This window comes from Dendrobates tinctorius, unplaced genomic scaffold (genome assembly GCF_039654945.1).
Source record: "Dendrobates tinctorius isolate UK_male_01 unplaced genomic scaffold, ASM3965494v1 ptg000204l, whole genome shotgun sequence".
Classification (NCBI taxonomy): domain Eukaryota; kingdom Metazoa; phylum Chordata; class Amphibia; order Anura; family Dendrobatidae; genus Dendrobates; species Dendrobates tinctorius.
In genome coordinates, this window is record NW_027361871.1 from 2392206 (window position 1) to 2503078 (window position 110873).

At 38.0% G+C, this 110873-nt stretch overlaps 28 non-coding genes across 28 annotated transcripts; 23 read left to right on the forward strand and 5 right to left on the reverse strand.

The window, feature by feature from the left end:
• The first annotated feature begins 1102 nt into the window (after positions 1-1102).
• Positions 1103-1184, forward strand: TRNAS-GCU (transfer RNA serine (anticodon GCU)). The gene has a single exon. It is a non-coding gene; the product is annotated as a tRNA-Ser (tRNA).
• Positions 1185-4644: 3460 nt separating this feature from the next.
• On the forward strand, positions 4645-4726 carry TRNAS-GCU (transfer RNA serine (anticodon GCU)). The gene has a single exon. It is a non-coding gene; the product is annotated as a tRNA-Ser (tRNA).
• A 3460-nt stretch (positions 4727-8186) lies between these two features.
• Positions 8187-8268, forward strand: TRNAS-GCU (transfer RNA serine (anticodon GCU)). Its single transcript has one exon. It is a non-coding gene; the product is annotated as a tRNA-Ser (tRNA).
• A 1689-nt stretch (positions 8269-9957) lies between these two features.
• On the forward strand, positions 9958-10039 carry TRNAS-GCU (transfer RNA serine (anticodon GCU)). The gene has a single exon. It is a non-coding gene; the product is annotated as a tRNA-Ser (tRNA).
• Positions 10040-17041: 7002 nt separating this feature from the next.
• Positions 17042-17123, forward strand: TRNAS-GCU (transfer RNA serine (anticodon GCU)). The gene has a single exon. It is a non-coding gene; the product is annotated as a tRNA-Ser (tRNA).
• A 1689-nt stretch (positions 17124-18812) lies between these two features.
• TRNAS-GCU (transfer RNA serine (anticodon GCU)) lies at positions 18813-18894 on the forward strand. Its single transcript has one exon. It is a non-coding gene; the product is annotated as a tRNA-Ser (tRNA).
• Positions 18895-22354: 3460 nt separating this feature from the next.
• TRNAS-GCU (transfer RNA serine (anticodon GCU)) lies at positions 22355-22436 on the forward strand. Its single transcript has one exon. It is a non-coding gene; the product is annotated as a tRNA-Ser (tRNA).
• A 1059-nt stretch (positions 22437-23495) lies between these two features.
• TRNAT-AGU (transfer RNA threonine (anticodon AGU)) lies at positions 23496-23569 on the reverse strand. Its single transcript has one exon. It is a non-coding gene; the product is annotated as a tRNA-Thr (tRNA).
• Positions 23570-25259: 1690 nt separating this feature from the next.
• TRNAT-AGU (transfer RNA threonine (anticodon AGU)) lies at positions 25260-25333 on the reverse strand. The gene has a single exon. It is a non-coding gene; the product is annotated as a tRNA-Thr (tRNA).
• Positions 25334-27023: 1690 nt separating this feature from the next.
• On the reverse strand, positions 27024-27097 carry TRNAT-AGU (transfer RNA threonine (anticodon AGU)). Its single transcript has one exon. It is a non-coding gene; the product is annotated as a tRNA-Thr (tRNA).
• A 7638-nt stretch (positions 27098-34735) lies between these two features.
• TRNAS-GCU (transfer RNA serine (anticodon GCU)) lies at positions 34736-34817 on the forward strand. The gene has a single exon. It is a non-coding gene; the product is annotated as a tRNA-Ser (tRNA).
• Positions 34818-41824: 7007 nt separating this feature from the next.
• Positions 41825-41906, forward strand: TRNAS-GCU (transfer RNA serine (anticodon GCU)). Its single transcript has one exon. It is a non-coding gene; the product is annotated as a tRNA-Ser (tRNA).
• A 7007-nt stretch (positions 41907-48913) lies between these two features.
• Positions 48914-48995, forward strand: TRNAS-GCU (transfer RNA serine (anticodon GCU)). The gene has a single exon. It is a non-coding gene; the product is annotated as a tRNA-Ser (tRNA).
• A 1689-nt stretch (positions 48996-50684) lies between these two features.
• Positions 50685-50766, forward strand: TRNAS-GCU (transfer RNA serine (anticodon GCU)). The gene has a single exon. It is a non-coding gene; the product is annotated as a tRNA-Ser (tRNA).
• Positions 50767-52455: 1689 nt separating this feature from the next.
• Positions 52456-52537, forward strand: TRNAS-GCU (transfer RNA serine (anticodon GCU)). Its single transcript has one exon. It is a non-coding gene; the product is annotated as a tRNA-Ser (tRNA).
• Positions 52538-54226: 1689 nt separating this feature from the next.
• TRNAS-GCU (transfer RNA serine (anticodon GCU)) lies at positions 54227-54308 on the forward strand. The gene has a single exon. It is a non-coding gene; the product is annotated as a tRNA-Ser (tRNA).
• A 7002-nt stretch (positions 54309-61310) lies between these two features.
• Positions 61311-61392, forward strand: TRNAS-GCU (transfer RNA serine (anticodon GCU)). Its single transcript has one exon. It is a non-coding gene; the product is annotated as a tRNA-Ser (tRNA).
• Positions 61393-71272: 9880 nt separating this feature from the next.
• Positions 71273-71346, reverse strand: TRNAT-AGU (transfer RNA threonine (anticodon AGU)). Its single transcript has one exon. It is a non-coding gene; the product is annotated as a tRNA-Thr (tRNA).
• Positions 71347-76270: 4924 nt separating this feature from the next.
• Positions 76271-76344, reverse strand: TRNAT-AGU (transfer RNA threonine (anticodon AGU)). The gene has a single exon. It is a non-coding gene; the product is annotated as a tRNA-Thr (tRNA).
• A 2327-nt stretch (positions 76345-78671) lies between these two features.
• Positions 78672-78753, forward strand: TRNAS-GCU (transfer RNA serine (anticodon GCU)). Its single transcript has one exon. It is a non-coding gene; the product is annotated as a tRNA-Ser (tRNA).
• A 3460-nt stretch (positions 78754-82213) lies between these two features.
• TRNAS-GCU (transfer RNA serine (anticodon GCU)) lies at positions 82214-82295 on the forward strand. Its single transcript has one exon. It is a non-coding gene; the product is annotated as a tRNA-Ser (tRNA).
• A 1689-nt stretch (positions 82296-83984) lies between these two features.
• On the forward strand, positions 83985-84066 carry TRNAS-GCU (transfer RNA serine (anticodon GCU)). The gene has a single exon. It is a non-coding gene; the product is annotated as a tRNA-Ser (tRNA).
• A 1689-nt stretch (positions 84067-85755) lies between these two features.
• On the forward strand, positions 85756-85837 carry TRNAS-GCU (transfer RNA serine (anticodon GCU)). Its single transcript has one exon. It is a non-coding gene; the product is annotated as a tRNA-Ser (tRNA).
• Positions 85838-89297: 3460 nt separating this feature from the next.
• On the forward strand, positions 89298-89379 carry TRNAS-GCU (transfer RNA serine (anticodon GCU)). The gene has a single exon. It is a non-coding gene; the product is annotated as a tRNA-Ser (tRNA).
• A 1689-nt stretch (positions 89380-91068) lies between these two features.
• On the forward strand, positions 91069-91150 carry TRNAS-GCU (transfer RNA serine (anticodon GCU)). Its single transcript has one exon. It is a non-coding gene; the product is annotated as a tRNA-Ser (tRNA).
• Positions 91151-92839: 1689 nt separating this feature from the next.
• Positions 92840-92921, forward strand: TRNAS-GCU (transfer RNA serine (anticodon GCU)). Its single transcript has one exon. It is a non-coding gene; the product is annotated as a tRNA-Ser (tRNA).
• A 1689-nt stretch (positions 92922-94610) lies between these two features.
• Positions 94611-94692, forward strand: TRNAS-GCU (transfer RNA serine (anticodon GCU)). The gene has a single exon. It is a non-coding gene; the product is annotated as a tRNA-Ser (tRNA).
• Positions 94693-108533: 13841 nt separating this feature from the next.
• On the forward strand, positions 108534-108615 carry TRNAS-GCU (transfer RNA serine (anticodon GCU)). The gene has a single exon. It is a non-coding gene; the product is annotated as a tRNA-Ser (tRNA).
• Positions 108616-110873: the final 2258 nt, after the last annotated feature.

Sequence of the window (110873 nt, forward strand, 5' to 3'; positions counted from 1 at the left end):
TAGAGAGTTAAACAGCCCTAAACTGAGATAAAGAAGGAAGAGGACTGCTGGCATTCAAATTCAAGATTTTCTGTTTACTAAACAGGCTCTTTGACCAACTAAGACAAAGGACAAACAGGTGTGATACATTAGAAAGCCTGCTTAGAGAGTTAAGAAGCCCCAAACTGACATAAAGAAAGAATAGCACTGCTGGCATTCAAATTCAAGATTTTCTTTTTACTAAACAGGCTCTTTGACCAACTAAGCCAAAGGACATAAAGGTGAGATACATTGGATAAACGGATTAGAGATGCATAGAAAGGAGGAATTTCAAAACTAAATCAACTGGTTTTACATTGTCATGCTTGAATCCATCTTTCTTCCTTTATACCTCTTAGATAGAAGAGATTTTTAATCTCACAATTGCACTATCAGTCGCAAGAGAAACACCTATTTTTAAGATAGGAAGCTTCTTTGTGAGGAGATGAAAACAAGGCACTGCTGAGATTCGAACTCAGGATCTCCTGTTTACTAGACAGGCGCTTTAACCAACTAAGCCACTGCACCAGAAGATGGCATGCATTTGAAATCCAAGGAAGATTGAAGCACCAATCGAACATTCAACTGATTAGTGCAGCAAAACAATATTGAGCTTTAGTTCCATTCCACGTAGAGCAGAAACATGGAATAAGATTTCAATCTCAGTCATAACACTTAAGAAGCCAAGTAAATTTTGAAGAGCATTCATTTAAAAGACTGACAAATTTACAGAAGCTGTATCGAGGACAAAGGCTTTGAAGTTTTTCAATTGAATGAGCCATCTTTTAGCACAGCTGAAATTTGGGACTTGTTTTGCTTCCAAGTTATGACACAGAATAGACAGATTGAAGAAATGCCATGGCAAAACCAAAAAGAAGAAAAATTATGACTAATTGATATTAAAAACCTCAGCACTGGTTCATTTCTGATAAAGTTTACCCCAAGCTAACTTCAAACAACAGGCACTGTAGTTGACGAGATAAGGCAACTCTGACAAAAGCCAACATGCAATCTTCAGTGAAAAAACACTGACTGGTAAAAACCCTCTCAACATCTTCCCACCTAAACGCACAGGTGCTATGTAGATGAGGTGGCCGAGTGGTTAAGGCGATGGACTGCTAATCCATTGTGCTTTGCATGCATGGGTTCGAATCCCATTCTCGTCGGATTAATCTGCTTCTTCTTTCGTGTTGAATGGTTTGGTTTTCATTTTTAACCCAAGCGGTTGACACTTCAAGCATGAAAGTTTACAATACTCCTGTGCTGCTATCAAACTTTGCAGAGTCAGATCTGTAAATCCACTGGTTTTAATTTGTAAAGCTTGTTGCCATCCTATATTCTGTAAAGAAAATTATATCCTCTAATTCCTTTTAAAGTGTTTCAACAGCAGAGAATTTTTTTTCTCAATTGCACTATATTAGGGCTGTGGGAAATTAATATTTGATGACAAACAAGAGTAAAAGTCCTCTTTTTGGGGTAAAAACCCACAAAATGAGATGAAGAATAGAAAGCACTGCTGACATTCAAAATCAAGATTTTCCTTTTACTAAATAGTCTCTTTGACCAACTAAGCCAAAGGACAAACAGGTGCGAAACATTAAAAAGCCTGCTTAGAGAGTTAAACAGCCCTAAACTGAGATAAAGAAGGAAAAGGACTGCTGGCATTCAAATTCAAGATTTTCCATTTACTAAATAGGCTCTTTGACCAACTAAGGCAAAGGACAAACAGGTGTGATACATTAGAAAGCCTGCTTAGAGAGTTAAACAGCCCTAAACTGAGATAAAGAAGGAAGAGGACTGCTGGCATTCAAATTCAAGATTTTCTGTTTACTAAACAGGCTCTTTGACCAACTAAGACAAAGGACAAACAGGTGTGATACATTAGAAAGCCTGCTTAGAGAGTTAAGAAGCCCCAAACTGACATAAAGAAAGAATAGCACTGCTGGCATTCAAATTCAAGATTTTCTGTTTACTAAACAGGCTCTTTGACCAACTAAGCCAAAGGACATAAAGGTGATATACATTGGATAAACGGATTAGAGATGCATAGAAAGGAGGAATTTCAAAACTAAATCAACTGGTTTTACATTGTCATGCTTGAATCCATCTTTCTTCCTTTATACCTCTTAGATAGAAGAGATTTTTAATCTCTCAATTGCACTATCAGTCGCAAGGGAAACACCTATTTTTAAGATAGGAAGCTTCTTTGTGAGGAGATGAAAACAAGGCACTGCTGAGATTCGAACTCAGGATCTCCTGTTTACTAAACAGGCGCTTTAAACAACTAAGCCACTGCACCAGAAGATGGCATGCATTTGAAATCCAAGGAAGATTGAAGCACCAATCGAACATTCAACTGATTAGTGCAGCAAAACAATATTGAGCTTTAGTTCCATTCCACGTAGAGCAGAAACATGGAATAAGATTTCAATCTCAGTCATAACACTTAAGAAGCCAAGTAAATTTTGAAGAGCATTCATTTAAAAGACTGACAAATTTACAGAAGCTGTATCGAGGACAAAGGCTTTGAAGTTTTTCAATTGAATGAGCCATCTTTTAGCACAGCTGAAATTTGGGACTTGTTTTGCTTCCAAGTTATGACACAGAATAGACAGATTGAAGAAATGCCATGGCAAAACCAAAAAGAAGAAAAATTATGACTAATTGATATTAAAAACCTCAGCACTGGTTCATTTCTGATAGAGTTTACCCCAAGCTAACTTCAAACAACAGGCACTGTAGTTGACGAGATAAGGCAACTCTGACAAAAGCCAACATACAATCTTCAGTGAAAAAACACTGACTGGTAAAAACCCTCTCAACATCTTCCCACCTAAACGCACAGGCGCTATGTAGATGAGGTGGCCGAGTGGATAAGGCGATCGACTGCTAATCCATTGTGCTTTGCATGCATGGGTTCGAATCCCATTCTCGTCGGATTAATCTGCTTCTTCTTTCGTGTTGAATGGTTTGGTTTTCATTTTTAACCCAAGCGGTTGACACTTCAAGCATGAAAGTTTACAATACACCTGTGCTGCTATCAAACTTTGCAGAGTCAGATCTGTAAATCCACTGGTTTTAATTTGTAAAGCTTGTTGCCATCCTATATTCTGTAAAGAAAATTATATCCTCTAATTCCTTTTAAAGTGTTTCAACAGCAGATAATTTTTTTTCTCAATTGCACTATATTAGGGCTGTGGGAAATTAATATTTGATGACAAACAAGAGTAAAAGTCCTCTTTTTGGGGTAAAAACCCACAAAATGAGATGAAGAATAGAAAGCACTGCTGACATTCAAAATCAAGATTTTCCTTTTACTAAATAGGCTCTTTGACCAACTAAGCCAAAGGACAAACAGGTGCGAAACATTAAAAAGCCTGCTTAGAGAGTTAAACAGCCCTAAACTGAGATAAAGAAGGAAAAGGACTGCTGGCATTCAAATTCAAGATTTTCCATTTACTAAATAGGCTCTTTGACCAACTAAGGCAAAGGACAAACAGGTGTGATACATTAGAAAGCCTGCTTAGAGAGTTAAACAGCCCTAAACTGAGATAAAGAAGGAAGAGGACTGCTGGCATTCAAATTCAAGATTTTCTGTTTACTAAACAGGCTCTTTGACCAACTAAGACAAAGGACAAACAGGTGTGATACATTAGAAAGCCTGCTTAGAGAGTTAAGAAGCCCCAAACTGACATAAAGAAAGAATAGCACTGCTGGCATTCAAACTCAAGATTTTCTGTTTACTAAACAGGCTCTTTGACGAACTAAGCCAAAGGACATAAAGGTGAGATACATTGGATAAACAGATTAGAGATGCATAGAAAGGAGGCATTTCAAAACTAAATCAACTGGTTTTACATTATCATGCTTGAAGCCATCTTTCTTCCTTTATATCTCTTAGATAGAAGAGATTTTTAATCTCACAATTGCACTATCAGTCGCAAGTGAAACACCTATTTTTAAGATAGGAAGCTTCTTTGTGAGGAGATGAAAACAAGGCACTGTTGAGATTCGAACTCAGGATCTCCTGTTTACTAGACAGGCGATTTAACCAACTAAGCCACAGCACCAGAAGATGGCATGCATTTGAAATCCAAGGTAGATTGAAGCACCAATCGAACATTCAACTGATTAGTGCAGCAAAACAATATTGAGCTTTAGTTCCATTCCACGTAGAGCAGAAACATGGAATAAGATTTCAATCTCAGTCATAACACTTAAGAAGCCAAGTACATTTTGAAGAGCATTCATTTAAAAGACTGACAAATTTACAGAAGCTGTATCGAGGACAAAGGCTTTGAAGTTTTTCAATTGAATGAGCCATCTTTTAGCACAGCTGAAATTTGGGACTTGTTTTGCTTCCAAGTTATGACACAGAATAGACAGATTGAAGAAATGCCATGGCAAAACCAAAAGGAGGAAAAATTATGACTAATTGATATTAAAAACCTCAGCACTGGTTCATTTCTGATAGAGTTTTCCCCAAGCTAACTTCAAACAACAGGCACTGTAGTTGACGAGATAAGGCAACTCTGACAAAAGCCAACATACAATCTTCAGTGAAAAAACACTGACTGGTAAAAACCCTCTCAACATCTTCCCACCTAAACGCACAGGCGCTATGTAGATGAGGTGGCCGAGTGGTTAAGGCGATGGACTGCTAATCCATTGTGCTTTGCATGCATGGGTTCGAATCCCATTCTCGTCGGATTAATCTGCTTCTTCTTTCGTGTTGAATGGTTTGGTTTTCATTTTTAACCCAAGCGGTTGACACTTCAAGCATGAAAGTTTACAATACTCCTGTGCTGCTATCAAACTTTGCAGAGTCAGATCTGTAAATCCACTGGTTTTAATTTGTAAAGCTTGTTGCCATCCTATATTCTGTAAAGAAAATTATATCCTCTAATTCCTTTTAAAGTGTTTCAACAGCAGAGAATTTTTTTTCTCAATTGCACTATATTAGGGCTGTGGGAAATTAATATTTGATGACAAACAAGAGTAAAAGTCCTCTTTTTGGGGTAAAAACCCACAAAATGAGATGAAGAATAGAAAGCACTGCTGACATTCAAAATCAAGATTTTCCTTTTACTAAATAGGCTCTTTGACCAACTAAGCCAAAGGACAAACAGGTGCGAAACATTAAAAAGCCTGCTTAGAGAGTTAAACAGCCCTAAACTGAGATAAAGAAGGAAAAGGACTGCTGGCATTCAAATTCAAGATTTTGCATTTACTAAATAGGCTCTTTGACCAACTAAGGCAAAGGACAAACAGGTGTGATACATTAGAAAGCCTGCTTAGAGAGTTAAACAGCCCTAAACTGAGATAAAGAAGGAAGAGGACTGCTGGCATTCAAATTCAAGATTTTCTGTTTACTAAACAGGCTCTTTGACCAACTAAGACAAAGGACAAACAGGTGTGATACATTAGAAAGCCTGCTTAGAGAGTTAAGAAGCCCCAAACTGACATAAAGAAAGAATAGCACTGCTGGCATTCAAATTCAAGATTTTCTGTTTACTAAACAGGCTCTTTGACCAACTAAGCCAAAGGACATAAAGGTGATATACATTGGATAAACGGATTAGAGATGCATAGAAAGGAGGAATTTCAAAACTAAATCAACTGGTTTTACATTGTCATGCTTGAATCCATCTTTCTTCCTTTATACCTCTTAGATAGAAGAGATTTTTAATCTCTCAATTGCACTATCAGTCGCAAGGGAAACACCTATTTTTAAGATAGGAAGCTTCTTTGTGAGGAGATGAAAACAAGGCACTGCTGAGATTCGAACTCAGGATCTCCTGTTTACTAAACAGGCGCTTTAAACAACTAAGCCACTGCACCAGAAGATGGCATGCATTTGAAATCCAAGGAAGATTGAAGCACCAATCGAACATTCAACTGATTAGTGCAGCAAAACAATATTGAGCTTTAGTTCCATTCCACGTAGAGCAGAAACATGGAATAAGATTTCAATCTCAGTCATAACACTTAAGAAGCCAAGTAAATTTTGAAGAGCATTCATTTAAAAGACTGACAAATTTACAGAAGCTGTATCGAGGACAAAGGCTTTGAAGTTTTTCAATTGAATGAGCCATCTTTTAGCACAGCTGAAATTTGGGACTTGTTTTGCTTCCAAGTTATGACACAGAATAGACAGATTGAAGAAATGCCATGGCAAAACCAAAAAGAAGAAAAATTATGACTAATTGATATTAAAAACCTCAGCACTGGTTCATTTCTGATAGAGTTTACCCCAAGCTAACTTCAAACAACAGGCACTGTAGTTGACGAGATAAGGCAACTCTGACAAAAGCCAACATACAATCTTCAGTGAAAAAACACTGACTGGTAAAAACCCTCTCAACATCTTCCCACCTAAACGCACAGGCGCTATGTAGATGAGGTGGCCGAGTGGATAAGGCGATCGACTGCTAATCCATTGTGCTTTGCATGCATGGGTTCGAATCCCATTCTCGTCGGATTAATCTGCTTCTTCTTTCGTGTTGAATGGTTTGGTTTTCATTTTTAACCCAAGCGGTTGACACTTCAAGCATGAAAGTTTACAATACACCTGTGCTGCTATCAAACTTTGCAGAGTCAGATCTGTAAATCCACTGGTTTTAATTTGTAAAGCTTGTTGCCATCCTATATTCTGTAAAGAAAATTATATCCTCTAATTCCTTTTAAAGTGTTTCAACAGCAGATAATTTTTTTTCTCAATTGCACTATATTAGGGCTGTGGGAAATTAATATTTGATGACAAACAAGAGTAAAAGTCCTCTTTTTGGGGTAAAAACCCACAAAATGAGATGAAGAATAGAAAGCACTGCTGACATTCAAAATCAAGATTTTCCTTTTACTAAATAGGCTCTTTGACCAACTAAGCCAAAGGACAAACAGGTGCGAAACATTAAAAAGCCTGCTTAGAGAGTTAAACAGCCCTAAACTGAGATAAAGAAGGAAAAGGACTGCTGGCATTCAAATTCAAGATTTTCCATTTACTAAATAGGCTCTTTGACCAACTAAGGCAAAGGACAAACAGGTGTGATACATTAGAAAGCCTGCTTAGAGAGTTAAACAGCCCTAAACTGAGATAAAGAAGGAAGAGGACTGCTGGCATTCAAATTCAAGATTTTCTGTTTACTAAACAGGCTCTTTGACCAACTAAGACAAAGGACAAACAGGTGTGATACATTAGAAAGCCTGCTTAGAGAGTTAAGAAGCCCCAAACTGACATAAAGAAAGAATAGCACTGCTGGCATTCAAATTCAAGATTTTCTGTTTACTAAACAGGCTCTTTGACGAACTAAGCCAAAGGACATAAAGGTGAGATACATTGGATAAACAGATTAGAGATGCATAGAAAGGAGGCATTTCAAAACTAAATCAACTGGTTTTACATTATCATGCTTGAAGCCATCTTTCTTCCTTTATATCTCTTAGATAGAAGAGATTTTTAATCTCACAATTGCACTATCAGTCGCAAGTGAAACACCTATTTTTAAGATAGGAAGCTTCTTTGTGAGGAGATGAAAACAAGGCACTGTTGAGATTCGAACTCAGGATCTCCTGTTTACTAGACAGGCGATTTAACCAACTAAGCCACAGCACCAGAAGATGGCATGCATTTGAAATCCAAGGTAGATTGAAGCACCAATCGAACATTCAACTGATTAGTGCAGCAAAACAATATTGAGCTTTAGTTCCATTCCACGTAGAGCAGAAACATGGAATAAGATTTCAATCTCAGTCATAACACTTAAGAAGCCAAGTACATTTTGAAGAGCATTCATTTAAAAGACTGACAAATTTACAGAAGCTGTATCGAGGACAAAGGCTTTGAAGTTTTTCAATTGAATGAGCCATCTTTTAGCACAGCTGAAATTTGGGACTTGTTTTGCTTCCAAGTTATGACACAGAATAGACAGATTGAAGAAATGCCATGGCAAAACCAAAAGGAGGAAAAATTATGACTAATTGATATTAAAAACCTCAGCACTGGTTCATTTCTGATAGAGTTTTCCCCAAGCTAACTTCAAACAACAGGCACTGTAGTTGACGAGATAAGGCAACTCTGACAAAAGCCAACATACAATCTTCAGTGAAAAAACACTGACTGGTAAAAACCCTCTCAACATCTTCCCACCTAAACGCACAGGCGCTATGTAGATGAGGTGGCCGAGTGGTTAAGGCGATGGACTGCTAATCCATTGTGCTTTGCATGCATGGGTTCGAATCCCATTCTCGTCGGATTAATCTGCTTCTTCTTTCGTGTTGAATGGTTTGGTTTTCATTTTTAACCCAAGCGGTTGACACTTCAAGCATGAAAGTTTACAATACTCCTGTGCTGCTATCAAACTTTGCAGAGTCAGATCTGTAAATCCACTGGTTTTAATTTGTAAAGCTTGTTGCCATCCTATATTCTGTAAAGAAAATTATATCCTCTAATTCCTTTTAAAGTGTTTCAACAGCAGAGAATTTTTTTTCTCAATTGCACTATATTAGGGCTGTGGGAAATTAATATTTGATGACAAACAAGAGTAAAAGTCCTCTTTTTGGGGTAAAAACCCACAAAATGAGATGAAGAATAGAAAGCACTGCTGACATTCAAAATCAAGATTTTCCTTTTACTAAATAGGCTCTTTGACCAACTAAGCCAAAGGACAAACAGGTGCGAAACATTAAAAAGCCTGCTTAGAGAGTTAAACAGCCCTAAACTGAGATAAAGAAGGAAAAGGACTGCTGGCATTCAAATTCAAGATTTTGCATTTACTAAATAGGCTCTTTGACCAACTAAGGCAAAGGACAAACAGGTGTGATACATTAGAAAGCCTGCTTAGAGAGTTAAACAGCCCTAAACTGAGATAAAGAAGGAAGAGGACTGCTGGCATTCAAATTCAAGATTTTCTGTTTACTAAACAGGCTCTTTGACCAACTAAGACAAAGGACAAACAGGTGTGATACATTAGAAAGCCTGCTTAGAGAGTTAAGAAGCCCCAAACTGACATAAAGAAAGAATAGCACTGCTGGCATTCAAATTCAAGATTTTCTTTTTACTAAACAGGCTCTTTGACCAACTAAGCCAAAGGACATAAAGGTGAGATACATTGGATAAACGGATTAGAGATGCATAGAAAGGAGGAATTTCAAAACTAAATCAACTGGTTTTACATTGTCATGCTTGAATCCATCTTTCTTCCTTTATACCTCTTAGATAGAAGAGATTTTTAATCTCACAATTGCACTATCAGTCGCAAGGGAAACACCTATTTTTAAGATAGGAAGCTTCTTTGTGAGGAGATGAAAACAAGGCACTGCTGAGATTCGAACTCAGGATCTCCTGTTTACTAGACAGGCGCTTTAACCAACTAAGCCACTGCACCAGAAGATGGCATGCATTTGAAATCCAAGGAAGATTGAAGCACCAATCGAACATTCAACTGATTAGTGCAGCAAAACAATATTGAGCTTTAGTTCCATTCCACGTAGAGCAGAAACATGGAATAAGATTTCAATCTCAGTCATAACACTTAAGAAGCCAAGTAAATTTTGAAGAGCATTCATTTAAAAGACTGACAAATTTACAGAAGCTGTATCGAGGACAAAGGCTTTGAAGTTTTTCAATTGAATGAGCCATCTTTTAGCACAGCTGAAATTTGGGACTTGTTTTGCTTCCAAGTTATGACACAGAATAGACAGATTGAAGAAATGCCATGGCAAAACCAAAAAGAAGAAAAATTATGACTAATTGATATTAAAAACCTCAGCACTGGTTCATTTCTGATAAAGTTTACCCCAAGCTAACTTCAAACAACAGGCACTGTAGTTGACGAGATAAGGCAACTCTGACAAAAGCCAACATGCAATCTTCAGTGAAAAAACACTGACTGGTAAAAACCCTCTCAACATCTTCCCACCTAAACGCACAGGCGCTATGTAGATGAGGTGGCCGAGTGGTTAAGGCGATGGACTGCTAATCCATTGTGCTTTGCATGCATGGGTTCGAATCCCATTCTCGTCGGATTAATCTGCTTCTTCTTTCGTGTTGAATGGTTTGGTTTTCATTTTTAACCCAAGCGGTTGACACTTCAAGCATGAAAGTTTACAATACTCCTGTGCTGCTATCAAACTTTGCAGAGTCAGATCTGTAAATCCACTGGTTTTAATTTGTAAAGCTTGTTGCCATCCTATATTCTGTAAAGAAAATTATATCCTCTAATTCCTTTTAAAGTGTTTCAACAGCAGAGAATTTTTTTTCTCAATTGCACTATATTAGGGCTGTGGGAAATTAATATTTGATGACAAACAAGAGTAAAAGTCCTCTTTTTGGGGTAAAAACCCACAAAATGAGATGAAGAATAGAAAGCACTGCTGACATTCAAAATCAAGATTTTCCTTTTACTAAATAGGCTCTTTGACCAACTAAGCCAAAGGACAAACAGGTGCGAAACATTAAAAAGCCTGTTTAGAGAGTTAAACAGCCCTAAACTGAGATAAAGAAGGAAAAGGACTGCTGGCATTCAAATTCAAGATTTTGCATTTACTAAATAGGCTCTTTGACCAACTAAGGCAAAGGACAAACAGGTGTGATACATTAGAAAGCCTGCTTAGAGAGTTAAACAGCCCTAAACTGAGATAAAGAAGGAAGAGGACTGCTGGCATTCAAATTCAAGATTTTCTGTTTACTAAACAGGCTCTTTGACCAACTAAGACAAAGGACAAACAGGTGTGATACATTAGAAAGCCTGCTTAGAGAGTTAAGAAGCCCCAAACTGACATAAAGAAAGAATAGCACTGCTGGCATTCAAATTCAAGATTTTCTGTTTACTAAACAGGCTCTTTGACCAACTAAGCCAAAGGACATAAAGGTGAGATACATTGGATAAACGGATTAGAGATGCATAGAAAGGAGGAATTTCAAAACTAAATCAACTGGTTTTACATTGTCATGCTTGAATCCATCTTTCTTCCTTTATACCTCTTAGATAGAAGAGATTTTTAATCTCTCAATTGCACTATCAGTCGCAAGGGAAACACCTATTTTTAAGATAGGAAGCTTCTTTGTGAGGAGATGAAAACAAGGCACTGCTGAGATTCGAACTCAGGATCTCCTGTTTACTAGACAGGCGCTTTAACCAACTAAGCCACTGCACCAGAAGATGGCATGCATTTGAAATCCAAGGAAGATTGAAGCACCAATCGAACATTCAACTGATTAGTGCAGCAAAACAATATTGAGCTTTAGTTCCATTCCACGTAGAGCAGAAACATGGAATAAGATTTCAATCTCAGTCATAACACTTAAGAAGCCAAGTAAATTTTGAAGAGCATTCATTTAAAAGACTGACAAATTTACAGAAGCTGTATCGAGGACAAAGGCTTTGAAGTTTTTCAATTGAATGAGCCATCTTTTAGCACAGCTGAAATTTGGGACTTGTTTTGCTTCCAAGTTATGACACAGAATAGACAGATTGAAGAAATGCCATGGCAAAACCAAAAAGAAGAAAAATTATGACTAATTGATATTAAAAACCTCAGCACTGGTTCATTTCTGACAGAGTTTACCCCAAGCTAACTTCAAACAACAGGCACTGTAGTTGACGAGATAAGGCAACTCTGACAAAAGCCAACATACAATCTTCAGTGAAAAAACACTGACTGGTAAAAACCCTCTCAACATCTTCCCACCTAAACGCACAGGCGCTATGTAGATGAGGTGGCCGAGTGGATAAGGCGATGGACTGCTAATCCATTGTGCTTTGCATGCATGGGTTCGAATCCCATTCTCGTCGGATTAATCTGCTTCTTCTTTCGTGTTGAATGGTTTGGTTTTCATTTTTAACCCAAGCGGTTGACACTTCAAGCATGAAAGTTTACAATACTCCTGTGCTGCTATCAAACTTTGCAGAGTCAGATCTGTAAATCCACTGGTTTTAATTTGTAAAGCTTGTTGCCATCCTATATTCTGTAAAGAAAATTATATCCTCTAATTCCTTTTAAAGTGTTTCAACAGCAGATAATTTTTTTTCTCAATTGCACTATATTAGGGCTGTGGGAAATTAATATTTGATGACAAACAAGAGTAAAAGTCCTCTTTTTGGGGTAAAAACCCACAAAATGAGATGAAGAATAGAAAGCACTGCTGACATTCAAAATCAAGATTTTCCTTTTACTAAATAGGCTCTTTGACCAACTAAGCCAAAGGACAAACAGGTGCGAAACATTAAAAAGCCTGCTTAGAGAGTTAAACAGCCCTAAACTGAGATAAAGAAGGAAAAGGACTGCTGGCATTCAAATTCAAGATTTTCCATTTACTAAATAGGCTCTTTGACCAACTAAGGCAAAGGACAAACAGGTGTGATACATTAGAAAGCCTGCTTAGAGAGTTAAACAGCCCTAAACTGAGATAAAGAAGGAAGAGGACTGCTGGCATTCAAATTCAAGATTTTCTGTTTACTAAACAGGCTCTTTGACCAACTAAGACAAAGGACAAACAGGTGTGATACATTAGAAAGCCTGCTTAGAGAGTTAAGAAGCCCCAAACTGACATAAAGAAAGAATAGCACTGCTGGCATTCAAATTCAAGATTTTCTGTTTACTAAACAGGCTCTTTGACGAACTAAGCCAAAGGACATAAAGGTGAGATACATTGGATAAACGGATTAGAGATGCATAGAAAGGAGGCATTTCAAAACTAAATCAACTGGTTTTACATTGTCATGCTTGAAGCCATCTTTCTTCATTTATATCTCTTAGATAGAAGAGATTTTTAATCTCACAATTGCACTATCAGTCGCAAGTGAAACACCTATTTTTAAGATAGGAAGCTTCTTTGTGAGGAGATGAAAACAAGGCACTGTTGAGATTCGAACTCAGGATCTCCTGTTTACTAAACAGGTGATTTAACCAACTAAGCCACAGCACCAGAAGATGGCATGCATTTGAAATCCAAGGTAGATTGAAGCACCAATCGAACATTCAACTGATTAGTGCAGCAAAACAATATTGAGCTTTAGTTCCATTCCACGTAGAGCAGAAACATGGAATAAGATTTCAATCTCAGTCATAACACTTAAGAAGCCAAGTAAATTTTGAAGAGCATTCATTTAAAAGACTGACAAATTTACAGAAGCTGTATCGAGGACAAAGGCTTTGAAGTTTTTCAATTGAATGAGCCATCTTTTAGCACAGCTGAAATTTGGGACTTGTTTTGCTTCCAAGTTATGACACAGAATAGACAGATTGAAGAAATGCCATGGCAAAACCAAAAAGAAGAAAAATTATGACTAATTGATATTAAAAACCTCAGCACTGGTTCATTTCTGACAGAGTTTACCCCAAGCTAACTTCAAACAACAGGCACTGTAGTTGACGAGATAAGGCAACTCTGACAAAAGCCAACATACAATCTTCAGTGAAAAAACACTGACTGGTAAAAACCCTCTCAACATCTTCCCACCTAAACGCACAGGCGCTATGTAGATGAGGTGGCCGAGTGGATAAGGCGATGGACTGCTAATCCATTGTGCTTTGCATGCATGGGTTCGAATCCCATTCTCGTCGGATTAATCTGCTTCTTCTTTCGTGTTGAATGGTTTGGTTTTCATTTTTAACCCAAGCGGTTGACACTTCAAGCATGAAAGTTTACAATACTCCTGTGCTGCTATCAAACTTTGCAGAGTCAGATCTGTAAATCCACTGGTTTTAATTTGTAAAGCTTGTTGCCATCCTATATTCTGTAAAGAAAATTATATCCTCTAATTCCTTTTAAAGTGTTTCAACAGCAGATAATTTTTTTTCTCAATTGCACTATATTAGGGCTGTGGGAAATTAATATTTGATGACAAACAAGAGTAAAAGTCCTCTTTTTGGGGTAAAAACCCACAAAATGAGATGAAGAATAGAAAGCACTGCTGACATTCAAAATCAAGATTTTCCTTTTACTAAATAGGCTCTTTGACCAACTAAGCCAAAGGACAAACAGGTGCGAAACATTAAAAAGCCTGCTTAGAGAGTTAAACAGCCCTAAACTGAGATAAAGAAGGAAAAGGACTGCTGGCATTCAAATTCAAGATTTTCCATTTACTAAATAGGCTCTTTGACCAACTAAGGCAAAGGACAAACAGGTGTGATACATTAGAAAGCCTGCTTAGAGAGTTAAACAGCCCTAAACTGAGATAAAGAAGGAAGAGGACTGCTGGCATTCAAATTCAAGATTTTCTGTTTACTAAACAGGCTCTTTGACCAACTAAGACAAAGGACAAACAGGTGTGATACATTAGAAAGCCTGCTTAGAGAGTTAAGAAGCCCCAAACTGACATAAAGAAAGAATAGCACTGCTGGCATTCAAATTCAAGATTTTCTGTTTACTAAACAGGCTCTTTGACGAACTAAGCCAAAGGACATAAAGGTGAGATACATTGGATAAACGGATTAGAGATGCATAGAAAGGAGGCATTTCAAAACTAAATCAACTGGTTTTACATTGTCATGCTTGAAGCCATCTTTCTTCATTTATATCTCTTAGATAGAAGAGATTTTTAATCTCACAATTGCACTATCAGTCGCAAGTGAAACACCTATTTTTAAGATAGGAAGCTTCTTTGTGAGGAGATGAAAACAAGGCACTGTTGAGATTCGAACTCAGGATCTCCTGTTTACTAAACAGGTGATTTAACCAACTAAGCCACAGCACCAGAAGATGGCATGCATTTGAAATCCAAGGTAGATTGAAGCACCAATCGAACATTCAACTGATTAGTGCAGCAAAACAATATTGAGCTTTAGTTCCATTCCACGTAGAGCAGAAACATGGAATAAGATTTCAATCTCAGTCATAACACTTAAGAAGCCAAGTAAATTTTGAAGAGCATTCATTTAAAAGACTGACAAATTTACAGAAGCTGTATCGAGGACAAAGGCTTTGAAGTTTTTCAATTGAATGAGCCATCTTTTAGCACAGCTGAAATTTGGGACTTGTTTTGCTTCCAAGTTATGACACAGAATAGACAGATTGAAGAAATGCCATGGCAAAACCAAAAAGAAGAAAAATTATGACTAATTGATATTAAAAACCTCAGCACTGGTTCATTTCTGACAGAGTTTACCCCAAGCTAACTTCAAACAACAGGCACTGTAGTTGACGAGATAAGGCAACTCTGACAAAAGCCAACATACAATCTTCAGTGAAAAAACACTGACTGGTAAAAACCCTCTCAACATCTTCCCACCTTAACGCACAGGCGCTATGTAGATGAGGTGGCCGAGTGGATAAGGCGATGGACTGCTAATCCATTGTGCTTTGCATGCATGGGTTCGAATCCCATTCTCGTCGGATTAATCTGCTTCTTCTTTCGTGTTGAATGGTTTGGTTTTCATTTTTAACCCAAGCGGTTGACACTTCAAGCATGAAAGTTTACAATACTCCTGTGCTGCTATCAAACTTTGCAGAGTCAGATCTGTAAATCCACTGGTTTTAATTTGTAAAGCTTGTTGCCATCCTATATTCTGTAAAGAAAATTATATCCTCTAATTCCTTTTAAAGTGTTTCAACAGCAGATAATTTTTTTTCTCAATTGCACTATATTAGGGCTGTGGGAAATTAATATTTGATGACAAACAAGAGTAAAAGTCCTCTTTTTGGGGTAAAAACCCACAAAATGAGATGAAGAATAGAAAGCACTGCTGACATTCAAAATCAAGATTTTCCTTTTACTAAATAGGCTCTTTGACCAACTAAGCCAAAGGACAAACAGGTGCGAAACATTAAAAAGCCTGCTTAGAGAGTTAAACAGCCCTAAACTGAGATAAAGAAGGAAAAGGACTGCTGGCATTCAAATTCAAGATTTTCCATTTACTAAATAGGCTCTTTGACCAACTAAGGCAAAGGACAAACAGGTGTGATACATTAGAAAGCCTGCTTAGAGAGTTAAACAGCCCTAAACTGAGATAAAGAAGGAAGAGGACTGCTGGCATTCAAATTCAAGATTTTCTGTTTACTAAACAGGCTCTTTGACCAACTAAGACAAAGGACAAACAGGTGTGATACATTAGAAAGCCTGCTTAGAGAGTTAAGAAGCCCCAAACTGACATAAAGAAAGAATAGCACTGCTGGCATTCAAATTCAAGATTTTCTGTTTACTAAACAGGCTCTTTGACGAACTAAGCCAAAGGACATAAAGGTGAGATACATTGGATAAACGGATTAGAGATGCATAGAAAGGAGGCATTTCAAAACTAAATCAACTGGTTTTACATTGTCATGCTTGAAGCCATCTTTCTTCCTTTATATCTCTTAGATAGAAGAGATTTTTAATCTCACAATTGCACTATCAGTCGCAAGTGAAACACCTATTTTTAAGATAGGAAGCTTCTTTGTGAGGAGATGAAAACAAGGCACTGTTGAGATTCGAACTCAGGATCTCCTGTTTACTAAACAGGTGATTTAACCAACTAAGCCACAGCACCAGAAGATGGCATGCATTTGAAATCCAAGGTAGATTGAAGCACCAATCGAACATTCAACTGATTAGTGCAGCAAAACAATATTGAGCTTTAGTTCCATTCCACGTAGAGCAGAAACATGGAATAAGATTTCAATCTCAGTCATAACACTTAAGAAGCCAAGTAAATTTTGAAGAGCATTCATTTAAAAGACTGACAAATTTACAGAAGCTGTATCGAGGACAAAGGCTTTGAAGTTTTGCAATTGAATGAGCCATCTTTTAGCACAGCTGAAATTTGGGACTTGTTTTGCTTCCAAGTTATGACACAGAATAGACAGATTGAAGAAATGCCATGGCAAAACCAAAAAGAAGAAAAATTATGACTAATTGATATTAAAAACCTCAGCACTGGTTCATTTCTGATAGAGTTTACCCCAAGCTAACTTCAAACAACAGGCACTGTAGTTGACGAGATAAGGCAACTCTGACAAAAGCCAACATACAATCTTCAGTGAAAAAACACTGACTGGTAAAAACCCTCTCAACATCTTCCCACCTAAACGCACAGGCGCTATGTAGATGAGGTGGCCGAGTGGTTAAGGCGATGGACTGCTAATCCATTGTGCTTTGCATGCATGGGTTCGAATCCCATTCTCGTCGGATTAATCTGCTTCTTCTTTCGTGTTGAATGGTTTGGTTTTCATTTTTAACCCAAGCGGTTGACACTTCAAGCATGAAAGTTTACAATACTCCTGTGCTGCTATCAAACTTTGCAGAGTCAGATCTGTAAATCCACTGGTTTTAATTTGTAAAGCTTGTTGCCATCCTATATTCTGTAAAGAAAATTATATCCTCTAATTCCTTTTAAAGTGTTTCAACAGCAGATAATTTTTTTTCTCAATTGCACTATATTAGGGCTGTGGGAAATTAATATTTGATGACAAACAAGAGTAAAAGTCCTCTTTTTGGGGTAAAAACCCACAAAATGAGATGAAGAATAGAAAGCACTGCTGACATTCAAAATCAAGATTTTCCTTTTACTAAATAGGCTCTTTGACCAACTAAGCCAAAGGACAAACAGGTGCGAAACATTAAAAAGCCTGCTTAGAGAGTTAAACAGCCCTAAACTGAGATAAAGAAGGAAAAGGACTGCTGGCATTCAAATTCAAGATTTTCCATTTACTAAATAGGCTCTTTGACCAACTAAGGCAAAGGACAAACAGGTGTGATACATTAGAAAGCCTGCTTAGAGAGTTAAACAGCCCTAAACTGAGATAAAGAAGGAAGAGGACTGCTGGCATTCAAATTCAAGATTTTCTGTTTACTAAACAGGCTCTTTGACCAACTAAGACAAAGGACAAACAGGTGTGATACATTAGAAAGCCTGCTTAGAGAGTTAAGAAGCCCCAAACTGACATAAAGAAAGAATAGCACTGCTGGCATTCAAATTCAAGATTTTCTGTTTACTAAACAGGCTCTTTGACGAACTAAGCCAAAGGACATAAAGGTGAGATACATTGGATAAACGGATTAGAGATGCATAGAAAGGAGGCATTTCAAAACTAAATCAACTGGTTTTACATTGTCATGCTTGAAGCCATCTTTCTTCCTTTATATCTCTTAGATAGAAGAGATTTTTAATCTCACAATTGCACTATCAGTCGCAAGTGAAACACCTATTTTTAAGATAGGAAGCTTCTTTGTGAGGAGATGAAAACAAGGCACTGTTAAGATTCGAACTCAGGATCTCCTGTTTACTAAACAGGTGATTTAACCAACTAAGCCACAGCACCAGAAGATGGCATGCATTTGAAATCCAAGGTAGATTGAAGCACCAATCGAACATTCAACTGATTAGTGCAGCAAAACAATATTGAGCTTTAGTTCCATTCCACGTAGAGCAGAAACATGGAATAAGATTTCAATCTCAGTCATAACACTTAAGAAGCCAAGTAAATTTTGAAGAGCATTCATTTAAAAGACTGACAAATTTACAGAAGCTGTATCGAGGACAAAGGCTTTGAAGTTTTGCAATTGAATGAGCCATCTTTTAGCACAGCTGAAATTTGGGACTTGTTTTGCTTCCAAGTTATGACACAGAATAGACAGATTGAAGAAATGCCATGGCAAAACCAAAAAGAAGAAAAATTATGACTAATTGATATTAAAAACCTCAGCACTGGTTCATTTCTGATAGAGTTTACCCCAAGCTAACTTCAAACAACAGGCACTGTAGTTGACGAGATAAGGCAACTCTGACAAAAGCCAACATACAATCTTCAGTGAAAAAACACTGACTGGTAAAAACCCTCTCAACATCTTCCCACCTAAACGCACAGGCACTATGTAGATGAGGTGGCCGAGTGGTTAAGGCGATGGACTGCTAATCCATTGTGCTTTGCATGCATGGGTTCGAATCCCATTCTCGTCGGATTAATCTGCTTCTTCTTTCGTGTTGAATGGTTTGGTTTTCATTTTTAACCCAAGCGGTTGACACTTCAAGCATGAAAGTTTACAATACTCCTGTGCTGCTATCAAACTTTGCAGAGTCAGATCTGTAAATCCACTGGTTTTAATTTGTAAAGCTTGTTGCCATCCTATATTCTGTAAAGAAAATTATATCCTCTAATTCCTTTTAAAGTGTTTCAACAGCAGATAATTTTTTTTCTCAATTGCACTATATTAGGGCTGTGGGAAATTAATATTTGATGACAAACAAGAGTAAAAGTCCTCTTTTTGGGGTAAAAACCCACAAAATGAGATGAAGAATAGAAAGCACTGCTGACATTCAAAATCAAGATTTTCCTTTTACTAAATAGGCTCTTTGACCAACTAAGCCAAAGGACAAACAGGTGCGAAACATTAAAAAGCCTGCTTAGAGAGTTAAACAGCCCTAAACTGAGATAAAGAAGGAAAAGGACTGCTGGCATTCAAATTCAAGATTTTCCATTTACTAAATAGGCTCTTTGACCAACTAAGGCAAAGGACAAACAGGTGTGATACATTAGAAAGCCTGCTTAGAGAGTTAAACAGCCCTAAACTGAGATAAAGAAGGAAGAGGACTGCTGGCATTCAAATTCAAGATTTTCTGTTTACTAAACAGGCTCTTTGACCAACTAAGACAAAGGACAAACAGGTGTGATACATTAGAAAGCCTGCTTAGAGAGTTAAGAAGCCCCAAACTGACATAAAGAAAGAATAGCACTGCTGGCATTCAAATTCTAGATTTTCTGTTTACTAAACAGGCTCTTTGACGAACTAAGCCAAAGGACATAAAGGTGAGATACATTGGATAAACGGATTAGAGATGCATAGAAAGGAGGCATATCAAAACTAAATCAACTGGTTTTACATTGTCATGCTTGAAGCCATCTTTCTTCCTTTATATCTCTTAGATAGAAGAGATTTTTAATCTCACAATTGCACTATCAGTCGCAAGTGAAACACCTATTTTTAAGATAGGAAGCTTCTTTGTGAGGAGATGAAAAAAAGGCACTGTTGAGATTCGAACTCAGGATCTCCTGTTTATTAGACAGGCGATTTAACCAACTAAGCCACAGCACCAGAAGATGGCATGCATTTGAAATCCAAGGTAGATTGAAGCACCAATCGAACATTCAACTGATTAGTGCAGCAAAACAATATTGAGCTTTAGTTCCATTCCACGTAGAGCAGAAACATGGAATAAGATTTCAATCTCAGTCATAACACTTAAGAAGCCAAGTAAATTTTGAAGAGCATTCATTTAAAAGACTGACAAATTTACAGAAGCTGTATCGAGGACAAAGGCTTTGAAGTTTTGCAATTGAATGAGCCATTTTTTAGCACAGCTGAAATTTGGGACTTGTTTTGCTTCCAAGTTATGACACAGAATAGACAGATTGAAGAAATGCCATGGCAAAACCAAAAAGAAGAAAAATTATGACTAATTGATATTAAAAACCTCAGCACTGGTTCATTTCTGATAGAGTTTACCCCAAGCTAACTTCAAACAACAGGCACTGTAGTTGACGAGATAAGGCAACTCTGACAAAAGCCAACATACAATCTTCAGTGAAAAAACACTGACTGGTAAAAACCCTCTCAACATCTTCCCACCTAAACACACAGGCACTATGTAGATGAGGTGGCCGAGTGGTTAAGGTGATGGACTGCTAATCCATTGTGCTTTGCATGCATGGGTTCGAATCCCATTCTCGTCGGATTAATCTGCTTCTTCTTTCGTGTTGAATGGTTTGGTTTTCATTTTTAACCCAAGCGGTTGACACTTCAAGCATGAAAGTTTACAATACTCCTGTGCTGCTATCAAACTTTGCAGAGTCAGATCTGTAAATCCACTGGTTTTAATTTGTAAAGCTTGTTGCCATCCTATATTCTGTAAAGCAAATTATATCCTCTAATTCCTTTTAAAGTGTTTCAACAGCAGATAATTTTTTTTCTCAATTGCACTATATTAGGGCTGTGGGAAATTAATATTTGATGACAAACAAGAGTAAAAGTCCTCTTTTTGGGGTAAAAACCCACAAAATGAGATGAAGAATAGAAAGCACTGCTGACATTCAAAATCAAGATTTTCCTTTTACTAAATAGGCTCTTTGACCAACTAAGCCAAAGGACAAACAGGTGCGAAACATTAAAAAGCCTGCTTAGAGAGTTAAACAGCCCTAAACTGAGATAAAGAAGGAAAAGGACTGCTGGCATTCAAATTCAAGATTTTCCATTTACTAAATAGGCTCTTTGACCAACTAAGGCAAAGGACAAACAGGTGTGATACATTAGAAAGCCTGCTTAGAGAGTTAAACAGCCCTAAACTGAGATAAAGAAGGAAGAGGACTGCTGGCATTCAAATTCAAGATTTTCTGTTTACTAAACAGGCTCTTTGACCAACTAAGACAAAGGACAAACAGGTGTGATACATTAGAAAGCCTGCTTAGAGAGTTAAGAAGCCCCAAACTGACATAAAGAAAGAATAGCACTGCTGGCATTCAAATTCTAGATTTTCTGTTTACTAAACAGGCTCTTTGACGAACTAAGCCAAAGGACATAAAGGTGAGATACATTGGATAAACGGATTAGAGATGCATAGAAAGGAGGCATTTCAAAACTAAATCAACTGGTTTTACATTGTCATGCTTGAAGCCATCTTTCTTCCTTTATATCTCTTAGATAGAAGAGATTTTTAATCTCACAATTGCACTATCAGTCGCAAGTGAAACACCTATTTTTAAGATAGGAAGCTTCTTTGTGAGGAGATGAAAACAAGGCACTGTTGAGATTCGAACTCAGGATCTCCTGTTTATTAGACAGGCGATTTAACCAACTAAGCCACAGCACCAGAAGATGGCATGCATTTGAAATCCAAGGTAGATTGAAGCACCAATCGAACATTCAACTGATTAGTGCAGCAAAACAATATTGAGCTTTAGTTCCATTCCACGTAGAGCAGAAACATGGAATAAGATTTCAATCTCAGTCATAACACTTAAGAAGCCAAGTAAATTTTGAAGAGCATTCATTTAAAAGACTGACAAATTTACAGAAGCTGTATCGAGGACAAAGGCTTTGAAGTTTTTCAATTGAATGAGCCATCTTTTAGCACAGCTGAAATTTGGGACTTGTTTTGCTTCCAAGTTATGACACAGAATAGACAGATTGAAGAAATGCCATGGCAAAACCAAAAGGAGGAAAAATTATGACTAATTGATATTAAAAACCTCAGCACTGGTTCATTTCTGATAGAGTTTTCCCCAAGCTAACTTCAAACAACAGGCACTGTAGTTGACGAGATAAGGCAACTCTGACAAAAGCCAACATACAATCTTCAGTGAAAAAACACTGACTGGTAAAAACCCTCTCAACATCTTCCCACCTAAACGCACAGGAGCTATGTAGATGAGGTGGCCGAGTGGTTAAGGCGATGGACTGCTAATCCATTGTGCTTTGCATGCATGGGTTCGAATCCCATTCTCGTCGGATTAATCTGCTTCTTCTTTCGTGATGAATGGTTTGGTTTTCATTTTTAACCCAAGCGGTTGACACTTCAAGCATGAAAGTTTACAATACTCCTGTGCTGCTATCAAACTTTGCAGAGTCAGATCTGTAAATCCACTGGTTTTAATTTGTAAAGCTTGTTGCCATCCTATATTCTGTAAAGAAAATTATATTCTCTAATTCCTTTTAAAGTGTTTCAACAGCAGAGAATTTTTTTTCTCAATTGCACTATATTAGGGCTGTGGGAAATTAATATTTGATGACAAACAAGAGTAAAAGTCCTCTTTTTGGGGTAAAAACCCACAAAATGAGATGAAGAATAGAAAGCACTGCTGACATTCAAAATCAAGATTTTCCTTTTACTAAATAGGCTCTTTGACCAACTAAGCCAAAGGACAAACAGGTGCGAAACATTAAAAAGCCTGCTTAGAGAGTTAAACAGCCCTAAACTGAGATAAAGAAGGAAAAGGACTGCTGGCATTCAAATTCAAGATTTTGCATTTACTAAATAGGCTCTTTGACCAACTAAGACAAAGGACAAACAGGTGTGATACATTAGAAAGCCTGCTTAGAGAGTTAAACAGCCCTAAACTGAGATAAAGAAGGAAGAGGACTGCTGGCATTCAAATTCAAGATTTTCTGTTTACTAAACAGGCTCTTTGACCAACTAAGACAAAGGACAAACAGGTGTGATACATTAGAAAGCCTGCTTAGAGAGTTAAGAAGCCCCAAACTGACATAAAGAAAGAATAGCACTGCTGGCATTCAAATTCAAGATTTTCTGTTTACTAAACAGGCTCTTTTACCAACTAAGCCAAAGGACATAAAGGTGAGATACATTGGAAAAACGGATTAGAGATGCATAGAAAGGAGGCATTTCAAAACTAAATCAACTGGTTTTACATTGTCATGCTTGAAGCCATCTTTCTTCCTTTATATCTCTTAGATAGAAGAGATTTTTAATCTCACAATTGCACTATCAGTCGCAAGTGAAACACCTATTTTTAAGATAGGAAGCTTCTTTGTGAGGAGATGAAAACAAGGCACTGCTGAGATTCGAACTCAGGATCTCCTGTTTACTAGACAGGCGCTTTAACCAACTAAGCCACAGCACCAGAAAATGGCATGCATTTGAAATTCAAGGAAGATTGAAGCACCAATCGAACATTCAACTGATTAGTGCAGCAAAACAATATTGAGCTTGAGTTCCATTCCACGTAGAGCAGAAACATGTAATAATATTTCAATCTCAGTCATAACACTTAAGAAGCCAAGTAAATTTTGAAGAGCATTCATTTAAAAGACTGACAAATTTACAGAAGCTGTATCGAGGACAAAGGCTTTGAAGTTTTGCAATTGAATGAGCCATCTTTTAGCACAGCTGAAATTTGGGACTTGTTTTGCTTCCAAGTTATGACACAGAATAGACAGATTGAGGAAATGCCATGGCAAAACCAAAAGGAGGAAAAATTATGACTAATTGATATTAAAAACCTCAGCACTGGTTCATTTCTGATAGAGTATTCCCAAAGCTAACTTCAAACAACAGGCACTGTAGTTGACGAGATAAGTCAAATCTGACAAAAGCCAACATACAATCTTCAGTGAAAAAACACTGACTGGTAAAAACCCTCTCAACATCTTCCCACCTAAACGCACAGGCATTATGTAGACGAGGTGGCCGAGTGGTTAAGGTGATGGACTGCTAATCAATTGTGCTCTGCATGCATTAATCCATTCTCGTCGGATTAATCTGCTTCTTCTTTCGTGTTGAATGGTTTGGTTTTCATTTTTAACCCAAGCGGTTGACACTTCAAGCATGAAAGTTTACAATACTCCTGTGCTGCTATCAAACTTTGCAGAGTCATATCTGTAAATCCACTGGTTTTAATTTGTAAAGCTTGTTGCCATCCTATATTCTGTAAAGAAAATCATATCCTCTAATTCCTTTTAAAGTGTTTCAACAGCAGAGAATTTTTTTTCTCAATTGCACTATATTAGGGCTGTGGGAAATTAATATTTGATGACAAACAAGAGTAAAAGTCCTCTTTTTGGGGTAAAAACCCACAAAATGAGATGAAGAATAGAAAGCACTGCTGACATTCAAAATCAAGATTTTCCTTTTACTAAATAGGCTCTTTGACCAACTAAGCCAAAGGACAAACAGGTGCGAAACATTAAAAAGCCTGCTTAGAGAGTTAAACAGCCCTAAACTGAGATAAAGAAGGAAAAGGACTGCTGGCATTCAAATTCAAGATTTTGCATTTACTAAATAGGCTCTTTGACCAACTAAGACAAAGGACAAACAGGTGTGATACATTAGAAAGCCTGCTTAGAGAGTTAAACAGCCCTAAACTGAGATAAAGAAGGAAGAGGACTGCTGGCATTCAAATTCAAGATTTCCTGTTTACTAAACAGGCTCTTTGACCAACTAAGACAAAGGACAAACAGGTGTGATACATTAGAAAGCCTGCTTAGAGAGTTAAGAAGCCCCAAACTGACATAAAGAAAGAATAGCACTGCTGGCATTCAAATTCAAGATTTTCTGTTTACTAAACAGGCTCTTTTACCAACTAAGCCAAAGGACATAAAGGTGAGAGACATTGGATAAACGGATTAGAGATGCATAGAAAGGAGGCATTTCAAAACAAAAGCAACTGGTTTTACATTGTCATGCTTGAAGCCATCTTTCGTCCTTTATATCTCATAGATAGAGGAGATTTTTAATCTCACAATTGCACTATCAGTCGCAAGTGAAACACCTCTTTTTAAGATAGGAAGCTTCTTTGTGAGGAGATGAAAACAAGGCACTGCTGAGATTCGAACTCAGGATCTCCTGTTTACTAGACAGGCGCTTTAACCAACTAAGCCACAGCACCAGAAAATGGCATGCATTTGAAATTCAAGGAAGATTGAAGCACCAATCGAACATTCAACTGATTAGTGCAGCAAAACAATATTGAGCTTGAGTTCCATTCCACGTAGAGCAGAAACATGGAATAATATTTCAATCTCAGTCATAACACTTAAGAAGCCAAGTAAATTTTGAAGAGCATTCATTTAAAAGACTGACAAATTTACAGAAGCTGTATCGAGGACAAAGGCTTTGAAGTTTTGCAATTGAATGAGCCATCTTTTAGCACAGCTGAAATTTGGGACTTGTTTTGCTTCCAAGTTATGACACAGAATAGACAGATTGAGGAAATGCCATGGCAAAACCAAAAGGAGGAAAAATTATGACTAATTGATATTAAAAACCTCAGCACTGGTTCATTTCTGATAGAGTATTCCCAAAGCTAACTTCAAACAACAGGCACTGTAGTTGACGAGATAAGTCAAATCTGACAAAAGCCAACATACAATCTTCAGTGAAAAAACACTGACTGGTAAAAACCCTCTCAACATCTTCCCACCTAAACGCACAGGCATTATGTAGACGAGGTGGCCGAGTGGTTAAGGTGATGGACTGCTAATCAATTGTGCTCTGCATGCATTAATCCATTCTCGTCGGATTAATCTGCTTCTTCTTTCGTGTTGAATGGTTTGGTTTTCATTTTTAACCCAAGCGGTTGACACTTCAAGCATGAAAGTTTACAATACTCCTGTGCTGCTATCAAACTTTGCAGAGTCAGATCTGTAAATCCACTGGTTTTAATTTGTAAAGCTTGTTGCCATCCTATATTCTGTAAAGAAAATCATATCCTCTAATTCCTTTTAAAGTGTTTCAACAGCAGAGAATTTTTTTTCTCAATTGCACTATATTAGGGCTGTGGGAAATTAATATTTGATGACAAACAAGAGTAAAAGTCCTCTTTTTGGGGTAAAAACCCACAAAATGAGATGAAGAATAGAAAGCACTGCTGACATTCAAAATCAAGATTTTACTTTTACTAAATAGGCTCTTTGACCAACTAAGCCAAAGGACAAACAGGTGCGAAACATTAAAAAGCCTGCTTAGAGAGTTAAACAGCCCTAAACTGAGATAAAGAAGGAAAAGGACTGCTGGCATTCAAATTCAAGATTTTGCATTTACTAAATAGGCTCTTTGACCAACTAAGACAAAGGACAAACAGGTGTGATACATTAGAAAGCCTGCTTAGAGAGTTAAACAGCCCTAAACTGAGATAAAGAAGGAAGAGGACTGCTGGCATTCAAATTCAAGATTTTCTGTTTACTAAACAGGCTCTTTGACCAACTAAGACAAAGGACAAACAGGTGTGATACATTAGAAAGCCTGCTTAGAGAGTTAAGAAGCCCCAAACTGACATAAAGAAAGAATAGCACTGCTGGCATTCAAATTCAAGATTTTCTGTTTACTAAACAGGCTCTTTTACCAACTAAGCCAAAGGACATAAAGGTGAGATACATTGGAAAAACGGATTAGAGATGCATAGAAAGGAGGCATTTCAAAACTAAATCAACTGGTTTTACATTGTCATGCTTGAAGCCATCTTTCTTCCTTTATATCTCTTAGATAGAAGAGATTTTTAATCTCACAATTGCACTATCAGTCGCAAGTGAAACACCTATTTTTAAGATAGGAAGCTTCTTTGTGAGGAGATGAAAACAAGGCACTGCTGAGATTCGAACTCAGGATCTCCTGTTTACTAGACAGGCGCTTTAACCAACTAAGCCACAGCACCAGAAAATGGCATGCATTTGAAATCCAAGGAAGATTGAAGCACCAATCGAACATTCAACTGATTAGTGCAGCAAAACAATATTGAGCTTGAGTTCCATTCCACGTAGAGCAGAAACATGGAATAAGATTTCAATCTCAGTCATAACACTTAAGAAGCCAAGTAAATTTTGAAGAGCATTCATTTAAAAGACTGACAAATTTACAGAAGCTGTATCGAGGACAAAGGCTTTGAAGTTTTGCAATTGAATGAGCCATCTTTTAGCACAGCTGAAATTTGGGACTTGTTTTGCTTCCAAGTTATGACACAGAATAGACAGATTGAGGAAATACCATGGCAAAACCAAAAGGAGGAAAAATTATGACTAATTGATATTAAAAACCTCAGCACTGGTTCATTTCTGATAGAGTATTCCCCAAGCTAACTTCAAACAACAGGCACTGTAGTTGACGAGATAAGTCAAATCTGACAAAAGCCAACATACAATCTTCAGTGAAAAAACACTGACTGGTAATAACCCTCTCAACATCTTCCCACCTAAACGCACAGGCATTATGTAGACGAGGTGGCCGAGTGGTTAAGGTGATGGACTGCTAATCAATTGTGCTCTGCATGCATTAATCCATTCTCATCGGATTAATCTGCTTCTTCTTTCGTGTTGAATGGTTTGGTTTCCATTTTTAACCCAAGCGGTTGACACTTCAAGCATGAAAGTTTACAATACTCCTGTGCTGCTATCTAACTTTGCAGAGTCAGATCTGTAAATCCACTAGTTTTAATTTGTAAAGCTTGTTGCCATCCTATATTCTGTAAAGAAAATTATATCCTCAAATTCCTTTTAAAGTGTTTCAACAGCAGAGAATTTTTTTTCTCAATTGCACTATATTAGGGCTGTGGGAAATTAATATTTGATGACAAACAAGAGTAAAAGTCCTCTTTTTGGGGTAAAAACCCACAAAATGAGATGAAGAATAGAAAGCACTGCTGACATTCAAAATCAAGATTTTCCTTTTACTAAATAGGCTCTTTGACCAACTAAGCCAAAGGACAAACAGGTGCGAAACATTAAAAAGCCTGCTTAGAGAGTTAAACAGCCCTAAACTGAGATAAAGAAGGAAAAGGACTGCTGACATTCAAATTCAAGATTTTGCATTTACTAAATAGGCTCTTTGACCAACTAAGACAAAGGACAAACAGGTGTGATACATTAGAAAGCCTGCTTAGAGAGTTAAACAGCCCTAAACTGAGATAAAGAAGGAAGGGGACTGCTGGCATTCAAATTCAAGATTTTCTGTTTACTAAACAGGCTCTTTGACCAACTAAGACAAAGGACAAACAGGTGTGATACATTAGAAAGCCTGCATAGAGAGTTAAGAAGCCCCAAACTGACATAAAGAAAGAATAGCACTGCTGGCATTCAAATTCAAGATTTTCTGTTTACTAAACAGGCTCTTTGACCAACTAAGCCAAAGGACATAAAGGTGAGATACATTGGATAAACGGATTAGAGATGCATAGAAAGGAGGCATTTCAAAACTAAATCAACTGGCTTGATAGTGCAATTGATGGCTTGAAGCCATCTTTCTTCCTTTATATCTCTTAGATAGAAGAGATTTTTAATCTAACAATTGCACTATCAGTCGCAAGTGAAACACCTATTTTTAAGATAGGAAGCTTCTTTGTGAGGAGATGAAAACAAGGGACTGCTGAGATTCAAACTCAGGATCTCCTGTTTACTAGACAGGCGCTTTAACCAACTAAGCCACAGCACCTGAAGATGGCATGCATTTGAAATCCAAGGAAGATTGAAGCACCAATCGAACATTCAACTGGTTAGCGCAGCAAAACAATATTGAGCTTGAGTTCCATTCCACGTAGAGCAGAAACATGGAATAAGATTTCAATCTCAGTCATAACACTTAAGAAGCCAAGTAAATTTTGAAGAGCATTCATTTAAAAGACTGACAAATTTACAGAAGGTGTATCGAGGACAAAGGCTTTGAAGTTTTGCAATTGAATGAGCCATCTTTTAGCACAGCTGAAATTTGGGACTTGTTTTGCTTCCAAGTTATGACACAGAATAGACAGACTGAAGAAATGCCATGGCAAAACCAAAAGGAGGAAAAATTATGACTAATTGATATTAAAAACCTCAGCACTGGTTCATTTCTGATAGAGTTTTCCCCAAGCTAACTTCAAACAACAGGCACTGTAGTTGACGAGATAAGGTAACTCTGACAAAAGCCAACATACAATCTTCAGTGAAAAAACACTGACTGGTAAAAACCCTCTCAACATCTTCCCACCTAAACGCACAGGTGCTATGTTGACGAGGTGGCCGAGTGGTTAAGGCGATGGACTGCTAATCCATTGTGCTCTGCATGCATGTGTTCGAATCCCATCCTCGTCGGATTAATCTGTTTCTTCTTTCGTGTTGAATGGTTTGGTTTTCATTTTTAACCCAAGCGGTGGACACTTCAAGCATGAAAGTTTACAATACGCCTGTGCTGCTATCAAACTTTGCAGAGTCAGATCTGTAAATCCACTTGTTTTAATTTGTAAAGGTTGATGCCATCCTATATTCTGTAAAGAAAATTATATCCTCTAATTCCTTTTAAAGTGTTTCAACAGCAGAGAATTTTTTTTCTCAATTGCACTATATTAGGGCTGTGGGAAATTAATATTTGATGACAAACAAGAGTAAAAGTCCTCTTTTTGGGGTAAAAACCCACAAAATGAGATGAAGAATAGAAAGCACTGCTGACATTCAAAATCAAGATTTTCCATTTACTAAATAGGCTCTTTGACCAACTAAGCCAAAGGACAAACAGGTGTGATACATTAGAAAGCCTGCTTAGAGAGTTAAACAGCCCTAAAATGAGATAAAGAAGGAAGAGGACTGCTGGCATTCAAATTCAAAATTTTCTGTTTACTAAACAGGCTCTTTGACCAACTAAGACAAAGGACAAACAGGTGTGATACATTAGAAAGCCTGCTTAGAGAGTTAAGAAGCCCCAAACTGACATAAAGAAAGAATAGCACTGCTGGCATTCAAATTCAAGATTTTCTGTTTACTAAACAGGCTCTTTGACCAACTAAGACAAAGTACAAACAGGTGTGATACATTAGAAAGCCTGCATAGAGAGTTAAGAAGCCCCAAACTGACATAAAGAAAGAATAGCACTGCTGGCATTCAAATTCAAGATTTTCTGTTTACTAAACAGGCTCTTTGACCAACTAAGCCAAAGGACATAAAGGTGAGAGACATTGGATAAACGGATTAGAGATGCATAGAAAGGAGGCATTTCAAAACAAAAGCAACTGGTTTTACATTGTCATGCTTGAAGCCATCTTTCTTCCTTTATATCTCTTAGATAGAAGAGATTTTTAATCTCACAATTGCACTATCAGTCTCAAGTGAAACACCTATTTTTAAGATAGGAAGCTTCTTTGTGCGGAGATGAAAACAAGGCACTGCTGCGATTCAAACTCAGGATCTCCTGTTTATTAGACAGGCGCTTTAACCAACTAAGCCACAGCACCTGAAGATGGCATGCATTTGAAATCCAAGGAAGATTGAAGCACCAATCGAACATTCAACTGGTTAGCGCAGCAAAACAATATTGAGCTTGAGTTCCATTCCACGTAGAGCAGAAACATGGAATAAGATTTCAATCTCAGTCATAACACTTAAGAAGCCAAGTAAATTTTGAAGAGCATTCATTTAAAAGACTGACAAATTTACAGAAGCTGTATCGAGGACAAAGGCTTTGAAGTTTTGCAATTGAATGAGCCATCTTTTAGCACAGCTGAAATTTGGGACTTGTTTTGCTTCCAAGATATGACACAGAATAGACAGACTGAAGAAATGCCATGGCAAAACCGAAAGGAGGAAAAATTATGACTAATTGATATTAAAAACCTCAGCACTGGTTCATTTCTGATAGAGTTTTCCCCAAGCTAACTTCAAACAACAGGCACTGTAGTTGACGAGATAAGGTAACTCTGACAAAAGCCAACATACAATCTTCAGTGAAAAAACACTGACTGGTAAAAACCCTCTCAACATCTTCCCACCTAAACGCACAGGTGCTATGTTGACGAGGTGGCCGAGTGGTTAAGGCGATGGACTGCTAATCCATTGTGCTCTGCATGCATGTGTTCGAATCCCATCCTCGTCGGATTAATCTGTTTCTTCTTTCGTGTTGAATGGTTTGGTTTTCATTTTTAACCCAAGCGGTGGACACTTCAAGCATGAAAGTTTACAATACGCCTGTGCTGCTATCAAACTTTGCAGAGTCAGATCTGTAAATCCACTTGTTTTAATTTGTAAAGGTTGATGCCATCCTATATTCTGTAAAGAAAATTATATCCTCTAATTCCTTTTAAAGTGTTTCAACAGCAGAGAATTTTTTTTCTCAATTGCACTATATTAGGGCTGTGGGAAATTAATATTTGATGACAAACAAGAGTAAAAGTCCTCTTTTTGGGGTAAAAACCCACAAAATGAGATGAAGAATAGAAAGCACTGCTGACATTCAAAATCAAGATTTTCCATTTACTAAATAGGCTCTTTGACCAACTAAGCCAAAGGACAAACAGGTGTGATACATTAGAAAGCCTGCTTAGAGAGTTAAACAGCCCTAAAATGAGATAAAGAAGGAAGAGGACTGCTGGCATTCAAATTCAAAATTTTCTGTTTACTAAACAGGCTCTTTGACCAACTAAGACAAAGGACAAACAGGTGTGATACATTAGAAAGCCTGCTTAGAGAGTTAAGAAGCCCCAAACTGACATAAAGAAAGAATAGCACTGCTGGCATTCAAATTCAAGATTTTCTGTTTACTAAACAGGCTCTTTGACCAACTAAGACAAAGTACAAACAGGTGTGATACATTAGAAAGCCTGCATAGAGAGTTAAGAAGCCCCAAACTGACATAAAGAAAGAATAGCACTGCTGGCATTCAAATTCAAGATTTTCTGTTTACTAAACAGGCTCTTTGACCAACTAAGCCAAAGGACATAAAGGTGAGAGACATTGGATAAACGGATTAGAGATGCATAGAAAGGAGGCATTTCAAAACAAAAGCAACTGGTTTTACATTGTCATGCTTGAAGCCATCTTTCTTCCTTTATATCTCTTAGATAGAAGAGATTTTTAATCTCACAATTGCACTATCGGTCTCAAGTGAAACACCTATTTTTAAGATAGGAAGCTTCTTTGTGCGGAGATGAAAACAAGGCACTGCTGCGATTCAAACTCAGGATCTCCTGTTTATTAGACAGGCGCTTTAACCAACTAAGCCACAGCACCTGAAGATGGCATGCATTTGAAATCCAAGGAAGATTGAAGCACCAATCGAACATTCAACTGGTTAGCGCAGCAAAACAATATTGAGCTTGAGTTCCATTCCACGTAGAGCAGAAACATGGAATAAGATTTCAATCTCAGTCATAACACTTAAGAAGCCAAGTAAATTTTGAAGAGCATTCATTTAAAAGACTGACAAATTTACAGAAGCTGTATCGAGGACAAAGGCTTTGAAGTTTTGCAATTGAATGAGCCATCTTTTAGCACAGCTGAAATTTGGGACTTGTTTTGCTTCCAAGTTATGACACAGAATAGACAGACTGAAGAAATGCCATGGCAAAACCAAAAGGAGGAAAAATTATGACTAATTGATATTAAAAACCTCAGCACTGGTTCATTTCTGATAGAGTTTTCCCCAAGCTAACTTCAAACAACAGGCACTGTAGTTGACGAGATAAGGCAACTCTGACAAAAGCCAACATACAATCTTCAGTGAAAAAACACTGACTGGTAAAAACCCTCTCAACATCTTCCCACCTAAACGCACAGGTGCTATGTTGACGAGGTGGCCGAGTGGTTAAGGCGATGGACTGCTAATCCATTGTGCTCTGCATGCATGTGTTCGAATCCCATCCTCGTCGGATTAATCTGTTTCTTCTTTCGTGTTGAATGGTTTGGTTTTCATTTTTAACCCAAGCGGTGGACACTTCAAGCATGAAAGTTTACAATACGCCTGTGCTGCTATCAAACTTTGCAGAGTCAGATCTGTAAATCCACTTGTTTTAATTTGTAAAGGTTGATGCCATCCTATATTCTGTAAAGAAAATTATATCCTCTAATTCCTTTTAAAGTGTTTCAACAGCAGAGAATTTTTTTTCTCAATTGCACTATATTAGGGCTGTGGGAAATTAATATTTGATGACAAACAAGAGTAAAAGTCCTCTTTTTGGGGTAAAAACCCACAAAATGAGATGAAGAATAGAAAGCACTGCTGACATTCAAAATCAAGATTTTCCATTTACTAAATAGGCTCTTTGACCAACTAAGCCAAAGGACAAACAGGTGTGATACATTAGAAAGCCTGCTTAGAGAGTTAAACAGCCCTAAAATGAGATAAAGAAGGAAGAGGACTGCTGGCATTCAAATTCAAAATTTTCTGTTTACTAAACAGGCTCTTTGACCAACTAAGACAAAGGACAAACAGGTGTGATACATTAGAAAGCCTGCTTAGAGAGTTAAGAAGCCCCAAACTGACATAAAGAAAGAATAGCACTGCTGGCATTCAAATTCAAGATTTTCTGTTTACTAAACAGGCTCTTTGACCAACTAAGACAAAGTACAAACAGGTGTGATACATTAGAAAGCCTGCATAGAGAGTTAAGAAGCCCCAAACTGACATAAAGAAAGAATAGCACTGCTGGCATTCAAATTCAAGATTTTCTGTTTACTAAACAGGCTCTTTGACCAACTAAGCCAAAGGACATAAAGGTGAGAGACATTGGATAAACGGATTAGAGATGCATAGAAAGGAGGCATTTCAAAACAAAAGCAACTGGTTTTACATTGTCATGCTTGAAGCCATCTTTCTTCCTTTATATCTCTTAGATAGAAGAGATTTTTAATCTCACAATTGCACTATCAGTCTCAAGTGAAACACCTATTTTTAAGATAGGAAGCTTCTTTGTGCGGAGATGAAAACAAGGCACTGCTGCGATTCAAACTCAGGATCTCCTGTTTATTAGACAGGCGCTTTAACCAACTAAGCCACAGCACCTGAAGATGGCATGCATTTGAAATCCAAGGAAGATTGAAGCACCAATCGAACATTCAACTGGTTAGCGCAGCAAAACAATATTGAGCTTGAGTTCCATTCCACGTAGAGCAGAAACATGGAATAAGATTTCAATCTCAGTCATAACACTTAAGAAGCCAAGTAAATTTTGAAGAGCATTCATTTAAAAGACTGACAAATTTACAGAAGCTGTATCGAGGACAAAGGCTTTGAAGTTTTGCAATTGAATGAGCCATCTTTTAGCACAGCTGAAATTTGGGACTTGTTTTGCTTCCAAGTTATGACACAGAATAGACAGACTGAAGAAATGCCATGGCAAAACCAAAAGGAGGAAAAATTATGACTAATTGATATTAAAAACCTCAGCACTGGTTCATTTCTGATAGAGTTTTCCCCAAGCTAACTTCAAACAACAGGCACTGTAGTTGACGAGATAAGGCAACTCTGACAAAAGCCAACATACAATCTTCAGTGAAAAAACACTGACTGGTAAAAACCCTCTCAACATCTTCCCACCTAAACGCACAGGTGCTATGTAGACGAGGTGGCCGAGTGGTTAAGGCGATGGACTGCTAATCCATTGTGCTCTGCATGCATGGGTTCGAATCCCATCCTCGTCGGATTAATCTGTTTCTTCTTTCGTGTTGAATGGTTTGGTTTTCATTTTTAACCCAAGCGGTGGACACTTCAAGCATGAAAGTTTACAATACGCCTGTGCTGCTATCAAACTTTGCAGAGTCAGATCTGTAAATCCACTTGTTTTAATTTGTAAAGGTTGATGCCATCCTATATTCTGTAAAGAAAATTATATCCTCTAATTCCTTTTAAAGTGTTTCAACAGCAGAGAATTTTTTTTCTCAATTGCACTATATTAGGGCTGTGGGAAATTAATATTTGATGACAAACAAGAGTAAAAGTCCTCTTTTTGGGGTAAAAACCCACAAAATGAGATGAAGAATAGAAAGCACTGCTGACATTCAAAATCAAGATTTTCCATTTACTAAATAGGCTCTTTGACCAACTAAGCCAAAGGACAAACAGGTGTGATACATTAGAAAGCCTTCTTAGAGAGTTAAACAGCCCTAAAATGAGATAAAGAAGGAAGAGGACTGCTGGCATTCAAATTCAAAATTTTCTGTTTACTAAACAGGCTCTTTGACCAACTAAGACAAAGGACAAACAGGTGTGATACATTAGAAAGCCTGCTTAGAGAGTTAAGAAGCCCCAAACTGACATAAAGAAAGAATAGCACTGCTGGCATTCAAATTCAAGATTTTCTGTTTACTAAACAGGCTCTTTGACCAACTAAGACAAAGTACAAACAGGTGTGATACATTAGAAAGCCTGCATAGAGAGTTAAGAAGCCCCAAACTGACATAAAGAAAGAATAGCACTGCTGGCATTCAAATTCAAGATTTTCTGTTTACTAAACAGGCTCTTTGACCAACTAAGCCAAAGGACATAAAGGTGAGATACATTGGATAAACGGATTAGAGATGCATAGAAAGGAGGCATTTCAAAACTAAATCAACTGGCTTGATAGTGCAATTGATGGCTTGAAGCCATCTTTCTTCCTTTATATCTCTTAGATAGAAGAGATTTTTAATCTAACAATTGCACTATCAGTCGCAAGTGAAACACCTATTTTTAAGATAGGAAGCTTCTTTGTGAGGAGATGAAAACAAGGGACTGCTGAGATTCAAACTCAGGATCTCCTGTTTACTAGACAGGCGCTTTAACCAACTAAGCCACAGCACCTGAAGATGGCATGCATTTGAAATCCAAGGAAGATTGAAGCACCAATCGAACATTCAACTGGTTAGCGCAGCAAAACAATATTGAGCTTGAGTTCCATTCCATGTAGAGCAGAAACATGGAATAAGATTTCAATCTCAGTCATAACACTTAAGAAGCCAAGTAAATTTTGAAGAGCATTCATTTAAAAGACTGACAAATTTACAGAAGGTGTATCGAGGACAAAGGCTTTGAAGTTTTGCAATTGAATGAGCCATCTTTTAGCACAGCTGAAATTTGGGACTTGTTTTGCTTCCAAGTTATGACACAGAATAGACAGACTGAAGAAATGCCATGGCAAAACCAAAAGGAAGAAAAATTATGACTAATTGATATTAAAAACCTCAGCACTGGTTCATTTCTGATAGAGTTTTCCCCAAGCTAACTTCAAACAACAGGCACTGTAGTTGACGAGATAAGGTAACTCTGACAAAAGCCAACATACAATCTTCAGTGAAAAAACACTGACTGGTAAAAACCCTCTCAACATCTTCCCACCTAAACGCACAGGTGCTATGTTGACGAGGTGGCCGAGTGGTTAAGGCGATGGACTGCTAATCCATTGTGCTCTGCATGCATGTGTTCGAATCCCATCCTCGTCGGATTAATCTGTTTCTTCTTTCGTGTTGAATGGTTTGGTTTTCATTTTTAACCCAAGCGGTGGACACTTCAAGCATGAAAGTTTACAATACGCCTGTGCTGCTATCAAACTTTGCAGAGTCAGATCTGTAAATCCACTTGTTTTAATTTGTAAAGGTTGATGCCATCCTATATTCTGTAAAGAAAATTATATCCTCTAATTCCTTTTAAAGTGTTTCAACAGCAGAGAATTTTTTTTCTCAATTGCACTATATTAGGGCTGTGGGAAATTAATATTTGATGACAAACAAGAGTAAAAGTCCTCTTTTTGGGGTAAAAACCCACAAAATGAGATGAAGAATAGAAAGCACTGCTGACATTCAAAATCAAGATTTTCCATTTACTAAATAGGCTCTTTGACCAACTAAGCCAAAGGACAAACAGGTGTGATACATTAGAAAGCCTGCTTAGAGAGTTAAACAGCCCTAAAATGAGATAAAGAAGGAAGAGGACTGCTGGCATTCAAATTCAAAATTTTCTGTTTACTAAACAGGCTCTTTGACCAACTAAGACAAAGGACAAACAGGTGTGATACATTAGAAAGCCTGCTTAGAGAGTTAAGAAGCCCCAAACTGACATAAAGAAAGAATAGCACTGCTGGCATTCAAATTCAAGATTTTCTGTTTACTAAACAGGCTCTTTGACCAACTAAGACAAAGTACAAACAGGTGTGATACATTAGAAAGCCTGCATAGAGAGTTAAGAAGCCCCAAACTGACATAAAGAAAGAATAGCACTGCTGGCATTCAAATTCAAGATTTTCTGTTTACTAAACAGGCTCTTTGACCAACTAAGCCAAAGGACATAAAGGTGAGAGACATTGGATAAACGGATTAGAGATGCATAGAAAGGAGGCATTTCAAAACAAAAGCAACTGGTTTTACATTGTCATGCTTGAAGCCATCTTTCTTCCTTTATATCTCTTAGATAGAAGAGATTTTTAATCTCACAATTGCACTATCAGTCTCAAGTGAAACACCTATTTTTAAGATAGGAAGCTTCTTTGTGCGGAGATGAAAACAAGGCACTGCTGCGATTCAAACTCAGGATCTCCTGTTTATTAGACAGGCGCTTTAACCAACTAAGCCACAGCACCTGAAGATGGCATGCATTTGAAATCCAAGGAAGATTGAAGCACCAATCGAACATTCAACTGGTTAGCGCAGCAAAACAATATTGAGCTTGAGTTCCATTCCACGTAGAGCAGAAACATGGAATAAGATTTCAATCTCAGTCATAACACTTAAGAAGCCAAGTAAATTTTGAAGAGCATTCATTTAAAAGACTGACAAATTTACAGAAGCTGTATCGAGGACAAAGGCTTTGAAGTTTTGCAATTGAATGAGCCATCTTTTAGCACAGCTGAAATTTGGGACTTGTTTTGCTTCCAAGATATGACACAGAATAGACAGACTGAAGAAATGCCATGGCAAAACCGAAAGGAGGAAAAATTATGACTAATTGATATTAAAAACCTCAGCACTGGTTCATTTCTGATAGAGTTTTCCCCAAGCTAACTTCAAACAACAGGCACTGTAGTTGACGAGATAAGGTAACTCTGACAAAAGCCAACATACAATCTTCAGTGAAAAAACACTGACTGGTAAAAACCCTCTCAACATCTTCCCACCTAAACGCACAGGTGCTATGTTGACGAGGTGGCCGAGTGGTTAAGGCGATGGACTGCTAATCCATTGTGCTCTGCATGCATGTGTTCGAATCCCATCCTCGTCGGATTAATCTGTTTCTTCTTTCGTGTTGAATGGTTTGGTTTTCATTTTTAACCCAAGCGGTGGACACTTCAAGCATGAAAGTTTACAATACGCCTGTGCTGCTATCAAACTTTGCAGAGTCAGATCTGTAAATCCACTTGTTTTAATTTGTAAAGGTTGATGCCATCCTATATTCTGTAAAGAAAATTATATCCTCTAATTCCTTTTAAAGTGTTTCAACAGCAGAGAATTTTTTTTCTCAATTGCACTATATTAGGGCTGTGGGAAATTAATATTTGATGACAAACAAGAGTAAAAGTCCTCTTTTTGGGGTAAAAACCCACAAAATGAGATGAAGAATAGAAAGCACTGCTGACATTCAAAATCAAGATTTTCCATTTACTAAATAGGCTCTTTGACCAACTAAGCCAAAGGACAAACAGGTGTGATACATTAGAAAGCCTGCTTAGAGAGTTAAACAGCCCTAAAATGAGATAAAGAAGGAAGAGGACTGCTGGCATTCAAATTCAAAATTTTCTGTTTACTAAACAGGCTCTTTGACCAACTAAGACAAAGGACAAACAGGTGTGATACATTAGAAAGCCTGCTTAGAGAGTTAAGAAGCCCCAAACTGACATAAAGAAAGAATAGCACTGCTGGCATTCAAATTCAAGATTTTCTGTTTACTAAACAGGCTCTTTGACCAACTAAGACAAAGTACAAACAGGTGTGATACATTAGAAAGCCTGCATAGAGAGTTAAGAAGCCCCAAACTGACATAAAGAAAGAATAGCACTGCTGGCATTCAAATTCAAGATTTTCTGTTTACTAAACAGGCTCTTTGACCAACTAAGCCAAAGGACATAAAGGTGAGAGACATTGGATAAACGGATTAGAGATGCATAGAAAGGAGGCATTTCAAAACAAAAGCAACTGGTTTTACATTGTCATGCTTGAAGCCATCTTTCTTCCTTTATATCTCTTAGATAGAAGAGATTTTTAATCTCACAATTGCACTATCAGTCTCAAGTGAAACACCTATTTTTAAGATAGGAAGCTTCTTTGTGCGGAGATGAAAACAAGGCACTGCTGCGATTCAAACTCAGGATCTCCTGTTTATTAGACAGGCGCTTTAACCAACTAAGCCACAGCACCTGAAGATGGCATGCATTTGAAATCCAAGGAAGATTGAAGCACCAATCGAACATTCAACTGGTTAGCGCAGCAAAACAATATTGAGCTTGAGTTCCATTCCACGTAGAGCAGAAACATGGAATAAGATTTCAATCTCAGTCATAACACTTAAGAAGCCAAGTAAATTTTGAAGAGCATTCATTTAAAAGACTGACAAATTTACAGAAGCTGTATCGAGGACAAAGGCTTTGAAGTTTTGCAATTGAATGAGCCATCTTTTAGCACAGCTGAAATTTGGGACTTGTTTTGCTTCCAAGTTATGACACAGAATAGACAGACTGAAGAAATGCCATGGCAAAACCAAAAGGAGGAAAAATTATGACTAATTGATATTAAAAACCTCAGCACTGGTTCATTTCTGATAGAGTTTTCCCCAAGCTAACTTCAAACAACAGGCACTGTAGTTGACGAGATAAGGCAACTCTGACAAAAGCCAACATACAATCTTCAGTGAAAAAACACTGACTGGTAAAAACCCTCTCAACATCTTCCCACCTAAACGCACAGGTGCTATGTTGACGAGGTGGCCGAGTGGTTAAGGCGATGGACTGCTAATCCATTGTGCTCTGCATGCATGTGTTCGAATCCCATCCTCGTCGGATTAATCTGTTTCTTCTTTCGTGTTGAATGGTTTGGTTTTCATTTTTAACCCAAGCGGTGGACACTTCAAGCATGAAAGTTTACAATACGCCTGTGCTGCTATCAAACTTTGCAGAGTCAGATCTGTAAATCCACTTGTTTTAATTTGTAAAGGTTGATGCCATCCTATATTCTGTAAAGAAAATTATATCCTCTAATTCCTTTTAAAGTGTTTCAACAGCAGAGAATTTTTTTTCTCAATTGCACTATATTAGGGCTGTGGGAAATTAATATTTGATGACAAACAAGAGTAAAAGTCCTCTTTTTGGGGTAAAAACCCACAAAATGAGATGAAGAATAGAAAGCACTGCTGACATTCAAAATCAAGATTTTCCATTTACTAAATAGGCTCTTTGACCAACTAAGCCAAAGGACAAACAGGTGTGATACATTAGAAAGCCTGCTTAGAGAGTTAAACAGCCCTAAAATGAGATAAAGAAGGAAGAGGACTGCTGGCATTCAAATTCAAAATTTTCTGTTTACTAAACAGGCTCTTTGACCAACTAAGACAAAGGACAAACAGGTGTGATACATTAGAAAGCCTGCTTAGAGAGTTAAGAAGCCCCAAACTGACATAAAGAAAGAATAGCACTGCTGGCATTCAAATTCAAGATTTTCTGTTTACTAAACAGGCTCTTTGACCAACTAAGACAAAGTACAAACAGGTGTGATACATTAGAAAGCCTGCATAGAGAGTTAAGAAGCCCCAAACTGACATAAAGAAAGAATAGCACTGCTGGCATTCAAATTCAAGATTTTCTGTTTACTAAACAGGCTCTTTGACCAACTAAGCCAAAGGACATAAAGGTGAGAGACATTGGATAAACGGATTAGAGATGCATAGAAAGGAGGCATTTCAAAACAAAAGCAACTGGTTTTACATTGTCATGCTTGAAGCCATCTTTCTTCCTTTATATCTCTTAGATAGAAGAGATTTTTAATCTCACAATTGCACTATCAGTCTCAAGTGAAACACCTATTTTTAAGATAGGAAGCTTCTTTGTGCGGAGATGAAAACAAGGCACTGCTGCGATTCAAACTCAGGATCTCCTGTTTATTAGACAGGCGCTTTAACCAACTAAGCCACAGCACCTGAAGATGGCATGCATTTGAAATCCAAGGAAGATTGAAGCACCAATCGAACATTCAACTGGTTAGCGCAGCAAAACAATATTGAGCTTGAGTTCCATTCCACGTAGAGCAGAAACATGGAATAAGATTTCAATCTCAGTCATAACACTTAAGAAGCCAAGTAAATTTTGAAGAGCATTCATTTAAAAGACTGACAAATTTACAGAAGCTGTATCGAGGACAAAGGCTTTGAAGTTTTGCAATTGAATGAGCCATCTTTTAGCACAGCTGAAATTTGGGACTTGTTTTGCTTCCAAGTTATGACACAGAATAGACAGACTGAAGAAATGCCATGGCAAAACCAAAAGGAGGAAAAATTATGACTAATTGATATTAAAAACCTCAGCACTGGTTCATTTCTGATAGAGTTTTCCCCAAGCTAACTTCAAACAACAGGCACTGTAGTTGACGAGATAAGGCAACTCTGACAAAAGCCAACATACAATCTTCAGTGAAAAAACACTGACTGGTAAAAACCCTCTCAACATCTTCCCACCTAAACGCACAGGTGCTATGTAGACGAGGTGGCCGAGTGGTTAAGGCGATGGACTGCTAATCCATTGTGCTCTGCATGCATGGGTTCGAATCCCATCCTCGTCGGATTAATCTGTTTCTTCTTTCGTGTTGAATGGTTTGGTTTTCATTTTTAACCCAAGCGGTGGACACTTCAAGCATGAAAGTTTACAATACGCCTGTGCTGCTATCAAACTTTGCAGAGTCAGATCTGTAAATCCACTTGTTTTAATTTGTAAAGGTTGATGCCATCCTATATTCTGTAAAGAAAATTATATCCTCTAATTCCTTTTAAAGTGTTTCAACAGCAGAGAATTTTTTTTCTCAATTGCACTATATTAGGGCTGTGGGAAATTAATATTTGATGACAAACAAGAGTAAAAGTCCTCTTTTTGGGGTAAAAACCCACAAAATGAGATGAAGAATAGAAAGCACTGCTGACATTCAAAATCAAGATTTTCCATTTACTAAATAGGCTCTTTGACCAACTAAGCCAAAGGACAAACAGGTGTGATACATTAGAAAGCCTTCTTAGAGAGTTAAACAGCCCTAAAATGAGATAAAGAAGGAAGAGGACTGCTGGCATTCAAATTCAAAATTTTCTGTTTACTAAACAGGCTCTTTGACCAACTAAGACAAAGGACAAACAGGTGTGATACATTAGAAAGCCTGCTTAGAGAGTTAAGAAGCCCCAAACTGACATAAAGAAAGAATAGCACTGCTGGCATTCAAATTCAAGATTTTCTGTTTACTAAACAGGCTCTTTGACCAACTAAGACAAAGTACAAACAGGTGTGATACATTAGAAAGCCTGCATAGAGAGTTAAGAAGCCCCAAACTGACATAAAGAAAGAATAGCACTGCTGGCATTCAAATTCAAGATTTTCTGTTTACTAAACAGGCTCTTTGACCAACTAAGCCAAAGGACATAAAGGTGAGATACATTGGATAAACGGATTAGAGATGCATAGAAAGGAGGCATTTCAAAACTAAATCAACTGGCTTGATAGTGCAATTGATGGCTTGAAGCCATCTTTCTTCCTTTATATCTCTTAGATAGAAGAGATTTTTAATCTAACAATTGCACTATCAGTCGCAAGTGAAACACCTATTTTTAAGATAGGAAGCTTCTTTGTGAGGAGATGAAAACAAGGGACTGCTGAGATTCAAACTCAGGATCTCCTGTTTACTAGACAGGCGCTTTAACCAACTAAGCCACAGCACCTGAAGATGGCATGCATTTGAAATCCAAGGAAGATTGAAGCACCAATCGAACATTCAACTGGTTAGCGCAGCAAAACAATATTGAGCTTGAGTTCCATTCCACGTAGAGCAGAAACATGGAATAAGATTTCAATCTCAGTCATAACACTTAAGAAGCCAAGTAAATTTTGAAGAGCATTCATTTAAAAGACTGACAAATTTACAGAAGGTGTATCGAGGACAAAGGCTTTGAAGTTTTGCAATTGAATGAGCCATCTTTTAGCACAGCTGAAATTTGGGACTTGTTTTGCTTCCAAGTTATGACACAGAATAGACAGACTGAAGAAATGCCATGGCAAAACCAAAAGGAGGAAAAATTATGACTAATTGATATTAAAAACCTCAGCACTGGTTCATTTCTGATAGAGTTTTCCCCAAGCTAACTTCAAACAACAGGCACTGTAGTTGACGAGATAAGGTAACTCTGACAAAAGCCAACATACAATCTTCAGTGAAAAAACACTGACTGGTAAAAACCCTCTCAACATCTTCCCACCTAAACGCACAGGTGCTATGTTGACGAGGTGGCCGAGTGGTTAAGGCGATGGACTGCTAATCCATTGTGCTCTGCATGCATGTGTTCGAATCCCATCCTCGTCGGATTAATCTGTTTCTTCTTTCGTGTTGAATGGTTTGGTTTTCATTTTTAACCCAAGCGGTGGACACTTCAAGCATGAAAGTTTACAATACGCCTGTGCTGCTATCAAACTTTGCAGAGTCAGATCTGTAAATCCACTTGTTTTAATTTGTAAAGGTTGATGCCATCCTATATTCTGTAAAGAAAATTATATCCTCTAATTCCTTTTAAAGTGTTTCAACAGCAGATAATTTTTTTTCTCAATTGCACTATATTAGGGCTGTGGGAAATTAATATTTGATGACAAACAAGAGTAAAAGTCCTCTTTTTGGGGTAAAAACCCACAAAATGAGATGAAGAATAGAAAGCACTGCTGACATTCAAAATCAAGATTTTCCATTTACTAAATAGGCTCTTTGACCAACTAAGCCAAAGGACAAACAGGTGTGATACATTAGAAAGCCTGCTTAGAGAGTTAAACAGCCCTAAAATGAGATAAAGAAGGAAGAGGACTGCTGGCATTCAAATTCAAAATTTTCTGTTTACTAAACAGGCTCTTTGACCAACTAAGACAAAGGACAAACAGGTGTGATACATTAGAAAGCCTGCTTAGAGAGTTAAGAAGCCCCAAACTGACATAAAGAAAGAATAGCACTGCTGGCATTCAAATTCAAGATTTTCTGTTTACTAAACAGGCTCTTTGACCAACTAAGACAAAGTACAAACAGGTGTGATACATTAGAAAGCCTGCATAGAGAGTTAAGAAGCCCCAAACTGACATAAAGAAAGAATAGCACTGCTGGCATTCAAATTCAAGATTTTCTGTTTACTAAACAGGCTCTTTGACCAACTAAGCCAAAGGACATAAAGGTGAGAGACATTGGATAAACGGATTAGAGATGCATAGAAAGGAGGCATTTCAAAACAAAAGCAACTGGTTTTACATTGTCATGCTTGAAGCCATCTTTCTTCCTTTATATCTCTTAGATAGAAGAGATTTTTAATCTCACAATTGCACTATCAGTCTCAAGTGAAACACCTATTTTTAAGATAGGAAGCTTCTTTGTGCGGAGATGAAAACAAGGCACTGCTGCGATTCAAACTCAGGATCTCCTGTTTATTAGACAGGCGCTTTAACCAACTAAGCCACAGCACCTGAAGATGGCATGCATTTGAAATCCAAGGAAGATTGAAGCACCAATCGAACATTCAACTGGTTAGCGCAGCAAAACAATATTGAGCTTGAGTTCCATTCCACGTAGAGCAGAAACATGGAATAAGATTTCAATCTCAGTCATAACACTTAAGAAGCCAAGTAAATTTTGAAGAGCATTCATTTAAAAGACTGACAAATTTACAGAAGCTGTATCGAGGACAAAGGCTTTGAAGTTTTGCAATTGAATGAGCCATCTTTTAGCACAGCTGAAATTTGGGACTTGTTTTGCTTCCAAGATATGACACAGAATAGACAGACTGAAGAAATGCCATGGCAAAACCGAAAGGAGGAAAAATTATGACTAATTGATATTAAAAACCTCAGCACTGGTTCATTTCTGATAGAGTTTTCCCCAAGCTAACTTCAAACAACAGGCACTGTAGTTGACGAGATAAGGTAACTCTGACAAAAGCCAACATACAATCTTCAGTGAAAAAACACTGACTGGTAAAAACCCTCTCAACATCTTCCCACCTAAACGCACAGGTGCTATGTTGACGAGGTGGCCGAGTGGTTAAGGCGATGGACTGCTAATCCATTGTGCTCTGCATGCATGTGTTCGAATCCCATCCTCGTCGGATTAATCTGTTTCTTCTTTCGTGTTGAATGGTTTGGTTTTCATTTTTAACCCAAGCGGTGGACACTTCAAGCATGAAAGTTTACAATACGCCTGTGCTGCTATCAAACTTTGCAGAGTCAGATCTGTAAATCCACTTGTTTTAATTTGTAAAGGTTGATGCCATCCTATATTCTGTAAAGAAAATTATATCCTCTAATTCCTTTTAAAGTGTTTCAACAGCAGAGAATTTTTTTTCTCAATTGCACTATATTAGGGCTGTGGGAAATTAATATTTGATGACAAACAAGAGTAAAAGTCCTCTTTTTGGGGTAAAAACCCACAAAATGAGATGAAGAATAGAAAGCACTGCTGACATTCAAAATCAAGATTTTCCATTTACTAAATAGGCTCTTTGACCAACTAAGCCAAAGGACAAACAGGTGTGATACATTAGAAAGCCTGCTTAGAGAGTTAAACAGCCCTAAAATGAGATAAAGAAGGAAGAGGACTGCTGGCATTCAAATTCAAAATTTTCTGTTTACTAAACAGGCTCTTTGACCAACTAAGACAAAGGACAAACAGGTGTGATACATTAGAAAGCCTGCTTAGAGAGTTAAGAAGCCCCAAACTGACATAAAGAAAGAATAGCACTGCTGGCATTCAAATTCAAGATTTTCTGTTTACTAAACAGGCTCTTTGACCAACTAAGACAAAGTACAAACAGGTGTGATACATTAGAAAGCCTGCATAGAGAGTTAAGAAGCCCCAAACTGACATAAAGAAAGAATAGCACTGCTGGCATTCAAATTCAAGATTTTCTGTTTACTAAACAGGCTCTTTGACCAACTAAGCCAAAGGACATAAAGGTGAGAGACATTGGATAAACGGATTAGAGATGCATAGAAAGGAGGCATTTCAAAACAAAAGCAACTGGTTTTACATTGTCATGCTTGAAGCCATCTTTCTTCCTTTATATCTCTTAGATAGAAGAGATTTTTAATCTCACAATTGCACTATCAGTCTCAAGTGAAACACCTATTTTTAAGATAGGAAGCTTCTTTGTGCGGAGATGAAAACAAGGCACTGCTGCGATTCAAACTCAGGATCTCCTGTTTATTAGACAGGCGCTTTAACCAACTAAGCCACAGCACCTGAAGATGGCATGCATTTGAAATCCAAGGAAGATTGAAGCACCAATCGAACATTCAACTGGTTAGCGCAGCAAAACAATATTGAGCTTGAGTTCCATTCCACGTAGAGCAGAAACATGGAATAAGATTTCAATCTCAGTCATAACACTTAAGAAGCCAAGTAAATTTTGAAGAGCATTCATTTAAAAGACTGACAAATTTACAGAAGCTGTATCGAGGACAAAGGCTTTGAAGTTTTGCAATTGAATGAGCCATCTTTTAGCACAGCTGAAATTTGGGACTTGTTTTGCTTCCAAGTTATGACACAGAATAGACAGACTGAAGAAATGCCATGGCAAAACCAAAAGGAGGAAAAATTATGACTAATTGATATTAAAAACCTCAGCACTGGTTCATTTCTGATAGAGTTTTCCCCAAGCTAACTTCAAACAACAGGCACTGTAGTTGACGAGATAAGGCAACTCTGACAAAAGCCAACATACAATCTTCAGTGAAAAAACACTGACTGGTAAAAACCCTCTCAACATCTTCCCACCTAAACGCACAGGTGCTATGTTGACGAGGTGGCCGAGTGGTTAAGGCGATGGACTGCTAATCCATTGTGCTCTGCATGCATGTGTTCGAATCCCATCCTCGTCGGATTAATCTGTTTCTTCTTTCGTGTTGAATGGTTTGGTTTTCATTTTTAACCCAAGCGGTGGACACTTCAAGCACGAAAGTTTACAATACGCCTGTGCTGCTATCAAACTTTGCAGAGTCAGATCTGTAAATCCACTTGTTTTAATTTGTAAAGGTTGATGCCATCCTATATTCTGTAAAGAAAATTATATCCTCTAATTCCTTTTAAAGTGTTTCAACAGCAGAGAATTTTTTTTCTCAATTGCACTATATTAGGGCTGTGGGAAATTAATATTTGATGACAAACAAGAGTAAAAGTCCTCTTTTTGGGGTAAAAACCCACAAAATGAGATGAAGAATAGAAAGCACTGCTGACATTCAAAATCAAGATTTTCCATTTACTAAATAGGCTCTTTGACCAACTAAGCCAAAGGACAAACAGGTGTGATACATTAGAAAGCCTGCTTAGAGAGTTAAACAGCCCTAAAATGAGATAAAGAAGGAAGAGGACTGCTGGCATTCAAATTCAAAATTTTCTGTTTACTAAACAGGCTCTTTGACCAACTAAGACAAAGGACAAACAGGTGTGATACATTAGAAAGCCTGCTTAGAGAGTTAAGAAGCCCCAAACTGACATAAAGAAAGAATAGCACTGCTGGCATTCAAATTCAAGATTTTCTGTTTACTAAACAGGCTCTTTGACCAACTAAGACAAAGTACAAACAGGTGTGATACATTAGAAAGCCTGCATAGAGAGTTAAGAAGCCCCAAACTGACATAAAGAAAGAATAGCACTGCTGGCATTCAAATTCAAGATTTTCTGTTTACTAAACAGGCTCTTTGACCAACTAAGCCAAAGGACATAAAGGTGAGAGACATTGGATAAACGGATTAGAGATGCATAGAAAGGAGGCATTTCAAAACAAAAGCAACTGGTTTTACATTGTCATGCTTGAAGCCATCTTTCTTCCTTTATATCTCTTAGATAGAAGAGATTTTTAATCTCACAATTGCACTATCAGTCTCAAGTGAAACACCTATTTTTAAGATAGGAAGCTTCTTTGTGCGGAGATGAAAACAAGGCACTGCTGCGATTCAAACTCAGGATCTCCTGTTTATTAGACAGGCGCTTTAACCAACTAAGCCACAGCACCTGAAGATGGCATGCATTTGAAATCCAAGGAAGATTGAAGCACCAATCGAACATTCAACTGGTTAGCGCAGCAAAACAATATTGAGCTTGAGTTCCATTCCACGTAGAGCAGAAACATGGAATAAGATTTCAATCTCAGTCATAACACTTAAGAAGCCAAGTAAATTTTGAAGAGCATTCATTTAAAAGACTGACAAATTTACAGAAGCTGTATCGAGGACAAAGGCTTTGAAGTTTTGCAATTGAATGAGCCATCTTTTAGCACAGCTGAAATTTGGGACTTGTTTTGCTTCCAAGTTATGACACAGAATAGACAGACTGAAGAAATGCCATGGCAAAACCAAAAGGAGGAAAAATTATGACTAATTGATATTAAAAACCTCAGCACTGGTTCATTTCTGATAGAGTTTTCCCCAAGCTAACTTCAAACAACAGGCACTGTAGTTGACGAGATAAGGCAACTCTGACAAAAGCCAACATACAATCTTCAGTGAAAAAACACTGACTGGTAAAAACCCTCTCAACATCTTCCCACCTAAACGCACAGGTGCTATGTAGACGAGGTGGCCGAGTGGTTAAGGCGATGGACTGCTAATCCATTGTGCTCTGCATGCATGGGTTCGAATCCCATCCTCGTCGGATTAATCTGTTTCTTCTTTCGTGTTGAATGGTTTGGTTTTCATTTTTAACCCAAGCGGTGGACACTTCAAGCATGAAAGTTTACAATACGCCTGTGCTGCTATCAAACTTTGCAGAGTCAGATCTGTAAATCCACTTGTTTTAATTTGTAAAGGTTGATGCCATCCTATATTCTGTAAAGAAAATTATATCCTCTAATTCCTTTTAAAGTGTTTCAACAGCAGAGAATTTTTTTTCTCAATTGCACTATATTAGGGCTGTGGGAAATTAATATTTGATGACAAACAAGAGTAAAAGTCCTCTTTTTGGGGTAAAAACCCACAAAATGAGATGAAGAATAGAAAGCACTGCTGACATTCAAAATCAAGATTTTCCATTTACTAAATAGGCTCTTTGACCAACTAAGCCAAAGGACAAACAGGTGTGATACATTAGAAAGCCTTCTTAGAGAGTTAAACAGCCCTAAAATGAGATAAAGAAGGAAGAGGACTGCTGGCATTCAAATTCAAAATTTTCTGTTTACTAAACAGGCTCTTTGACCAACTAAGACAAAGGACAAACAGGTGTGATACATTAGAAAGCCTGCTTAGAGAGTTAAGAAGCCCCAAACTGACATAAAGAAAGAATAGCACTGCTGGCATTCAAATTCAAGATTTTCTGTTTACTAAACAGGCTCTTTGACCAACTAAGACAAAGTACAAACAGGTGTGATACATTAGAAAGCCTGCATAGAGAGTTAAGAAGCCCCAAACTGACATAAAGAAAGAATAGCACTGCTGGCATTCAAATTCAAGATTTTCTGTTTACTAAACAGGCTCTTTGACCAACTAAGCCAAAGGACATAAAGGTGAGAGACATTGGATAAACGGATTAGAGATGCATAGAAAGGAGGCATTTCAAAACAAAAGCAACTGGTTTTACATTGTCATGCTTGAAGCCATCTTTAGTCCTTTATATCTCATAGATAGAAGAGATTTTTAATCTCACAATTGCACTATCAGTCGCAAGTGAAACACCTATTTTTAAGATAGGAAGCTTCTTTGTGAGGAGATGAAAACAAGGCACTGCTGAGATTCAAACTCAGGATCTCCTGTTTACTAGACAGGCGCTTTAACCAACTAAGCCACAGCACCTGAAGATGGCATGCATTTGAAATCCAAGGAAGATTGAAGCACCAATCGAACATTCAACTGGTTAGCGCAGCAAAACAATATTGAGCTTGAGTTCCATTCCACGTAGAGCAGAAACATGGAATAAGATTTCAATCTCAGTCATAACACTTAAGAAGCCAAGTAAATTTTGAAGAGCATTCATTTAAAAGACTGACAAATTTACAGAAGCTGTATCGAGGACAAAGGCTTTGAAGTTTTGCAATTGAATGAGCCATCTTTTAGCACAGCTGAAATTTGGGACTTGTTTTGCTTCCAAGTTATGACACAGAATAGACAGACTGAAGAAATGCCATGGCAAAACCAAAAGGAGGAAAAATTATGACTAATTGATATTAAAAACCTCAGCACTGGTTCATTTCTGATAGAGTTTTCCCCAAGCTAACTTCAAACAACAGGCACTGTAGTTGACGAGATAAGGCAACTCTGACAAAAGCCAACATACAATCTTCAGTGAAAAAACACTGACTGGTAAAAACCCTCTCAACATCTTCCCACCTAAACGCACAGGTGCTATGTAGACGAGGTGGCCGAGTGGTTAAGGCGATGGACTGCTAATCCATTGTGCTCTGCATGCATGGGTTCGAATCCCATCCTCGTCGGATTAATCTGCTTCTTCTTTCGTGTTGAATGGTTTGGTTTTCATTTTTAACCCAAGCGGTGGACACTTCAAGCATGAAAGTTTACAATATGCCTGTGCTGCTATCAAACTTTGCAGAGTCAGATCTGTAAATCCACTTGTTTTAATTTGTAAAGGTTGATGCCATCCTATATTCTGTAAAGAAAATTATATCCTCTAATTCCTTTTAAAGTGTTTCAACAGCAGAGAATTTTTTTTCTCAATTGCACTATATTAGGGCTGTGGGAAATTAATATTTGATGACAAACAAGAGTAAAAGTCCTCTTTTTGGGGTAAAAACCCACAAAATGAGATGAAGAATAGAAAGCACTGCTGACATTCAAAATCAAGATTTTCCATTTACTAAATAGGCTCTTTGACAAACTAAGCCAAAGGACAAACAGGTGTGATACATTAGAAAGCCTGCTTAGAGAGTTAAACAGCCCTAAAATGAGATAAAGAAGGAAGAGGACTGCTGGCATTCAAATTCAAAATTTTCTGTTTACTAAACAGGCTCTTTGACCAACTAAGACAAAGGACAAACAGGTGTGATACATTAGAAAGCCTGCTTAGAGAGTTAAGAAGCCCCAAACTGACATAAAGAAAGAATAGCACTGCTGGCATTCAAATTCAAGATTTTCTGTTTACTAAACAGGCTCTTTGACCAACTAAGACAAAGTACAAACAGGTGTGATACATTAGAAAGCCTGCATAGAGAGTTAAGAAGCCCCAAACTGACATAAAGAAAGAATAGCACTGCTGGCATTCAAATTCAAGATTTTCTGTTTACTAAACAGGCTCTTTGACCAACTAAGCCAAAGGACATAAAGGTGAGAGACATTGGATAAACGGATTAGAGATGCATAGAAAGGAGGCATTTCAAAACAAAAGCAACTGGTTTTACATTGTCATGCTTGAAGCCATCTTTCTTCCTTTATATCTCATAGATAGAAGAGATTTTTAATCTCACAATTGCACTATCAGTCGCAAGTGAAACACCTATTTTTAAGATAGGAAGCTTCTTTGTGAGGAGATGAAAACAAGGCACTGCTGAGATTCAAACTCAGGATCTCCTGTTTACTAGACAGGCGCTTTAACCAACTAAGCCACAGCACCTGAAGATGGCATGCATTTGAAATCCAAGGAAGATTGAAGCACCAATCGAACATTCAACTGGTTAGCGCAGCAAAACAATATTGAGCTTGAGTTCCATTCCACGTAGAGCAGAAACATGGAATAAGATTTCAATCTCAGTCATAACACTTAAGAAGCCAAGTAAATTTTGAAGAGCATTCATTTAAAAGACTGACAAATTTACAGAAGCTGTATCGAGGACAAAGGCTTTGAAGTTTTGCAATTGAATGAGCCATCTTTTAGCACAGCTGAAATTTGGGACTTGTTTTGCTTCCAAGTTATGACACAGAATAGACAGACTGAAGAAATGCCATGGCAAAACCAAAAGGAGGAAAAATTATGACTAATTGATATTAAAAACCTCAGCACTGGTTCATTTCTGATAGAGTTTTCCCCAAGCTAACTTCAAACAACAGGCACTGTAGTTGACGAGATAAGGCAACTCTGACAAAAGCCAACATACAATCTTCAGTGAAAAAACACTGACTGGTAAAAACCCTCTCAACATCTTCCCACCTAAACGCACAGGTGCTATGTAGATGAGGTGGCCGAGTGGTTAAGGCGATGGACTGCTAATCCATTGTGCTCTGCATGCATGGGTTCGAATCCCATCCTCATCGGATTAATCTGTTTCTTCTTTCGTGTTGAATGGTTTGGTTTTCATTTTTAACCCAAGCGGTGGACACTTCAAGCATGAAAGTTTACAATACGCCTGTGCTGCTATCAAACTTTGCAGAGTCAGATCTGTAAATCCACTTGTTTTAATTTGTAAAGGTTGATGCCATCCTATATTCTGTAAAGAAAATTATATCCTCTAATTCCTTTTAAAGTGTTTCAACAGCAGAGATTTTTTTTTCTCAATTGCACTATATTAGGGCTGTGGGAAATTAATATTTGATGACAAACAAGAGTAAAAGTCCTCTTTTTGGGGTAAAAACCCACAAAATGAGATGAAGAATAGAAAGCACTGCTGACATTCAAGATCAAGATTTTCCATTTACTAAATAGGCTCTTTGACAAACTAAGCCAAAGGACAAACAGGTGTGATACATTAGAAAGCCTGCTTAGAGAGTTAAACAGCCCTAAAATGAGATAAAGAAGGAAGAGGACTGCTGGCATTCAAATTCAAAATTTTCTGTTTACTAAACAGGCTCTTTGACCAACTAAGACAAAGGACAAACAGGTGTGATACATTAGAAAGCCTGCTTAGAGAGTTAAGAAGCCCCAAACTGACATAAAGAAAGAATAGCACTGCTGGCATTCAAATTCAAGATTTTCTGTTTACTAAACAGGCTCTTTGACCAACTAAGACAAAGTACAAACAGGTGTGATACATTAGAAAGCCTGCATAGAGAGTTAAGAAGCCCCAAACTGACATAAAGAAAGAATAGCACTGCTGGCATTCAAATTCAAGATTTTCTGTTTACTAAACAGGCTCTTTGACCAACTAAGCCAAAGGACATAAAGGTGAGAGACATTGGATAAACGGATTAGAGATGCATAGAAAGGAGGCATTTCAAAACAAAAGCAACTGGTTTTACATTGTCATGCTTGAAGCCATCTTTCTTCCTTTATATCTCATAGATAGAAGAGATTTTTAATCTCACAATTGCACTATCAGTCGCAAGTGAAACACCTATTTTTAAGATAGGAAGCTTCTTTGTGAGGAGATGAAAACAAGGCACTGCTGAGATTCAAACTCAGGATCTCCTGTTTACTAGACAGGCGCTTTAACCAACTAAGCCACAGCACCTGAAGATGGCATGCATTTGAAATCCAAGGAAGATTGAAGCACCAATCGAACATTCAACTGGTTAGCGCAGCAAAACAATATTGAGCTTGAGTTCCATTCCACGTAGAGCAGAAACATGGAATAAGATTTCAATCTCAGTCATAACACTTAAGAAGCCAAGTAAATTTTGAAGAGCATTCATTTAAAAGACTGACAAATTTACAGAAGCTGTATCAAGGACAAAGGCTTTGAAGTTTTGCAATTGAATGAGCCATCTTTTAGCACAGCTGAAATTTGGGACTTGTTTTGCTTCCAAGTTATGACACAGAATAGACAGACTGAAGAAATGCCATGGCAAAACCAAAAGGAGGAAAAATTATGACTAATTGATATTAAAAACCTCAGCACTGGTTCATTTCTGATAGAGTTTTCCCCAAGCTAACTTCAAACAACAGGCACTGTAGTTGACGAGATAAGGCAACTCTGACAAAAGCCAACATACAATCTTCAGTGAAAAAACACTGACTGGTAAAAACCCTCTCAACATCTTCCCACCTAAACGCACAGGTGCTATGTAGATGAGGTGGCCGAGTGGTTAAGGCGATGGACTGCTAATCCATTGTGCTCTGCATGCATGGGTTCGAATCCCATCCTCATCGGATTAATCTGTTTCTTCTTTCGTGTTGAATGGTTTGGTTTTCATTTTTAACCCAAGCGGTGGACACTTCAAGCATGAAAGTTTACAATACGCCTGTGCTGCTATCAAACTTTGCAGAGTCAGATCTGTAAATCCACTTGTTTTAATTTGTAAAGGTTGATGCCATCCTATATTCTGTAAAGAAAATTATATCCTCTAATTCCTTTTAAAGTGTTTCAACAGCAGAGATTTTTTTTTCTCAATTGCACTATATTAGGGCTGTGGGAAATTAATATTTGATGACAAACAAGAGTAAAAGTCCTCTTTTTGGGGTAAAAACCCACAAAATGAGATGAAGAATAGAAAGCACTGCTGACATTCAAAATCAAGATTTTCCATTTACTAAATAGGCTCTTTGACAAACTAAGCCAAAGGACAAACAGGTGTGATACATTAGAAAGCCTGCTTAGAGAGTTAAACAGCCCTAAAATGAGATAAAGAAGGAAGAGGACTGCTGGCATTCAAATTCAAAATTTTCTGTTTACTAAACAGGCTCTTTGACCAACTAAGACAAAGGACAAACAGGTGTGATACATTAGAAAGCCTGCTTAGAGAGTTAAGAAGCCCCAAACTGACATAAAGAAAGAATAGCACTGCTGGCATTCAAATTCAAGATTTTCTGTTTACTAAACAGGCTCTTTGACCAACTAAGACAAAGTACAAACAGGTGTGATACATTAGAAAGCCTGCATAGAGAGTTAAGAAGCCCCAAACTGACATAAAGAAAGAATAGCACTGCTGGCATTCAAATTCAAGATTTTCTGTTTACTAAACAGGCTCTTTGACCAACTAAGCCAAAGGACATAAAGGTGAGAGACATTGGATAAACGGATTAGAGATGCATAGAAAGGAGGCATTTCAAAACAAAAGCAACTGGTTTTACATTGTCATGCTTGAAGCCATCTTTCTTCCTTTATATCTCATAGATAGAAGAGATTTTTAATCTCACAATTGCACTATCAGTCGCAAGTGAAACACCTATTTTTAAGATAGGAAGCATCTTTGTGAGGAGATGAAAACAAGGCACTGCTGAGATTCAAACTCAGGATCTCCTGTTTACTAGACAGGCGCTTTAACCAACTAAGCCACAGCACCTGAAGATGGCATGCATTTGAAATCCAAGGAAGATTGAAGCACCAATCGAACATTCAACTGGTTAGCGCAGCAAAACAATATTGAGCTTGAGTTCCATTCCACGTAGAGCAGAAACATGGAATAAGATTTCAATCTCAGTCATAACACTTAAGAAGCCAAGTAAATTTTGAAGAGCATTCATTTAAAAGACTGACAAATTTACAGAAGCTGTATCGAGGACAAAGGCTTTGAAGTTTTGCAATTGAATGAGCCATCTTTTAGCACAGCTGAAATTTGGGACTTGTTTTGCTTCCAAGTTATGACACAGAATAGACAGACTGAAGAAATGCCATGGCAAAACCAAAAGGAGGAAAAATTATGACTAATTGATATTAAAAACCTCAGCACTGGTTCATTTCTGATAGAGTTTTCCCCAAGCTAACTTCAAACAACAGGCACTGTAGTTGACGAGATAAGGCAACTCTGACAAAAGCCAACATACAATCTTCAGTGAAAAAACACTGACTGGTAAAAACCCTCTCAACATCTTCCCACCTAAACGCACAGGTGCTATGTAGACGAGGTGGCCGAGTGGTTAAGGGGATGGACTGCTAATCCATTGTGCTCTGCATGCATGGGTTCGAATCCCATCCTCGTCGGATTAATCTGCTTCTTCTTTCGTGTTGAATGGTTTGGTTTTCATTTTTAACCCAAGCGGTGGACACTTCAAGCATGAAAGTTTACAATACGCCTGTGCTGCTATCAAACTTTGCAGAGTCAGATCTGTAAATCCACTTGTTTTAATTTGTAAAGGTTGATGCCATCCTATATTCTGTAAAGAAAATTATATCCTCTAATTCCTTTTAAAGTGTTTCAACAGCAGAGAATTTTTTTTCTCAATTGCACTATATTAGGGCTGTGGGAAATTAATATTTGATGACAAACAAGAGTAAAAGTCCTCTTTTTGGGGTAAAAACCCACAAAATGAGATGAAGAATAGAAAGCACTGCTGACATTCAAAATCAAGATTTTCCATTTACTAAATAGGCTCTTTGACAAACTAAGCCAAAGGACAAACAGGTGTGATACATTAGAAAGCCTGCTTAGAGAGTTAAACAGCCCTAAAATGAGATAAAGAAGGAAGAGGACTGCTGGCATTCAAATTCAAAATTTTCTGTTTACTAAACAGGCTCTTTGACCAACTAAGACAAAGGACAAACAGGTGTGATACATTAGAAAGCCTGCTTAGAGAGTTAAGAAGCCCCAAACTGACATAAAGAAAGAATAGCACTGCTGGCATTCAAATTCAAGATTTTCTGTTTACTAAACAGGCTCTTTGACCAACTAAGACAAAGTACAAACAGGTGTGATACATTAGAAAGCCTGCATAGAGAGTTAAGAAGCCCCAAACTGACATAAAGAAAGAATAGCACTGCTGGCATTCAAATTCAAGATTTTCTGTTTACTAAACAGGCTCTTTGACCAACTAAGCCAAAGGACATAAAGGTGAGAGACATTGGATAAACGGATTAGAGATGCATAGAAAGGAGGCATTTCAAAACAAAAGCAACTGGTTTTACATTGTCATGCTTGAAGCCATCTTTCTTCCTTTATATCTCATAGATAGAAGAGATTTTTAATCTCACAATTGCACTATCAGTCGCAAGTGAAACACCTATTTTTAAGATAGGAAGCTTCTTTGTGAGGAGATGAAAACAAGGCACTGCTGAGATTCAAACTCAGGATCTCCTGTTTACTAGACAGGCGCTTTAACCAACTAAGCCACAGGACCTGAAGATGGCATGCATTTGAAATCCAAGGAAGATTGAAGCACCAATCGAACATTCAACTGGTTAGCGCAGCAAAACAATATTGAGCTTGAGTTCCATTCCACGTAGAGCAGAAACATGGAATAAGATTTCAATCTCAGTCATAACACTTAAGAAGCCAAGTAAATTTTGAAGAGCATTCATTTAAAAGACTGACAAATTTACAGAAGCTGTATCGAGGACAAAGGCTTTGAAGTTTTGCAATTGAATGAGCCATCTTTTAGCACAGCTGAAATTTGGGACTTGTTTTGCTTCCAAGTTATGACACAGAATAGACAGACTGAAGAAATGCCATGGCAAAACCAAAAGGAGGAAAAATTATGACTAATTGATATTAAAAACCTCAGCACTGGTTCATTTCTGATAGAGTTTTCCCCAAGCTAACTTCAAACAACAGGCACTGTAGTTGACGAGATAAGGCAACTCTGACAAAAGCCAACATACAATCTTCAGTGAAAAAACACTGACTGGTAAAAACCCTCTCAACATCTTCCCACCTAAACGCACAGGTGCTATGTAGACGAGGTGGCCGAGTGGTTAAGGCGATGGACTGCTAATCCATTGTGCTCTGCATGCATGGGTTCGAATCCCATCCTCATCGGATTAATCTGTTTCTTCTTTCGTGTTGAATGGTTTGGTTTTCATTTTTAACCCAAGCGGTGGACACTTCAAGCATGAAAGTTTACAATACGCCTGTGCTGCTATCAAACTTTGCAGAGTCAGATCTGTAAATCCACTGGTTTTAATTTGTAAAGGTTGATGCCATCCTATATTCTGTAAAGAAAATTATATCCTCTAATTCCTTTTAAAGTGTTTCAACAGCAGAGATTTTTTTTTCTCAATTGCACTATATTAGGGCTGTGGGAAATAAATATTTGATGACAAACAAGAGTAAAAGTCCTCTTTTTGGGGTAAAAACCCACAAAATGAGATGAAGAATAGAAAGCACTGCTGACATTCAAAATCAAGATTTTCCATTTACTAAATAGGCTCTTTGACAAACTAAGCCAAAGGACAAACAGGTGTGATACATTAGAAAGCCTGCTTAGAGAGTTAAACAGCCCTAAAATGAGATAAAGAAGGAAGAGGACTGCTGGCATTCAAATTCAAAATTTTCTGTTTACTAAACAGGCTCTTTGACCAACTAAGACAAAGGACAAACAGGTGTGATACATTAGAAAGCCTGCTTAGAGAGTTAAGAAGCCCCAAACTGACATAAAGAAAGAATAGCACTGCTGGCATTCAAATTCAAGATTTTCTGTTTACTAAACAGGCTCTTTGACCAACTAAGACAAAGGACAAACAGGTGTGATACATTAGAAAGCCTGCATAGAGAGTTAAGAAGCCCCAAACTGACATAAAGAAAGAATAGCACTGCTGGCATTCAAATTCAAGATTTTCTGTTTACTAAACAGGCTCTTTGACCAACTAAGCCAAAGGACATAAAGGTGAGAGACATTGGATAAACGGATTAGAGATGCATAGAAAGGAGGCATTTCAAAACAAAAGCAACTGGTTTTACATTGTCATGCTTGAAGCCATCTTTCTTCCTTTATATCTCATAGATAGAAGAGATTTTTAATCTCACAATTGCACTATCAGTCGCAAGTGAAACACCTATTTTTAAGATAGGAAGCTTCTTTGTGAGGAGATGAAAAAAAGGCACTGCTGAGATTCAAACTCAGGATCTCCTGTTTACTAGACAGGCGCTTTAACCAACTAAGCCACAGCACCTGAAGATGGCATGCATTTGAAATCCAAGGAAGATTGAAGCACCAATCGAACATTCAACTGGTTAGCGCAGCAAAACAATATTGAGCTTGAGTTCCATTCCACGTAGAGCAGAAACATGGAATAAGATTTCAATCTCAGTCATAACACTTAAGAAGCCAAGTAAATTTTGAAGAGCATTCATTTAAAAGACTGACAAATTTACAGAAGCTGTATCGAGGACAAAGGCTTTGAAGTTTTGCAATTGAATGAGCCATCTTTTAGCACAGCTGAAATTTGGGACTTGTTTTGCTTCCAAGTTATGACACAGAATAGACAGACTGAAGAAATGCCATGGCAAAACCAAAAGGAGGAAAAATTATGACTAATTGATATTAAAAACCTCAGCACTGGTTCATTTCTGATAGAGTTTTCCCCAAGCTAACTTCAAACAACAGGCACTGTAGTTGACGAGATAAGGCAACTCTGACAAAAGCCAACATACAATCTTCAGTGAAAAAACACTGACTGGTAAAAACCCTCTCAACATCTTCCCACCTAAACGCACAGGTGCTATGTAGACGAGGTGGCCGAGTGGTTAAGGCGATGGACTGCTAATCCATTGTGCTCTGCATGCATGGGTTCGAATCCCATCCTCATCGGATTAATCTGTTTCTTCTTTCGTGTTGAATGGTTTGGTTTTCATTTTTAACCCAAGCGGTGGACACTTCAAGCATGAAAGTTTACAATACGCCTGTGCTGCTATCAAACTTTGCAGAGTCAGATCTGTAAATCCACTTGTTTTAATTTGTAAAGGTTGATGCCATCCTATATTCTGTAAAGAAAATTATATCCTCTAATTCCTTTTAAAGTGTTTCAACAGCAGAGAATTTTTTTTCTCAATTGCACTATATTAGGGCTGTGGGAAATTAATATTTGATGACAAACAAGAGTAAAAGTCCTCTTTTTGGGGTAAAAACCCACAAAATGAGATGAAGAATAGAAAGCACTGCTGACATTCAAAATCAAGATTTTCCATTTACTAAATAGTCTCTTTGACAAACTAAGCCAAAGGACAAACAGGTGTGATACATTAGAAAGCCTGCTTAGAGAGTTAAACAGCCCTAAAATGAGATAAAGAAGGAAGAGGACTGCTGGCATTCAAATTCAAAATTTTCTGTTTACTAAACAGGCTCTTTGACCAACTAAGACAAAGGACAAACAGGTGTGATACATTAGAAAGCCTGCTTAGAGAGTTAAGAAGCCCCAAACTGACATAAAGAAAGAATAGCACTGCTGGCATTCAAATTCAAGATTTTCTGTTTACTAAACAGGCTCTTTGACCAACTAAGACAAAGTACAAACAGGTGTGATACATTAGAAAGCCTGCATAGAGAGTTAAGAAGCCCCAAACTGACATAAAGAAAGAATAGCACTGCTGGCATTCAAATTCAAGATTTTCTGTTTACTAAACAGGCTCTTTGACCAACTAAGCCAAAGGACATAAAGGTGAGAGACATTGGATAAACGGATTAGAGATGCATAGAAAGGAGGCATTTCAAAACAAAAGCAACTGGTTTTACATTGTCATGCTTGAAGCCATCTTTCTTCCTTTATATCTCATAGATAGAAGAGATTTTTAATCTCACAATTGCACTATCAGTCGCAAGTGAAACACCTATTTTTAAGATAGGAAGCTTCTTTGTGAGGAGATGAAAACAAGGCACTGCTGAGATTCAAACTCAGGATCTCCTGTTTACTAGACAGGCGCTTTAACCAACTAAGCCACAGCACCTGAAGATGGCATGCATTTGAAATCCAAGGAAGATTGAAGCACCAATCGAACATTCAACTGGTTAGCGCAGCAAAACAATATTGAGCTTGAGTTCCATTCCACGTAGAGCAGAAACATGGAATAAGATTTCAATCTCAGTCATAACACTTAAGAAGCCAAGTAAATTTTGAAGAGCATTCATTTAAAAGACTGACAAATTTACAGAAGCTGTATCGAGGACAAAGGCTTTGAAGTTTTGCAATTGAATGAGCCATCTTTTAGCACAGCTGAAATTTGGGACTTGTTTTGCTTCCAAGTTATGACACAGAATAGACAGACTGAAGAAATGCCATGGCAAAACCAAAAGGAGGAAAAATTATGACTAATTGATATTAAAAACCTCAGCACTGGTTCATTTCTGATAGAGTTTTCCCCAAGCTAACTTCAAACAACAGGCACTGTAGTTGACGAGATAAGGCAACTCTGACAAAAGCCAACATACAATCTTCAGTGAAAAAACACTGACTGGTAAAAACCCTCTCAACATCTTCCCACCTAAACTCACAGGTGCTATGTAGACGAGGTGGCCGAGTGGTTAAGGCGATGGACTGCTAATCCATTGTGCTCTGCATGCATGGGTTCGAATCCCATCCTCGTCGGATTAATCTGCTTCTTCTTTCGTGTTGAATGGTTTGGTTTTCATTTTTAACCCAAGCGGTGGACACTTCAAGCATGAAAGTTTACAATACGCCTGTGCTGCTATCAAACTTTGCAGAGTCAGATCTGTAAATCCACTTGTTTTAATTTGTAAAGCTTGATGCCATCCTATATTCTGTAAAGAAAATTATATCCTCTAATTCCTTTTAAAGTGTTTCAACAGCAGAGAATTTTTTTTCTCAATTGCACTATATTAGGGCTGTGGGAAATTAATATTTGATGACAAACAAGAGTAAAAGTCCTCTTTTTGGGGTAAAAACCCACAAAATGAGATGAAGAATAGAAAGCACTGCTGACATTCAAAATCAAGATTTTCCATTTACTAAATAGGCTCTTTGACCAACTAAGCCAAAGGACAAACAGGTGTGATACATTAGAAAGCCTGCTTAGAGAGTTAAACAGCCCTAAACTGAGATAAAGAAGGAAGAGGACTGCTGGCATTCAAATTCAAGATTTTCTGTTTACTAAATAGGCTCTTTGACCAACTAAGCCAAAGGACAAACAGGTGTGATACATTAGAAAGCCTGCTTAGAGAGTTAAACAGCCCTAAAATGAGATAAAGAAGGAAAAGGACTGCTGGCATTCAAATTCAAAATTTTCTGTTTACTAAACAGGCTCTTTGACCAACTAAGACAAAGGACAAACAGGTGTGATACATTAGAAAGCCTGCTTAGAGAGTTAAGAAGCCCCAAACTGACATAAAGAAAGAATAGCACTGCTGGCATTCAAATTCAAGATTTTCTGTTTACTAAACAGGCTCTTTGACCAACTAAGACAAAGTACAATCAGGTGTGATACATTAGAAAGCCTGCATAGAGAGTTAAGAAGCCCCAAACTGACATAAAGAAAGAATAGCACTGCTGGCATTCAAATTCAAGATTTTCTGTTTACTAAACAGGCTCTTTGACCAACTAAGACAAAGGACAAACAGGTGTGATACATTAGAAAGCCTGCTTAGAGAGTTAAGAAGCCCCAAACTGACATAAAGAAAGAATAGCACTGCTGGCATTCAAATTCAAGATTTTCTGTTTACTAAACAGGCTCTTTGACCAACTAAGCCAAAGGACATAAAGGTGAGAGACATTGGATAAACGGATTAGAGATGCATAGAAAGGAGGCATTTCAAAACAAAAGCAACTGGTTTTACATTGTCATGCTTGAAGCCATCTTTCTTCCTTTATATCTCATAGATAGAAGAGATTTTTAATCTCACAATTGCACTATCTGTCGCAAGTGAAACACCTATTTTTAAGATAGGAAGCTTCTTTGTGAGGAGATGAAAACAAGGCACTGCTGAGATTCAAACTCAGGATCTCCTGTTTACTAGACAGGCGCTTTAACCAACTAAGCCACAGAACCTGAAGATGGCATGCATTTGAAATCCAAGGAAGATTGAAGCACCAATCGAACATTCAACTGGTTAGCGCAGCAAAACAATATTGAGCTTGAGTTCCATTCCACGTAGAGCAGAAACATGGAATAAGATTTCAATCTCAGTCATAACACTTAAGAAGCCAAGTAAATTTTGAAGAGCATTCATTTAAAAGACTGACAAATTTACAGAAGCTGTATCGAGGACAAAGGCTTTGAAGTTTTGCAATTGAATGAGCCATCTTTTAGCACAGCTGAAATTTGGGACTTGTTTTGCTTCCAAGTTATGACACAGAATAGACAGATTGAAGAAATGCCATGGCAAAACCAAAAGGAGGAAAAATTATGACTAATTGATATTAAAAACCTCAGCACTGGTTCATTTCTGATAGAGTTTTCCCCAAGCTAACTTCAAACAACAGGCACTGTAGTTGACGAGATAATGCAACTCTGACAAAAGCCAACATACAATCTTCAGTGAAAAAACACTGACTGGTAAAAACCCTCTCAACATCTTCCCACCTAAACGCACAGGTGCTATGTAGATGAGGTGGCCGAGTGGTTAAGGCGATGGACTGCTAATCCATTGTGCTCTGAATGCATGGGTTCGAATCCCAGCCTCGTCGGATTAATCTGCTTCTTCTTTCGTGTTGAATGGTTTGGTTTTCATTTTTAACCCAAGCGGTGGACACTTCAAGCATGAAAGTTTACAATACGCCTGTGCTGCTATCAAACTTTGCAGAGTCAGATCTGTAAATCCACTTGTTTTAATTTGTAAAGCTTGATGCCATCCTATATTCTGTAAAGAAAATTATATCCTCTAATTCCTTTTAAAGTGTTTCAACAGCAGAGAATTTTTTTTCTCAATTGCACTATATTAGGGCTGTGGGAAATTAATATTTGATGACAAACAAGAGTAAAAGTCCTCTTTTTGGGGTAAAAACCCACAAAATGAGATGAAGAATAGAAAGCACTGCTGACATTCAAAATCAAGATTTTCCATTTACTAAATAGGCTCTTTGACAAACTAAGCCAAAGGAAAAACAGGTGTGATACATTAGAAAGCCTGCTTAGAGAGTTAAACAGCCCTAAAATGAGATAAAGAAGGAAGAGGACTGCTGGCATTCAAATTCAAAATTTTCTGTTTACTAAACAGGCTCTTTGACCAACTAAGACAAAGGACAAACAGGTGTGATACATTAGAAAGCCTGCTTAGAGAGTTAAGAAGCCCCAAACTGACATAAAGAAAGAATAGCACTGCTGGCATTCAAATTCAAGATTTTCTGTTTACTAAACAGGCTCTTTGACCAACTAAGACAAAGTACAAACAGGTGTGATACATTAGAAAGCCTGCATAGAGAGTTAAGAAGCCCCAAACTGACATAAAGAAAGAATAGCACTGCTGGCATTCAAATTCAAGATTTTCTGTTTACTAAACAGGCTCTTTGACCAACTAAGCCAAAGGACATAAAGGTGAGAGACATTGGATAAACGGATTAGAGATGCATAGAAAGGAGGCATTTCAAAACAAAAGCAACTGGTTTTACATTGTCATGCTTGAAGCCATCTTTCTTCCTTTATATCTCATAGATAGAAGAGATTTTTAATCTCACAATTGCACTATCAGTCGCAAGTGAAACACCTATTTTTAAGATAGGAAGCTTCTTTGTGAGGAGATGAAAACAAGGCACTGCTGAGATTCAAACTCAGGATCTCCTGTTTACTAGACAGGCGCTTTAACCAACTAAGCCACAGAACCTGAAGATGGCATGCATTTGAAATCCAAGGAAGATTGAAGCACCAATCGAACATTCAACTGGTTAGCGCAGCAAAACAATATTGAGCTTGAGTTCCATTCCACGTAGAGCAGAAACATGGAATAAGATTTCAATCTCAGTCATAACACTTAAGAAGCCAAGTAAATTTTGAAGAGCATTCATTTAAAAGACTGACAAATTTACAGAAGCTGTATCGAGGACAAAGGCTTTGAAGTTTTGCAATTGAATGAGCCATCTTTTAGCACAGCTGAAATTTGGGACTTGTTTTGCTTCCAAGTTATGACACAGAATAGACAGATTGAAGAAATGCCATGGCAAAACCAAAAGGAGGAAAAATTATGACTAATTGATATTAAAAACCTCAGCACTGGTTCATTTCTGATAGAGTTTTCCCCAAGCTAACTTCAAACAACAGGCACTGTAGTTGACGAGATAAGGCAACTCTGACAAAAGCCAACATACAATCTTCAGTGAAAAAACACTGACTGGTAAAAACCCTCTCAACATCTTCCCACCTAAACGCACAGGTGCTATGTAGACGAGGTGGCCGAGTGGTTAAGGCGATGGACTGCTAATCCATTGTGCTCTGAATGCATGGGTTCGAATCCCAGCCTCGTCGGATTAATCTGCTTCTTCTTTCGTGTTGAATGGTTTGGTTTTCATTTTTAACCCAAGCGGTGGACACTTCAAGCATGAAAGTTTACAATACTCCTGTGCTGCTATCAAACTTTGCAGAGTCAGATCTGTAAATCCACTGGTTTTAATTTGTAAAGGTTGATGCCATCCTATATTCTGTAAAGAAAATTATATCCTCTAATTCCTTTTAAAGTGTTTCAACAGCAGAGAATTTTTTTTCTCAATTGCACTATATTAGGGCTGTGGGAAATTAATATTTGATGACAAACAAGAGTAAAAGTCCTCTTTTTGGGGTAAAAACCCACAAAATGAGATGAAGAATAGAAAGCACTGCTGACATTCAAAATCAAGATTTTCCATTTACTAAATAGGCTCTTTGACCAACTAAGCCAAAGGACAAACAGGTGTGATACATTAGAAAGCCTGCTTAGAGAGTTAAACAGCCCTAAAATGAGATAAAGAAGGAAGAGGACTGCTGGCATTCAAATTCAAAATTTTCTGTTTACTAAACAGGCTCTTTGACCAACTAAGACAAAGGACAAACAGGTGTGATACATTAGAAAGCCTGCTTAGAGAGTTAAGAAGCCCCAAACTGACATAAAGAAAGAATAGCACTGCTGGCATTCAAATTCAAGATTTTCTGTTTACTAAACAGGCTCTTTGACCAACTAAGACAAAGTACAAACAGGTGTGATACATTAGAAAGCCTGCATAGAGAGTTAAGAAGCCCCAAACTGACATAAAGAAAGAATAGCACTGCTGGCATTCAAGTTCAAGATTTTCTGTTTATTAAACAGGCTCTTTGACCAACTAAGCCAAAGGACATAAAGGTGAGAGACATTGGATAAACGGATTAGAGATGCATAGAAAGGAGGCATTTCAAAACAAAAGCAACTGGTTTTACATTGTCATTAGAGTTGAGCGATACCGTCCGATACTTCAAAGTATCGTATCGGATGGTATCGGCCGATCTTTAAAAAAAGTATCGGTATCGCCGATTCCGATACCGGAAGTCCCATTCAAGTCTATGGGACTTCCGGTATCGGAATAAGAAAAACCCTTTCCTGCCCTTGTACAGCCTCTCTGGGGTCTGTACGGGCCTTTCGGGGGGCTGTGCCGGCCTGCCAGGGGGTCTGTGCAGGCTCCGGTGGTCTGTGCCGGCCTGCCGGTGGTCTGTGCAGGCTCCGGGGGGCTGTGCCGGCCTGCCGGGGGGCTGTGCCGGCCTGCCGGGGGGCTGTGCAGGCTCCGGGGGGCTGTGCCGGCCTGCCGGGGGGCTGTGCAGGCATCGTCCGATGGGACTACAAGTCCCATCGGGCGATGCCTGCTACCATGACAGTGATTGACACATTAGCCAATGATGTGACAGTAGTAGTCCCATCATCCGGCTAATGTGTTAAATGTAAAAAAAAAAAAAAAAAAATTACATGCTACATACATACAACATGCATACTACATACATGCTACATTCATACTACATACTACATACATGCTACATTCATACTACATGCAACATACATACTACATATATACTACATGCATACTACATGCATGCTACATGCATCATACATAACACATATATACTACATGCATGCTACATACATACTACATGCTACATACTACATATATACTACATGCATGCTACATACTACATGCTACATACATACTACATATATACTACATACATACTACATGCATGCTACATGCATCATACATAACACATATATACTACATGCATGCTACATACATACTACATGCTACATACTACATATATACTACATGCATGCTACATACTACATGCTACATACATACTACATATATACTACATGCATGCTACATACATACTGCATGCTACATGCATGCTACATACATACTACATACATACTACATGCTACATACATACTACATATATACTACATACATACTACATGCATGCAACATACATACTACATGCATGCTACATACATACCACATACATAACACATATATACTACATGCATGCTACATACATACTACATACATACCATATACATACTACATGCATGCTACATACATACTACATGCATGCTACATATATACTACATGCATGCTACATACATACTACATGCTACATACATACTACATATATACTACATGCATGCTACATACATACTACATGCTACATACATACTACATATATACTACATGCATGCTACATACATACTACATATATACTACATGCATGCTACATGCATGCTACATACATACCACATATATACTACATACATACAATACATTCATACAATACATACATAGACATACAGTACATATAACATAGAGTAACATACTTACCAATACTTGTCACATTGTTCCCCGAAGCCATTGTCTTTCCGGAATAAATATTAACATAACAAACCACAAAAATACTCACCCACGATCCGAAGCAGTCCACGAGTGTGTCCCACGACGATCTTGGGTAGAGAACTGCAGCATCAGCTGTTGCTGCCGTTCTCTACTGGCTGCAGGAATCCAATGACGGAAGGTAGGTATCCTTCCGCACTGTATTCCTCCGCCACTTAAAAAAAAAAAAAGTCCCTAGTCTCACTTTATGCCATTGCTGTGTGGGAAATTCCCACGCAGCAATGGCATAAAGTGAGACTAGGGACTTTTTTTTTTTAAGTGGCGGAGGAATACAGTGCGGAAGGATACCTACCTTCCGTCATTGGATTCCTGCAGCCCGTAGAGAACGGCAGCATCATCTGATGCTGCAGTTCTCTACCCAAGATCGTCGTGGGACACACTCGTGGACTGCTTCGGATCGTGGGTGAGTATTTTTGTGGTTTGTTATGTTAATATTTATTCCGGAAAGACAATGGCTTCGGGGAACAATGTGACAAGTATTGGTAAGTATGTTACTCTATGTTATATGTACTGTATGTCTATGTATGTATTGTATGTATGTAGTATATATGTGGTATGTATGTAGTATGTATGTAGCATGCATGTAGTATATATGTAGTATGTATGTAGCATGCATGTAGTATATATGTAGCATGTATGTAGTATGTATGTGGTATGTATGTAGCATGTAGTATGTATGTAGCATGCATGTAGCATGCATGTAGTATGTATGTGGTATGTATGTAGCATGCATGTAGTATGTATGTAGTATGTATGTAGTATGTATGTAGCATGCAGTATGTATGTAGCATGTATGTAGTATGTATGTAGTATATATGTAGTATGTATGTAGCATGTAGTATGTATGTAGCATGTAGTATATATGTAGTATGTATGTAGTATATATGTAGTATGTATGTAGCATGCAGTATGTATGTAGCATGTAGTATATATGTAGTATGCATGTAGTATGTATGTAGCATGCATGTAGTATGTATGTAGTATGTATGTAGTATGTATGTAGCATGCAGTATGTATGTAGCATGTATGTAGTATGTATGTAGTATATATGTAGTATGTATGTAGTATGTATGTAGCATGCATGTAGTATGTATGTAGCATGTAGTATGTATGTAGCATGCATGTAGTATGTATGTAGTATATATGTAGTATGTATGTAGCATGTAGTATGTATGTAGCATGTAGTATGTATGTAGTATTTTTTTTTTTTTTTTTAACATTTAACACATTAGCCGGATGATGGGACTACTACTGTCCCATCATTGGCTAATGTGTCAATCACTGTCATGGTAGCAGGCATCGCCCGATGGGACTTGTAGTCCCATCGGACGATGCTTGCACAGACCCCCGGACATCAGCACAGCCCCCCGGCAGGCCGGCACAGCCCCCCGGCAGGCCGGTACAGACCCCCACAGGGTGCACAGCCCCCCGGCAGGCCGGCACAGCCCCCCGGCAGGCCGGCAGAGACCCCGGGCAGTCCACACAGCCCCCCGGCAGGCCGGCACAGCCCCCCGGCAGGCCGGCAGAGACCCCCGGAAGGCCCGAAATGACGGCGCATCATGATGCGCACACACCGCGCATCATGATGACGTCAGGCCGTCAATCAACTGAACTTCCGATTCCGATATTGAAAAAATATCGGAAGTCGGTATCGGAATTCCGTATCGGAATTCCGATACAGCAAGTATCGGCCGATACCCGATACTTGCGGTATCGGAATGCTCAACACTAATTGTCATGCTTGAAGCCATCTTTCTTCCTTTATATCTCATAGATAGAAGAGATTTTTAATCTCACAATTGCACTATCAGTCGCAAGTGAAACACCTATTTTTAAGATAGGAAGCTTCTTTGTGAGGAGATGAAAACAAGGCACTGCTGAGATTCAAACTCAGGATCTCCTGTTTACTAGACAGGCGCTTTAACCAACTAAGCCACAGAACCTGAAGATGGCATGCATTTGAAATCCAAGGAAGATTGAAGCACCAATCGAACATTCAACTGGTTAGCGCAGCAAAACAATATTGAGCTTGAGTTCCATTCCACGTAGAGCAGAAACATGGAATAAGATTTCAATCTCAGTCATAACACTTAAGAAGCCAAGTAAATTTTGAAGAGCATTCATTTAAAAGACTGACAAATTTACAGAAGCTGTATCGAGGACAAAGGCTTTGAAGTTTTGCAATTGAATGAGCCATCTTTTAGCACAGCTGAAATTTGGGACTTGTTTTGCTTCCAAGTTATGACACAGAATAGACAGATTGAAGAAATGCCATGGCAAAACCAAAAGGAGGAAAAATTATGACTAATTGATATTAAAAACCTCAGCACTGGTTCATTTCTGATAGAGTTTTCCCCAAGCTAACTTCAAACAACAGGCACTGTAGTTGACGAGATAAGGCAACTCTGACAAAAGCCAACATACAATCTTCAGTGAAAAAACACTGACTGGTAAAAACCCTCTCAACATCTTCCCACCTAAACGCACAGGTGCTATGTAGACGAGGTGGGCGAGTGGTTAAGGCGATGGACTGCTAATCCATTGTGCTCTGAATGCATGGGTTCGAATCCCAACCTCGTCGGATTAATCTGCTTCTTCTTTCGTGTTGAATGGTTTGGTTTTCATTTTTAACCCAAGTGGTGGACACTTCAAGCATGAAAGTTTACAATACTCCTGTGCTGCTATCAAACTTTGCAGAGTCAGATCTGTAAATCCACTCGTTTTAATTTGTAAAGCTTGATGCCATCCTATATTCTGTAAAGAAAATTATATCCTCTAATTCCTTTTAAAGTGTTTCAACAGCAGACAATTTTTTTTCTCAATTGCATTATATTAGGGCTGTGGGAAATTAATATTTGATTACAAACAAGAGTAAAAGTCCTCTTTTTGGGGTAAAAACCCACAAAATGAGATGAAGAATAGAAAGCACTGCTGACATTCAAAATCAAGATTTTCCATTTACTAAATAGGCTCTTTGACCAACTAAGCCAAAGGACAAACAGGTGTGATACATTAGAAAGCCTGCTTAGAGAGTTAAACAGCCCTAAAATGAGATAAAGAAGGAAGAGGACTGCTGGCATTCAAATTCAAAATTTTCTGTTTACTAAACAGGCTCTTTGACCAACTAAGACAAAGGACAAACAGGTGTGATACATTAGAAAGCCTGCTTAGAGAGTTAAGAAGCCCCAAACTGACATAAAGAAAGAATAGCACTGCTGGCATTCAAATTCAAGATTTTCTGTTTACTAAACAGGCTCTTTGACCAACTAAGACAAAGTACAAACAGGTGTGATACATTAGAAAGCCTGCATAGAGAGTTAAGAAGCCCCAAACTGACATAAAGAAAGAATAGCACTGCTGGCATTCAAATTCAAGATTTTCTGTTTACTAAACAGGCTCTTTGACCAACTAAGCCAAAGGACATAAAGGTGAGAGACATTGGATAAACGGATTAGAGATGCATAGAAAGGAGGCATTTCAAAACAAAAGCAACTGGTTTTACATTGTCATGCTTGAAGCCATCTTACTTCCTTTATATCTCATAGATAGAAGAGATTTTTAATCTCACAATTGCACTATCAGTCGCAAGTGAAACATCTATTTTTAAGATAGGAAGCTTCTTTGTGAGGAGATGAAAACAAGGCACTGCTGAGATTCGAACTCAGGATCTCCTGTTTACTAGACAGGCGCTTTAACCAACTAAGCCACAGCACCAGAAGATGGCATGCATTTGAAATCCAAGGAAGATTGAAGCACCAATCGAACATTCAACTGATTAGCGCAGCAAAACAATATTGAGCTTGAGTTCCATTCCACGTAGAGCAGAAACATGGAATAAGATTTCAATCTCAGTCATAACACTTAAGAAGCCAAGTAAATTTTGAAGAGCATTCATTTAAAAGACTGACAAATTTACAGAAGCTGTATCGAGGACAAAGGCTTTGAAGTTTTGCAATTGAATGAGCCATCTTTTAGCACAGCTGAAATTTGGGACTTGTTTTGCTTCCAAGTTATGACACAGAATAGACAGATTGAAGAAATGCCATGGCAAAACCAAAAGGAGGAAAAATTATGACTAATTGATATTAAAAACCTCAGCACTGGTTCATTTCTGATAGAGTTTTCCCCAAGCTAACTTCAAACAACAGGCACTGTAGTTGACGAGATAAGTCAAATCTGACAAAAGCCAACATACAATCTTCAGTGAAAAAACACTGACTGGTAAAAACCCTCTCAACATCTTCCCACCTAAACGCACAGGTGCTATGTAGACGAGGTGGCCGAGTGGTTAAGGCGATGGACTGCTAATCCATTGTGCTCTGAATGCATGGGTTCGAATCCCAGCCTCGTCGGATTAATCTGCTTCTTCTTTCGTGTTGAATGGTTTGGTTTTCATTTTTAACCCAAGCGGTGGACACTTCAAGCATGAAAGTTTACAATACTCCTGTGCTGCTATCAAACTTTGCAGAGTCAGATCTGTAAATCCACTGGTTTTAATTTGTAAAGGTTGATGCCATCCTATATTCTGTAAAGAAAATTATATCCTCTAATTCCTTTTAAAGTGTTTCAACAGCAGAGAATTTTTTTTCTCAATTGCACTATATTAGGGCTGTGGGAAATTAATATTTGATGACAAACAAGAGTAAAAGTCCTCTTTTTGGGGTAAAAACCCACAAAATGAGATGAAGAATAGAAAGCACTGCTGACATTCAAAATCAAGATTTTCCATTTACTAAATAGGCTCTTTGACCAACTAAGCCAAAGGACAAACAGGTGTGATACATTAGAAAGCCTGCTTAGAGAGTTAAACAGCCCTAAAATGAGATAAAGAAGGAAGAGGACTGCTGGCATTCAAATTCAAAATTTTCTGTTTACTAAACAGGCTCTTTGACCAACTAAGACAAAGGACAAACAGGTGTGATACATTAGAAAGCCTGCTTAGAGAGTTAAGAAGCCCCAAACTGACATAAAGAAAGAATAGCACTGCTGGCATTCAAATTCAAGATTTTCTGTTTACTAAACAGGCTCTTTGACCAACTAAGACAAAGTACAAACAGGTGTGATACATTAGAAAGCCTGCATAGAGAGTTAAGAAGCCCCAAACTGACATAAAGAAAGAATAGCACTGCTGGCATTCAAGTTCAAGATTTTCTGTTTATTAAACAGGCTCTTTGACCAACTAAGCCAAAGGACATAAAGGTGAGAGACATTGGATAAACGGATTAGAGATGCATAGAAAGGAGGCATTTCAAAACAAAAGCAACTGGTTTTACATTGTCATTAGAGTTGAGCGATACCGTCCGATACTTCAAAGTATCGTATCGGATGGTATCGGCCGATCTTTAAAAAAAGTATCGGTATCGCCGATTCCGATACCGGAAGTCCCATTCAAGTCTATGGGACTTCCGGTATCGGAATAAGAAAAACCCTTTCCTGCCCTTGTACAGCCTCTCTGGGGTCTGTACGGGCCTTTCGGGGGGCTGTGCCGGCCTGCCAGGGGGTCTGTGCAGGCTCCGGTGGTCTGTGCCGGCCTGCCGGTGGTCTGTGCAGGCTCCGGGGGGCTGTGCCGGCCTGCCGGGGGGCTGGGCCGGCCTGCCGGGGGGCTGTGCAGGCTCCGGGGGGCTGTGCCGGCCTGCCGGGGGGCTGTGCAGGCATCGTCCGATGGGACTACAAGTCCCATCGGGCGATGCCTGCTACCATGACAGTGATTGACACATTAGCCAATGATGGGACAGTAGTAGTCCCATCATCCGGCTAATGTGTTAAATGTAAAAAAAAAAAAAAAAAAAAAAATTACATGCTACATACATACAACATGCATACTACATACATGCTACATTCATACTACATACTACATACATGCTACATTCATACTACATGCAACATACATACTACATATATACTACATGCATACTACATGCATGCTACATGCATCATACATAACACATATATACTACATGCATGCTACATACATACTACATGCTACATACTACATATATACTACATGCATGCTACATACTACATGCTACATACATACTACATATATACTACATACATACTACATGCATGCTACATGCATCATACATAACACATATATACTACATGCATGCTACATACATACTACATGCTACATACTACATATATACTACATGCATGCTACATACTACATGCTACATACATACTACATATATACTACATGCATGCTACATACATACTGCATGCTACATGCATGCTACATACATACTACATACATACTACATGCTACATACATACTACATATATACTACATACATACTACATGCATGCAACATACATACTACATGCATGCTACATACATACCACATACATAACACATATATACTACATGCATGCTACATACATACTACATACATACCATATACATACTACATGCATGCTACATACATACTACATGCATGCTACATATATACTACATGCATGCTACATACATACTACATGCTACATACATACTACATATATACTACATGCATGCTACATACATACTACATGCTACATACATACTACATATATACTACATGCATGCTACATACATACTACATATATACTACATGCATGCTACATGCATGCTACATACATACCACATATATACTACATACATACAATACATTCATACAATACATACATAGACATACAGTACATATAACATAGAGTAACATACTTACCAATACTTGTCACATTGTTCCCCGAAGCCATTGTCTTTCCGGAATAAATATTAACATAACAAACCACAAAAATACTCACCCACGATCCGAAGCAGTCCACGAGTGTGTCCCACGACGATCTTGGGTAGAGAACTGCAGCATCAGCTGTTGCTGCCGTTCTCTACTGGCTGCAGGAATCCAATGACGGAAGGTAGGTATCCTTCCGCACTGTATTCCTCCGCCACTTAAAAAAAAAAAAAGTCCCTAGTCTCACTTTATGCCATTGCTGTGTGGGAAATTCCCACGCAGCAATGGCATAAAGTGAGACTAGGGACTTTTTTTTTTTAAGTGGCGGAGGAATACAGTGCGGAAGGATACCTACCTTCCGTCATTGGATTCCTGCAGCCCGTAGAGAACGGCAGCATCATCTGATGCTGCAGTTCTCTACCCAAGATCGTCGTGGGACACACTCGTGGACTGCTTCGGATCGTGGGTGAGTATTTTTGTGGTTTGTTATGTTAATATTTATTCCGGAAAGACAATGGCTTCGGGGAACAATGTGACAAGTATTGGTAAGTATGTTACTCTATGTTATATGTACTGTATGTCTATGTATGTATTGTATGTATGTAGTATATATGTGGTATGTATGTAGTATGTATGTAGCATTCATGTAGTATATATGTAGTATGTATGTAGCATGCATGTAGTATATATGTAGCATGTATGTAGTATGTATGTGGTATGTATGTAGCATGTAGTATGTATGTAGCATGCATGTAGCATGCATGTAGTATGTATGTGGTATGTATGTAGCATGCATGTAGTATGTATGTAGTATGTATGTAGTATGTATGTAGCATGCAGTATGTATGTAGCATGTATGTAGTATGTATGTAGTATATATGTAGTATGTATGTAGCATGTAGTATGTATGTAGCATGTAGTATATATGTAGTATGTATGTAGTATATATGTAGTATGTATGTAGCATGCAGTATGTATGTAGCATGTAGTATATATGTAGTATGCATGTAGTATGTATGTAGCATGCATGTAGTATGTATGTAGTATGTATGTAGTATGTATGTAGCATGCAGTATGTATGTAGCATGTATGTAGTATGTATGTAGTATATATGTAGTATGTATGTAGTATGTATGTAGCATGCATGTAGTATGTATGTAGCATGTAGTATGTATGTAGCATGCATGTAGTATGTATGTAGTATATATGTAGTATGTATGTAGCATGTAGTATGTATGTAGCATGTAGTATGTATGTAGTATTTTTTTTTTTTTTTTAACATTTAACACATTAGCCGGATGATGGGACTACTACTGTCCCATCATTGGCTAATGTGTCAATCACTGTCATGGTAGCAGGCATCGCCCGATGGGACTTGTAGTCCCATCGGACGATGCTTGCACAGACCCCCGGACATCAGCACAGCCCCCCGGCAGGCCGGCACAGCCCCCCGGCAGGCCGGTACAGACCCCCACAGGGTGCACAGCCCCCCGGCAGGCCGGCACAGCCCCCCGGCAGGCCGGCAGAGACCCCGGGCAGTCCACACAGCCCCCCGGCAGGCCGGCACAGCCCCCCGGCAGGCCGGCAGAGACCCCCGGAAGGCCCGAAATGACGGCGCATCATGATGCGCACACACCGCGCATCATGATGACGTCAGGCCGTCAATCAACTGAACTTCCGATTCCGATGCCGAATTCCGATATTGAAAAAATATCGGAAGTCGGTATCGGAATTCCGATACAGCAAGTATCGGCCGATACCCGATACTTGCGGTATCGGAATGCTCAACACTAATTGTCATGCTTGAAGCCATCTTTCTTCCTTTATATCTCATAGATAGAAGAGATTTTTAATCTCACAATTGCACTATCAGTCGCAAGTGAAACACCTATTTTTAAGATAGGAAGCTTCTTTGTGAGGAGATGAAAACAAGGCACTGCTGAGATTCGAACTCAGGATCTCCTGTTTACTAGACAGGCGCTTTAACCAACTAAGCCACAGCACCAGAAGATGGCATGCATTTGAAATCCAAGGAAGATTGAAGCACCAATCGAACATTCAACTGGTTAGCGCAGCAAAACAATATTGAGCTTGAGTTCCATTCCACGTAGAGCAGAAACATGGAATAAGATTTCAATCTCAGTCATAACACTTAAGAAGCCAAGTAAATTTTGAAGAGCATTCATTTAAAAGACTGACAAATTTACAGAAGCTGTATCGAGGACAAAGGCTTTGAAGTTTTGCAATTGAATGAGCCATCTTTTAGCACAGCTGAAATTTGGGACTTGTTTTGCTTCCAAGTTATGACACAGAATAGACAGATTGAAGAAATGCCATGGCAAAACCAAAAGGAGGAAAAATTATGACTAATTGATATTAAAAACCTCAGCACTGGTTCATTTCTGATAGAGTTTTCCCCAAGCTAACTTCAAACAACAGGCACTGTAGTTGACGAGATAAGGCAACTCTGACAAAAGCCAACATACAATCTTCAGTGAAAAAACACTGACTGGTAAAAACCCTCTCAACATCTTCCCACCTAAACGCACAGGTGCTATGTAGACGAGGTGGCCGAGTGGTTAAGGCGATGGACTGCTAATCCATTGTGCTCTGAATGCATGGGTTCGAATCCCAGCCTCGTCGGATTAATCTGCTTCTTCTTTCGTGTTGAATGGTTTGGTTTTCATTTTTAACCCAAGCGGTGGACACTTCAAGCATGAAAGTTTACAATACTCCTGTGCTGCTATCAAACTTTGCAGAGTCAGATCTGTAAATCCACTGGTTTTAATTTGTAAAGGTTGATGCCATCCTATATTCTGTAAAGAAAATTATATCCTCTAATTCCTTTTAAAGTGTTTCAACAGCAGAGAATTTTTTTTCTCAATTGCACTATATTAGGGCTGTGGGAAATTAATATTTGATGACAAACAAGAGTAAAAGTCCTCTTTTTGGGGTAAAAACCCACAAAATGAGATGAAGAATAGAAAGCACTGCTGACATTCAAAATCAAGATTTTCCATTTACTAAATAGGCTCTTTGACCAACTAAGCCAAAGGACAAACAGGTGTGATACATTAGAAAGCCTGCTTAGAGAGTTAAACAGCCCTAAAATGAGATAAAGAAGGAAGAGGACTGCTGGCATTCAAATTCAAAATTTTCTGTTTACTAAACAGGCTCTTTGACCAACTAAGACAAAGGACAAACAGGTGTGATACATTAGAAAGCCTGCTTAGAGAGTTAAGAAGCCCCAAACTGACATAAAGAAAGAATAGCACTGCTGGCATTCAAATTCAAGATTTTCTGTTTACTAAACAGGCTCTTTGACCAACTAAGACAAAGTACAAACAGGTGTGATACATTAGAAAGCCTGCATAGAGAGTTAAGAAGCCCCAAACTGACATAAAGAAAGAATAGCACTGCTGGCATTCAAATTCAAGATTTTCTGTTTATTAAACAGGCTCTTTGACCAACTAAGCCAAAGGACATAAAGGTGAGAGACATTGGATAAACGGATTAGAGATGCATAGAAAGGAGGCATTTCAAAACAAAAGCAACTGGTTTTACATTGTCATGCTTGAAGCCATCTTTCTTCCTTTATATCTCATAGATAGAAGAGATTTTTAATCTCACAATTGCACTATCAGTCGCAAGTGAAACACCTATTTTTAAGATAGGAAGCTTCTTTGTGAGGAGATGAAAACAAGGCACTGCTGAGATTCAAACTCAGGATCTCCTGTTTACTAGACAGGCGCTTTAACCAACTAAGCCACAGCACCTGAAGATGGCATGCATTTGAAATCCAAGGAAGATTGAAGCACCAAACGAACATTCAACTGGTTAGCGCTGCAAAACAATATTGAGCTTGAGTTCCATTCCACGTAGAGCAGAAACATGGAATAAGATTTCAATCTCAGTCATAACACTTAAGAAGCCAAGTAAATTTTGAAGAGCATTCATTTAAAAGACTGACAAATTTACAGAAGCTGTATCGAGGACAAAGGCTTTGAAGTTTTGCAATTGAGTGAGCCATCTTTTAGCACAGCTGAAATTTGGGACTTGTTTTGCTTCCAAGTTATGACACAGAATAGACAGACTGAAGAAATGCCATGGCAAAACCAAAAGGAGGAAAAATTATGACTAATTGATATTAAAAACCTCAGCACTGGTTCATTTCTGATAGAGTTTTCCCCAAGCTAACTTCAAACAACAGGCACTGTAGTTGACGAGATAAGGCAACTCTGACAAAAGCCAACATACAATCTTCAGTGAAAAAACACTGACTGGTAAAAACCCTCTCAACATCTTCCCACCTAAACGCAGAGGTGCTATGTAGACGAGGTGGCCGAGTGGTTAAGGCGATGGACTGCTAATCCATTGTGCTCTGCATGCATGGGTTCGAATCCCATCCTCGTCGGATTAATCTGCTTCTTCTTTCGTGTTGAATGGTTTGGTTTTCATTTTTAACCCAAGCGGTGGACACTTCAAGCATGAAAGTTTACAATACGCCTGTGCTGCTATCAAACTTTGCAGAGTCAGATCTGTAAATCCACTTGTTTTAATTTGTAAAGGTTGATGCCATCCTATATTCTGTAAAGAAAATTATATCCTCTAATTCCTTTTAAAGTGTTTCAACAGCAGAGAATTTTTTTTCTCAATTGCACTATATTAGGGCTGTGGGAAATTAATATTTGATGACAAACAAGAGTAAAAGTCCTCTTTTTGGGGTAAAAACCCACAAAATGAGATGAAGAATAGAAAGCACTGCTGACATTCAAAATCAAGATTTTCCATTTACTAAATAGGCTCTTTGACAAACTAAGCCAAAGGAAAAACAGGTGTGATACATTAGAAAGCCTGCTTAGAGAGTTAAACAGCCCTAAAATGAGATAAAGAAGGAAGAGGACTGCTGGCATTCAAATTCAAAATTTTCTGTTTACTAAACAGGCTCTTTGACCAACTAAGACAAAGGACAAACAGGTGTGATACATTAGAAAGCCTGCTTAGAGAGTTAAGAAGCCCCAAACTGACATAAAGAAAGAATAGCACTGCTGGCATTCAAATTCAAGATTTTCTGTTTACTAAACAGGCTCTTTGACCAACTAAGACAAAGTACAAACAGGTGTGATACATTAGAAAGCCTGCATAGAGAGTTAAGAAGCCCCAAACTGACATAAAGAAAGAATAGCACTGCTGGCATTCAAATTCAAGATTTTCTGTTTACTAAACAGGCTCTTTGACCAACTAAGCCAAAGGACATAAAGGTGATCGACATTGGATAAACGGATTAGAGATGCATAGAAAGGAGGCATTTCAAAACAAAAGCAACTGGTTTTACATTGTCATGCTTGAAGCCATCTTTCTTCCTTTATATCTCATAGATAGAAGAGATTTTTAATCTCACAATTGCACTATCTGTCGCAAGTGAAACACCTATTTTTAAGATAGGAAGCTTCTTTGTGAGGAGATGAAAACAAGGCACTGCTGAGATTCAAACTTAGGATCTCCTGTTTACTAGACAGGCGCTTTAACCAACTAAACCACAGAACCTGAAGATGGCATGCATTTGAAATCCAAGGAAGATTGAAGCACCAATCGAACATTCAACTGGTTAGCGCAGCAAAACAATATTGAGCTTGAGTTCCATTCCACGTAGAGCAGAAACATGGAATAAGATTTCAATCTCAGTCATAACACTTAAGAAGCCAAGTAAATTTTGAAGAGCATTCATTTAAAAGACTGACAAATTTACAGAAGCTGTATCGAGGACAAAGGCTTTGAAGTTTTGCAATTGAATGAGCCATCTTTTAGCACAGCTGAAATTTGGGACTTGTTTTGCTTCCAAGTTATGACACAGAATAGACAGATTGAAGAAATGCCATGGCAAAACCAAAAGGAGGAAAAATTATGACTAATTGATATTAAAAACCTCAGCACTGGTTCATTTCTGATAGAGTTTTCCCCAAGCTAACTTCAAACAACAGGCACTGTAGTTGACGAGATAAGGCAACTCTGACAAAAGCCAACATACAATCTTCAGTGAAAAAACACTGACTGGTAAAAACCCTCTCAACATCTTCCCACCTAAACGCACAGGTGCTATGTAGACGAGGTGGCCGAGTGGTTAAGGCGATTGACTGCTAATCCATTGTGCTCTGAATGCATGGGTTCGAATCCCATCCTCGTCGGATTAATCTGCTTCTTCTTTCGTGTTGAATGGTTTGGTTTTCATTTTTAACCCAAGCGGTGGACACTTCAAGCATGAAAGTTTACAATACTCCTGTGCTGCTATCAAACTTTGCAGAGTCAGATCTGTAAATCCACTGGTTTTAATTTGTAAAGGTTGATGCCATCCTATATTCTGTAAAGAAAATTATATCCTCTAATTCCTTTTAAAGTGTTTCAACAGCAGAGAATTTTTTTTCTCAATTGCACTATATTAGGGCTGTGGGAAATTAATATTTGATGACAAACAAGAGTAAAAGTCCTCTTTTTGGGGTAAAAACCCACAAAATGAGATGAAGAATAGAAAGCACTGCTGACATTCAAAATCAAGATTTTCCATTTACTAAATAGGCTCTTTGACCAACTAAGCCAAAGGACAAACAGGTGTGATACATTAGAAAGCCTGCTTAGAGAGTTAAACAGCCCTAAAATGAGATAAAGAAGGAAGAGGACTGCTGGCATTCAAATTCAAAATTTTCTGTTTACTAAACAGGCTCTTTGACCAACTAAGACAAAGGACAAACAGGTGTGATACATTAGAAAGCCTGCTTAGAGAGTTAAACAGCCCTAAAATGAGATAAAGAAGGAAGAGGACTGCTGGCATTCAAATTCAAAATTTTCTGTTTACTAAACAGGCTCTTTGACCAACTAAGACAAAGTACAAACAGGTGTGATACATTAGAAAGCCTGCTTAGACAGTTAAGAAGCCCCAAACTGACATAAAGAAAGAATAGCACTGCTGGCATTCAAATTCAAGATTTTCTGTTTACTAAATAGGCTCTTTGACCAACTAAGCCAAAGGACATAAAGATGAGAGACATTGGATAAACGGATTAGAGATGCATAGAAAGGAGGCATTTCAAAACAAAAGCAACTGGTTTTACATTGTCATGCTTGAAGCCATCTTTCTTCCTTTATATCTCATAGATAGAAGAGATTTTTAATCTCACAATTGCACTATCAGTCGCAAGTGAAACACCTATTTTTAAGATAGGAAGCTTCTTTGTGAGGAGATGAAAACAAGGCACTACTGAGATTCGAACTCAGGATCTCCTGTTTACTAGACAGGCGCTTTAACCAACTAAGCCACAGCACCAGAAGATGGCATGCATTTGAAATCCAAGGAAGATTGAAGCACCAATCGAACATTCAACTGATTAGCGCAGCAAAACAATATTGAGCTTGAGTTCCATTCCACGTAGAGCAGAAACATGGAATAAGATTTCAATCTCAGTCATAACACTTAAGAAGCCAAGTAAATTTTGAAGAGCATTCATTTAAAAGACTGACAAATTTACAGAAGCTGTATCGAGGACAAAGGCTTTGAAGTTTTGCAATTGAATGAGCCATCTTTTAGCACAGCTGAAATTTGGGACTTGTTTTGCTTCCAAGTTATGACACAGAATAGACAGATTGAAGAAATGCCATGGCAAAACCAAAAGGAGGAAAAATTATGACTAATTGATATTAAAAACCTCAGCACTGGTTCATTTCTGATAGAGTTTTCCCCAAGCTAACTTCAAACAACAGGCACTGTAGTTGACGAGATAAGTCAAATCTGACAAAAGCCAACATACAATCTTCAGTGAAAAAACACTGACTGGTAAAAACCCTCTCAACATTTTCCCACCTAAACGCACAGGTGCTATGTAGACGAGGTGGCCGAGTGGTTAAGGCGATGGACTGCTAATCCATTGTGCTCTGCATGCATGGGTTCGAATCCCATCCTCGTCGGATTAATCTGCTTCTTCTTTCGTGTTGAATGGTTTGGTTTTCATTTTTAACCCAAGCGGTGGACACTTCAAGCATGAAAGTTTACAATACGCCTGTGCTGCTATCAAACTTTGCAGAGTCAGATCTGTAAATCCACTTGTTTTAATTTGTAAAGCTTGATGCCATCCTATATTCTGTAAAGAAAATTATATCCTCTAATTCCTTTTAAAGTGTTTCAACAGCAGATAATTTTTTTTCTCAATTGCACTATATTAGGGCTGTGGGAAATTAATATTTGATGACAAACAAGAGTAAAAGTCCTCTTTTTGGGGTAAAAACCCACAAAATGAGATGAAGAATAGAAAGCACTGCTGACATTCAAAATCAAGATTTTCCATTTACTAAATAGGCTCTTTGACCAACTAAGCCAAAGGACAAACAGGTGTGATACATTAGAAAGCCTGCTTAGAGAGTTAAACAGCCCTAAACTGAGATAAAGAAGGAAGAGGACTGCTGGCATTCAAATTCAAGATTTTCTGTTTACTAAATAGGCTCTTTGACCAACTAAGACAAAGGACAAACAGGTGTGATACATTAGAAAGCCTGCTTAGAGAGTTAAACAGCCCTAAAATGAGATAAAGAAGGAAGAGGACTGCTGGCATTCAAATTCAAAATTTTCTGTTTACTAAACAGGCTCTTTGACCAACTAAGACAAAGTACAAACAGGTGTGATACATTAGAAAGCCTGCTTAGAGAGTTAAGAAGCCCCAAACTGACATAAAGAAAGAATAGCACTGCTGGCATTCAAATTCAAGATTTTCTGTTTACTAAACAGGCTCTTTGACCAACTAAGCCAAAGGACATAAAGATGAGAGACATTGGATAAACGGATTAGAGATGCATAGAAAGGAGGCATTTCAAAACAAAAGCAACTGGTTTTACATTGTCATGCTTGAAGCCATCTTTCTTCCTTTATATCTCATAGATAGAAGAGATTTTTAATCTCACAATTGCACTATCAGTCGCAAGTGAAACACCTATTTTTAAGATAGGAAGCTTCTTTGTGAGGAGATGAAAACAAGGCACTGCTGAGATTCAAACTCAGGATCTCCTGTTTACTAGACAGGCGCTTTAACCAACTAAGCCACAGCACCTGAAGATGGCATGCATTTGAAATCCAAGGAAGATTGAAGCACCAATCGAACATTCAACTGGTTAGCGCAGCAAAACAATATTGAGCTTGAGTTCCATTCCACGTAGAGCAGAAACATGGAATAAGATTTCAATCTCAGTCATAACACTTAAGAAGCCAAGTAAATTTTGAAGAGCATTCATTTAAAAGACTGACAAATTTACAGAAGCTGTATCGAGGACAAAGGCTTTGAAGTTTTGCAATTGAATGAGCCATCTTTTAGCACAGCTGAAATTTGGGACTTGTTTTGCTTCCAAGTTATGACACAGAATAGACAGATTGAAGAAATGCCATGGCAAAACCAAAAGGAGGAAAAATTATGACTAATTGATATTAAAAACCTCAGCACTGGTTCATTTCTGATAGAGTTTTCCCCAAGCTAACTTCAAACAACAGGCACTGTAGTTGACGAGATAAGTCAAATCTGACAAAAGCCAACATACAATCTTCAGTGAAAAAACACTGACTGGTAAAAACCCTCTCAACATTTTCCCACCTAAACGCACAGGTGCTATGTAGACGAGGTGGCCGAGTGGTAAAGGCGATGGACTGCTAATCCATTGTGCTCTGCATGCATGGGTTCGAATCCCATCCTCGTCGGATTAATCTGCTTCTTCTTTCGTGTTGAATGGTTTGGTTTTCATTTTTAACCCAAGCGGTGGACACTTCAAGCATGAAAGTTTACAATACGCCTGTGCTGCTATCAAACTTTGCAGAGTCAGATCTGTAAATCCACTTGTTTTAATTTGTAAAGCTTGATGCCATCCTATATTCTGTAAAGAAAATTATATCCTCTAATTCCTTTTAAAGTGTTTCAACAGCAGAGAATTTTTTTTCTCAATTGCACTATATTAGGGCTGTGGGAAATTAATATTTGATGACAAACAAGAGTAAAAGTCCTCTTTTTGGGGTAAAAACCCACAAAATGAGATGAAGAATAGAAAGCACTGCTGACATTCAAAATCAAGATTTTCCATTTACTAAATAGGCTCTTTGACCAACTAAGCCAAAGGACAAACAGGTGTGATACATTAGAAAGCCTGCTTAGAGAGTTAAACAGCCCTAAACTGAGATAAAGAAGGAAGAGGACTGCTGGCATTCAAATTCAAGATTTTCTGTTTACTAAATAGGCTCTTTGACCAACTAAGACAAAGGACAAACAGGTGTGATACATTAGAAAGCCTGCTTAGAGAGTTAAACAGCCCTAAAATGAGATAAAGAAGGAAGAGGACTGCTGGCATTCAAATTCAAAATTTTCTGTTTACTAAACAGGCTCTTTGACCAACTAAGACAAAGTACAAACAGGTGTGATACATTAGAAAGCCTGCTTAGAGAGTTAAGAAGCCCCAAACTGACATAAAGAAAGAATAGCACTGCTGGCATTCAAATTCAAGATTTTCTGTTTACTAAACAGGCTCTTTGACCAACTAAGCCAAAGGACATAAAGATGAGAGACATTGGATAAACGGATTAGAGATGCATAGAAAGGAGGCATTTCAAAACAAAAGCAACTGGTTTTACATTGTCATGCTTGAAGCCATCTTTCTTCCTTTATATCTCATAGATAGAAGAGATTTTTAATCTCACAATTGCACTATCAGTCGCAAGTGAAACACCTATTTTTAAGATAGGAAGCTTCTTTGTGAGGAGATGAAAAAAAGGCACTGCTGAGATTCAAACTCAGGATCTCCTGTTTACTAGACAGGCGCTTTAACCAACTAAGCCACAGCACCAGAAGATGGCATGCATTTGAAATCCAAGGAAGATTGAAGCACCAATCGAACATTCAACTGATTAGCGCAGCAAAACAATATTGAGCTTGAGTTCCATTCCACGTAGAGCAGAAACATGGAATAAGATTTCAATCTCAGTCATAACACTTAAGAAGCCAAGTAAATTTTGAAGAGCATTCATTTAAAAGACTGACAAATTTACAGAAGCTGTATCGAGGACAAAGGCTTTGAAGTTTTGCAATTGAATGAGCCATCTTTTAGCACAGCTGAAATTTGGGACTTGTTTTGCTTCCAAGTTATGACACAGAATAGACAGATTGAAGAAATGCCATGGCAAAACCAAAAGGAGGAAAAATTATGACTAATTGATATTAAAAACCTCAGCACTGGTTCATTTCTGATAGAGTTTTCCCCAAGCTAACTTCAAACAACAGGCACTGTAGTTGACGAGATAAGTCAAATCTGACAAAAGCCAACATACAATCTTCAGTGAAAAAACACTGACTGGTAAAAACCCTCTCAACATTTTCCCACCTAAACGCACAGGTGCTATGTAGACGAGGTGGCCGAGTGGTTAAGGCGATGGACTGCTAATCCATTGTGCTCTGCATGCATGGGTTCGAATCCCATCCTCGTCGGATTAATCTGCTTCTTCTTTCGTGTTGAATGGTTTGGTTTTCATTTTTAACCCAAGCGGTGGACACTTCAAGCATGAAAGTTTACAATACGCCTGTGCTGCTATCAAACTTTGCAGAGTCAGATCTGTAAATCCACTTGTTTTAATTTGTAAAGCTTGATGCCATCCTATATTCTGTAAAGAAAATTATATCCTCTAATTCCTTTTAAAGTGTTTCAACAGCAGAGAATTTTTTTTCTCAATTGCACTATATTAGGGCTGTGGGAAATTAATATTTGATGACAAACAAGAGTAAAAGTCCTCTTTTTGGGGTAAAAACCCACAAAATGAGATGAAGAATAGAAAGCACTGCTGACATTCAAAATCAAGATTTTCCATTTACTAAATAGGCTCTTTGACCAACTAAGCCAAAGGACAAACAGGTGTGATACATTAGAAAGCCTGCTTAGAGAGTTAAACAGCCCTAAACTGAGATAAAGAAGGAAGAGGACTGCTGGCATTCAAATTCAAGATTTTCTGTTTACTAAATAGGCTCTTTGACCAACTAAGACAAAGGACAAACAGGTGTGATACATTAGAAAGCCTGCTTAGAGAGTTAAACAGCCCTAAAATGAGATAAAGAAGGAAGAGGACTGCTGGCATTCAAATTCAAATTTTTCTGTTTACTAAACAGGCTCTTTGACCAACTAAGACAAAGTACAAACAGGTGTGATACATTAGAAAGCCTGCTTAGAGAGTTAAGAAGCCCCAAACTGACATAAAGAAAGAATAGCACTGCTGGCATTCAAATTCAAGATTTTCTGTTTACTAAACAGGCTCTTTGACCAACTAAGCCAAAGGACATAAAGATGAGAGACATTGGATAAACGGATTAGAGATGCATAGAAAGGAGGCATTTCAAAACAAAAGCAACTGGTTTTACATTGTCATGCTTGAAGCCATCTTTCTTCCTTTATATCTCATAGATAGAAGAGATTTTTAATCTCACAATTGCACTATCAGTCGCAAGTGAAACACCTATTTTTAAGATAGGAAGCTTCTTTGTGAGGAGATGAAAAAAAGGCACTGCTGAGATTCAAACTCAGGATCTCCTGTTTACTAGACAGGCGCTTTAACCAACTAAGCCACAGCACCAGAAGATGGCATGCATTTGAAATCCAAGGAAGATTGAAGCACCAATCGAACATTCAACTGATTAGCGCAGCAAAACAATATTGAGCTTGAGTTCCATTCCACGTAGAGCAGAAACATGGAATAAGATTTCAATCTCAGTCATAACACTTAAGAAGCCAAGTAAATTTTGAAGAGCATTCATTTAAAAGACTGACAAATTTACAGAAGCTGTATCGAGGACAAAGGCTTTGAAGTTTTGCAATTGAATGAGCCATCTTTTAGCACAGCTGAAATTTGGGACTTGTTTTGCTTCCAAGTTATGACACAGAATAGACAGATTGAAGAAATGCCATGGCAAAACCAAAAGGAGGAAAAATTATGACTAATTGATATTAAAAACCTCAGCACTGGTTCATTTCTGATAGAGTTTTCCCCAAGCTAACTTCAAACAACAGGCACTGTAGTTGACGAGATAAGGCAACTCTGACAAAAGCCAACATACAATCTTCAGTGAAAAAACACTGACTGGTAAAAACCCTCTCAACATCTTCCCACCTAAACGCACAGGTGCTATGTAGACGAGGTGGCCGAGTGGTTAAGGCGATTGACTGCTAATCCATTGTGCTCTGAATGCATGGGTTCGAATCCCATCCTCGTCGGATTAATCTGCTTCTTCTTTCGTGCTGAATGGTTTGGTTTTCATTTTTAACCCAAGCGGTGGACACTTCAAGCATGAAAGTTTACAATACTCCTGTGCTGCTATCAAACTTTGCAGAGTCAGATCTGTAAATCCACTGGTTTTAATTTGTAAAGGTTGATGCCATCCTATATTCTGTAAAGAAAATTATATCCTCTAATTCCTTTTAAAGTGTTTCAACAGCAGAGAATTTTTTTTCTCAATTGCACTATATTAGGGCTGTGGGAAATTAATATTTGATGACAAACAAGAGTAAAAGTCCTCTTTTTGGGGTAAAAACCCACAAAATGAGATGAAGAATAGAAAGCACTGCTGACATTCAAAATCAAGATTTTCCATTTACTAAATAGGCTCTTTGACCAACTAAGCCAAAGGACAAACAGGTGTGATACATTAGAAAGCCTGCTTAGAGAGTTAAACAGCCCTAAAATGAGATAAAGAAGGAAGAGGACTGCTGGCATTCAAATTCAAAATTTTCTGTTTACTAAACAGGCTCTTTGACCAACTAAGACAAAGGACAAACAGGTGTGATACATTAGAAAGCCTGCTTAGAGAGTTAAACAGCCCTAAAATGAGATAAAGAAGGAAGAGGACTGCTGGCATTCAAATTCAAAATTTTCTGTTTACTAAACAGGCTCTTTGACCAACTAAGACAAAGTACAAACAGGTGTGATACATTAGAAAGCCTGCTTAGACAGTTAAGAAGCCCCAAACTGACATAAAGAAAGAATAGCACTGCTGGCATTCAAATTCAAGATTTTCTGTTTACTAAATAGGCTCTTTGACCAACTAAGCCAAAGGACATAAAGATGAGAGACATTGGATAAACGGATTAGAGATGCATAGAAAGGAGGCATTTCAAAACAAAAGCAACTGGTTTTACATTGTCATGCTTGAAGCCATCTTTCTTCCTTTATATCTCATAGATAGAAGAGATTTTTAATCTCACAATTGCACTATCAGTCGCAAGTGAAACACCTATTTTTAAGATAGGAAGCTTCTTTGTGAGGAGATGAAAACAAGGCACTACTGAGATTCGAACTCAGGATCTCCTGTTTACTAGACAGGCGCTTTAACCAACTAAGCCACAGCACCAGAAGATGGCATGCATTTGAAATCCAAGGAAGATTGAAGCACCAATCGAACATTCAACTGATTAGCGCAGCAAAACAATATTGAGCTTGAGTTCCATTCCACGTAGAGCAGAAACATGGAATAAGATTTCAATCTCAGTCATAACACTTAAGAAGCCAAGTAAATTTTGAAGAGCATTCATTTAAAAGACTGACAAATTTACAGAAGCTGTATCGAGGACAAAGGCTTTGAAGTTTTGCAATTGAATGAGCCATCTTTTAGCACAGCTGAAATTTGGGACTTGTTTTGCTTCCAAGTTATGACACAGAATAGACAGATTGAAGAAATGCCATGGCAAAACCAAAAGGAGGAAAAATTATGACTAATTGATATTAAAAACCTCAGCACTGGTTCATTTCTGATAGAGTTTTCCCCAAGCTAACTTCAAACAACAGGCACTGTAGTTGACGAGATAAGTCAAATCTGACAAAAGCCAACATACAATCTTCAGTGAAAAAACACTGACTGGTAAAAACCCTCTCAACATTTTCCCACCTAAACGCACAGGTGCTATGTAGACGAGGTGGCCGAGTGGTTAAGGCGATGGACTGCTAATCCATTGTGCTCTGCATGCATGGGTTCGAATCCCATCCTCGTCGGATTAATCTGCTTCTTCTTTCGTGTTGAATGGTTTGGTTTTCATTTTTAACCCAAGCGGTGGACACTTCAAGCATGAAAGTTTACAATACGCCTGTGCTGCTATCAAACTTTGCAGAGTCAGATCTGTAAATCCACTTGTTTTAATTTGTAAAGCTTGATGCCATCCTATATTCTGTAAAGAAAATTATATCCTCTAATTCCTTTTAAAGTGTTTCAACAGCAGATAATTTTTTTTCTCAATTGCACTATATTAGGGCTGTGGGAAATTAATATTTGATGACAAACAAGAGTAAAAGTCCTCTTTTTGGGGTAAAAACCCACAAAATGAGATGAAGAATAGAAAGCACTGCTGACATTCAAAATCAAGATTTTCCATTTACTAAATAGGCTCTTTGACCAACTAAGCCAAAGGACAAACAGGTGTGATACATTAGAAAGCCTGCTTAGAGAGTTAAACAGCCCTAAACTGAGATAAAGAAGGAAGAGGACTGCTGGCATTCAAATTCAAGATTTTCTGTTTACTAAATAGGCTCTTTGACCAACTAAGACAAAGGACAAACAGGTGTGATACATTAGAAAGCCTGCTTAGAGAGTTAAACAGCCCTAAAATGAGATAAAGAAGGAAGAGGACTGCTGGCATTCAAATTCAAAATTTTCTGTTTACTAAACAGGCTCTTTGACCAACTAAGACAAAGTACAAACAGGTGTGATACATTAGAAAGCCTGCTTAGAGAGTTAAGAAGCCCCAAACTGACATAAAGAAAGAATAGCACTGCTGGCATTCAAATTCAAGATTTTCTGTTTACTAAACAGGCTCTTTGACCAACTAAGCCAAAGGACATAAAGATGAGAGACATTGGATAAACGGATTAGAGATGCATAGAAAGGAGGCATTTCAAAACAAAAGCAACTGGTTTTACATTGTCATGCTTGAAGCCATCTTTCTTCCTTTATATCTCATAGATAGAAGAGATTTTTAATCTCACAATTGCACTATCAGTCGCAAGTGAAACACCTATTTTTAAGATAGGAAGCTTCTTTGTGAGGAGATGAAAACAAGGCACTGCTGAGATTCAAACTCAGGATCTCCTGTTTACTAGACAGGCGCTTTAACCAACTAAGCCACAGCACCTGAAGATGGCATGCATTTGAAATCCAAGGAAGATTGAAGCACCAATCGAACATTCAACTGGTTAGCGCAGCAAAACAATATTGAGCTTGAGTTCCATTCCACGTAGAGCAGAAACATGGAATAAGATTTCAATCTCAGTCATAACACTTAAGAAGCCAAGTAAATTTTGAAGAGCATTCATTTAAAAGACTGACAAATTTACAGAAGCTGTATCGAGGACAAAGGCTTTGAAGTTTTGCAATTGAATGAGCCATCTTTTAGCACAGCTGAAATTTGGGACTTGTTTTGCTTCCAAGTTATGACACAGAATAGACAGATTGAAGAAATGCCATGGCAAAACCAAAAGGAGGAAAAATTATGACTAATTGATATTAAAAACCTCAGCACTGGTTCATTTCTGATAGAGTTTTCCCCAAGCTAACTTCAAACAACAGGCACTGTAGTTGACGAGATAAGTCAAATCTGACAAAAGCCAACATACAATCTTCAGTGAAAAAACACTGACTGGTAAAAACCCTCTCAACATTTTCCCACCTAAACGCACAGGTGCTATGTAGACGAGGTGGCCGAGTGGTTAAGGCGATGGACTGCTAATCCATTGTGCTCTGCATGCATGGGTTCGAATCCCATCCTCGTCGGATTAATCTGCTTCTTCTTTCGTGTTGAATGGTTTGGTTTTCATTTTTAACCCAAGCGGTGGACACTTCAAGCATGAAAGTTTACAATACGCCTGTGCTGCTATCAAACTTTGCAGAGTCAGATCTGTAAATCCACTTGTTTTAATTTGTAAAGCTTGATGCCATCCTATATTCTGTAAAGAAAATTATATCCTCTAATTCCTTTTAAAGTGTTTCAACAGCAGATAATTTTTTTTCTCAATTGCACTATATTAGGGCTGTGGGAAATTAATATTTGATGACAAACAAGAGTAAAAGTCCTCTTTTTGGGGTAAAAACCCACAAAATGAGATGAAGAATAGAAAGCACTGCTGACATTCAAAATCAAGATTTTCCATTTACTAAATAGGCTCTTTGACCAACTAAGCCAAAGGACAAACAGGTGTGATACATTAGAAAGCCTGCTTAGAGAGTTAAACAGCCCTAAACTGAGATAAAGAAGGAAGAGGACTGCTGGCATTCAAATTCAAGATTTTCTGTTTACTAAATAGGCTCTTTGACCAACTAAGACAAAAGACAAACAGGTGTGATACATTAGAAAGCCTGCTTAGAGAGTTAAACAGCCCTAAAATGAGATAAAGAAGGAAGAGGACTGCTGGCATTCAAATTCAAAATTTTCTGTTTACTAAACAGGCTCTTTGACCAACTAAGACAAAGTACAAACAGGTGTGATACATTAGAAAGCCTGCTTAGAGAGTTAAGAAGCCCCAAACTGACATAAAGAAAGAATAGCACTGCTGGCATTCAAATTCAAGATTTTCTGTTTACTAAACAGGCTCTTTGACCAACTAAGCCAAAGGACATAAAGATGAGAGACATTGGATAAACGGATTAGAGATGCATAGAAAGGAGGCATTTCAAAACAAAAGCAACTGGTTTTACATTGTCATGCTTGAAGCCATCTTTCTTCCTTTATATCTCATAGATAGAAGAGATTTTTAATCTCACAATTGCACTATCAGTCGCAAGTGAAACACCTATTTTTAAGATAGGAAGCTTCTTTGTGAGGAGATGAAAAAAAGGCACTGCTGAGATTCAAACTCAGGATCTCCTGTTTACTAGACAGGCGCTTTAACCAACTAAGCCACAGCACCAGAAGATGGCATGCATTTGAAATCCAAGGAAGATTGAAGCACCAATCGAACATTCAACTGATTAGCGCAGCAAAACAATATTGAGCTTGAGTTCCATTCCACGTAGAGCAGAAACATGGAATAAGATTTCAATCTCAGTCATAACACTTAAGAAGCCAAGTAAATTTTGAAGAGCATTCATTTAAAAGACTGACAAATTTACAGAAGCTGTATCGAGGACAAAGGCTTTGAAGTTTTGCAATTGAATGAGCCATCTTTTAGCACAGCTGAAATTTGGGACTTGTTTTGCTTCCAAGTTATGACACAGAATAGACAGATTGAAGAAATGCCATGGCAAAACCAAAAGGAGGAAAAATTATGACTAATTGATATTAAAAACCTCAGCACTGGTTCATTTCTGATAGAGTTTTCCCCAAGCTAACTTCAAACAACAGGCACTGTAGTTGACGAGATAAGTCAAATCTGACAAAAGCCAACATACAATCTTCAGTGAAAAAACACTGACTGGTAAAAACCCTCTCAACATTTTCCCACCTAAACGCACAGGTGCTATGTAGACGAGGTGGCCGAGTGGTTAAGGCGATGGACTGCTAATCCATTGTGCTCTGCATGCATGGGTTCGAATCCCATCCTCGTCGGATTAATCTGCTTCTTCTTTCGTGTTGAATGGTTTGGTTTTCATTTTTAACCCAAGCGGTGGACACTTCAAGCATGAAAGTTTACAATACGCCTGTGCTGCTATCAAACTTTGCAGAGTCAGATCTGTAAATCCACTTGTTTTAATTTGTAAAGCTTGATGCCATCCTATATTCTGTAAAGAAAATTATATCCTCTAATTCCTTTTAAAGTGTTTCAACAGCAGAGAATTTTTTTTCTCAATTGCACTATATTAGGGCTGTGGGAAATTAATATTTGATGACAAACAAGAGTAAAAGTCCTCTTTTTGGGGTAAAAACCCACAAAATGAGATGAAGAATAGAAAGCACTGCTGACATTCAAAATCAAGATTTTCCATTTACTAAATAGGCTCTTTGACCAACTAAGCCAAAGGACAAACAGGTGTGATACATTAGAAAGCCTGCTTAGAGAGTTAAACAGCCCTAAACTGAGATAAAGAAGGAAGAGGACTGCTGGCATTCAAATTCAAGATTTTCTGTTTACTAAATAGGCTCTTTGACCAACTAAGACAAAGGACAAACAGGTGTGATACATTAGAAAGCCTGCTTAGAGAGTTAAACAGCCCTAAAATGAGATAAAGAAGGAAGAGGACTGCTGGCATTCAAATTCAAATTTTTCTGTTTACTAAACAGGCTCTTTGACCAACTAAGACAAAGTACAAACAGGTGTGATACATTAGAAAGCCTGCTTAGAGAGTTAAGAAGCCCCAAACTGACATAAAGAAAGAATAGCACTGCTGGCATTCAAATTCAAGATTTTCTGTTTACTAAACAGGCTCTTTGACCAACTAAGCCAAAGGACATAAAGATGAGAGACATTGGATAAACGGATTAGAGATGCATAGAAAGGAGGCATTTCAAAACAAAAGCAACTGGTTTTACATTGTCATGCTTGAAGCCATCTTTCTTCCTTTATATCTCATAGATAGAAGAGATTTTTAATCTCACAATTGCACTATCAGTCGCAAGTGAAACACCTATTTTTAAGATAGGAAGCTTCTTTGTGAGGAGATGAAAAAAAGGCACTGCTGAGATTCAAACTCAGGATCTCCTGTTTACTAGACAGGCGCTTTAACCAACTAAGCCACAGCACCAGAAGATGGCATGCATTTGAAATCCAAGGAAGATTGAAGCACCAATCGAACATTCAACTGATTAGCGCAGCAAAACAATATTGAGCTTGAGTTCCATTCCACGTAGAGCAGAAACATGGAATAAGATTTCAATCTCAGTCATAACACTTAAGAAGCCAAGTAAATTTTGAAGAGCATTCATTTAAAAGACTGACAAATTTACAGAAGCTGTATCGAGGACAAAGGCTTTGAAGTTTTGCAATTGAATGAGCCATCTTTTAGCACAGCTGAAATTTGGGACTTGTTTTGCTTCCAAGTTATGACACAGAATAGACAGATTGAAGAAATGCCATGGCAAAACCAAAAGGAGGAAAAATTATGACTAATTGATATTAAAAACCTCAGCACTGGTTCATTTCTGATAGAGTTTTCCCCAAGCTAACTTCAAACAACAGGCACTGTAGTTGACGAGATAAGTCAAATCTGACAAAAGCCAACATACAATCTTCAGTGAAAAAACACTGACTGGTAAAAACCCTCTCAACATTTTCCCACCTAAACGCACAGGTGCTATGTAGACGAGGTGGCCGAGTGGTTAAGGCGATGGACTGCTAATCCATTGTGCTCTGCATGCATGGGTTCGAATCCCATCCTCGTCGGATTAATCTGCTTCTTCTTTCGTGTTGAATGGTTTGGTTTTCATTTTTAACCCAAGCGGTGGACACTTCAAGCATGAAAGTTTACAATACGCCTGTGCTGCTATCAAACTTTGCAGAGTCAGATCTGTAAATCCACTTGTTTTAATTTGTAAAGCTTGATGCCATCCTATATTCTGTAAAGAAAATTATATCCTCTAATTCCTTTTAAAGTGTTTCAACAGCAGAGAATTTTTTTTCTCAATTGCACTATATTAGGGCTGTGGGAAATTAATATTTGATGACAAACAAGAGTAAAAGTCCTCTTTTTGGGGTAAAAACCCACAAAATGAGATGAAGAATAGAAAGCACTGCTGACATTCAAAATCAAGATTTTCCATTTACTAAATAGGCTCTTTGACCAACTAAGCCAAAGGACAAACAGGTGTGATACATTAGAAAGCCTGCTTAGAGAGTTAAACAGCCCTAAACTGAGATAAAGAAGGAAGAGGACTGCTGGCATTCAAATTCAAGATTTTCTGTTTACTAAACAGGCTCTTTGACCAACTAAGACAAAGGACAAACAGGTGTGATACATTAGAAAGCCTGCTTAGAGAGTTAAGAAGCCCCAAACTGACATAAAGAAAGAATAGCACTGCTGGCATTCAAATTCAAGATTTTCTGTTTACTAAACAGGCTCTTTGACCAACTAAGCCAAAGGACATAAAGGTGAGAGACATTGGATAAACGGATTAGAGATGCATAGAAAGGAGGCATTTCAAAACTAAATCAACTGGTTTTACATTGTCATGCTTGAAGCCATCTTTCTTCCTTTATATCTCTTAGATAGAAGAGATTTTTAATCTCACAATTGCACTATCAGTCGCAAGTGAAACACCTATTTTTAAGATAGGAAGCTTCTTTGTGAGGAGATGAAAATAAAGCACTGCTGAGATTCGAACTCAGGATCTCCTGTTTACTAGACAGGCGCTTTAACCAACTAAGCCACAGCACCATAAGATGGCACGCATTTGAAATCCAAGGAAGATTGAAGCACCAATCGAACATTCAACTGGTTAGCGCAGCAAAACAATATTGAGCTTGAGTTCCATTCCACGTAGAGCAGAAACATGGAATAAGATTTCAATCTCAGTCATAACACTTAAGAAGCCAAGTAAATTTTGAAGAGCATTCATTTAAAAGACTGACAAATTTACAGAAGCTGTATCGAGGACAAAGGCTTTGAAGTTTTGCAATTGAATGAGCCATCTTTTAGCACAGCTGAAATTTGGGACTTGTTTTGCTTCCAAGTTATGACACAGAATAGAAAGATTGAAGGAATGCCATGGCAAAACCAAAAGGAGGAAAAATTATGACTAATTGATATTAAAAACCTCAGCACTGGTTCATTTCTGATAGAGTTTTCCCAAGGTAACTTCAAACAACAGGCACTGTAGTTGATGAGATAAGGCAACTCTGACAAAAGCCAACATACAATCTTCAGTGAAAAAACACTGACTGGTAAAAACCCTCTCAACATCTTCCCACCTAAACGCACAGGTGCTATGTAGACGAGGTGGCCGAGTGGTTAAGGTGATGGACTGCTAATCCATTGTGATATGCATGCTTGGGTTCGAATCACATCCTCGTCGGATTAATCTGCTTCTTCTTTCGTGTTGAATGGTTTGGTTTTCATTTTTAACCCAAGCGGTGGACACTTCAAGCATGAAAGTTTACAATACTCCTGTGCTGCTATCAAACTTTGCAGAGTCAGATCTGTAAATCCACTGGTTTTAATTTGTAAAGCTTGATGCCATCCTATATTCTGTAAAGAAAATTATATCCTCTAATTCCTTTTAAAGTGTTTCAACAGCAGAGAATTTTTTTTCTCAATTGCACTATATTAGGGCTGTGGGAAATTAATATTTGATGACAAACAAGAGTAAAAGTCCTCTTTTTGGGGTAAAAACCCACAAAATGAGATGAAGAATAGAAAGCACTGCTGACATTCAAAATCAAGATTTTCCTTTTACTAAATAGGCTCTTTGACCAACTAAGCCAAAGGACAAACAGGTGCGAAACAATAAAAAGCATGCTTAGAGAGTTAAACAGCCCTAAACTGAGATAAAGAAGGAAAAGGACTGCTGGCATTCAAATTCAAGATTTTCTGTTTACTAAACAGGCTCTTTGACCAACTAAGACAAAGGACAAACAGGTGTGATACATTAGAAAGCCTGCTTAGAGAGTTAAGAAGCCCCAAACTGACATAAAGAAAGAATAGCACTGCTGGCATTCAAATTCAAGATTTTCTGTTTACTAAACAGGCTCTTTGACCAACTAAGCCAAAGGACATAAAGGTGAGATACATTGGATAAACGGATTAGAGATGCATAGAAAGGAGGCACTTCAAAACTAAATCAACTGGTTTTACATTGTCATGCTTGAAGCCATCTTTCTTCCTTTATATCTCTTAGATAGAAGAGATTTTTAATCTCACAATTGCACTATCAGTCGCAAGTGAAACACCTATTTTTAAGATAGGAAGCTTCTTTGTGAGGAGATGAAAACAAGGCACTGCTGAGATTTGAACTCAGGATCATCCTGTTTACTAGACAGGCGCTTTAACCAACTAAGTCACAGCACCAGAAGATGGCATGCATTTGAAATCCAAGGAAGATTGAAGCACCAATCGAACATTCAACTGGTTAGCGCAGCAAAACAATATTGAGCTTGAGTTCCATTCCACGTAGAGCAGAAACATGGAATAAGATTTCAATCTGAGTCATAACACTTAAGAAGCCAAGTAAATTTTGAAGAGCATTCATTTAAAAGACTGACAAATTTACAGAAGCTGTATCGAGGACAAAGGCTTTGAAGTTTTGCAATTGAATGAGCCATCTTTTAGCACAGCTGAAATTTGGGACTTGTTTTGCTTCCAAGTTATGACACAGAATAGACAGATTGAAGAAATGCCATGGCAAAACCAAAAGGAGGAAAAATTATGACTAATTGATATTAAAAACCTCAGCACTGGTTCATTTCTGATAGAGTTTTCCCCAAGCTAACTTCAAACAACAGGCACTGTAGTTGACGAGATAAGGCAACTCTGACAAAAGCCAACATACAATCTTCAGTGAAAAAACACTGACTGGTAAAAACCCTCTCAACATCTTCCCACCTAAACGGACAGGTGCTATGTAGACGAGGTGGCCGAGTGGTTAAGGTGATGGACTGCTAATCCGTTGTGCTCTGCATGCATGGGTTCGAATCCCATCCTTGTCGGATTAATCTGCTTCTTCTTTCGCGTTGAATGGTTTGGTTTTCATTTTTAACCCAAGCGGTGGACACTTCAAGCATGAAAGTTTACAATACTCCTGTGCTGCTATCAAACTTTGCAGAGTCAGATCTGTAAATCCACTGGTTTTAATTTGTAAAGGTTGATGCCATCCTATATTCTGTAAAGAAAATTATATCCTCTAATTCCTTTTAAAGTGTTTCAACAGCAGAGAATTTTTTTTCTCAATTGCACTATATTAGGGCTGTGGGAAATTAATATTTGATGACAAACAAGAGTAAAAGTCCTCTTTTTGGGGTAAAAACCCACAAAATGAGATGAAGAATAGAAAGCACTGCTGACATTCAAAATCAAGATTTTCCATTTACTAAATAGGCTCTTTGACCAACTAAGCCAAAGGACAAACAGGTGTGATACATTAGAAAGCCTGGTTAGAGAGTTAAACAGCCCTAAACTGAGATAAAGAAGGAAGAGGACTGCTGGCATTCAAATTCAAGATTTTCTGTTTACTAAATAGGCTCTTTGACCAACTAAGACAAAGGACAAACAGGTGTGATACATTAGAAAGCCTGCTTAGAGAGTTAAACAGCCCTAAACTGAGATAAAGAAGGAAAAGGACTGCTGGCATTCAAATTCAAGATTTTCCATTTACTAAATAGGCTCTTTGTCCAGCTAAGACAAAGGACAAACAGGTGTGATACATTAGAAAGCCTGCTTAGAGAGTTAAGAAGCCCCAAACTGACATAAAGAAAGAATAGCACTGCTGGCATTCAAATTCAAGATTTTCCATTTACTAAATAGGCTCTTTGACCAACTAAGACAAAGGAAAAACAGGTGTGATACATTAGAAAGCCTGCTTAGAGAGTTAAACAGCCCTAAACTGAGATAAAGAAGGAAGAGGACTGCTGGCATTCAAATTCAAGATTTTCTGTTTACTAAACAGGCTCTTTGACCAACTAAGACAAAGGAAAAACAGGTGTGATACATTAGAAAGCCTGCTTAGAGAGTTAAGAAGCCCCAAATTGACATAAAGAAAGAATAGCACTGCTGGCTTTCAAATTCAAGATTTTCTGTTTACTAAACAGGCTCTTTGACCAACTAAGCCAAAGGACATAAAGGTGAGATACATTGGATAAACGGATTAGAGATGCATAGAAAGGAGGCATTTCTAAACTAAATCAAATGGTTTTACATTGTCATGCTTGAAGCCATCTTTCTTCCTTTATATCTTTTAGATAGAAGAGATTTTTAATCTCACAATTGCACTATCAGTCGCAAGTGAAACACCTATTTTTAAGATAGGAAGCTTCTTTGTGAGGAGATGAAAACAAGGCACGCCTGAGATTCGAACTCAGGATCATCCTGTTTACTAGACAGGCGCTTTAACCAACTAAGCCACAGCACCAGAAGATGGCATGCATTTGAAATCCAAGGAAGATTGAAGCACCAATCGAACATTCAACTGGTTAGCGCAGCAAAACAATATTGAGCTTGAGTTCCATTCCACGTAGAGCAGAAACATGGAATAAGATTTCAATCTCAGTCATAACACTTAAGAAGCCAAGTAAATTTTGAAGAGCCTTCATTTAAAAGACTGACAAATTTACAGAAGCTGTATCGAGGACAAAGGCTTTGAAGTTTTGCAATTGAATGAGCCATCTTTTAGCACAGCTGAAATTTGGGACTTGTTTTGCTTCCAAGTTATGACACAGAATAGACAGATTGAAGAAATGCCATGGCAAAACCAAAAGGAGGAAAAATTATGACTAATTGATATTAAAAACCTCAGCACTGGTTCATTTCTGATAGAGTTTTCCCCAAGCTAACTTCAAACAACAGGCACTGTAGTTGATGAGATAAGTCAAATCTGAAAAAAGCCAACATACAATCTTCAGTGAAAAAACACTGACTGGTAAAAACCCTCTCAACATCTTCCCACCTAAACGCACAGGCGCTATGTAGACGAGGTGGACGAGTGGTTAAGGTGATGGACTGCTAATCCATTGTGCTCTGCATGCATGGGTTCGAATCCCATCCTCGTCGGATTAATCTGCTTCTTCTTTCGTGTTGAATGGTTTGGTTTTCATTTTTAACCCAAGCGGTGGACACTTCAAGCATGAAAGTTTACAATACTCCTGTGCTGCTATCAAACTTTGCAGAGTCAGATCTGTAAATCCACTGGTTTTAATTTGTAAAGCTTGATGCCATCGTATATTCTGTAAAGAAAATTATATCCTCTAATTCCTTTTAAAGTGTTTCAACAGCAGAGAATTTTTTTTCTCAATTGCACTATATTAGGGCTGTGGGAAATTAATATTTGATGACAAACAAGAGTAAAAGTCCTCTTTTTGGGGTAAAAACCCACAAAATGAGATGAAGAATAGAAAGCACTGCTGACATTCAAAATCAAGATTTTCCTTTTACTAAATAGGCTCTTTGACCAACTAAGCCAAAGGACAAACAGGTGCGAAACATTAAAAAGCCTGCTTAGAGAGTTAAACAGCCCTAAACTGAGATGAAGAAGGAAAAGGACTGCTGGCATTCAAATTCAAGATTTTCCATTTACTAAATAGGCTCTTTGACCAACTAAGACAAAGGACAAACAGGTGTGATACATTAGAAAGCCTGCTTAGAGAGTTAAACAGCCCTAAACTGAGATAAAGAAGGAAGAGGACTGCTGGCATTCAAATTCAAGATTTTCTGTTTACTAAACAGGCTCTTTGACCAACTAAGACAAAGGACAAACAGGTGTGATACATTAGAAAGCCTGCTTAGAGAGTTAAGAAGCCCCAAACTGACATAAAGAAAGAATAGCACTGCTGGCATTCAAATTCAAGATTTTCTGTTTACTAAACAGGCTCTTTGACCAACTAAGCCAAAGGACATAAAGGTGAGATACATTGTATAAACGGATTAGAGATGCATAGAAAGGAGGCATTTCAAAACTAAATCAACTGGTTTTACATTGTCATGCTTGAAGCCATCTTTCTTCCTTTATATCTCTTAGATAGAAGAGATTTTTAATCTCACAATTGCACTATCAGTCGCAAGTGAAACACCTATTTTTAAGATAGGAAGCTTCTTTGTGAGGAGATGAAAACAAGGCACTGCTGAGATTCGAACTCAGGATCATCCTGTTTACTAGACAGGCGCTTTAACCAACTAAGCCACAGCACCAGAAGATGGCATGCATTTGAAATCCAAGGAAGATTGAAGCACCAATCGAACATTCAACTGGTTTGCGCAGCAAAACAATATTGAGCTTGAGTTCCATTCCACGTAGAGCAGAAACATGGAATAAGATTTCAATCTCAGTCATAACACTTAAGAAGCCAAGTAAATTTTGAAGAGCATTCATTTAAAAGACTGACAAATTTACAGAAGCTGTATCGAGGACAAAGGCTTTGAAGTTTTGCAATTGAATGAGCCATCTTTTAGCACAGCTGAAATTTGGGACTTGTTTTGCTTCCAAGTTATGACACAGAATAGACAGATTGAAGAAATGCCATGGCAAAACCAAAAGGAGGAAAAATTATGACTAATTGATATTAAAAACCTCAGCACTGGTTCATTTCTGATAGAGTTTTCCCCAAGCTAACTTCAAACAACAGGCACTGTAGTTGACGAGATAAGGCAACTCTGACAAAAGCCAACATACAATCTTCAGTGAAAAAACACTGACTGGTAAAAACCCTCTCAACATCTTCCCACCTAAACGCACAAGCACTATGTAGACGAGGTGGCCGAGTGGTTAAGGAGATGGACTGCTAATCCATTGTGCATGGGTGAAGCGGTGGACACTTCAAGCATGAAAGTTTACAATACTCCTGTGCTGCTATCAAACTTTGCAGAGTCAGATCTGTAAATCCACTGGTTTTAATTTGTAAAGCTTGATGCCATCATATATTCTGTAAAGAAAATTATATCCTCTAATTCCTTTTAAAGTGTTTCAACAGCAGAGAATTTTTTTTCTCAATTGCACTATATTAGGGCTGTGGGAAATTAATATTTGATGACAAACAAGAGTAAAAGTCCTCTTTTTGGGGTAAAAACCCACAAAATGAGATGAAGAATAGAAAGCACTGCTGACATTCAAAATCAAGATTTTCCTTTTACTAAATAGGCTCTTTGACCAACTAAGCCAAAGGACAAACAGGTGCGAAACATTAAAAAGCCTGCTTAGAGAGTTAAACAGCCCTAAACTGAGATGAAGAAGGAAAAGGACTGCTGGCATTCAAATTCAAGATTTTCCATTTACTAAATAGGCTCTTTGACCAACTAAGACAAAGGACAAACAGGTGTGATACATTAGAAAGCCTGCTTAGAGAGTTAAACAGCCCTAAACTGAGATAAAGAAGGAAGAGGACTGCTGGCATTCAAATTCAAGATTTTCTGTTTACTAAACAGGCTCTTTGACCAACTAAGACAAAGGACAAACAGGTGTGATACATTAGAAAGCCTGCTTAGAGAGTTAAGAAGCCCCAAACTGACATAAAGAAAGAATAGCACTGCTGGCATTCAAATTCAAGATTTTCTGTTTACTAAACAGGCTCTTTGACCAACTAAGCCAAAGGACATAAAGGTGAGATACATTGGATAAACGGATTAGAGATGCATAGAAAGGAGGCATTTCAAAACTAAATCAACTGGTTTTACATTGTCATGCTTGAAGCCATCTTTCTTCCTTTATATCTCTTAGATAGAAGAGATTTTTAATCTCACAATTGCACTATCAGTCACAAGTGCAACACCTATTTTTAAGATAGGAAGCTTCTTTGTGAGGAGATGAAAACAAGGCACTGCTGAGATTCGAACTTAGGATCTCTTGTTTACTAGACAGGCATTTTAACAAACTAAGCCACAGCACCAGAAGATGGCATGCAATTGAAATCCAAGTAAGATTGAAGCACCAATCGAACATTCAACTGATTAGTGCAGCAAAACAATATTGAGCTTGAGTTCCATTCCACGTAGAGCAGAAACATGGAATAAGATTTCAATCTCAGTCATAACACTTAAGAAGCCAAGTAAATTTTGAAGAGCATTCATTTAAAAGACTGACAAATTTACAGAAGCTGTATCGAGGACAAAGGCTTTGAAGTTTTGCAATTGAATGAGCCATCTTTTAGCACAGCTGAAATTTGGGACTTGTTTTGCTTCCAAGTTATGACACAGAATAGACAGATTGAAGAAATGCCATGGCAAAACCAAAAGGAGGAAAAATTATGACTAATTGATATTAAAAACCTCAGCACTGGTTCATTTCTGATAGAGTTTTCCCCAAGCTAACTTCAAACAACAGGCACTGTAGTTGACGAGATAAGGCAACTCTGACAAAAGCCAACATACAATCTTCAGTGAAAAAACACTGACTGGTAAAAACCCTCTCAACATCTTCCCACCTAAACGCACGGGCGCTATGTAGACGAGGTGGCCGAGTGGTTAAGGAGATGGACTGCTAATCCATTGTGCATGGGTGAAGCGGTGGACACTTCAAGCATGAAAGTTTACAATACTCCTGTGCTGCTATCAAACTTTGCAGAGTCAGATCTGTAAATCCACTGGTTTTAATTTGTAAAGCTTGATGCCATCCTATATTCTGTAAAGAAAATTATATCCTCTAATTCCTTTTAAAGTGTTTCAACAGCAGAGAATTTTTTTTCTCAATTGCACTATATTAGGGCTGTGGGAAATTAATATTTGATGACAAACAAGAGTAAAAGTCCTCTTTTTGGGGTAAAAACCCACAAAATGAGATGAAGAATAGAAAGCACTGCTGACATTCAAAATCAAGATTTTCCTTTTACTAAATAGGCTCTTTGACCAACTAAGCCAAAGGACAAACAGGTGCGAAACATTAAAAAGCATGCTTAGAAAGTTAAACAGCCCTAAACTGAGATAAAGAAGGAAAAGGACTGCTGGCATTCAAATTCAAGATTTTCTGTTTACTAAACAGGCTCTTTGACCAACTAAGACAAAGGACAAACAGGTGTGATACATTAGAAAGCCTGCTTAGAGAGTTAAACAGCCCTAAACTGAGATAAAGAAGGAAAAGGACTGCTGGCATTCAAATTCAAGATTTTCCATTTACTAAATAGGCTCTTTGTCCAGCTAAGACAAAGGACAAACAGGTGTGATACATTAGAAAGCCTGCTTAGAGAGTTAAGAAGCCCCAAACTGACATAAAGAAAGAATAGCACTGCTGGCATTCAAATTCAAAATTTTCTGTTTACTAAACAGGCTCTTTGACCAACTAAGACAAAGGACAAACAGGTGTGATACATTAGAAAGCCTGCATAGAGAGTTAAGAAGCCCCAAACTGACATAAAGAAAGAATAGCACTGCTGGCATTCAAATTCAAGATTTTCTGTTTACTAAACAGGTTCTTTGACCAACTAAGCCAAAGGACATAAAGGTGAGAGACATTGGATAAACGGATTAAAGATGCATAGAAAGGAGGCATTTCAAAACTAAAGCAACTGGTTTTACATTGTCATGCTTGAAGCCATCTTTCTTCCTTTATATCTCTTAGATAGAAGAGATTTTTAATCTCACAATTGCATTATCAGTCGCAAGTGAAACACCTATTTTTAAGATAGGAAGCTTCTTTGTGAGGAGATGAAAACAAAGCACTGCTGAGATTCAAACTCCTGTTTACTAGACAGGCGCTTTAACAAACTAAGTCACAGCACCAAAAGATGGCACGCATTTGAAATCCAAGGAAGATTGAAGCACCAATCGAACATTCAACTGGTTAGCGCAGCAAAACAATATTGAGCTTGAGTTCCATTCCACGTAGAGCAGAAACATGGAATAAGATTTCAATCTCAGTCATAACACTTAAGAAGCCAAGTAAATTTTGAAGAGCATTCATTTAAAAGACTGACAAATTTACAGAAGCTGTATCGAGGACAAAGGCTTTGAAGTTTTGCAATTGAATGAGCCATCTTTTAGCACAGCTGAAATTTGGGACTTGTTTTGCTTCCAAGTTATGACACAGAATAGAAAGATTGAAGGAATGCCATGGCAAAACCAAAAGGAGGAAAAATTATGACTAATTGATATTAAAAACCTCAGCACTGGTTCATTTCTGATAGAGTTTTCCCCAAGCTAACTTCAAACAACAGGCACTGTAGTTGATGAGATAAGGCAACTCTGACAAAAGCCAACATACAATCTTCAGTGAAAAAACACTGACTGGTAAAAACCCTCTCAACATCTTCCCACCTAAACGCACAGGTGCTATGTAGACGAGGTGGCCGAGTGGTTAAGGTGATGGACTGCTAATCCATTGTGATATGCATGCTTGGGTTCGAATCACATCCTCGTCGGATTAATCTGCTTCTTCTTTCGTGTTGAATGGTTTGGTTTTCATTTTTAACCCAAGCGGTGGACACTTCAAGCATGAAAGTTTACAATACTCCTGTGCTGCTATCAAACTTTGCAGAGTCAGATCTGTAAATCCACTGGTTTTAATTTGTAAAGCTTGATGCCATCCTATATTCTGTAAAGAAAATTATATCCTCTAATTCCTTTTAAAGTGTTTCAACAGCAGAGAATTTTTTTTCTCAATTGCACTATATTAGGGCTGTGGGAAATTAATATTTGATAACAAACAAGAGTAAAAGTCCTCTTTTTGGGGTAAAAACCCACAAAATGAGATGAAGAATAGAAAGCACTGCTGACATTCAAAATCAAGATTTTCCTTTTACTAAATAGGCTCTTTGACCAACTAAGCCAAAGGACAAACAGGTGCGAAACATTAAAAAGCATGCTTAGAGAGTTAAACAGCCCTAAACTGAGATAAAGAAGGAAAAGGACTGCTGGCATTCAAATTCAAGATTTTCTGTTTACTAAACAGGCTCTTTGACCAACTAAGACAAAGGACAAACAGGTGTGATACATTAGAAAGCCTGCTTAGAGAGTTAAGAAGCCCCAAACTGACATAAAGAAAGAATAGCACTGCTGGCTTTCAAATTCAAGATTTTCTGTTTACTAAACAGGCTCTTTGACCAACTAAGCCAAAGGACATAAAGGTGAGATACATTGTATAAACGGATTAGAGATGCATAGAAAGGAGGCATTTCAAAACTAAATCAACTGGTTTTACATTGTCATGCTTGAAGCCATCTTTCTTCCTTTATATCTCTTAGATAGAAGAGATTTTTAATCTCACAATTGCACTATCAGTCGCAAGTGAAACACCTATTTTTAAGATAGGAAGCTTCTTTGTGAGGAGATGAAAACAAGGCACTGCTGAGATTCGAACTCAGGATCATCCTGTTTACTAGACAGGCGCTTTAACCAACTAAGCCACAGCACCAGAAGATGGCATGCATTTGAAATCCAAGGAAGATTGAAGCACCAATCGAACATTCAACTGGTTTGCGCAGCAAAACAATATTGAGCTTGAGTTCCATTCCACGTAGAGCAGAAACATGGAATAAGATTTCAATCTCAGTCATAACACTTAAGAAGCCAAGTAAATTTTGAAGAGCATTCATTTAAAAGACTGACAAATTTACAGAAGCTGTATCGAGGACAAAGGCTTTGAAGTTTTGCAATTGAATGAGCCATCTTTTAGCACAGCTGAAATTTGGGACTTGTTTTGCTTCCAAGTTATGACACAGAATAGACAGATTGAAGAAATGCCATGGCAAAACCAAAAGGAGGAAAAATTATGACTAATTGATATTAAAAACCTCAGCACTGGTTCATTTCTGATAGAGTTTTCCCCAAGCTAACTTCAAACAACAGGCACTGTAGTTGACGAGATAAGGCAACTCTGACAAAAGCCAACATACAATCTTCAGTGAAAAAACACTGACTGGTAAAAACCCTCTCAACATCTTCCCACCTAAACGCACAAGCACTATGTAGACGAGGTGGCCGAGTGGTTAAGGAGATGGACTGCTAATCCATTGTGCATGGGTGAAGCGGTGGACACTTCAAGCATGAAAGTTTACAATACTCCTGTGCTGCTATCAAACTTTGCAGAGTCAGATCTGTAAATCCACTGGTTTTAATTTGTAAAGCTTGATGCCATCGTATATTCTGTAAAGAAAATTATATCCTCTAATTCCTTTTAAAGTGTTTCAACAGCAGAGAATTTTTTTTCTCAATTGCACTATATTAGGGCTGTGGGAAATTAATATTTGATGACAAACAAGAGTAAAAGTCCTCTTTTTGGGGTAAAAACCCACAAAATGAGATGAAGATTAGAAAGCACTGCTGACATTCAAAATCAAGATTTTCCTTTTACTAAATAGGCTCTTTGACCAACTAAGCCAAAGGACAAACAGGTGCAAAACATTAAAAAGCCTGCTTAGAGAGTTAAACAGCCCTAAACTGAGATAAAGAAGGAAGAGGACTGCTGGCATTCAAATTCAAGATTTTCCATTTACTAAATAGGCTCTTTGACCAACTAAGACAAAGGACAAACAGGTGTGATACATTAGAAAGCCTGCTTAGAGAGTTAAACAGCCCTAAACTGAGATAAAGAAGGAAGAGGACTGCTGGCATTCAAATTCAAGATTTTCTGTTTACTAAACAGGCTCTTTGACCAACTAAGACAACGGACAAACAGGTGTGATACATTAGAAAGCCTGCTTAGAGAGTTAAGAAGCCCCAAACTGACATAAAGAAAGAATAGCACTGCTGGCATTCAAATTCAATATTTTCTGTTTACTAAACAGGCTCTTTGACCAACTAAGCCAAAGGACATAAAGGTGAGATACATTGGATAAACGGATTAGAGATGCATAGAAAGGAGGCATTTCAAAACTAAGTCAACTGGTTTTACATTGTCATGCTTGAAGCCATCTTTCTTCCTTTATATGTCTTAAATATAAGAGATTTTTAATCTCACAATTGCACTATCAGTCGCAAGTGAAACACCTATTTTTAAGATAGGAAGCTTCTTTGTGAGGAGATGAAAACAAGGCACTGCTGAGATTCGAACTCAGGATCTTCTGTTTACTAGACAAGCACTTTAACCAACTCAGCCACAGCACCAGAAGATGGCATGCATTTGAAATCCAAGGAAGATTGAAGCACCAATCGAACATTCAACTGGTTAGCGCAGCAAAACAATATTGAGCTTGAGTTCCATTCCACGTAGAGCAGAAACATGGATTAAGATTTCAATCTCAGTCATAACACTTAAGAAGCCAAGTAAATTTTGAAGAGCATTCATTAAAAAGACTGACAAATTTACAGAAGCTGTATCGAGGACAAAGGCTTTGAAGTTTTGCAATTGAATGAGCCATCTTTTAGCACAGCTGAAATTTGGGACTTGTTTTGCTTCCAAGTTATGACACAGAATAGACAGATTGAAGAAATGCCATGGCAAAACCAAAAGGAGGAAAAATTATGACTAATTGATATTAAAAACCTCAGCACTGGTTCATTTCTGATAGAGTTTTCCCCAAGCTAACTTCAAACAACAGGCACTGTAGTTGACGAGATAAGTCAAATCTGACAAAAGCCAACATACAATCTTCAGTGAAAAAACACTGACTGGTAAAAACCCTCTCAACATCTTCCCACCTAAACGCACAGGTGCTATGTAGACGAGGTGGCCGAGTGGTTAAGGCGATGGACTGCTAATCCATTGTGCTCTGCATGCATGGGTTCGAATCCCATCCTCGTCGGATTAATCTGCTTCTTCTTTCGTGTTGAATGGTTTGGTTTTCATTTTTAACCCAAGCGGTGGACACTTCAAGCATGAAAGTTTACAATACTCCTGTGCTGCTATCAAACTTTGCAGAGTCAGATCTGTAAATCCACTGGTTTTAATTTGTAAAGCTTGATGCCATCCTATATTCTGTAAAGAAAATTATATCCTCTAATTCCTTTTAAAGTGTTTCAACAGCAGAGAATTTTTTTTCTCAATTGCATTATATTAGGGCTATGCGAAATTAATATTTGATGACAAGCAAGAGTAAAAGTCCTCTTTTTGGGGTAAAAACCCACAAAATGAGATGAAGAATAGAAAGCACTGCTGACATTCAAAATCAAGATTTTCCTTTTACTAAATAGGCTCTTTGACCAAATAAGCCAAAGGACAAACAGGTGAAAAACATTAAAAAGCCTGCTTAGAGAGTTAAACAGCCCTAAACTGAGATAAAGAAGGAAAAGGACTGCTGGCATTCAAATTCAAGATTTTCCATTTACTAAATAGGCTCTTTGACAAACTAAGACAAAGGACAAACAGGTGTGATACATTAGAAAGCCTGCTTAGAGAGTTAAACAGCCCTAAACTGAGATAAAGAAGGAAGAGGACTGCTGGCATTCAAATTCAAGATTTTCTGTTTACTAAACAGGCTCTTTGACCAACTATGACAAAGGACAAACAGGTGTGATACATTAGAAAGCCTGCTTAGAGAGTTAAGAAGCCCCAAACTGACATAAAGAAAGAATAGCACTGCTGGCATTCAAATTCAAGATTTTCTGTTTACTAAACAGGCTCTTTGACCAACTAAGCCAAAGGACATAAAGGTGAGATACATTGGATAAACGGATTAGAGATGCATAGAAAGGAGGCATTTCAAAACTAAATCAACTGGTTTTACATTGTCATGCTTGAAGCCATCTTTCTTCCTTTATATCTCTTAGATAGAAGAGATTTTTAATCTCACAATTGCACTATCAGTCGCAAGTGAAACACCTATTTTTAAGATAGGAAGCTTCTTTGTGAGGAGATGAAAACAAGGCACTGCTGAGATTCGAACTCAGGATCTCCTGTTTACTATGCTGATTCTGTCACACTAAGGTGCGACCCGTCTTAATTGTCTGTGGCCGAATTGTAGCTTTGGCACAAGGTATACGTATACTCGAGAAAAGAATACACAAGACAAGAGGTTATCGTGTCAGTATGATTCTTCTCTGTCTTTAATCAAACGTGTACAGCTTTTATAACAGAATTTGAGCTACATCATCAGTTACATCATGGACATGTTTCCAGTTACTATTTGCCTTTCCCAGGTCGCTACACAATCATTATGTACATTTCTGGGTTACCGTTTATTGCTCCCACATTGCTGAACAATACTTATATACACAAGTATTGTTTTCTAGCTTGGCTTACCCTGGTCCACCCAGTTTATTCAATATTTGATGAAGCTTAGGTGAGTGATACCATACAGAAACAACTCTAAGAAAATATAAGAAAATCAGAAGTATCTTAAAGCAACATGATCCCAATATCCAGCAAAGCGTCCATATAGTGATACAGATTTGATTCTTGTATATATTCATGTGCCATATATTCTTCCCTTAACAGTCCCTCCTTTGGAGATATGCAAAATCAAAATCCTAATCTCGTCGAACCTATCGATCTGTCCTCCCGGCCTACCTATCTCAACAATGCTGGAACCTAACTAACTAATCTTCACCGTATATACGAGACGACCCATCTCTAGTAGATGGACCCCCTCCTAACGGACTTTGCACAGGAGGAAGTCAGATCCTGGACTTTCCCTCATTGGCTTGCTTCAGACAGGCATATTCCGGAGATGGTGCTTGCATGTTTTCATTGGGACATCTTTCATACAGGGGATCTTCAAAATCGGCATGCATGGTCATCACTGTGGTTTCCATAGTTTTCATCATCATTTTCTTAAGGCATGGCACTATGCAGCATAGAATTAAAGAAAATATGATCAAAGGACATAAAATAACTTTTGCAAACTTAATGGGTCAATAATTGCCTTTATGGCATCCCCAGTGTATTTTATAAGCCGTTGTTGATTATTGTATAAATAGTTTATCCGCTTTGCATTCTTATTTACGGGGATGGTGGGTTTAAACACAACTATTGTCTCGTTCTCGACTTTGAATTTGTCAGGTGCTCCCTGTGTGCCCCCACTGGTATCTATGCTTCTTAGCCAAAATTTACCTTTTGTGTCAC